The 121,896-nt window shown below is 36.8% G+C and overlaps 1 protein-coding gene and 1 pseudogene across 3 annotated transcripts; both read right to left on the reverse strand.

Moving 5' to 3' along the window:
* Positions 1 to 62,594: 62,594 nt before the first annotated feature.
* CUNH14orf39 (chromosome unknown C14orf39 homolog) lies at positions 62,595 to 121,354 on the reverse strand. 3 transcript variants are annotated; one of them, XM_045070162.1, is made up of 18 exons: positions 121,197 to 121,354; positions 120,300 to 120,356; positions 120,148 to 120,204; positions 118,257 to 118,383; positions 115,474 to 115,563; positions 101,157 to 101,344; positions 101,024 to 101,066; positions 98,953 to 99,073; positions 95,650 to 95,744; positions 93,871 to 94,004; positions 93,098 to 93,174; positions 86,659 to 86,744; positions 86,518 to 86,576; positions 78,493 to 78,554; positions 77,010 to 77,185; positions 73,113 to 73,251; positions 66,469 to 66,526; positions 62,595 to 63,698 (listed from the first exon to the last, which is right to left on the reverse strand). In XM_045070162.1, exons 2-18 carry the CDS (start codon positions 120,346 to 120,348, stop codon positions 63,505 to 63,507), a joined length of 1,755 nt encoding a protein of 584 aa, XP_044926097.1. In that variant the 5' UTR covers positions 120,349 to 120,356; positions 121,197 to 121,354; the 3' UTR covers positions 62,595 to 63,504. The 3 variants fall into 3 exon arrangements, with proteins under 3 accessions (XP_044926097.1, XP_044926091.1, XP_044926095.1); XM_045070156.1 differs by having other exon boundaries at positions 95,650 to 95,747; XM_045070160.1 differs by lacking the exon at positions 121,197 to 121,354 and adding an exon at positions 120,993 to 121,144 and having other exon boundaries at positions 95,650 to 95,747.
* Positions 74,575 to 75,912, reverse strand: LOC106005904 (annotated as a pseudogene).
* Positions 121,355 to 121,896: the final 542 nt, after the last annotated feature.

Here is a 121,896-nt window from a genome sequence, read left to right on the forward strand (position 1 = left end):
ACAGTGACCTCCACTGAGGTGACCACTCAATGTATAAGAATCATGTAGGCTGCTTCCTCCACACATCTGGAAGTTTGGGCAAAAGTATTCGTGGCTTAAAAAAAACCTAAGTCATTTTCCCCAAAACTTTAACTGGAGGTCTTCTTAACTGGAGGTCTTCTTAAAAATGTAGACTCTCAGGACCTACCTCCCTATGGTCTGAGGTCCGGCCTGAGACTCTGCATTCTAACGACCTTGAAAGTAACGGTGTGCAGTGGCTTCACAGACCACACTCTGAGTGGCGATGGCCTAGAAAATGCTAATCAGCCAGTCAGCGAATCAGAACTTTAGGCATTTCAGATTTTCCTTGAAATAGTGTCCTTTGTCAAGCTCATTTCCACTCCAGTGTTCTCCAACAGCTTCTGGTGTATCAATGAGAGTAGGACATGGGCTGATGGAAAAGGTCAGTGGGCAAATTCAATTCCAATCGGTGTTGGAAGCCTGGGTGAGAATGTTTAATTGCATCCTTGCTTTGCCAATACAAGAAGAAAGTGGCATCTGAGTTCCTCAATTTCTTTAGGGATCTATTCTTTTGAGTTCATCGGCAAACACAAAGGCAGGAAGAACCGTTACTTTAAATTCATATTATTTTAGCTGATGTATCTGGAGCACGGTGATAAATTAATCATGACGTCCGGTCTGATTCACAATCATACTCTAGTCCAATTTACACTTCGCATTTGCAGAACTGAAATGCGATGCATTAAAATGGTGCACACATCACAGATTTTTCTCTCCACTGAACCCGCGGAGGGAGGTGTTGTCTCCGCCTTGGCAGTGAGGCACCTGCCCGGAGGCCCAGGCCAGCAGGGAAAGCAGCCTCCTGCACCGAGCCGAGTCGGGAGGCAGAGAGAAAGAAGGACTGGGCGCTGAAGACAGCCGTAGCCGCTGCCTAATGGGCGAAACCCGCCTGCGAAAGGGAGTGGGAGTCGTTAAAAAAGAACTTCCCGGCTTAAAGACCGAGGCAGGCTTATTCACCGGGAAGGGGGAGCGGCGTGGGGTTGTTACTAAACATAACAGATGGCAGCTGTCTGCCGCTATATAGGGCGCACTGACAAATCCCCGGGACGGCCCCTGGGCGCTCAGGGGGCCGCGAGGGGGCCTGCGGGCGTGGTGCAGCTGCTGTCCCGCTCACAGGGCGCTGCCTGCGGAGGACTCGGCAGGACGTTGCCCTCCTGCGAGGCCCCGAGAGTGGGCCGAGCGTGGCTCGAGACCTCGGGGCAGGAGGGATTTGGTCTAACTCCCGGGTCGGGGGCTGCGTCGGGCAGGGGAGGGTCTCTCCGTGGCTCCGTCTGCGCGGTGCCCCTGCGGACGCCCAGCCCCAGGCGGCGCTCGGGAGACTCCACCGCCCCGCTCCCCGGACGCGGTCACCTCCCGCCCACGGTCGGGGGGGTGGGGTGGGGGATGTGAATGAACGATGCACTGATCCAGGCCTGCGGGTGCTGGGTGTGGGCAGATGGGCTAAGATGTGGTCTCCCTCGTGCAACCTTAAAAAACCGGAGTGTGGCCGGTGAAGTGGCTGGCACGCACACACTAAGATGATACCGAACCACGTCTGAGAGCTCGTTTTGTGTGAAAGTGTCCTAGCCATAATTTCCCTGTGTAAACCTCTTTTCCAACCTATAAATCAGTCATCCATATACTAAGTTTTATATCTGTCAAATGACTTCTTTTTTTTTCCCCAGTGATTTGGATATTCAGATGGCAGGAAATCTTACAAAGCTAGGCAAGTTAAACTGCGTTTAGAAATACATTAAAAATGCTTTAATCGAAAATAGAATACATTGGACAACACTAGCTGTTGGGGATGACTCCTGAAACACTGGGCAGGGGAGTGAGGCTTCTCAGTGACCAAGGTGGGGGGGGTCGCAAAAGGGAAGGGATTTAAGAGTTCTGAAGACTGACTAGCCATGCATCATTGTGACTTTCAAGCTGCAGAGACCATTGAAGTTTGAAGTCCAGATTAATTGTATACATCAGTTTATCTTTAAATCAATGGGAACTGTCCCCAGAGAGGGGGCAGAGGGACTTTCTGACTAGGGTTCTAAGTCCCTGCAAATGGGCTTCAAGAATGACATGGGGTCGTGGAGCATTTCATGTGTTTTACTCTGGTCTGCGTGACAGGGAAAAGCCTCCATCAACAAACATCAGGGACCAGTGCTCCTTATTTTCTTCCCAATGGCTTTGCAGTGCTTTTCATTGAAGCTGGGAAAGACCAAGTATCATCTGTTCATTCAGCAAATGTTTATTAAGTGCCTTCTGTGTGTTCAACCCTGGTGCTCAGACTCTGAACAAAAGAGGTGAGACTCTGTCAGCCTAGAGCTTGCAAGAAGCAAGATACATTGATAAAATCTATGGACAACGTCAATCTGACAATGGTCGGGCACTAGTTTCCTAGAAATAAAATCCTTCCTTTTGACTTGATGAGAATTTTGACACACTGAGGGTCCTCCATACATGTGAAGCTCTCATGTGATTATTCCATAAGTTCAACAAAAGAGACATAGCTGGTGGACGAACCCATATATTTGCAAGAATAAAAAAGAGATCTGGGGAACCTGGGTGGCTCAGTGGTTTAAGCCGCTGCCTTTGGCTCGGGTCATGATCTCAGGGTCCTGGGATCGAGTCCCACATCGGGCTCTCTGCTCGGTGGGGAGCCTGCTTCCCTCTCACTCATTCTGCTTGTGTCTCTGCCTACTTGTGATCTCTGTCAAATAAATAAATAAAATCTTTTTAAAAAAATGTAAAAAAAGAGAGATCTAATTCCTTCTTATGAATTTGATGAAGTTGGTACTCAACTTCATTGGGACCACAATCTAACAACCTATTTTAACTCTCTCTCTCACTGGCCCTCCTCCTGCCTTCATTTCTCTCCTTTCTCACCTTCAATTCCCTGCCCACATGTTATATTTTTTCCCTTGTCTCGGCCACAGGATCTGTTTCAATGACTTCCAAAGACTAAAAGAAACTGTCCACCCTATGTAAGCCAAAACAGACTAATACACATGTCGAATTTCTTCACTTTTGGCTACAGCATTCATAATTCAATGTGGCGATACTGTTTTACCAGTTACCTATTAAGGAGTATTTGGAAGGTTAATATGAGAATGCAACACGAGGCCACAAAGAATATTAGCTATAACTGCATGCACGCACACAAACACACACACTCACACACTCACACATTCTAACTGGTGCTTAAGTCAACTTTATCATAAACTTCTATGTACTCATGTTATAAACATGGGTTGATTTATTCTCTTTTAATCCCCCTGTTTTCTGTGTAGGATCTGGATTTTTAAAGCTCCTTTGTTTTATTGTTATAGGTTATGGTTATGGTTATAGTTACATTTACTGGAGGTGAACTCTAAGAAATTTTAAGTTATGCATATATTTTAAGGTATATCTGAAAAATATAAATAGCTTATCAAAGTGTCATTTCACAGAAATTACTTGGGATACAAACAAGTTTTTTTTTTTAAAATAAGTTGATAAAAATTATTCAGCTAAGTATAACACCCATGATAATCAGATACAACAAGAATAATGTAAGCAGGAAGGATCACCTAAAATTTAAGTCATTAGATTCATATATAAGCCAGGAGGACCAAAAAAGGCAACTCTAGTTGGCCCTGAAGAAAGGGCCCTTAACAAGGTATGTTCCTGTCTGACTCAACATTCCCTTAGCCCTCACTAGCAGACAAATACAATCAGATACCACTGGCTTAAGAAAAAAAATGTGTTTTCTTTTTCTGCGATTCGAGAAAATTCTACCATACCATTTGTCAACAGAACACTTTCTGGCTCATAGGACATCTGTGTTTAATGTGATCACAGCTTTAGATCTTTAGAGCTCAGAGGCATTAGAAACATGCCAGAAATCCTCCAGTCAGAGCAAAGCTGTTTCCTTTAGAAAATCACCCAGTATTTAAAAGTCTGTTTGGAAAGCTCCATATAAATCATGAGCTATTTTTTCAGTTCCCTTTACATTTTAACTTTCAACTCTAAGAAGCCCATTTAACAGAGCTGCAAACCTTAAAATGGCTTTACTTCTGTTTTTATAGGAACGAGCACCTGTATAACCTTGGAATCGCCCAGCATTTCTCAATGTGTTTAGCATTGATGGCTCCTGGGCACTAAACGCTGGGAGTACCCCCTTGATTTTTTTTTTTTTTTTTTGGACAATCAGAGCCCCCTGCCTCCATATGCGTACATTCCAAGTGTCTCCGTTGGGACCTGGGACAAATTGTCCTCACTTGAGAACACAATGGCCTAACTTACTGAAAAGAAATCTGAGACCCAGAAGGGAGAAGGCATTTGCCCAAAGACCTACACTGAATTGGTATTGTGTTAGGTTGCCGGGCTGTAGAGAAGACAGAGGGACTGCCTCAGATACCAGGGAATGACTGAAAGTGTACACAGGAGGTGAAGACATGGGGGAAACCTCTGGGGAACTGCCTCAGCGGGCCCCAGGGACAGGCAGAACACTGTGTTCCCGCTCTGACAGACCAAGCAGACATGAATTCCCAAGGGAAGCTCGAGGGACTTGGCCTCCGTGTCCTCTCCAAGCATCTCAGGGGTGCTGGGGCTCAGCTTTCTTCTGATCACCTCACCCTCTGTCTCTCTTTCCACTGTGTTCCCTCTTTATTGCCTCTGGCCCTAGTACCCTCTTTCTGACCATCTCACACACATACTTTTCTCAGGAAAATACAAATGGACATTACTGGATATCACCAATATAAAGCATGCCTTTGGGGTCAGGTTTTCTTGTCTGGTCCCTCCTGGCAACTGGCGCAGCCCAAAGCTGGTTGCTTGGGTTTAGGCCAATAGCCTGTTTCCCCGGCTGGGGGCAGCAGAGGTCCTATCGCTTCATGTGGATTTTAAACACCCACTCCAAGGTTTGAAAGCTAGTTCCATCCCATAGTCCCTGAGTAACTTCGGCTGTCTGTGCCTCGGTTTCTCATCAGTAAAGTCACACATAAAAAGTATAGACCTCAACAGATGTGTGTGCATGGGGGGGGGCATTAAATGAGATAAGGCATTAAAAGTACTTGGCACTTAGTACGCATTTGCTGAACACCAGCCTGTTGCTACTATTGCTATTACTATTAGTGATTAGAAAGTGGATTATTATTTTTATTAATTAGAAATTTTAAATCCATATCTCCTGACCACCGCCCCATCCCTCTGCCCAGCAGTGCTTTTCAGGGCCTCTATGGGCCAAAAGCAGTGAAGATGAAGAGCCTGGGAAGACAGAGGTGAGGTGAGGTTCTAAGTGTCCGAGTGCAAGCCTGAAATCACTTTGTGTTCTCTTTGTTTCATATTCTGTTTCATACATCATTTAGTATGAATAGATTCAGTGTGCTTTTTAATATGGTGTTTCTTAATACAGCCATGCCTCTTCTTTTTAAAGATTTTATTTATTTATTTATTTAAGACACAGAGAAAGGGGGTGGGGGCAGAGCACACAAGTGCAGAGGGGAGAGGCAGAGGGAGAAGCAGACTCCCCGCTGAGCAAGGAGCCCAACGTGAGACTGGATCCCTAGACCTTGGGATCACGACCTGAGCTGAAGGCAGATGCTTAACGACTGAGCCAGCCAGGCATCTCCAGCCATGCCTGTTTTCATAAAAACTGTCTTAAATTACTTACCAGTTCAAATGTTTAATATTTGTCCAAAAACTCTTCAGAAAACTCAGTGTCCCAGCAAGTTTCACCATGTTTCTCTCCAAGCACATGCCTAGGGGAAGACGTGCCTTATTTTGTGTCACCATAATTCCCCTGTCTTCATGGTTACAGGTTTTCCTTCCAGAGAGATCCAACCGAAAAACATGCAGTCAGTCATCAGATTGCCAAATATTTATGAAATTTCATTATATGCAAAACGTGTAGTTAAGTGCCTCAAAAGATTCAACCACACACTCGTTCTGTGAAACTTTGTCTTCAGCCATATTAGTGATGCCTCTGAGATGCGACCCACATCTCTCCGCCTTCTCCACCTGGTGCAGAGGGATGTATACCCATCCATGCTCAAATGTCAGTGGCCTTAAGTCCCTTTCTCCCTTCTCAACCACAGAAAATACCTTCTTTCACATAGTTCCCTCTTGCTAAAGTATCTCTAGGAACTCTCAAAGTCTTTATTTTATTTTATTTTTGATATTTTCTATCAAATGGATACTTTATTCTTTTTAAAATTAACATGTAATGTATTATTTCTTCCCGGGCTACAGGTCTGTGAATCATCAGTCTTACATATTTCACAGCACTCACCATAGCACACACCCATAGCACACACCCTCCCCAGTGTCCATCACCCACTCAGCCCATCCCTCCCACCTCCCTCACCCTCCAGCAACCCTGTTTGTTTCCTGAGATTAAGAGTCTTCTGGCTTGTCTCTCTCTTTGGTTTCATTGGCAAGATTTCATTTTTTATTTTTTTTTAAGATTTTATTTATTTATTTGACAGACAGAGATCACAAGTAGGCAGAGAGGCAGGCAGAGAGAGAGAGAGGAGGAAGCAGGCTCTCCGCGGAGCAGAGAGCCCGATGCGGTGCTCGATCCCAGGACCCTGGGATCATGACCTGAGCTGAAGGCAGAGGCTTTAACCCACTGAGCCACCCAGGCGCTCCAAGATTTCATTTTTTGATGGCTATGTATTATTCCCTTGTATCTATCTTCTTTATCCATTCATCTGTTGATAGGCATCTGGGCTCTTACCATGGTTTGGCTATTGTGGACATTGCTGCTATAAACATTGGGGTGCAAGTATCCCTTCAGATCACTATATTTGTATCTTGGGGGTAAATACCCAGTCATGCAACTGCTAGGTCATAGGGTAGCTCTATTTTCAATTTTTTGAGGAACTTCCACACTGTTTTCCAGCATGGCTATACCAGCTTACATTCCCAACAACAGTGTAGGACGGTTAGAAACTCCCAAGGTCTTTACAGGAATCCATGAATTAGTCCCAGTCGTCCCTTGCTGCTGCTGCTGCTGCTGCTGCCACTGGCCAAACCACAGCTCCATCTCGGGATCCAACAAACGCATGGAGGTTTCGCTTGCAGGCTGGCACCTCCCCTTGTCGCCATCGCCACCCCCAGGGTGACAGGAGAGCTGAGAATGTGCAGTGCCCAGTATGAGGGGGCATCACTGTTCCCTTGAAGACAGGAGAATCTATTTTTACTTTTCCCCATTTGGACTCCCAAAGCAAGCTGAGCTCCCAGATATTACATATGGTGTGCTCCTTCTTTCTTTTGCCCCCTGAGCCAGGCCTCTGCTGCCTCAGGCCACTAGAGTTCCACAGAAGTCCTGCCCTAGTGCTTCTCTACCATCCCCATGGCCTGGATGTGGCCAGAGCAGAAAACATCTGTGGCTCAGTCCGAGCAGAACAGGACTGTGGTCTCCTTGAGACTAGGAGAACTTGCATGTGGGCCTGCACTGCAAGGCCAAAGATCCAAGTGACCGCTCAGGAGACGTGGGAAGAGCGCACCTTCTAGTTTGTAGGCAGTGTGTGGGTAGAGGGGAAGGTCTTCCACTCAAGACTGCTTCCAGCCTTTCCTGTGCACACACAGAACCCCACCTCTCATGACATGGGGTGAATACAATGACTCTCACCTCATTTTCTTCAAGTGTTTCCCACAATTCGGTTTTGATTATGGCTGTGAATTTCAAACCCCAGCTGGACACAGATAAAATCTTTTTTTTGCAGGAGGTTCCTTGGCCCTTATGTAAATCAGTAAACACATAACAGTTCTGGGAACCCCTTCCAGTGCCATGGTGATGCCATATTCCCTCTAATTCCCAGCCTTCACCATGCTATTCCCTCTCCCTGTCTTCCCTTTTCGTCTCTCCTTCCTCAGGCCATTTGTTCTGATTCCTATTCTCCCTTCAGATCTGACATTTTTCCTCTGAGAAAGCCTCACTGCTCCCAGCCCCCCAGTTCTGAATTGGGTGCTCTTCTATTGGTCCCACATAACCCTCTCAGCTTTCCCTTCTCATTGTCACACTGCATTGTACTGGCTTGTTTGAGGGTCTCTGTCCCCTGGAAGATTTAAACCTGTGAGAGGGGTGGGATTATAATTATGAAAAGCCAGCACTTGCCCAGTAATCACTAGAGACACCCCCGGCATCTGCTGAGTGTGGCTTAGCTCCTCTCTCCAGGCTCCTTCTGTGTCTAAGGTGAAGAGGAAAGAAATAGCTACGTGGGCAGGATATTTTCTCTCAGTCCAAGTCACAGTCAAACGAGCAATATGGCCACAGTGTGGTAGAGCCAACCTGAACCAGTGTAGCAAATGATTTCCTTCATCTTGCCTCCAGTCATACCGATGGCAGAGAAACTGGTTGATGACACAGTCCTGTTCAGCAATACAGAAGGTCAGTCAGCTACTTAACCAAGGGGTGACGGTTCATCTGTGAGAACTAATGCTTTGACTTGAACTTAGGAAGCCCTTATATTGCAACCAAATAGTAAGGCTCCCCTTCCAGCAGCTTTGCCGATAGTAAAACTGTTGGGATGGCTGCAAATAAAATTGGCACATTTGTAAACAGCAGAGCAAAGCGTGGTAGCGAGGAGAGCAGGAGATGGCGCCCCACCCCTCCACTCACTGTTTTTGTGTCTCACCTCTCTCTCTGGAAAGGGGAGCAGGCTGGAAGGAACTCTTCTGGTTCCACAGACATTGACCTCGGTTCCAACTCTAAGCCAACGCCCACCCCAGGCTGGCACTGGCCAATCACCGAGGCTACCACACCTGAGCTCTCTGGGGAGTGGGGCTCCCCGGTGGTTAGGAGATGGGGTCTCAAAGAAGCAAAGCTGGGTTTCATCCCGAATGAGCCTCTTAATTACTGTGTGACCTTGGACGCTTCTCTTGCACAAGCCTCAGTTTCCTCATCTGTAAAATGAAGATCATAACAGAACCAGCTTTATCAGGTTGTTATGATGAAGTGAGCCAAGTTCTCATGCATCAAGTACTCTGAACAGTGCCAGGGGCGCTCTCAGTAAATGCTCCCTATGCTTCTTAACTGACTACCTGGTTTGTAACACATTTTTATTCTGGTAATGTGTGTCTGCTTTTTGTTTGTTCGTTTGTTTGTTTCAGTAGGCTCCACGACCAGCACAAAACCTTATGGGGAGCCTGAACTCAGGACCCTGAGACCTGAGCCAAGATCGGGTACAACACTCAACCCACTGAGCCACCCAGACACACACCCCGATGTGTCTGTTTTTTAAAGTTAGAGCAAAAAATAGGACTTCTGGCATTAGTAAGAGAGCCTTCTTCACAGTGCAGCGTGTTTCTGTCCCCATATTGTCCATGGTCCTGGGAGGCTCCCGCTTTTCAGACACACATGGCAGTTGTTATCTACGGCAGTGGGAATCCTCCCTCAAGAGGAAATACGATCAACTCCCATTATTTCCATTTCAAGGGAGCATCTGTGGAAGTCAGGTGACACACAGTACTCTGAACGCGCTCATAAGCTGCAGTCATTGATGGTGAAAATTGAAATACCTATCAATTATTTCTTTTAATGAAAGGAAAACAGGGTGATTATTATTTTTTTAGAGCATTACTGTGTATTGTAAATGTAAGAACTCCTTTTGAAGCTCATTTTTAAAAAGGGCTATTCTTTGTCAGTGAAGCTATACACCTTATGTTATTGCAGACTTCCTGGCAGGTTTTCTAGCATTTCCTGATGAGCTACAAATAATCCTTTGTACATTATCTGGGTAACACCTCTGAAATGGAAATAAGTAAGATCTGTACTTAGCAAAATCCAGTCTCAGATTTTCAAAACAAACTTATAGTGGAGTAAAATAAATAGCTTAAAAAAAAAAAAAAAGTCCGCCAGAATAAAATGCAAGAAAAGCATTGGCTTTCTTGTGGAGAGATTTACTTTCTTATGATGAATTTATAAGTAGGTTATGTCATAATGAATAATTCAACTCATTTTCTAAGTTTGTTGATTTGTAAATTCAGTGAGTGAGGCTTAAGCATAATCTTGAGAATTGTTGGGAGGGAAAGTCAGGCATTCAGAGAAGGGGAGGTTTTTTTTTACTCCTTAATTACGAAAAAGACAACCCTCCATCATCATTACCTGCATTCACAGCATGAAGAATCTGCCACCCATCATGTCAGAACTCTAGGGCTCTTCATGTCATTTGCCAGGAAATCACAAAGGGAACGGAGTTCATGGTATTTCTTTCTAATTACTTTATCTTTCTTTTTATTTTTGGCAGGGTCACAAAGTGACTCAAAGTCCCAGAGTAAAGTCCATGTGATGGAGGAAGATCCTTTCCCTACTTCTTGGACTGATAAGGCTGAGAAGAACTTTCAGGGGTTTTCTAGTCTAGGATGGATACCAAAGTGGTATCCAAAGTGGATTGGGTGAATCTCAGAGTTTTCAAAGATATTGCAAGGACTATGAAGCATTTAACTGACTCTTTAAGGCAACCTGCCTCTGTTTTTATTAGAAGATAGCCATCATTTGTCACATGATAACTATCTGCCATGATAACTTAAAAATAAAGCTAATTATCAGTTCAAAGCAGCATCTCAAGCCCTTGTTTCCAACCTCTCCCAACCCCTGCCTACCTCCCAGAATAGAGATGAGAGTCAATGGCAGATCTGCCACTGAGAGAACAGAGTCACAGTATCCTTGGCAATGAAAATCTTTCTTATGTTTGTATTGTAGAGTTGTAGCAATAAAAATGATTATCAGCATTATTGGAAATTTTGGAAATTGTAATAGAATTAAGTTTAAGCTATAGAATAAATGTCTATTTTGTTTTTTATTTACTGTTTTGTTTCCACAGAAGCAAAATAAAAACTTAATATAATAAGTTTCAACAGTTAATGACATTTTTTTTTTAAAGATTTTATTATATGTTTGACAGAGAGAGATCACAAGTAGGCAGAGAGGCAGGCAGAGAAAGAGGAGGAAGCAGGCTCCCCGCTTAGCAGAGAGCCCGATGAGGGGCTCAATCCCAGAATCCTGAGATCATGAACTGAGCCAAAGACAGAGGTTTAACCCACTGAGCCACCCAGGTGCCCCTATGGCATTATTACTTTGTACTAGAGCTGAAACAGAACAATTTTGTGATGGTTTTGATCAGTTTCCCTGCTTCTACCGTCTCCACAGGGCCTTCTTAGAAACAAGAATGGTCTTGGTGGTCACCTTGCCCAATGCCCTTTCCCACAGGATTAAGCACAAACTTCTCAGATGCAGCGTCTTTCTCTACAGCAGATCCAAACCACCCTCTTTACCTGGACTCCTCTTGCCTCAACATTGTACTCTAGTAAATCGGACTGATTACAGGATCATCTCTATCTGTGGAAATCGTAGCCATCTTCCTTGGTATTAGCCACTGTTTTTCCATGCTTACTAAGTGCCAGGCAATGTTCTCAGCACCCCACAGGGCACCGTCTGGTGTACACCCCACCACAACCCAGGAAGTGAGTAATAACACTATACCTCAATCGAAAACATAGAAAAGTAAAACGACTCGTTTCGGTCACACCGCTAGTGCGTGGGATGGAACCAGGAGCAGAAGACAGGTCTGTGAGTTCCACGCTCAAACCACTTCACCACCTGGTGCTTTACAACTTTCTCAAGAGCAGCCTCAGCTGTAGAGAAAGCCTTGCCTAGTTTCCCACGCGCTTTTGATAGCTCACTCTTTAGAACTGGACCTGGGGACTATTTTATGTTCCACTCTCTGCCCCTTGCAGCATGTCCCACAGACTGGACCACCTAACCGGGTTCCCTATGTATCTGTAAAATCAAGTTTTGTTGTTGTTGTTTTTAAAGATTTTATTTATTTATTTGACAGAGATCACAAGTAGGCAGAGAGAGGGGGAAAGCAGGCTCCCCGCTGAGTAGAGAGCCCCATGTGGGGCTCTATCTCAGGATCCTGGGATCATGACCTGAGCGGAAGGCAGAGGCTTTAACCTACTGAGCCACCCAGATGCCCCTGTGAAATCAAGTTTACCTGGAGAACAACTTGTCACAACATGTCACCGTCCTGATAGTAAATCCAGTGGAAGTTCAGAGGAGGGAGGTTGAACTGTTGCAAATGGCTTCCTGCGGGGTGGTGCTCTTTGAAAACCTGGGGTGTTTTGGTGGACTCTGGAGGTGGTGATAATGTAAGTGAAATCAAGGGAGAACAAAGAATCGTGGAGTACATGAGGAACTAGGAAAGAAGCAGTGCCTCATGGAGTCAATGACTTAATGTGCTTTGGGGAAGGACATGAGATTGGATAGATTAAATGGGCTTTATGGATTATGGAATGATATGAGTGCCAGGCAGAGGAATGTGTAAAAAGCTTCCTGCTGCTTTCATATTCTTCTGTGACACTATGCCCCTGACTTTCATCTATGTTGTTCTGTGTTGCATTAGTTAATTCATTTTCAACTTCATATAATATTCTATTGTATGACTAATTACATAATTTATCTATCTTTTCTAACATGGGTGAACATTTGGGTCATTTCAAGTGTTTTACTATTATGTATTTTGCAGCTTTGAATGTTCTTGTATGTGCTTCCTGGGGCATATATCTAATGGCTGGGTCTATGGCATGTACATCCTCAACTTTTTTAGATAAGGCTGAATTGCTTTCCCAAGCAGCTGTAACAATCTACACTCCCAGCAGCAGTTTATGTAAGAGTTTATCATCCTCCACATTCTTGCTAACACTTGATTTGGCCATACTTTAGAATTTTTGCCAATTTGGGGAGTGTGATATGTTATCTCAAATTTTCTCTTTATGTTATTCTGACATTTTTTATTATTAGACTTTTCCTCCACAGTTTGTGCTTCTAGTGACTTGTTTAGGAAATAGCTCCCCATCATCACGCCACAAAGATATTAATCTTCTAAAAGGCTTTATAGTTTTGCCTTTCACCTTCAAGCCCTTAATCCACCTGGAATTTCCATTTAGGTGTGTGTTTGGGAGTGTTCTTTTTTTTTTTTTCTTCTTATGCTCCTTCCCATTTTTAAACTGTTAAAAGTGGAGGAGTCTGGTGTTTAATCTCTACGGCATTTTTAAGTGACTAAATTCCATTTCTTAAATGGTTATAGAACCATTCGGATTTTCTATTTTTTCTTCAGTCAGTTTTATTATATATATATGTATATATATATATATGTATATATATGTATATATATTTTAGAGTTTGTCCATTTCTTCTAAGTTTTCAAGTATATTTGCAACAGTTCACAATATCCTCATAATTAAAAAAAGATCTGCAACATCAGTAGTGGTTACTTTTCATTCCTGACTTTGTTTATATATGTATGTCCTCTAATTTTTAATTGATTGATCTTTATGGAATTTTATAATTTATACCCTTTCAAAAATTTAGGACTTTGTTGATTCTCTTTGTTTTTTAATTGTTTTCTCTTTCATTAATTTATTCTTTATTATTTTCCTCTTTTTTCTCAATTTATCCTGTTTTTTGGGTAACTTTAGCCTTTCTTCTTTTCTAACATAAGTATTAGAAACTGAATTTATCTATAACTATCAATTTAGATTTATCCCACAAGTTTTGATATATTGTATTATTTTTTAAATATTTTATTTATTTATTTGAACGAGAGAGATCACAAGTAGGCAGAGAAGCAGGCAGAGAGAGAGGGAGAAGCAGACTCCCTGCTGAGAAAAGAGCCCAATGTGGGGCTCGATCCCAGTACCCTGAGATCATGACCTGAGCTAAAGGCAGAGGCTTAACCCACAGAGCCACCCAGGCACCCCATGTTGTATTTTTTAAAAGATTTTATTTATTTATTTTTGCAAGCAAGAGAGAGAGAGAGGAAGAGCACACGTGAGCATGCGTGGGGAGGTGTAGAAGGAAAACCAGACTCCTGGCTGAACAGGGAGCCCAATGCTGGGACTCTATCCTAGGACCTGGGAATCATGACTTGAGCAGAAGGCAGATGCTTAACAAACTGAAACACCCAAGCACCCAATATGTAGCATTTTGTTATCATTCCATTCTCAATATTTTCTCATTTTCATTATAATTTCTTTATTGATCTATGAATTAGGTACGTTTCTTTCTTTGTCTTATTCTTTGACTAATAGTCAACTAATCTAAATTTAAAAAATCGAATTCCCCTAATTTTTATAACATTTACATGATTATTCAAAGTCCCTTAGATATCTTAAAATATGATTGTAAATTCAGCATATCTGATTCTCTCAAATGCTTTGAATATGCAAAATGCAGACTTAAACATCAAATCAAGAATTTTCTATGCATGTGAGATAGTCTTATCAATTGTGTAGTTCAAATTCTCTTAACTGGTTCACATGTCTGAAAAACATGCGCCAAATCACACTATGATAGCAGAACTCATTGACACACAAAAGTGTAATTGTTATTTTTTTAAAAATGCCTTCCCTAAAGTTGTAAATTTATTCATAAAAAATGGAATAGAATGCCCTTCTCAAATGAGCAGAATTTACTCTATTTCCTTGCTACTCAAAAATAGGATCAACAGACCAGCAGCATCAACGTATTTATCTAAGTTCTTTTTTTTTTTTTAAAGATTTTATTTATTTATTTGACAGACAGAGATCACAAGTAGGCAGAGAGGCAGGCAGAGAGAGAGAGGGAAGCAGGCTCCCTGCTGAGCAGAGAGCCCGATTCGGGACTCGATCCCAGGACCCTGGGATCATGACCTGAGCCGAAGGCAGAGGCCTTAACCCACTGAGCCACCCAGGCGCCCCTAGCTAAGTTCTTATCTAAGAACTAGCTAGAAATGCAGACTTATTTCTTAAGTTCTTAAGAACTTATTAAGCTAAGTTCTTATCTAAGAACTAGCTAGAAATGCAGACTCTCCAACTCACCTGAAACCTCCCACATCAGAACCTTTAACAGGATCTCCTTTTAGGGAACCTGGGTGGTTCAGTGGGTTAAAGCCTCTGCCTTTAGCTCAGGTCATGATCCCAGGGTCCTGGGATGAAGCCCCACATCGGGCTCTCTGCTCAGTGGGGAAACTGCTTCCCCCTCTCTCTCTCTCTCTGCCTGCCTCTCTGCCCACTTGAGATCTCTCTCTCTGTCAAATAAATAAAGAAAATCTTAAAAAAAAAATTTCCTTTTAATATGACCTCCATTCTTCAAGGAGGCTGGGAAATGAGAGGCAGAGCTAGGCCTAATGGAAGGCTATGTCTGGGATCAGGAAGCGGAGAGAAGTTTCAGGTAGTTCACAATGGGGAATCTCACCGTTTCCTCTTTCCACACCTCCATATCCTGAAAACACACAGGTGAAAATGGGCAGGCAGAAAGGAAAGCGGAAGCAAGAACCAAGGCCCCCTTGTCCGAGGCTAGAACTTTGACTTGCCAGACTCAGCCCGTGTTGACTCCTGATTTCCTGTGCCAAGTGAGCTTGCATTGGCTGCTGCCTGATGAGAACCATTAAGTCAGTAACAGACTGTATTTCCATTTGGGGGCCTTTTCACCAATACACAAGAAGTCAGTCACACAGCAAGGTCATTAAATTGTTGTCCTAATTGATTGGTCTAATTATCCTCACCTAAGGAAGAAAAATTCGTTGCTGGGGATAAAAAGGCACTGGCTGCGAGGCTGCATTTCTGGATTATAATCCTGCACCAGACACTGACCCTGCTGTGAAAGCTTGACAAAATCTCCCTTAATTTCTCTGGACCCCAGATTACTTATTGAGCAGGGGGATTAGTTCTAAAATAATTGGTTTTCCAAGATTTCCTGATTTCAGGCTACCCATACTATCCTGGAATCTTGTGTTTTTCTAGAATCTTCCCATACCATTTATTAAATAATACTGTGTGTGACCAGAGCTGTTCTCACAACTTGGTTCGGCAACAAAACCCACTGAGCTTTTTCCTCAGCCCTGAAAGTTCTAACCTCTAAATTACCTCTACTGGCCTCAAGAATCAAGAAGAAAATTTCCTGGAGAATGGTTCCGTGTCAGGAGACCTACCAGCTACTGACTTCCAGTGAATTCGGGATATGAAGGGGAGTCACAGACTCTGGACCTTCAACCACTTACTATCCCGTTTTGGTTAAGTTACTTACTCTCCTTATGCTTCAGCTTCTGCACCTGTAAAATGATGTGAATAATAGGAAATACCTCACGGGGTTGGTGTGAGGGTTAAATGAGACAACACATATAAAAGAATGTTTGGCATGTGGTAAGCACTCTATTATAACCTGTGCTGAGGAGAACATTCAAGCTGAATGTAAAATATCCACATCAAATGCTCATTTTGGTACATAAGTTATCTCAGCACATTTTTAAAAGCAGATTTTTTTTCATGCACTCTAGGGAAAACAGAATTACTTCTTGGTACTTAATTGTAGTGGCTATGTCACACAACATGGAGAATTCCAGAATCACTGATCTGGGTTTTCATTACCTGAAGTCATTGCTCTGAGAAGAAAACAATGACATTATGGCTGGCAATTGACTCTGACTTTTTCTTTTAACAACAGAAGGGCTTTTAATCCTTGCATTCAGAGCAATACCTGCCAATCACCTTTTTTCCTAATTAAATTTACCTGGAGTTCATGTTAAAGAAAATAATTTGTTCAGCCAAAAGTGGTTGCATATTTATGTTACAGTGAAAAACTCCACAAACGAACCCTTCCCCCTGAGTCTCAGTAAAGAAAGGAGAAGCAGTTGTGAGCCTACAAGATTTCAGAGCAATTAAGACTAGAAATGCAGGTGTTGGAAACACCTGTTTCCCCCTCCCTCCCATGCTGACTGCCCAGGCCACCCCTCATCAGTAGGTTAAAATAATTAACTTACCCTATTGGCAGAAAAGCCCCAGAACTGCTAAGAGCAACAAGTCTCCTTTTCTCCTCTTTCTCAGATTAAAAGAGAAAAATAAAAAGATTCATGGGTGGTCTGCAAACAGGAGGGGGTAGAAAACTTCCCTCTTCTTAAAAAAAAAAAAAAAGGACAAAATCAAGTGACAAGAAAGACATTGTCTCCCTCAAGCTGACTAGCTGGCTTGCTTAGGTTCAGAATTCTATGTTTGTTTTGTGAGAGTGATTGCAGGGCTGTTCAGGAGCATGAAAAAGTCTATTTTAAGGGATATTTATGTGAAGAAATAAAGTAATTGGGGAGGATTGTGATTTTGCCTGACCTGCCTTTTGTGAATACCTGCAAATTTATATTAAATCTCAACAACAGAGCTCCTCACAAAGATAAATTGTGGAAATTTTATTAGGGCTTTAAAAAACGGATCATCCATAGTGAGGAAACCAAGAAATTGTTGGTGGTGAGAGGAAGAAAGTTCATTTTGGCAATTTGAATCCAATTTTGGCCTTTCTGCTTTGTGTGTATCTTGGTTCTGTCTCCCTGCATTCCACTAAGACCACCTTTGAATATTATTTGCCATAACTAGAAAAGCTTGTGAAGGTAATTTTGTGTTTATGATTACTGGTACTGTCTCTTTGGACGCACAAATTTTGGAAACTTTCAGCATTTTAATTGGACTAGTTATTTTGCAAGATGGAAGGGATGGTACATGTAAGGGATCTGCTGCGGTTGGAAACTGGTTCAGTATACATGCAAATATGCATACACATCTATATTTGCCATCATCCTAAAGATGACTTAAGGTGACTTCAGTTAGATTTTGGACTTGAAAAGTTTTCTCACAGTGTCCACGGGAAATACAGATTATAGGGTCGACTGGCTGGCTCAGCTGGTAAAGCATGCAACTCTCCATCTCCAGTCAGGAGTTCCAGCCCCATACTGGGTGGGGAGCCTACTTTAAAAATAAATAAATAAACAAATTAAATTAAATGTAAAAAAAATAAAGATTATAGGAACCCAAGGAACTGCATATAGTTAATTTAACCTCTACTTCTGACCAATACGTTTATTTATATAATGTCTTACAGTCTTAAAAGCATTTTTCCATTTGAGGTGTATGAGGCAGGTCTCAGGACACCTATCCCAGGGAGGAGGAAATTAAAGTGATGGGTACAAACGTCAATGGAGAGGAAAGGAGAACAGCTCTCCTTAAGCAGGGAGCCTTAGACAACTGGCCATGGAATAAGTGACAAAACTGAGACTCCCGTACTACCGCCGACCCCCTTCACCCTAGTGCGATTTCTACGCCCCCCCCCCCCCCCGCTAGGTGAAGTCTTCTTCTCCCCAATAGCACAGCATTTTCACAAACCAGGTTTAGTCTCCTTTTCATGTGGCAAATTCCTGAGAGCAGCAGTACTTGAAAATGACCAGCAGGTGGCGGAGTAAACCCTGTTCCCAATTCTATTCCAGGGATATTTAGGTTACTTGAAAACTAACGGATTAAAAAATTCACTATCTGCTCAAACAAATTTAGCATTCAAGGTTCCATTAAAATAACAGCAATAATAATATTAAATATAAAGACTTAAATCCACGGTCAAGCTAAATGCTGACTACAAGGCACAATGGCATTGTTTTTTCTTAGCATTGTAACATACTGCAAAGTCATTTTTAAAAAAAATTATAATTCTTTTCTTTCCTTTCACTATACTACTGAGTTGGAAAGAAATGATGGTTTCTTACTCATCTGAGTTTATCTTCTCTGTAAGAAATCTCTGTAATGGTTATCTGAGTGTGACATGAACCCACCCACCAAACGCTACAGCTCTGTCTGGGTTTAGGGATGTCTTCATTAAGTGTTCCTGTTAGCCACTAGTTTCCGGGTTCCTCCTATGTTGGCATTAGGAGAGGCTACATTGCATTCCTGTCTGCATCCTGAGCTGCTCCACAGGCAGGTGAACTGAAAAAGCCTCTCTCCTCACCAGAGCCTTCCTCTCCTTCATAGTGACTTAATTCACAGTGCTTTGATTCTAGGGTTTGTAAACCTTGAGAACACACATTGTCCCCAAACTCATTTGTCAAAAAGTTTCTTCAGCTGTTTTCATATATTCTTGGAAAACACCAGTAATGATTAAAAGGGGTTTTCATCCAAACATATTTAGCAATTTTTACTTAAAACACAATCATATAAAAGTATTGTACCCATACAACATTCTCATTTCCACACATACATGATCTGGCATTGCATACAGGTGTGGGTATTTGCATAACTTTGTATAATTGTCACATCTCATTATAGTGAATTTCACTGAATTATCAAACTCCCCATATTGTGTTGGCTTTTTATGACTCAAGTATGTTTTAACTAAATGAAAGGAACTAGGTTATAAGTGATAGGAACTAAGTGATAACCGCCTACATCTTATCATATATAACTTAGGGACATGAAGATATTTTATCAGCAGTTTATTTATTTATTTATTTATAAATATTTTATTTTTTTAAAGTAATCTCTACACCCAAATGTGGGGCTTGATCTCACAAACCCAAGATCCAGAGTCACATGCTCCACCAACTGAACCAGCCAGCTGCTCCTCTGCAGTTTGTTTTTTTATATGAACTTTGCCATATGTACATAAACATCCACAAATGAATTGATTAAAGAAAATGCATGTTGAAAATAGACATGATATTTGTTTATATACATTCTGTCTTTTTTCAGAAAAGATATCAAAATGAATTACATGAGAGTTCATATAGAGTCACTAGGGACTTCAGAGATTTTAAGGACGAAAAGCCAAGAATGGTTAAGGCTTTTGTTCAAAAGCATAGAGTTAACTAGAGATTGAAGAAGGACTGGAATAGGAGGTGTTCATTGAAAGTTTGTGAATTAATTAAGATGGAAAAATAATTCAGGGAGACTTTAAAAGATGCATTGGTGAATATGTGAGCAGTTATTATAGAAATCAAGAGAGTAGGAAGGCTTGTGAGAAGAGGTAGAAATGTGTATGTTTGTGGCTTTCTACAGCTGGTGGAGGGGCAGGCATAGTTACTGATGGTGGTGAAATGTGTATGTTTGTGGCTTTCTACAGCTGGTGGAGGGGCAGGCATAGTTACTGATGGTGGTTGTTACTGGATATTTACAACAAGGCATTCTCTTTGGAAGCTTGAGAGCAATGCCTCCCTCCCAATTCCAGAGCATTTTGGAGAATGAAAGAGTTCAATGAGAGCCGGGAAGAGAACCCAGGAATCCTTGCATTTTATTTCCTTCATGTATCAAGGAGACAGTTCTAGCTGAGGACAAAAATCTAATAACTATTTCATTCATGCTATAAATATTTTAATGCATTTATCTGCTAAGATATATTAAAATTTATTAATGGTGGACCTTCCTATAATTACATAATATCTTCTGTGTGAGTATGTATTTAAACTGAACAAATAAAGGTAAATGTTAATAGTTCAACCTTAGTCATCTACCTGTGCTCCAAGTCACCTTAGTTACCAGTTGAAGAGTGGGGCTTATTTAGTATACTTTAAATCCCGTTATTTTTAAATGAATTCAAGAGAATCAAACAGTACAAAAGAATCCACCAGGAGTGGAAAACAAGTGTGTTGATGGTGACTTCAGAAGTCATTTTGCCTTTCCCTGAAATAGAAAATTCTATTTCATAACCATGTTAAACTCCTTCTGTGTCTAATTCATCCATTGACAAATACATCATGCACGCACACACACTCACACTCACACACACACACACACACACACACATTTTATAGTAAACCTGAACTCTCGTCTCCAGGGTTATTTTTTTATTTTGGAACAACACTAAACCTATATAAAATCTGCTTTAAGAATGTACACATTTTGTTTGCTTTTCCAACATTATGTGTTTCTTTATTTTACAGATTGGGTTGAGAGCTGGGAGATTTTTTTCCCTATTTCATCTTAAAAGCCTAAGGATCAATGCCAATTGCATACTTAGATATCAAGGCAACTTTTCCAGCTGTGCCCCAACTGTTTTCTATTGTGCTCACTACTATGTTCTTGGTGCCATTTTTCTGATTTGAGTGAAACCTATGCAAGACATTAATTGTGTCTCATTACTGGTCCTTGCTCTTCTTTTCAATCCTGGATATGTGAATGCTCCAAGAGAAATAAAACTGATAAACAAAACAGCAGTGTATTCTTCTGTACATTGTTCATGAAGCAAAGAGTAAGTGAGAAATTCACATTTGCCAGTATATTTCAGGCTATTTTGTGCGACTCTTTTAAAAAAGTCTGTTGCTCTATTTCTACCACAATACCACTTCAGATCTAAATGTTGGAGTCTTTTTAACAAAAGGGTAATAATTATTAATTCTTTTGATAAAATATTGTGGAATTCTATAGATTATTATCCAATACTAACAGAATAAAATACGCTACTATTACAAAACTGGGGGAAATGCAAAAATAGAAAAATGCAGATCTCATTAGAGTAGTTCCTGATAATTTATTACCCAAACAATATTTTGGCCTGTGTCATCCACAATCTGGATTCAAAGCAGCCAAAGGAGTAAGATAGAAGAACCCATATTTCAAGTCACTTTTAAAGCATTTTCTAAATCTATGGCATAAAAATGCTAATTTTGATTTGTTTTGAAGTTTGGTAAATGCTGCTTTAATATGGAGGTCATAAAGGACTATTACGAAATGATGGAAAAATCATTTATTCAGAAAATGCTTATAATCTCCAGAGGTACATCATGAATATGAAGACCAAAGCCTTCAACCGTTATATAGCACTACCTTAAAAGTAACTTTCTCTCTTGTTCAGCCAGAGGATACCAGAGATTATAAGAAATGTGAAGTCCATCAGCTATTAACTTCAGACCTGATTAAATAAGAGCTAATGTAATTGGAGTATTTTTATCACCGAGCAATTTCTGGAATAAAATATACATCATATATCAAAGTTTTAAGAATTACAGAGAACATTAATTCAAAGCAATGAAATTTTTGGCTTCCAACAGAACTTCAAAATTTACATATATTTCCATATGTCCTAATGATTGATAATCTCACATTGTTGGGTATGCGGTGGCAGAGTACAGTGTTTGACATTTTGAGCATCAACATGAACTTATTTTTACCCTAAGTTTTTTGTAGGTTTCAATGTGTTTCCTGCAGCTTTATTCATGGAGAAAACAGAATACTTGGAGTGGAAATACAAATTCATCCCCAGAGATAACATCATTAAGGGGAAAAAATATCTTGATAATTACTAATTGATTTTTGTAACACATTCATTGTATAAGAGTATTTTAGAGGGCCAATGGCTTGAAATTATACTTTCTTACATTGAAAAAGGTTAATTAGGAATTGAGCTCAAAGTTGATTTTTTGAAGGTCAGCTGCTATGCTGTTGGGTCCTGTGACCCTGTCTCAAGTAATCACAGCATTAACATACAAGTTATAGCTTTCCTTTCACTTGATGACATAATCTCTTTAATTGGTGTCGGGAAGCCTGCATGTGAAAGAACCATGGAAAACACCTAGAGACTATAATTTTACTCTCTCCATTCACAGGGCAAATGAAACAAGCCTTAAGAATGTACGAAAGACTCATTACAATCCGTTGGCTGTCAACACAAAGCCCTCACATTTCAACCAAGAGTTTTAGGAATGATCCATTCTGTTTAGTTCTAACTTTGGCTGGTGAACTATTAACCTTTTCAGAAAAACCGTTGAATGCTAAATGTCAGATAATCTTCTATGAGAAAGCGAAGAGGGTAGATAATGTGGTTTAACTGATTAGACATAAATGTGAGAAGGTAATATTTGCAAAGTTATTAAGCATGCTCTCTGAAAGAAACTATTGGAGTGAGACTCCCTACCCCTTACATTTCGACAACCTTTGAAATCATTCTCATAAATCCTGCACCTTACCGTGCAGACTTAATATGACCCATTTTCATTTGAGAGTTTAAATTCACCTTTTACAGAGAACTGATCAACATTGTTGTGCTCCTCTTTTCCCAACAGATTCTGCTTAGTAATGAAGAAAGCTACTGTGAAGTAATCCTTGAAATACCACTAGGAAACTTCTGCAAGGATAGGCTTTGGGAGAAGGAAGAAAGGAATGCTAAAGTTTGCTAAGCCTCTCAGCATCATTTTAACAAGTGCTCGCTGCAAAATGGAAGGGCCCTGGGTTTGTTGTTAATGGAGTTCCTGTCCTTATAACACTATTTCAGTTTTGTCACCTTTCATGATCCTTTGACCTTCTGAGTTCTGAAAGGACTTTTTAAAAAATTAGATTAACCATCCAACCAAGAAGTACTATGCCTGGACTGCTTTGTGCTAAGGCCATCAGCTGTCTGTCAAATATGGGGATGCACTACCTAGAAGAGATACAAAGTCATCATTTGGAACTGGTTTATGTTTGGTTCTGATATAAATACCAGACTCTGCCTTTTGTGCCCTGTCTAGAAAAAACTATACCCTGAAGGTATGGGAAGAGAGAAGGTGGGTAGAAAGGACAGACAGGTGTTCGTGATTGCAGATAACACTGTACTGCCTTCCTAGGACAATCGCTATGCTATGTATTGACATATCTTTAATCATGTCTCAGTGTAGATAATACACTGGTCTTATGGGATCTGTTTTGTGTTTCATATAATCTTCCATTTTTCTGCCCAGATGCATAGTATACACACTCAAGGCTAGAAAGCCAGAAAATGAGCTTTTTGCTCCATTATTCTAATTTAGTCACTACCACAATTTTATTAATCAGCCACATAATGATGCACAAATGCCTTAATTATAATTTGCTTTGTTTCATTCTATGCCAATTTGGTGTGGCCTCAGTAATATCAAGGGCTCACAGCTTCATTATGCCCTGAAAATTGAAGTATTTTTTTCACCTTCGACCACTCAATAAAACCAACAATCCTCTTTTCCCATCAAGAGTTTTCAGCAAAATCTGAACTCAATCATCTAATTCAAATTGTAACTTACAATGGGGAGTTTGCATTCTTTCATTACCTGGGAGCTATCTGCAGAAAGAGGAAATAAAAATCACCTGTTAATGTCCCTGCAGATCTAATGTCACTGCATCCTAAGATCTATCAGTATTTGCTCAGTCCCTTCAAAGAAAGCCCTGAGAGTGATGTCACTGAGACAGCAACATAGGTCATTCCTGACTTAACTCCCCCTCGCAAGAACCAACACCTATTTAAGAACAAAGACACCTCTGAGGGAATCCTAGAACATGGGGCTGAGGCTGAAATACACCCTGCACCACAGAGACCAAGACAGACTGTATTAAAAAGGTAAGAGAAGTGACTAAATAAATGTACACCACATTGCTCCTCCCATAGGACAACACAGTACTACAGAGAGGTTTCCCCAGAGCGACTACTTTCTCCAGTGGGAAAAGAGAACTAGGGATACAACTAGCTTCCCCCTGCATGGTGGGTCACTTTTTGGGAGCTCCTACTCCGATCCCAAGCCCTGGAGATTGCAGGGAAATCTGTGGGGCCAACCTGTTGGGCATCTGACTGTGATAGAGAAGGCAGGAAGGAGTTTGTAGTGAACATCATATGGATCTTGGGAGACTGAGTTCATACCTGCAGTGCCCAAGCAGCAATCCCAAGCAGCAGCTTTGCTCATCTGCAGAACCAATGAGGAGAAGACTCTGACTAGGGAACTCAGTGGGATGCAGATATGCATGAGTCAGATCCTCAAACATTGAATCTTGCCTAGTGTTTTTGCCCACACTCAGGCAAGGGACTGAGTCACAAACCCACCCACTGTTAAGAGTTCCTGCTAGGGGCATCTGGGTGGCTCAGTTAGTTAAGTGTCTGACTCTTAATTTTGGCTCACGTCATGATCTCAGGGTCATGAGATCAAGCCCCACATCAGGCTCTGAGCTGAATGTGGAGTTTGCTTGGGATTCTCTCTCCCCTCCCTCCCCCCAAAATAAAAGCCCCTTTTATTCCTATCTAACCAGAAAAGCAGTGACAAGTCCTGGAAGCTGTGTAGCCCAGTGGTGCTTGACCTGAGAGGTGGGTGGGCAGAACTGACCACCCCCAGAACAAAGACAATACTGGACATGAAGAGTTCCAATGCTATGCACAGGCAGGTGATTAATTCTTAGCCAAGGCTGAGGGTAGTTCTAATCCCTTCAAAATGGAGAGTCTATTTGAGAAATTGAGAGCCCAAAATAGTCCCCCTCCATCCTGCCCAGGAAAGGGGGCTGAGACATAGTTCCATTCACTGTGGAATGTATTCTGATCTTATCTAACTAGAAGGGTTGGTGACAACTCTTGGGAACTATGTGGCCTAGTGGTGCTTTTGTTAAGAGAAGTATAGACAGAGGTGATAATTTGCAGAGCAAACTTCAGACAGTGGCCCCATTTGGCCAGGAAACTTGGGGTGTGAGTCAGCTTGAGTTAAAACAACGAAGAGCTTTAGAGCTTCTTTCCTGCTGCATCTGAGCAGGGAATCTAATTTGTAGCCCTGCTCATTGCTGAATATAGCTTTAGCCTGTCTGACCAGGGAGCCTAACCAGAACATACAGGAAGCTGTGTGGCTCATTCAAAAGCCCTCTACATAATAGCACTTAGACAGAGAGCACAGCCTGTGTCTTCCCCTATCTGCAGAGCAAAACCTTACCAGAACAGGAAATTCAGTGCACAATCAGTCCTGATTCAGGCTCCTAAACAATGAGCTCTATAGGACCAGAGACCTGGCCTGATGTCCTGCCAGGGCAGGGAAGATAATGTATAACCTGGCTTACTACTGAATATTGTACCCAGTCCCAATCATCTAGTAAGCCTGAGCAGAGAATTCAGGCAAATGTGGAGCCCATCTTACAGCCTCATTTGATTAGTAGGGAACAAACCTCCAGTTTGTTCCAGCTGTTCTCAGTCAGTGGCACGTCCCTGTCCTCAAAGTTCAAACAGTTGCCACACTCAAAAGTATACTGTAATACTGGGCCTTACCTGCCCAAAGATTACCAGCAGACATAACCAAAAACCAGGCTGACCTGACCAGTGAAGAACTGTCTCTGCCCAAGCAAACCTGTAAAGTGTGGAAGAGGAGCCACATTATCCAAATGTCAGATAACAATGTAAAGAATCAAGGATCACAAAACTCAATTAAAATTGACGTTATCAAAGGAAATTAATAAAGCTAATCATAATGGACCCTAAATAAATGAAGATCTGTGAACTGTCAGACAAAGAATTCAGAATAATCCTCTTAAAGAAGTTTAGTGAACTACAAGAAAACAGACAACGAAATGAAATTAGGGAAAAAATAGATGAATAAATCAAGAGGTTTAATCATGAGAGACTGTGGACTCCAAGAAACAAACTGAGGGTTTTAGAGGGGAGGGGCATGGGGTGGGTGGGTGAGCCTGGTGGTGGGTATTAAGTTGGGCATGTATTGCATGGAGCACTGGGTGTTTTACATAAATAATAAATCTTGGAACACTACATCAAAAACTAATGATGTATTGTATGGTGACTAACATAGCACAATTAAAAAAAAAAACAAAAACAAGTTAGCACTCTTTTAAAAAAAGTCAAGAAATTTGACAAGGAAATAACCATTGAAAACAAAGCAAACAAACAAAACCTCCAGAAATCCTAGAGTTGAAGAATATAATAACGAAATTGAAGAATTCAATAGAGAATTTCAAAAGTAGACTTGACTATGCAGAAGAAAGAATCAATGATCTGGAGGATGGACATTAGAAATTACACAGTCAGTGGATTAAAAAGAAAAAAAGAATATAAAAAGAGAAAAGAAATTCTATAGGAATTATAGGACACAATAACAAGAAACAATATTTACATTATAAAAATTCCAGAAGAGGGAGAGAAAGAGAAAATGAGAGAGAGTATATTAAAAGCTGTTATGACTGAAAACTTTCTAAGCCTGGGAAAAGAAACAAATACCCAGATCCATGAGGCCCTAAGAATCCCAAATAGGTTGAACCTGAACAGAGCCATACCAAGGCACATTAAATTGAATTGTCAAAAGTCAAAGACAGGGGCACCTGAGTTGCTCAGTTCGTTGAGCCTCCCACTGTTGGTTTCCACTCAGGTCATGATCTCAGGGTCCTGGGATTGAGCCCTGTCTCAGTATCAGTGATCAGTGGGGAGTCTGCTTCTCTGCTTCTCTCTTTCTCTCCTTCTGCCCCTCCCCCCCACTCATACATGTCTCTCTCTAAAATAAATAAATAAAAATTTTTAAAAAGTTAAAGACAAAGAATTTTTTTTAAAGATTTTATTTATTTATTTTATTTGACAGACAGAGATCACAAGTAGGCAGAGAGGCAGGCAGAGAGAGAGAGAGGAGGAAGCAGGTCCCTGCTGAGCAGAGAGCCCGATGTGGGGCTTGATCCCAGGACCCCGGGACCATGACCTGAGCCGAAGGCAGAGGCTTTAACCCACTGAGCCACCCAGGTGCCCCTAGAAAGAATTTTTTAAAAGATTTTATTTATTTATTTGAAAGACAGAGATCACAAGTAAGCAGAGAAGGCAGAGAGGGAGGAGGAAGCAGGCTCCCTGCCCAGCAGAGAGCTCGATGTGGGGCTTGATCCCAGGACCCTGGGATTATAACCTGAGCCGAAGGCATAAGCTTAACCCACTGAGCCACCCAGGTGCCCCAAAGAATTTTTTTAATATTCTTTTTTTTTAAATTAAGACATAATGTATTATTTGTTTCAGGGGCACAGGTCTGTGATTCATCAGTCTTATATAATACCTAGTATTATATAAGGTCTGTATTATATAAGTATTATGTAAGTCTTATATAATACTAATATAAATATATATGTATTATATACAATACTTATATATATTTATATAAGTGTTATATAATACCCAGTATTATATAAGGTCTATATTATATAAGTATTATATAAGTCTTATTATATAAGATTGATGGGTCTTATATAATACCCAGTGCTCATTACAAACACATACCATCCCCAATGTCCATCACCCAGTTACCTCATCCTCCCAAGGATTTTAAGAGCAGCCAGAAAAAAAAAGAGAAGTTACATACAAGGGAAACCCATGAGACTACAAGTAGATTTCTCACCAGAAACTTTTCATGCCAATAAAGAATGGCATGACAGTCAAGATACTGAAAGAAAATAACTGTCAGTCCAGAATTCTATACCTGGCAAAGCTGTCCTTCAGAAATGAAGGAGAGATAAAGATTTTCCGAACAAGCAAAAGCTGAGGGAGTTTATTACCACCAGACCTGCCTCACAAGAAATGCTAGAGAGAGTTCTCTTGGTGCAAGTAAAAGAATGTTAATTATCATGGTAAAAAAAAAACAAAAAGAGTAAATCTCACTGGTAATGGTAAATATATAGTCATATTTCGATTCTGCAATATGGTAATAGGGGTGCTGAACTCACAACTCTAAAAGTTAAAAAAAAGAATATAGCAAAAATAACTATAAGTAAGATAACCTGTTATTAGTTACATGATTAAAAAAACCATGTAAATTGTAACAGAAATAATCTAAAATGTGAGTAGGAGAAGTAAGAGTTATATATACAAATTCTATTGAAGTTAAGTTGTTATAGTTTAAAAAAATAGAATATTGTAAGTTTAAAATATTTTATGCAAATCTCGTGGTAACCACAATGGAAAATCTTGTAGTAATTACACAAAAGAACAAAATAAAGAAGTCAAAGCATAGTGAAACCAAAATACATCAAAACACAGAAAAGACAGCTGGATAAGAAACAAGGAACAATACATATACAAAACAGAAAACAACAAAATTATGATAGTAAGTCCTTATAATTACTTTAAGCATAAACGGATTAAATTCTCCACTCAAAAGACACAGAATGGCTGAATGGATAAAAAAACAAGATCCAACAATATGCCATTTACAAGAGACTCATATTAGCCTTAAAAACACACAATATAATGAGAGTAAAGGGGGGAAATACACATTTCAAGCAAATGATAACAAAAACCAACAAACAAAAACAGGAGTAGTTGTACTTAGATAAAACAGACTTTAAACTAAAAATGTTAAAGCAGGGTGCCTGGGTGGCTCAATCAGTTAAGCTTGATTTAAGCTCAGGTCATGGTCTCAGGGTTGTGGGATCAAGCCCTATGTCAGGCCTATAGTGTGGAGTCTGCTTGGGATTTTCTCTCCCTCAGCCCCTCCTTTTTCTTTCTCTCTCTCTATTTTTCTCTCTCTCTTTCCCCTCTCTAAAAAAATGGTAATGGTAATGTTATATCAACATTAAGTTGATATAATAATTTTAAATATTTATATGCTCAATATTAGAGCACCTAAAATACAGAAATAAAAAACAGAGCTAAAAGGAGAAATACATTTAACACAATGATAATTTGGGACTTTAATACCCTTCTTTCAGCAATGGACAGATCACCCAAATAGAGAGTCAATAAGAAACAGTGGATTTGAACAACACAAGATATTGAATGGATCTAATAGACATATACAGAACAAAAGAATACAAATTTTTTTCAAGTGCACACAAAACATTTTCTAGGATAGACCCTAGTTAACTCACAAAATAAGCATTAACAAATTCAAGAAGATTGACATTATACCAAATATCTTCTCTGACCACAATGCATACAGCTAGAAATCAGTAACAAAAGGAAAACTGGAAAATTTATGAACACATGGAAATTAAACAACATTCTCTTATACAACCAATGGATCAAAAATAAATTAAAAGGAAATAAAGTTTCTTGAAACAAATGGAAATGGAAATGGAACATACCAGAACTTATGGGATATAGCCAAAGCAGGTTTTTTTTTTTTTAAGATTTATTTATTTATTTGTCAGAGAGAGCACAAGCATGGGGAGTGGCAGGCAGAAGAAGAAGACTCCCTGCTGAGCAATAAGCCTGGCCCATTGCTCCTGGGACTCAATCCCAGGACCCTTGGATCATGACCTGAGCCAAAGACAGATGATTAATGACTGTGCCACCTAGGTATCCTACAAAAGCAATTCTAAGAGGGAAGTTCATAGCAATAAATACATATGTTAAGAAGAGTGAAATAGCCCAAATAATTAACATGACTCCATGTTTTAAGGAACTAGAAAATGAAGAACAAATTGAGATCAAGGTTTGTAGAAAAAAGGAAATACTAAAGATTAGAGCAGAGATAAATGAAATAGACAAAAACAACAACAACAACAACAGAAAAGATTTATCAAGCTAAGACTTGGTTCTTTGAAAGGATAAACAAAATTGACAAATCCTTAACTAGACTAACCAAGGAAAAAGAGAATGGATCCAAATCAACAAAGTTATAAATGAAAAAGAGACATTAAAATTGATGCCACAGAAACTCAAGGAGTCATAGAGATTATTAGGAACAACTGATACACCAACAACTGACTTCTGGACTCTCTAGAAGAAATGAAAAACATTCTTAGAAACCTATAACTTGGGGCACCCGGGTAGCTCAGTTGGTTAAGTGTCTGCCTTCAGCTCAGGTCATGATCTCAGAGTCCTGGAATTAAGCCCCAAGTTGGACTCCCTCCTCATTGTGGAGTCTGGTTCTCCCTCCCCCTCCCCCACTGCCCCTCTATCTCCCACTCATGCACATGCTCTCTCTCTCTCTCTCTCATAAATAAAATCTTTAAAAAAAAAAAAAGAAAAGAAAAGAAAAAAGAAAGAAACCTACAACTTACCAAGACTGAATCAGGAAGAAAAAGAAAATCTGAGAAGAACAATCGCTAGTAAGAAAATTGAATCAGTTTAAAAAAAAAAAAATCTCCCCAAAAAGAAAAACCCCGGACCAGGTGGCTTCAAACATTTTCAAAGAAAGTTTAACACCAAGCCTTCTCAAACTCTTCCCCCCAAATTGAAGAGGGCCAAAAAAAATTGTAGAGAAATATTATTTAGCCATAAAAAAATGAAGAAATCTTATAATTTGCAATAACATGGATGGACCATTATGCTAAATGAAATATGTCAGAGAAAGACAAATACTGTATGATGTCACTTATATGTGGAGTCTAAAGAAACAAGAAAAAACTCAAGAAATCAGATTTGTAGTTATCAGGCAGGGAGTGTAAGGTGGCTAGAAGAAGGTGGTTAAAAGTTATACAAACTTCCAGTTATAAGATAAATAAGCACAAGGAATATAATATTCAACATGATTATTTTTAACACTGCAGTATGATATCTACAAAAGCTATTAAGAGGGTAAAATCTAAGAGTTATTTTCCTTTATTCCTTTCTTCTTTCTTTCTTTTTTTTTTTAATATCTGTATGGAAAGATGGGTGTTAGCTAAACCTATTGTGGCAATCATTTCACAACATATGTAATCAAATAATCATGATGTATGCCTCAAATTTATACAGAAATGAGTATCAATTATTTCTCCGTAAAACAAAACAAAAAAAAACAACAAACAAAGTGCTTAGGCCAGCATACAAATCTATGTATGACTTGGTCCTCAAATATATCTCTACCTCCAGCCTCCCACCATATCAAACTTCTCTCAGTTACTCAAAGCACCATGATCTTTCTCTTTTTAGAATATTTGTACAATGTTCTCTTCGCCAGAACTTCTCTTTCACTTGGACAATCTCTAGCCAGATTAGGGTTTAGCTCTGGTGTCATTCTCCCAGAATATCTAACCAGTATGGACAACATTCCCTTATATTCCCCTACACCCTGAGTCATCTAACACTCAAGGTGTTCCCTTAAATGCCCAACTCAATCTCAACCTCCTCCACACTGGGGTTTAGTTGTATGATACTCCTCAGGTTCCCTTGAGGGCTAGGATTCTGTATTTTTCATGTCTGGAACCTCAGCATCTAAAACAGTGCCTGGCATAGGTAGGTGTTTCATAAAAGTTGTTGAAACTTTTGCATGTTTTGGTAAGAGCATTTTGTTAGCGTGTGGGAAATCATTTATGTTTTGTAAAGATCATATATACTGTATGATAAAAAAATCAGAGTATGGGAGCCCAGACTGATACATTGTTTGCTAAACCATTTTAAAATAGTTTCAGTATTATTTCAAAATTAATTTAATGTTCTTGTTTTAAAACAACTGTGACTATGTTGGGTCAGTCCTTTCAAAGATCCCAACATACTCTTTTATAGGAAATCAACCTAAGCCTTAAACAGGTCACTTTAATGATGTCCTCTAGATTAAGAAGATGAGCTATTCTGCTCTCTGTTTATCTCTGCTCCTGTCTCTGAGTAAAGTTAAAATTTTAATGTGTTTGAAATGGTGACTGAGTTTTGACCAGCAATTTATGGTCTCTTCACAGAGGGCACAATCAAGAAATCAAAATTCTCTCTACTATTTTTGTCCAGTTGTTTTGCAAATGAATGAGCTTGCATTGCCTGTGCGCCTTCAGCAAAGCAAGCATTTGTGCGAGCAACTCTGAATGGAAGTTTTCCTGTTTACCTTCTTATCACTTGTTTAAGTTCTAAGGAGAGAGACCTGGCCATTTCGTTATAGAATGGGTATTTTCAATGCAAAGAAAAGGGAAAAAAATCACAGTTTTGAGTTTTTACAATGTTTGCCCCTTTTCCCAGCAGGGATGTGTTTTGAGTGCCAGGAGACAAAAGTGTGGCCTCAACAAGCAGAATTTTAAAAAGAACATCATTTTCATTATGTAGTCAATCTCAATTACAAGCAAATGTTTTCTCTGTGGAGACTCTTCTCCTTTCAGGGCATTATGTGAACCTCTTTTGTGGATTGAGAGAAAGGATCAGTGGTCAATAGGGAGCAGAGTGCTGTGTACAGTGGATTTTTGTATCCCTCCGTCTCCTACATAATGCGTTTTGTCAGGAGAACAGCCTGCCATCCTGAGCAGATTTGCTGAATTAAAGAGCACAGCGGGGATAGGAAACTTGTTGCTAGGTGACTGACCGCTGCTGCTTGGCGGGTCTGGGCCGAAGGTGACTCTCTGCTTTTCTTCCCCTACTTAATCTTGCCTTTTAATCTGCATCTATAATTAACTCTGTTAATGCCACACATCTATTTGTTTCTTTTTTACTGCACTTCAGGCAACCAATTTATCATTATTTAGTCTTTACACTCAAACAACAAACTATTTTTTTCTCCATTAGCGTCATATGAGGTGAAACATTCTACAGGCAAAAAAGATGTAGACTCAGTAGATATTGCCTGTGATTACTCATTTCCTCTGAGAATTTTTCAGATACTTTTTGCTAATCTAAATGGAAAATATATTCTTAAGAAAACACTCCTGTTTTCCATTATCTCTACAGGTTGATTGTGTCTAATTAATGGAAATTAATTGGTGACTTTAAGTTCCTCTCAGTGGTGACACATATCAACAATTAAAAATTGCTTTCTTTCTCAAAGGTTTACATAATTGTTTCACCTGAAACAATGTGTTGCCTCTAATGTCTTTGTAGGACGCATTCTCTGTGGTCATTATCAGCCATAGGGGTTGGACTTGAATGTAGGACCTAGGAATACAAAGAAGTGGGGACTTGGGGCAGAATCAATTCTGGGGAAGGGTTGGCTATGCCCACTGTCTGGGGGAGGCTGTAGTAGACTTTGGCAGCAGTATCCAGAATTCAGCTTGGCTGATGTTAGTTGTTGAACTGCGATGCTGTGTGAAGAGGGAAAACTAAGGTAGTTTTAAGGAACCAGGTCTATGGCATGATTTTCAACACTGTTCCAGATTAGGTGCCCTCACACCTGGCTCTCTGACCCTGCTTGTCATACTCTGAATTAAGATATCCTGCATGACACCATAGGCCTTGAATTGCATTTCTACACCCCTATAGGCATTCTGATAAAATCGTTAAAAGAGCTGACCTAGGGACAGACTGACTGCCTGGGTTCCAATATCAGGTCTACCATTTACATGGTGTGTGGCCTGAGATAATTTAACCTCTTTATGCTTTGGTTATCTCATCTCTAAAATAGTGATAATAATAGTATTTTCTGATTAGGGTTGTTATAGGATTAAATGAACTAACCCTTGTAAGGCAATGAGTGCTTATTGATCATATGATAAAACAATTATCTAATTTTACATGTCTTATTAAGACAAAACTGCATGTCCACAGTGAATAGAAATATTAAGACATGGAGATTAAACAATACCTTTTAAGGTTTTCATAGCAGTTTACTCACATGATCTCAATCCTTAAACTCCTCTAGTTTCACAAATTCTGTCTGTGTAGACAGGTTACCATAGCAAAGATAGTTTAAATGCACATTTCCCTTAAGAATGTATATTTTGTGTGTACTATAGGGTTTACTATAGTTCAGGCTTTTAAAAGTGCTTGATCTGACCTTTCTAAATTAAGAAAAGGCAGGTTATGCAGGCTTTTATGCCAGACATATCTGGAGAGCATTAGGCTGTAATTAGACTAACTGGGGCTAGTTGGAGGTTGTGATGGCTCCACTTCAGTGGTGCATAAAAGCATCTTATGCACAGAGAATTAGGAAGCCAGAATAAGGACCATTAGGATGTCATTTACTACATTTTCATTTAATCAATTTATACTCTTTAATGTGATGGCCTAGTTTGCATCTTTTATGCAGGTGTTAATTCTCCGCCTTTGACTCTCTTTAATACATGCCTATGAAATGTGGCTGCCTGCAAGTTCTATACATCTGTGATGATGGAAATGAGATCACGCCGTTGGGGAAAGTGGGTCCCAACCAGCACTCCTGATCATCACCAAACACGATGGGACAGCTAGAAAACTTCTATTTCTGATATTCTGAGAGTGAGCTAAACCCCCCAGTCTCTTTTGAAGGGTACCTGAATCTCCATAACACAATGAACTTGACTTTATTTCAGGATATTGCTTCCTTATTTTTCCTTTTGACCATCAATGATAAAATAATTTATAATAACCATTTAAAGTAGGTGCTCTTCTGAGCACTCATATATGATCTCACTGATCTTAAAAATCTTCAGAGATAATTCTATTTTATAAGTGAGAAAATGAAAGCCCAGTTGACTTAGCTGCCCAAGATGATTCAGTGATTCTATAGCAGGAACGTGTGAAGCATAGATACGTTTTCCTTTCGGCCACACGCCATGCTGCTTCTCTGCTAGTTTTTGCTGATTCAAATATGGTGTAGACAGAACAAAAAGTTTTTCCTCTTCTTGTCTTTCAGAAAGACTAGGTAATGACCTCAATTGAACTTACAGGATTGTTCCACATTTTGACACTTTTATAAGATTTTCCCTCCCAAAACAAAATACTCCTTAAAACTGCGTTCAATTTGTGAGGTTCCATAGCAGATTTCTTAATTCTCAGATAAAGCATCTCTGAAAGCTGAAGCTCCATGAGGGCAAAGACCTTGTCTTCTGGGTTCACCACTATATCCCTAGTATTTAGCACAGTTCTCAGTACATAGTAGGTGTTTGCTTCATGTCTGTTGAACAATAAGTTGGTAAACAAATGAATTACTAAATTAATATACTTAAAAGGAGAAGCTGGTGGGGCACCTGGGTGGCTCAGTGGGTTAAAGCCTCTGCCTCTGGCTTGGGTCATGATCTCAGGGTCCTGGGATCGAGCCCCACATCAGATTCCTCTCAGCAGGGAGCATGCTTCCCCCTCTCTCTCTTCCTGCCTCTCTGCCTACTTGTGATCTATCTCTGTCAAATAAATAAATAAAATCTTTAAAAAAAAAAAAAAAGGAGAAGCTGGTGTCTACCATTAGTTCCCTAGAATCTATTTTTTCCAGTAGTTTTCTTTTTTTTTAAATTTTTATTTATTTTTAAATATCTTTTCAGTGTTGCTTTTTCAAAAAATATTTTATTTATTGATCTGAGAGAGAAAGAGAGAGAGCATAAGATGGGGGTGGGGGCATCAAGAGAAGGACAAGCAGACTCCCTACTGAGCAGGGATTATGACCCTGAGATCACAACCGGAACCAAAGGCAGATACTTATCCGACAGAGCCACCCAGGTGCCCTTCAGGAGTTTTCTTAAAGTGATGAAAATTTAACACTTTAAAATGAATTTCAAGGATTAACTTTTTTTGAAGAATTACTTTAATCTTGACTTAATTTTCTCATTTTGATTCATATTCTCCTCCATTTATTTATTTATTTATTTATTCGGGTGAGGGCTGGAACAGAGAGAGAGAATCTTAAGCCAGCTCCATGCCCAGCATGGAGTTCAACTTGGGGTTCAGTCTCACAACCCTAAGATCATGACCTGAACCAAAATCAAGAGTCTGATGCTCAACTGACTGAACCACCCAGGTGCCTCTGTTCTCCACCTTTTAATAAATTCTTAGCATTTCAGTGGGCTGTGCAGAGACTTGGTCATTGGTTTAAAATCATGGAGTAAAATGAGTTCAGTAATGGTATATAATTTTAATTTCTCCATATCCACAAAAAGATGGGAAAAATTAAAAAGTTTAGAGACTTTTTATCCTTTGCCTTTTCCTGAGAAGTGACTAAAATTTTTAATTTAAAATGGTTAAAAAGCTCAAATTTAAAATTTGAATTTGAAAGTATGGAAAATATTTATCTTTTCCTTTTTAGCATAATGAATTTTTTAAAAAATGCAATAAATAGTTATATTTATGTACCAGGAACATTATTAAATTACTTTGTCATCCTAATATAATTAGATCAATTTATCATCAAATAAAGTTCATTAATTAAACTTTAATGTTTGGTCGCTGATTATCTCTGATTTTGCAGCACAGTCTGTTTTTCATTGAGGGCTAAAAACTCACCTTTAGGTTAATAAGTTCTGCTAAATGACATAAGTATGCATAATGAAAGCTATGCACTAATAGGTTCACATTAATATCCCTTTTTATCTGCTAAGAACTTAGTACCAATTATTAATTATTTTTCTGCAAAAACCCTTTACAGTTTTTTCAGAAATTTATGGATATATGTTTGGAACAAACTTTCTATTTTGCTATTTTCCCCATATTTTGTGTCTGTTTTGTATTAACTACATTTATATGATTCTCTAATAGGCCAGGATTATTTAAATACAATAGCTGCAATTAACAGGAAAGATGTTTTATAATGGTCTTCATTTAAAAAATGAATATATCCAGGCACCTCTGTGGCTCAGTGGGTTAAAGCCTCTGCCTTCCACTCAGGTCATAATCCCAGGGTCCTGGGATCAAGCCCCACATCGGGCTCTCTGCTCCATGGGGAGCCCCTGCTTCCTCTCTCTCTCTGCCTGCCTCTCTGCATACTTGTGATCTCTGTCTGTCAAATAAATAAATAAGATCTTTTAATTACAAAAAGGAATATATTCTATAATTAGATCAATCTCATGGTATGAACTTTAATCACTAGGATTTGGTGAAAATCAATATAATTTTTAAAGTACTTGGGGGGGCACCTGGGTGGCTCAATGGGTTAAACTTCTGCCTTCAGCTCAGGTCATGATCTCAGGGTCCTGGGATCGAGCCCCACATCGGGCTCTCTGCTCAGTGGGGAACCTGCTTCTCCCACCCCATGCCTTCTCTCTGCCTACTTGTGATGTCTGTCAATTAAACAAATAAAACCTTACAAAAAAAAAAAAGTACTTGGAAATCACCAAACAAGTTAGATTAAGCAAGTGGTATTTCAACTCAAAAGAATATCTACAGCATTAAGGGACCTCATGTAGCTTTATTACAAATAGAATGATATGCAGACTTGTCCTATAGTCTTTAGTACATAATGCTGGCATCTAATCAAATCAAAAGTTCAACTGCCTTTGCTAAATATTTCTTTTGGAAAGTTTTTTTTTTTTTTTTTTTAAGACTATTTTTTGTTTGAGAGAGAGACAGGGAGCATGAGCATGAGAAGGAAGGAGAGGGAGAAGCAGGCTCCCTGAGAGCAGGGAGCCCGATGCAGGACTCAATCCCAGGATTTTGGGATCATGACCTGAGCCAAAGGCAGAAGCTCAACCAACTGAGCCACCCATGTGCCCCTGGAAAGTTATTTTTAAGAGGTATAGTTCTGTTTGTTTTTCTTCTGTGTGCTAAGACTTTACTAACTTCTCAAAAATTCTAATTCTTAGAAAATCTTACATGTTCATCAATAGAGTTAAATAAATAAAATACCTTTTAAATTTAATTTCTTTTTTGTTTACTACTCAAAGTGCTGTGTTAAGAATGTTAGACAAAGTGTAGTAATAATGAGGCATCTATTATAATGGAAAACAGATTGTAGTCCTGCACAGATAGTACAACTCATTTATTCTGTAACTTCCCCACTCACAAGTATTTATTTGTGCCAGATGTGTTAAATTCCAAGGTTTCTCTATATATAGAAAATCAGCCTCTTCATGTTTTTTCCTGAGCATCTTTAAAATAAATCTACTGTTTTCCCATTTTTCCAAAACATTAAAAACACTTTAAAAATGATAATTCCATTTTGAACACAATGCATGTGATAATGAAATTCCTTAGCAAAGCATCAAGTTTTGAAACAATTTTTAAGTGAGAAAGTGAATATTTATTTAGAATGAGGAAGTATATAACAATAAAGAATAGATATTTACTGCAAACATCATGAAATCTAGAAAACATAATTTTTATAATTTATTTATTTATTCTTTAAAGATTTTATCTATTTATTTGACAGAGAAAGACACAGTGAGAGAGGAAACACAAGGAGGGGAAGTGGGAGAGGGAGAAGCAGGCTTCCCTCTGAGCAGGGAGCCCGATGCGGGGCTCAATCCCAGGACCGTGGGATCATGACCTGAGTGGAAGGCAGATGCTTAATGACTGAGCCACCCATACACCCCAGAAAACACAATATTTTAATTAGTTGCCTGAAAAACCTCTATGATACATTTTCCCCGGTATTTTTATAGAAAAAAATTTGAATATTCCTGTCAGATTTCTTTCCAATACCAGCTCTAAAAGATGTATTTGCTGTTTGTATGTTTCTTTTAGGCTTGTGGTTACAAGCCTATGGAATCTGATAAATTCTATTCCACATGATTACCATTAAAAAAATGTTTTTTTTCTATGCATGCCTCTACATTGAGTATCTCACAACATGGCAGCTGATTTGATGCAAGAGGAAGTACATTCAGGCAAGAGAGCAAGAGAAAACGTTGCAGCAAGAGAAAAGAAGCTAGCAAGAAGCCAGTCTCTGGTAACCTAATCACAGAAGTGACATCCCTTCACTATTCATTTGGAAGGAATCCTTAGGCCCCACCCACACTCAAGGGAAAGTAATTACACAGGGTGTGAATATCAGGAAGCATCATTCTATGAGCTGCCTTTCATGGTACCATAGGACTGTGGACTTCGTATGGTACTGTGGACTATGGGCTTATACCTTCCTGTCATGCTGCTGGCTAAATAGGCTCAATGGGCCATGGGAGCATATTGAAAGCCATTCCAACACTATTCTGACACCTAACAATGCCTTAAATAAACATGCAAGTAACTGCAAGCTACCTAAATACACCCCATCAAACTCAAAAAAGATATACTCCAACTCATTTGCCCCTCATCTGAATCCCCAAAATCCCACTGGCTACTCCATCAACACCTCACACAAGTGGCCTTAACTGATTACAATTTAAAATAACTGGGTCTTACAAATTTTACAAAGCATTAAATATGTGCCTTGTATGACCCATCTGAAGGGGTCAAAGAATTGCTTAAGCTTTAGCACTTTCTCCATAAATCTGCCTCTGAATGGAAGCCATCATTACTGACTAGGTAGACACAGAAAAATGACACACAACAGTAATGAGTTCCTGAGTTTTCTTGCTGCCTCCCAAGCACCCTGGAAAAGGAATTGCAGAAGCCTCCAAACTGAAACCATGAACAGGCACGGGCAATACCTACCTCATTCCAGCCAAACATCAATGGAAAAACTTCACTCCTTAAAATGTTCAAATAGCTCACAGGAAGGTAAGAAAAGACAAACAGAAGAAACAAACCGAAAACAATAAAATGACTGACTAAAGCCTTAACATATCAGTTACTCCCTTAAATATAAATAGTTTAGACACAATTAAAAGACAAGTTGGCAGACTGGCTGAGAAAACATCATCCAAAAATATGCTGTATATAATAAATTCACTTCAAATACAATGACATGAGTAGGTTTCAAGCAAAATAGAGATCCAGTGACATCAAGAGAATTTGAGAATTTCTCTTTGATTTATGGATTATTTAGAAGTGTGTTATTTTATTTCCAAGTGTTTGAAGAGTTTCCTTGTTGTTTTTCTATTATTGATTTCTACTTTGGCTCCATTATGATTACAGAATATATTCCGTGTGATTTCAGTTCTTTTAAGCATGTTGATATATTTTCTGTGGTCCGGGGATGTGGTCTATCCTGGTGAATGTTTCATGGGCACTAGGGAAAAAAAAATGTGTATCTTGCTGCTGATAGGTAGAGTATTTCGCATATTTCAGTTAGATCCAGTTGGTTGATTGTGTTGTTTAGATCTTATAGTTTGCCATCTAGTAGCTGTTTAGTAGTAATTGCTAAGAATGGGATATTTAAGTCCCCGGTGTATAATTGTAGGTTTGTCTATTTCTCCTATCAGTTTTTGTTTCCTAGTTTTGGGGCTCTGTTGTTTGGTGTATACACATTGAAGATTAAGTCTTCCTAATGGATTGATCCTTTCATCATGTGTAATGTGCTTCATCTCTTGTAATTTTTATTGTTTTCAAGTCTATCTTATCTGATGTTAATATAGCCATTCCTTTTTTAAAAGAAAAAAATGTTTGTATGTTTCTCTCTTTCTCCCTCTCTCTCTCTCTCTATTTTTTTTTTTTTTTTTTTTTTTTGGTCAGATTGAGAGAGAGCACAAACAGGGCGAGTGGCAGAGGGCGAAGGAGGAGCAGGTTCCCTGCTGAGCAAGGAGCCTGAAGCCAGGTTGATCCCAGGACCCCTGGTATCATGACTTGAGCCAAAGATAGATGCTTAACTGACTGAGCCACTCAGACACCCCAAGAAATACTTTTAAAATACTTTAAAATACTTTAAAAAGTATTTCTGGGGGTGCCTGAATGACCTGAGTTATCTGTTTTTGATGGTTTGATAATAACAACCATTAAAACCTTTAAGAGCTGGTTCATTTTATAGAGGACAATTTTAATAAACTCTTCAACTTGCTACATGATTGTTTTTCTTTTTGAGTCAATTTTGATAATTAGTTTTTTAGAAACTCATTCATTCCATCAAAATAATCTTGTCAGATCTTCCCATTTTTCAAGAGAAGCTAGAAATTAAGTCTTATTAATACTTCTTTTTATTAAAAATGATGTTAGACTTACATTTATGTTAATATTTTAGATAACCAAGTACAGTTATTAAAACCAGAAAATTACCATTGATACAACAGTATTAACTAATGTGCAGACCTTCAAATTTTACCAGTTGTCCCCCTAATATCCTTTTTTTTTTTAAAGATTTTACTTATTTATTTGGCAGACAGAGATCACAAGTAGGCAGAGAGGCAGGCAGAGAGACAGAGGAGGAAGCAGGCTCCCCACTAAGCAGAGAGCCCGATGTGGGGCTCAATCACCTGGACCCTGGGATCAGGACCTGAGGTGAAGACAGAAGCTTTAACACACCAAGCCACCCAGGCACCCTGTATTCTTTTTTTCTGAAACAAGATCCAGTTCAGATCCCATGTTGTATTTAGTCGTTTCTCCTTTGTCGTGATTTTTTAATGTTAGCATTTCTTATAACACTGTGCAAGATTAACAAGACTTCAGACCTCCAGTTTGCTACTTCTGGACAAACAAGGCGTGGCTGATGGTATGGAAGAGTGAGTGTTCATTACATTTCTTCCCTTAGATTGCCAAATGGATCTTTTTTGTATCATATGGAAACCAATTTTTATTTGCTTATTCCGGGATTTCCTACATCTTGCATGGCCTACCACAGAGTACACGTTGAATACTCGTTAAATAAATGAGTGAATTCTGACAAGTACAAAATGCTTGTTGTTCATTTGGGAAAAGTTTCTACTAGCAAGAAAGTATATGTGCTATATTGTCATGGGTATGTGATGTTTTTGTTTATCCATAATCTAGTTTCCCTTCTTTCAGATTAGGAATCTAATTTTCCTTTTAGAAATTATTTCCCCTGACTCCATGCAGTCTTGGTGGAACCATCGACAAAAATACCAGGGTGTAACCATATAACCTACGGTTAGGCCAATCAGGCTTTCCTGGAAATGCTGAGCAGGAAGCCCATCATGGGGCTCAATCCCAAGACCCTGAGATCATGACCTGACCTGAAATCAAAGAGTTGGAGGCTCAGCCGACTGAGCCACTTGGGTGCCTTATATCTTAATAAAACAGTGAGATGAAATATAGCAAAGAATACTGTATTATTTTTTTCATGGAAAAAACTAGTTCATTTTAGGAAACAATGGTTAGGCATTTTTCAAGTTACCAGATTAACAATTACTAAATTTAATATCACTTTCTTAAATAGATAGTATGTTATCCTGAAAATACCATTCTAAAAATTTTACTTCTAATTCCTTGGTAATAGCTGACCCACTGTTTTTTATAATAACCCATCCTATAGCAGTTCTTGTAACTGACTTATAAAGAAAAAATAAAAATAATGACATATTTAAATCACCTGCTTGTAAGAGTAAATCTGGACATATTTTGTGTTATTTTTCTTATGAGTTTGCAATACAGAATCTGGAGGCATTACAATAGAAAGGATTTTTTTTTAAGATTTTATTTATTATTTGACACAGAGGGAGGGTAGGCAGAGGGTACTCAGAGAGTGAGAGGGGGAAGCAGGCTCCCCGCTGAGCAGAGAGCCCAATGCGGGGCTCGATCCCAGGACCCTGAGATCATGACCTGAGCCAAAGGCAGAAGCTTAATCCACTGAGCCACCCCAATACCCCAATATGAAAGGATTCTTATTAGTAGTTTATAAATCCATGCTTATTAACATTATAATAAAAATACATGTATTTGCATCCAATTTCATTTCTTAAATTACAAAGATGTTGTAAGCATTGACCATCAAATGTCATCTCTCATATATTGATAGCGGAGAGAAAAGGTAACTATATCTGAAGTCCAAAAAAAAAATTGTTAAGCCTTCAGCATTCCCTTGTCAAAGTGATTTTCATAACTAACAAGGAGCAATAAATGACAAAAACCAGGAATACAAATAGTTTAACAGTATGTCAGTACTTACAGTTAATCCACCCATCATGCTTAGTCTCTGACGATCTTAATTCTGAAGAGTCATTTCCTTGAAGAACCAAAGGAAAATACATATAAGGTCCCATGAAATTCAAAAAGTTATTTTAGATTGGTCTTAATTTTACAAAGAGGAAGAAACAGATCATAAAATATGTTAAATTGTGTAAATAAATTACTCCTCTTATACAGCATTTTGGTATTCTTCCTTGTTATCTAAACCAAAAAATATGCAGCTCTGTGTATGGATAGGTGAAAATTCTTAGAAGTAAAATGGCAGTGGTACACCTCAAGAGAGCTAACCCATCAGTGTATTTCCTATAATCCTTGTTCTGTTTTAGGTCACCTGTACCCTCTAGAAAGGACTAATTTTTCTCCTATTATAGAAGACTCACTGCATAGTTACAATTTTTCTATGAAGAGACTGCTTCATTATTCAATAAAAAATTTAATGACAGTTTCTGAGCCATATTGCCCTAGGTTTTACTGCCTATAAATTCCAGTAGTCTTCAAAAAGAATTTTAATTATTTATTTGACAAAAATTTATATAGCATTTTTATGTGAAAAATCCTGTATTAGGTGTTTTAGAGACAGAAGTGAATATGACAGACTTCATCTCTCTCCTTCTGGAACTTTCAGGCTAGTGGCAGACACAACATTAAAGTACATACATAATTCCCTATATATTTAAAGTTGTAATGTTATATGAAGGAGGTATGCGGAATGTTATGAAAGATAGCCTAACAGTTACGGGTGGAAGGGAAGGCTTCTTTGAGAAACTGACATGAATCCGTGAGTATACTGGTGTAACAAAGGCTATGATCCTAATCAGACCTGAAGCCAAACCTATAATTTCTTTTGTGCTTAAACTTGTATGAGTTGGGTGTCTGTTGCTTACATCTGAGGAGTCTAACATGCCATTTAATGTCAAATAAGATGGAAAGTAACTTTTGTTCAAGTTATTTAAAGAAAAGGCTATTCTTAGATTTTAGGTTGCTATCTGAAGTTAATTTCAGACTGCAAAATAACATTACTATTTCCCCTTTCTTCTCTCCTTCTCATTAACTATGCTCTGGCCATACTGACTTCCACTTCCTAGAAATGCCAGGCTCCTGCCTCAGGACCTCTCCTCATTTTGTGCTCATTAGTGAGAACGTTTTAAATTCTTTGTATACACTTTGTGTACCAACTATCATTCCCACTTGGTAGACCTTAAGAAGTATTTCTTATTTGTTTGTTTGTTTATTTATTTAATACAGAGAGAGAGATCACAAGTAGGCAGAAAGGCAGGCACAGAGAGAGGGGTAAGCAGGCTCCCTGATAAGCAGAGAGCCCGATGTGGGACTCAATCCCAGGACCCTGAGATCATGACCTGAGCCGAAGGCAGAGACTTAACCCACTGAGCCACCCAGGCACCCCTCTTTAATCAATTATTATTAGGTTAGCCACATTATTAACTTTTGAGATCCTTTTATTTTTCTACCCATTAGGTGTTGAGAGTAAGAAAGAGACTAATTCAACAGATACAGAATATTACTAGTTATCAAAAACCTCAATGCATAATTCAAATATTTTTATGTCAACAGAAGTCATCAATTAATCATAAGGTTGGGCAAAAGAATAAAAATTAGATTAAGGGTAAATATTTTAATGTTACTCTGTCATGATATATTAGAAGACAAAATTATTTCTTCCTTGGCTAGAAAAAACATGCATAACTTCTGCAAGTAGTTATTTTTCAGGCTCATTTGGACCATGGTATAACTGAATTAGTATAAATATCTTCTTACTGAACACTTGTTTCATCATTGGACAGACTCTAAAAATTACTTTAAAATATCTTTTGTATCTATCATTTGATGTATTTAGCATTTCTTTATAAATTTTTTTTAGAAATCTGAACATCAAATTCTTATGTTTTGCATGAAAATCTCTATTATCTACCTCTAAAACAAATTAGATCACCAAGCAGTAACCATGAGCTAAGTCACTTTAATACTCCTAATAATCCTCTTTGATAGGTAGTATAATCAACCCCATTTTTAAAATGAGGAAACTGAAGGAAAGAGGATAAGTCCAGAGTCACACTTCAGCATGAATCTTTCAGTGTTTAAACCTGGTCCATAATACCAGGGCCCACATTCTTCACCACTGTTCAATACTCTATCCATCATCCCTCTGCTCTATTCTCTTGTAAGTATCAATCTGGAGCTGCAAATCCTTCATGAAGGGACGCCTGGTTGGCTCAGTCAGTCAGTGAAGCATGTGACTCTTGGTCTCAAGGTTGTAAGTTCAAGACCCCACAGTGGGTGTAGAGATTATGTAGAAGTAAAAAAAAAAAAATCTTCAAAAATAAAAGCTCCTTCATGAAAAAAAAAAAAAAAAAACCTTTCTAAATCATGCCAAAACAAAAGAAAGAAGGAAAGAAGAAAGAAGTGAGCGGATATTTTGGGAAAATTACCCTCTAAGTAGGGGAAAGTTCTAAAAAGAGTATCCTAGTCATTTCAAATTTAAAAAAAAACTAATGTTTAAGAGAGAAATTCTCAGCAAGAGGTCAACATCAGAATACAAAATGATGTATTTATAAGCAGAACTGCTGCAGTGTAAACAACCGGGGTGTGAGTCAGAGAATATTAGGACAGGCCTGTCCACCAGGGATATAGATTTGATTGCATGTGACTTGTGTCAGCTTAGGAGAAATCAAGAGCAAACTATAAAAGCAAGGCAATGGGAATGGTTCTAAATGAGCCATTCAGCCTCTAAGCAAGTTATATGGAGCAAATTGAAATTCAAAGGGAAACCATCAACATGCCAGCCAGGTTTATACATTGCTTGTTCATTTCTTCAAAAGATCAGAAAAACTTTATTTTAAAAATTGTAATTTTTCTTCTCTTCGAAATTACTAACATTCTCTGGTCAGCTAGCAGTGATTAAAGCCCTAGTCTGTCACCTATTTAGGCCCCTGAAATTCTCAGTCATGATAAATATAAAAGTAATATTTATATGCCCATTACTCAAAAAGGATTTACAACCCTGAAATCAGCAAAACAGTAGAAAGCTTAAAGCTGTGTGTGTGTGTGTGTGTGTGTGTGTTTTGTTCAAAAATTTCCTGTATTGATTTTTTTAATAGACTTTATTTTTTAGAGCATTTTTTGAGTAAAATTTGAGTAAAAATTGAGTAAAAGGTAGAGATTTCCCATAAGCTCCCTACCCCTACACATGCATAGCCTCCCTCATTATCAATATCTACCACCAGAGTGGTACATTTGTACAATCAATGAACCTACATTGACACATCATTATCACTCAAAGTCCATAACTTACATTAGGGTTCACTCTTTGTGTTGTACATTCTATGGGTTTGGACAAACTTGTAATAACATGTATCCATTATTACAGCATGATACAGAGTATTTTCACTATTCTAAAAATCCTCTGCTCTACCTATTCACTCCTCCCTCCCTCTTAACCCTTCACAACCACTGACCTTTTTACTGTCTTCATAGTTTTGCCTTTTCCAGAACCTCAAATAGTTAGAACATATTTCTTTCTTTCTTTCTTTTTTTTTTTTGACAGAGAGAGAAGGATCTCAAGTAGGTAGAGAGGCAGGCAGAGAGAGAGGAAGAAGCAGGCTCCCTGCCAAGCAGAGAGCCGGATGCGGGGCTTGATCCCAGGACCCTGAGATCTTGACCCCAGCCGAAGGCACTGAGCCACCCAGGCACCCCAACATATTTCTTTTTAACACTGAGTAATATTTCATTGTCTGGGTGTACCACAGTTTCCTTACCCACTCACCTACTCAAGAATATCTTGGTTGCTTCCAAGTTTTGATAATTATGAATAAAGCTGCTATAGACATCTGTATGTAGGTTTCTGTGTTCATATATGTTTTCATCTCCTGTGGGTAAATATGAGACCACCACAGCTAGATCATATGGTAATAGTACGCTTAGTTTTTTAAGAAAATGCCTAATTGATAAATAAAATCTTAAAAACAAACAAACAAACAAAAGGGCACGTGGGTGGCTCAGTTGGTTGAGCGACTGCCTTTGGCTCAGGTCATGATGCTGGAGTCCTGGGATCGAGTCCCGCATCAGGCTCCTGGCTCCACGGGGAGTCTGCTTCTCCCTCTGACTTTCTCCCCTCTCATATTCTCTCTCCCTGCCTCTCTCTCAAATAAATAAATAAAATAAAATAAATAAAATCTTAAAACAAAAAAATGCCAAACTGTCTTCCAAAATAGCTCTACCATTTTGTATTCCCACCAGTAATGAGTGAGAGTTCTTGTTACTTCACATCCTTGGTAGCATTTTGTGTTGTCAACGTTCTGGATTTTGGCCATTCTGATAGATATATAGTGGTATCTCATTGTTGTTTTAACTTGTATTTCTCTGATGATGTAAGATATAGAACATCGTTTGGTATGCTTATTTGTCATCTGTATATCTTCTTTGGTGAGGTGTCTGTTCAGATCTGTGGCCCATTCTTAAATTGAGTGAATTTTTTTTTTGAGGCTTTTTTTTCTTATTGTTGAGTTTTAAGAGTCTTTGTATGTTATGGATAACAATCTCTTATCAGATGTGTCTTTTGCAAATATTTTCTTCCAATCTATGGCTTCTCTTTTTATTCTCTTGACCTGTCTTTTGCAGTGCAGAAAATTTCAATTTTAATGAAATTCAGCTTATCAGTTATTTCTTTCATAAATTGTACCTTTAATATTATGTAGAAAAAGTCATGGGGGCACCTGGGTGGCTCAGGTTAAGTGTCCAGTTCTTGATTTCAGTTCAGGTCATGATCTTGGAGTCCTGGATCAAGCCCCATGTTGGGCTCCCCACTCTGCAGGGAGTCTGCTTGTTTCCCTTTTTCTCTCCATCTGCTCCATCCCCTCTTCATACTCACATGCTCTCCCTTTCAAATAAATAAATAAATCTTTTAAGAAATAAATAGAAAGAGGGCGTCTGGGTGGCTCAGTGGGTTAAGCCATTGCCTTTGGCTCAGGTCATGATCTTGGGGTTCTGGGATAGAGTCCCGCATCGGGCTCTCTGCTCAGCAGGGGGCCTGTTTCCCTTCTTCTGTCTCTGCCTGCCTCCCTGCCTACTTGTGATCTCTCTCTGTCAAATAAATAAATAAAATCTTTAAAAAAGAAAAAGAAAGAAATAGAAAGAAAGAAAGGAAGAAAGAAAGAAAGGAGTCATCACCAAACCCTAGGTCATCTAGATTATATTCTATGTAATCTAGGAATTTCATAGCTTTGTATTTTATATTTACATTTATGTGACCCATTTTATTTTTGTGAAGAGTATAGGGTCTGTGTCTAGATTCATTTTTTTTTTTTTGGATGTGGATGTCCTGTTGTTACAGCACCATTTGTTGAAAAGACTATCTTTTCTCCATTGTATTGTCTTTGTTCCTTTGTCAAAGATCAACTGAATAAATTTGTGTAGGTCTTTTTCTGCGTTCTGTATTCCATTCTATTGACCTACTTGTTCTGTCATCAATATCACACTGTCTTGATTACTGGAGCTTTATAGTAAGTCATCCATCCTTGTACCTCTCCTTCCTTATTTTGTTGGCTATTCCGGGTCTTTTGCCTCTCCATGTAAACTTTTGAATCATTTTTTTTTAATATCCACAGAATAATTTGTTGGGATTAACTACATTTGAATTCGATCTATAGCTCAAGTTAAAAAGAACTGACATTTTGACAATATTGAATCTTTCTATCCATGAACATGGCCTATCTATTTATTAAGTTCTTCTTGAGCTTACTATCTTTTCTGATTTTTTTAAATTTTATTTTTATTTTTATTTTTATTTACTTATTTGAGAGAGATCACAAATAAGCAGAGAGAGAGGAAGAGAAGCAGGCTCCCCACTGAGCAGAGAGCCCGACGTGGGGCTTGATCCCAGGACACTGGGATCATGACCTGAGCCGAAGGCAGAGACTCTAACCCACTGAGTCACCCAGGCACACCTCTTTTCTGCTTTTTAGACTATAAATCTACACATCTCAATATGTTCTAGTCAGCAGTATTTGTATCTTATTCCCTAACTATGTTAAAGTACATTAACAAGTAGAAAGTTGTTTCATTTCCCTGAGCTTTAAATTTGATCTAAGTTACACTCTTAAAAATCTAATGAAACACTGAGAAAGAACAAGGTCAGTTAAATGGTGGGTTCCCTTAATGTTTACACTGAATCAAACACTAAATAACCAAGTCAAATGATTTTTAAATAGTGATGGTATGGTTTCAGTACAGTTAAGAAAGTCGATCCAACTTAAATAAATTTTCTTTTAGTTCAGAATCTCAAAATGCTGCCTAAATTCCATTGCCACAGATAAATATGTCCTGTTTTGTAATGCTTCTTGCTAAACTCACCCGCTTCACATTTTTAAACTTTTGTTGTGTTTCCTTTATAATTTGTATTTAACCTGAGTCAACAAGTCAATACTGAAAATTATGGGATTACTTCTTCTGGGGGGAAAAAAAAGAGGCAAATATGCCCGAACTAATTTCCAAGTATTTTACACTGTAAGTCTAAAAAAAAGGTGAATGGGTAATCAGACTGCTAAGTTGTAAGAAAATAATAGTTAGCAAGTGTGACACCAGGGATATTAGATGGAGAACATATAATATAAAATTATGCTAGATTTTTTATGGATTTTCTAACACCATACACACACAAAAAAAATCTCAAAGTAGAGTAAAGACCTAAATGTGAGACTTGAAACCATAAACATCCCAGAAGAGAGCACAGGCAGTAATTTCTCTGATGTCAACTATGGCAACCTTTTTCTACATATTTCTCCTAAGGCAGGAAACAAAAGCAAAAACAAACTATTAGGACAACATCAAATAAAAAGCTTTTGCATAGTGAAAGAAACCATCAACAACAACAAAAAACTACCTACTGAATGGGAAAAGATATTTGCAGATAACCCAATAAGAGTTAATATCTGAAATATAAAAAGAACTTATACAAATCAACACACACACACAAAAACAAGCAATCTGACAAAAAATGGGCAGAGGACCTGAGTAGACACTTTTCCAAAGAAGACGTACAGATGGCCAAAACATGAAAAGATGCTCAACATCCCTAATCATCAAGGAAATGCAAATTAAAAGCACAATGGGATATCACCTTACACCAGTTCAAGTGGTTGAAGGAAAATGACAAGAAATAACAAGTGTTGGCAAGAATGTGGAGAAAAGGAACCCTCGTGCTCTGTTGGTGGGAATGTAATGGGGTGCATATGGCTCTTCTTTTCACTACATCTGTATCTTTGGGGCAAATACCCAGTAGTGCAATTGCCCTATGACAATTGCAATTGTCATAGGGTAGCTCTTAAAGCTTACTCATCCCTGCACACACATGCACGTGCATGGTCTCTCTCTCTCCAAAATATATATATATATTTATTTATTTAAATACATATTTATTATATATATAAATTTAAATAAATATTATATATATATATATATATATATATATATATTTTTTTTTTTTTTTTTTTGGAGAGAGAGAGAGCATGCACGTGCATGCATGTGCAGGGACAAAAGAGAGGCAGTGGGAGAGGGAGCTAGAGAACCTTAAGTAGTGTTCACACTCAGTATGGGGCCCCAATCCAGGGCTCAATCTCACAACCCTGAGATCATGACCTGAGCCAAAATCAAGAGTCAGGCACTTAACCGAATGAGTCACCCAGGCACCACTTTCTCAAAATATTTACTTTATTTTGTTGTCTTTTTCAGTGTCTCTCTACCTGGTGCTGAGACTCCTTCATTGTCATAACTTTAAGTCAACAGATGATCCTTTCTACTCAAGAAGATTTGTATATGTTGTCTACCTTAGATTTGGTGGCCTCTGCCTTTCATAACTCCTATATATAAGCTCCCCAACAGATCAATGTTGACCCATAGGTAGGGACATCTCTATGCCCCTATTCAGCAGGAAGAAGTTACAGAAGATAAGACCTTCCACCCTCAGCAACCTTGAAGATTTAAAGGTCAAAATTGTTCAGGGAGTAAAATATAACAAAGACAAGAGAAATGTAGATAAAATTAAATTTCCTTATAATTTACAGCCCTTTGATAAATACCTGAGACAAGCAGAGTGTGAAGTTCTTCAAGGGACTCACAGATGCCTTAATGTTAATGCTTTGCTAGAGATTAAAACCAACCTTAGCTTGATAATAGCCAGACCTCCAGGATCTTACAAGTTTTCTCTAAAAGAAATCCCTTTAGATAATTCCCTTATCTCCACCCCACCCCCAACCAAAAACAAATCATCAGCCACACCTCACAATCACCTGTTTCTACCCACGGATCCTGTCCCCCTGCTGTAATAAAGCACTTTTGCACCATAAGAAGAAGGAAGGAAGAAAGGAAGGAAGGAAGGAAGGAAGGAAGGAAGGAAGGGAGGGAGGGAGAATGGGAGAAGGGAAGAAGAGAGGGAGTAGAGGAGGAAGGGAGGAAGGAAAGAAAGAAAGAAGGAAAGAAAAAAAGAAAAAGAAATCATACCAAGTATTTCTTGGGCCATTTAAACTAGAAATCAATGACAGAAAGGTACTTAAAATTCCCTAAATGTGTGGAAGTTAGGGGCGCCTGGGTGGCTCAGTTGGCTGGGCATCTGCCTTTGGCTCAGGTTAAGATCCCAGGGCCCTGCAATCAAGTGAGCACCGGTCTCATTGCTAAATGGGAAGCCTGCTTCTCCCTCTTCCTCTGCCTGCCATTCTCCTTGCTTGTGCACTCTCTCTCTGTCAAATCTTTTAAAGAAAATGTATGGAAATTAAACAAACTTTTTTAAAAGTTATTTTTAATTTATTTTCAGCATAACAGTATTCATTATTTTTTCACCACACCTAGTGCTCCATGAAATCCGTGCCCTCTATAATACCCACCACCTAGTTCCCCCAACCTCCCTCCCCCCGACCCCCCACAGCTTCAAACCCCTCAGACTGTTTTTCGGAGTCCATAGTCTCTCATGGTTCACCTCCCCTTCCAATTTCCCCCAACTCCCTTCTCTCCATGGGTTGGGACGCCTGGGTGGCTCAGTGGGTTAAAGCCTCTGCCTTCGGCTTGGGTCATGATCCCAGGGTCCTGGGATAGAGTCCCGAGCTGGGCTCTCTGCTTGCAGGGAGACTACTTCCCTTCCTCTCTCTCTGCCTGCCTCTCTGCCTACTTGTGATCTCTGTCTGTCAGTCAATCAATCAATCAATCTTAAATGCCCATGGGTCAAGGAGAAAGTCCCATAGGAAATATCAACCGAAGTAAAAATTTTTTTTAAAGATTTTATTTATTCATTTGACAGAGAGAGATCACAAGTAGGCCGAGAGGCAGGCAGAGAGAGAGAGAGAGAGAGAGAAGCAGGCTGCCTGCTGAGCAGGAGCGCGATGCGGGACTCGATCCCAGTACCCTGAGATCATGACCTGAGCTGAAGGCAGCGTCTTAACCCACTGAGCCACCCAGGTGCCCAACCGAAGTAAAATTTTACCTAAGTAAAAATAAAAATAAAATATATCAAAATTTGATGGATATACTTAAAGCAGAGTTTACAGGAAATGTTATAGCATTAAGTACTAATGAGAAAAGACAAATGGTTTCAAATAAGTAATATAATTTTCCACTTTAAGAAACTAAAGGAAAGAATATTAAAGCCATAGCAAACAGAAGGAAGGGAATAGTAAAAAGTATAAACCAATAAAACTGAAAACAGAAAAATCAATGAAACCAAAAAGTGGTTTTAGAGGGGAAAAATCAGTAACATGGATAATCCCCTAGCCAGACTGACAGAGACAGACAGATAGACTACAAATTATAAGTGATCACTAATGACTACATAGACAATAAAAGATTCATGAGGAAATATTACACACAGCCCTATGACTATTAATTTGAAAACCTAGATGACATGGACTAATTCTTTGAGATACAATCAATCAAAACTCATTCATGAAGAAATAGATAGTATATTCCTCTAACTATTTAAGAAATTGAATTCAAAGTTTAAAACCATCTACATAGGAAACTCCAGGATGAGATGGTTTCACTGGTAAGTTTCCCCAAACTTTAAAAAAAAAAAAAAGACAATTCTATACAATCTCTTCCAGAAAACAGAAGAGGTAAGAATACTTCCTAACTCATTTTATGAGGCCATCATTGCCCTAATACCAATAGACAACAGAAAAAAACTACAAAACAAAATTTCTCATGAACATAAATTGCAAAAGTCCTCTAAAGAATATTATCAAATTGAAATCAGAATATATTAAAAAAAAAAAAAGGAAAATCATGGCTGGTTCAACATTTAAAAAGCAACCAATGTAATTTACTGTATTAATAGGCTGAAAAAATACAATATGATAATATCAATTGTTGCAGAAAAAGAATCTTACAAAATTCAATAGCCATTCATATTAAAAATTCACAGCAGACTATGAATAGAATGGAATGTTCTTAACCTGATAAAGGCAACTATATAATAACCTACAGCTATTATACTAAAGAGTGAAAGACTGAACGCTTTCCCTCTAAGATTAGGTAAAAAGTGAGGATGTCCTCTCTTCCCACCCCCTATTCAACATCTTACTGGAAGTCCTATCCAGTGAAATAATATAAGCAAGAGAAATAAAAAGCATTTATACTGAGGGAAACAAAGAAAGAAAACTGCCTCTATTTGCAGACAACATTACTTACATAGAAACTCCCAAAGAATATATAAATAAGCTACAAAACCTATTGAGTTTAGCAAGATTACAGGATGTAAGGTTAATACACAAAAATCAACTTTACTTCTACATACTAACAATAAATAATTGGCATTCAAAATAAAAAGTACAAAAAATATACATTTACAATAGTACCAAATAGAGAAAAAGAAGAAAAATAAATATAAGTACAACAAAATATGTGCAGGACTATGAAAATGGCAAAATACTAATGAAAGAAATCAAAGAGATGAGAGCAAATAGAGAGATACACCATGTTCATAATTAGAAGACACAATATTGTTAACATGCTTAATCTATACGTCACCTGGGTGATCTATAGCACCTGGGTGGCTCAGTTGGCGAAACATCTGACTCTTGATTTCAGCTCAGGTCATGACTTTAGAGTTGTGAGATTGAACCCACATCGGGTTCTGGGTGTAGAATCTGTTTAAGATTCTCTCTCTCTCTGACCCGCCCCCCAAAATGCTGAATCTATAGGGCTAATGCAATTCCAGTTACAATCCCACAGACACTTACAAAAATAAACAAGCTCATTCTAAAATAAATATAGAAGGCAAAACTACTAGAAGAGCTAAAGTAATATTTACAAAGAACAAAGTTGGAGGACTTGCATCACCCAATTTCAAGATGCATTATGATTCATGGTAATCAAGATAATGTGCTCTAGATGAAAGTATAGACACCTAAATCAATGGAAAATAATACAGAGTCCCCAAGTAGACCTATATAGGGGTACCCGTGACTCCATTGGTTAAGCATCGGACTCTTGATTTTGCCTCAGGTCATGATCTCAGGATTGTGAGTTCAAGCTCCACACTGGGCTCCATGCTCAGAGTGAAGCCTACTTAAACAAACAAACAAACAAACAAACAAAAACTTACGTGAACATTTTGATTGATTACTGCCAAAGATACAAAAGTCATTCAGTGGAGAAAGGCCAATCTTTCCAACAAATGATGCCCCCCCCAATTATATCTTGATACATACCTCATATTTTATACAAAAATTAACTTAAATAGGGGTGCCTGGGTGGCTCAGTGGGTTAAAGCCTCTGCCTTCGACTCAGGTCATGATCCCGAGGTCCTGGGATCGAGCCCACATCGGGCTCTCTGCTCACTTCCCCTCTCTCTCTTCCTGTCCCTCTGCCTACTTGTGATCTCTGTCAAATGAATAAATAAAATCTTTTTTAAAAAATTAACTTAAATATATCACAGACCCCAAATTAAATATACGACTCTAAAGTTTTTGTTTTTTTTTTTTAAGATTTCATTTATTTACTTGAGAGAGAGAGAGAGCATGAGCAGAGGAAGAGGGAGAAGCAGGCTCCCTGCTGAGAAGGAAGCCTGTGGGGCTAGATCCCATGACTCTGGGATCATGAACTGAGCTGAAAGCAGATTTAAAAAAATTTTTTATTTTGTATTAAAATATAATGTATTATTAGCCCCAGGGGTACAGGTCTGTGATTCATCAGGCTTACACACTTCACAGCACTCGCCATAGCACATACCCTCTCCAATGTCCATAACCCAACCACCCTCTCCCCACCCCCCACTGGCAACCCTCAGTTTGTTTTGTGAGATTAAGAGTCTCTTATGGTTTTTCTCCCTCCCTATGGCATGATGTTTCATTTTTCCCTTCTTTACCCCCCAAACCCCCCACTTTGCCACTCAACTTCTTCATATCAGGGAGATCATATGATAATTGTCTTTCTCTGATTGACTTATTTCACTCATCATAATACCCTCTAGCTCCATCCATATCATCATAAATGGCAAGATTTCATTTATTTTGATGGCTACATAGTATTCCATTGTATATATACATCACATCTTCTTTCTCCATTCATCTGTTGATGGATATCTAGGTTCTTTCCATAGTTTGGCTATTGTGGACATTGCTGCTATAAACATTTGGGTGCACGTGCCCCTTCAGATCACTACATTTGTATCTTTAGGGTAAATACCCAGTAGTGCGATTGCTGGGTCATAGGGTAGCTCTATTTTCAACTTTTTAAGGAACCTCCATGCTGTTTTCCAGAGTGGCTGCACCAGCTTGCATTCCCACCAACAGTGTAGGAGTGTTCCCTTTTCTCCACATCCTCGCCCGCATCTGTCGCTTCCTGACTTGTTAGTTTTAGCCATTCTGACTGGTGTGAGATGGTATCTCATTGTGGTTTTGATTTGTATTTCCCTGATGCCGAGTCATATGGAGCACATTTTCATGTGTCTGTGGGCCATCTGCAAGTCTTCTTTGCAGAAATGTCTGTTCAGGTCCTCTGCCCATTTCTTGAGTGGGTTATTTGTTCTTTGGGTGTTGAGTTTGCTAAGTTCTTTATAGATTTTGGACACTAGTCCTTTATCTGATATGTTGTTTGCAAATATCTTCTCCCATTCTGTCAGTTGTGTTTTGGTTTTGTTGACCTTTGTTTCCTTTGCTGTGTAAAAGCTTTTGATCTTGATGAAGTCCCAATAGTTCATTTTTGCCCTTGCTTCCCTTGCCTTTGGTAATGTTTTTAGGAAGTTGTTGTGACTGAGGTCGAAAAGGTTGCTGCCTCTGTTCTCTCAAGGATTTTGATGGATTCCTTTCTCATATTGAGGTCCTTCACACATTTTGAATCTATTTTTGTGTGTGGTGTAAGGAAATGGTCCAGTTTCATTTTTCTGCATGTGGCTGTCCAATTTTCCCAAACCATTTGTTGAAGATACTATCTTTTTTTCCATTGGACATCCTTTCCTGCTTTGTCAAAGGTAAGTCGACCACAGAGTTGAGGGTCTATTTCTGGGCTCTCTATTCTGTTCCATTGCTGTATGTGTCTGTTTTTGTTTCAGTACCATACAGTCTTGATGATGACAGCTTTGTAATAGAGCTTGAAGTCTGGAATTGTGATGCCACCAACTTTGGCTGTCTTTTTCAACATTCCTCTGCCTATTCGAGGTCTTTTCTGGTTCCATATAAATTTTAGGATTATTTGTTCCACTTCTTTGAAAATAATGGATGGCATTTTGATAGGGATTGCAGTCAAAGTGTAGATTGCTTTAGGTAGCATAGACATTTTCACAATATTTGTTCTTCTGATCCATGAGCATGGAACATTTTTCCATTTCTTTGTGTCTTCCTCAGTTTTGAAGGCAGATGTTTAACTGACTGAGTCACCCAGGCACCGTGACTCTAAAATTTTTTAAAATCTATTTATTTGTTTATTCATCTAAGTAATTTCTAATCCAATGTGGAGCTCAAACTCACAATCCGAGATCAAGGATCACATGCCCCTCCAACAGAGCCAACCAAACATCCCCAAAACTCCAAAATTAAAAAACAAAACAAAGAGGCACCTGGGTGGCTCAGTGGGTTAAAGCCTCTGCCTTTGGCTCAGGTCATGATCCCAGAGTCCTGGGATCGAGCCCCGCATTGGGCTCTCTGCTCCTCAGGGAGCCTGCTTCCCCCTCTCTCTTTGCCTGCCTACTCTGCCTACTTGTGATCTCTGTCTGTCAAATAAATAAATAAAATCTTAAAAAAAAACACACAGAAGTAAAATTTATGACCTTTGGTTTGGCAAAGAGCCTTTATATTTAACAAATAACCAAAAGCACAATTCAATGATAGATTGGACTTTATCAAAATTTAAAAACATTTTTCTCTGTGAGAGACACAGATGGGGAGAAAATATCTGCAAATTGTGTATCTAATAAAGGGCTTGTATACCAAATATATAAAGAACTTGCATAACTGAACAGTAGGAAAACAAACAACCCCATTTTTATTTTAACAATCCCAAATATTCAGATGGCAAATAAGCATGTGAAACCATGCTCAACATCAGCTAGGGAAATAAAAATTAAAACTACAATGACATACCACTTTATACCTATTAGAATGGCTAAAATTTTAAAAACTGATAATACCAAGTATTCACAAAGATGTGAATAGGAACACCAAATGGTACAGTCACTTTGTAAAACAGTTTGGCAGTTTCTTATAAAGTTAAAGATATACTTATTGCGCAACCCAAGAATCCCATTCCTAGGTATTTACTCAAATGAAATAAAAGCTTATTTCACACATAAAATTCCATACGTGGGTGTTTTTACTTTACTCAAAATCCACTTACATGCCTATCAACAGGCAAAAGAATAAACAAGGTATACCACATCCATACACTGGAATGCTTGCAATAAAAAGAGATAGCTTTTGATTCATGCAAGGACCAGGATGAAGCTTAAATAAATATTGCTAAGTGGAAGAGGCTAGACCCCAAAACCTACATATATTATGTTTCCATTTATATGACATTCTGGAAAAGACAAAACTAAAGTGACAGAAAACAGACCCATGGTTTCCAGGCTTTGGAAGGGAGGGGGTTGATTACAAAGCGTCACTAGGGAATTTGGGGAGTGACGGAACTATTCTATATGGTACTGTTGTGGTGGATACATAACTCTATTTGTCAAAACCAATAGAACAACAGATCACAAAGAGGGAGTTTTACCATACAAAAAATTTTAGGGGTGCCTGGCTGGCTCAGTCAGTTAAGCATCTTGATTTTGGCTTAGGTCATGATCCCAGGGTTGTAAGAACAAGCCTGCTTCAGGCTCTACACTCGGTGGGGAGTCTGCTTGAGATTTTCACTCTCTCTCCTCTGCCCCTCCCCTACTTTACATGTGCTCCCTCGCTCTCTCAAGTAAATAAACTTTTTTAAAAAATTTTAAGGATTAAACAGGAATTCATAAATTCAAGATGAAATGCATAAATGAATGTTAACAATATTATGAGTGATATAATCATAAATAGAGAGTAGGGAAGACAGGAGTTATCCTCAGTAACTTTGAAAAACAGTGTTTTGACTAGATACTCCAACACCACAGACTAAAAGAAAGTACACAAACACTATATACCCTTTGTCACTAGCTAGGAAATGGCCCCCTAAAAATATCTGTATCTCCCTCCCTTTCCCATATGACGAAGAAAGGGCAGGGGAAAGATCTTTGCAGGTAGGATTTAGTTAAGAATCTTAAAATGGAGAGATTATCTCAATTACCCATCCAAGTAGATCCATGTAACCACATATTCTTATAAAGGAAAGACAAAGGGAGATTTCACATATGGAGAAAAGGTCATGCAAAGGCAGAAAGATCTGAAGATCCTAGCAGTGATGGTTAATTTTCTGTGTCAACCTGGCTGAGCAATGGTGTGCAATTGATTAGTCAAACACCATTATAGATTTTGCTGTGGAGGGTTTTTTTTTAGTTTTTAATTTTTAATTTTTTATAAACATATATTTTTATCCCCCAGGGTACTGGTCTGTGAATCGCCAGGATTACACACTTCACAGCACTCACCATAGCACATACCCTCCCCAATGTCCAAACTCCACCCCCCTTCTCCCAACCCCCCTCCCCCCAGCAACCCTCAGTTTGTTTTGTGAGATTAAGAGTCACTTATGGTTTGTCTCCCTCCCAATCCCATCTTGTTTCATTGATTCTTCTCCTACCCACTTAGCCCCCCATGTTGCATCACCACTTCCTCATATCAGGGAGATCATATGATAGTTCTCTTTCTCCGCTTGACTCATTTCGCTAAGCATGATACACTCTAGTTCCATCCACGTTGTAGCAAATGGCAAGATTTCATTTCTTTTGATGGCTGCATAGTATTCCATTGTGTATATATACCACATCTTCTTGATCCATTCATCTGTTGATGGACATCTAGGTTCTTTCCAAAGTTTGGCTATTGTGGACATTGCTGCTATAAACATTCGGCTGCATGTGCCCCTTCGGATCACTACGTTTGTATCTTTAGGGTAAATACCCAGTAGTCCAATTGCTGGATCATAGGGTAGTTCTATTTTCAACATTTTGAGGAACCTCCATGCTGTTTTCCAGAGCGGTTGCACCAGCTTGCATTCCCACCAACAGTGTAGGAGGGTTCCCCTTTCTCTGCTTCCTCACCAGCATCTGTCATTTCCTGACTTGTTAATTTTAGCCATTCTGACTGGTGTGAGGTGGTATCTCATTGTGGTTTTGATTTGTATTTCCCTGATGCCGAGTGATATGGAGCACTTTTTCATGTGTCTGCTGGCCATTTGGATGTCTTCTTTGCAGAAATGTCTATTCATGTCCTATGCCCATTTCTTGATTGGATTATTTGTTCTTTGGGTGTTGAGTTTGCTAAGTTTTTATAGATTTTGGACACTAGTCCTTTATCTGATATGTCGTTTGCAAATATCTTCTCCCATTCTGTCAGTTGTCTTTTGGTTTTGTTGACCTGTTTCCTTTGCTGTGCAAAAGGTTTTGATCTTGATGAAATCCCAGTAGTTCATTTTTGCCTTGCTTCCCTTGCCTTTGGCAATGTTCCTAGGAAGATGTTGCTGCAGCTGAGGTTGAAGAGGTTACTGCCTGTGTTCTCCTCAAGGATTTTGATGGATTCCTTTCTCACATTGAGGTCTTCATCCATTTTGAGTCTATTTTTGTGTGTGGTGTAAGGAAATGGTCCAATTTCATTTTTCTGCATGTGGCTGTCCAATTTTCCCAACACCATTTATTGAAGAGGCTGTCTTTTTTCCATTGGACATTCTTTCCTGCTTTGTCGAAGATTAGTTGACCATAGAGTTGAGGGTCTATTTCTGGGCTCTCTATTCTGTTCCATTGATCTATGTGTCTGTTTTTGTGCCAGTACCATGCTGTCTTGATGAAGACAGCTTTGTAATAGAGCTTGAAGTCCGGAATTGTGATGCCACCAACTTTGGCTTTCTTTTTCAATATTCCTTTGGCTATTCGAGGTCTTTTCTGGTTCCATATAAATTTTAGGATTATTTGTTCCATTTCTTTGAAAAAGATGGATGGTGTTTTGATAGGAATTGCATTAAATGTGTAGATTGCTTTAGGTAGCATAGACATTTTCACAATGTTTATTCTTCCAATCCGGGAGCATGGAATATTTTTCCATTTCTTTGTTTCTTCCTCAATTTCTTTCATGAGTACTTTATAGTTTTCTGAGTATAGATTCTTTGCCTCTTTGGTTAGGTTTATTCCTAGGTATCTTATGATTTTGGATGCAATTGTAAATGGGATTGACTCCTTAATTTCTCTTTCTTCTGTCTTGTTGTTGGTGTAGAGAAATGCAACTGATTTCTGTTCATTGATTTTATATCCTGACACTTTACTGAATTCCTGTACAAGTTCTAGCAGTTTTGGAGTGGAGTCTTTTCGGTTTTCCACATATAGTATCATATCATCTGCAAAGAGTGATAGTTTGACTTCTTCTTGGCTGATTTGGATGCCTTTAATTTCCTTTTGTTGTCTGATTGCTGAGGCTAGGACTTCTAGTACTATGTTGAATAGCAGTGGTGATAATGGACATCCCTGCCGTGTTCCTGACCTTAGCGGAAAAGCTTTCAGGTTTTCTCCATTGGAATGATATTTGCGGTGGGTTTTTCATAGATGGCTTTGATAATATTGAGGTATGTGCCTTGCTGTGAAGGTATTTTTAAATGTGACTATCATTTAAATCAGTATATTTTGAATAAAGCAGATTATTATTCATAATGTGAACAGACTTTATCCAATCATTTGAAAAAAAAAAGACTTGAAGAGCAAAGACAGAGGTTTCCCAAAAAAAGGAATTTGGCTTCAAGATTTTAATATAGAAACCCTGAGTTTCTAGCCTGCCTGATTTGCCCTGTGGATTTCAGACTCAAGATTGTAACATTAACACTTACCTGAATGTCCATCCCGCCAATTTGTCCTACAGATTTAGGATTTGCAATTTCCACAATCATGAGAACCAATTCCTTAAAATAAATCTAGATTATGGATAAATACATGGATAGAAGACAGAAATGGATGCTCTTGGTTCTGTTTCTCTGAACCCTAACAGTTTTTTTTTTTTTTAACTGCATGCCAGATGCTTTTTAATGATTGCATATGCTCTCACGTGATGGGCACATCTTACTGTACTCAAGAGTTTTAGTGCATAGAAGTTTGAACAAGTACAGGCGGATTCGACCCACCCTCACCTCCCGTTTTCGCCTTCCCCCCCACCCTTTCTCAAAACAAAACCCCAGATTCCCCCCACCCCCCGCAAAAAAAAAAAAAAAAATTGAAAACAAAAGACAGCTCCCAAACCCAGCTGATTCCTTCTAATTCCTTAGGTACTAGGCACACACACAAAGTGTCCCCCTCTCTCTATTTTCTTTCCTGGGTGACTATGACTTTACACATGAATTGTAGTAGGGGAGGAGAGGCAGTCAGATTTGGCTCAGGTCATGATACCAGGGTCCTGGGATTGAGCCCCACATCCGGCTCTCTGCTCAGCAGGGAGCCTGCTTCCCCCTCTCTCTCTCTGCTTGCCTCTCTGCCTACTTGTGATCTCTGTCTGTCAAATAAATAAATAAAATCTTAAAAAAAAAATTCTTTCACTCATTAGCTGTATTTTCTCTGACTTCTGTCAAGTCTTTGGGAAGGCTTAATTTAACACAATTGTGATATGTTGTGGACACCCTGAAGAAGCAAGAGAGACTCTCACCAAAATTTGGCTTGGATATTGAGACTAATGGCACCACATACACCCCAGTAGGGTATGAAAATGTTTATTACTCATATAATGATGTTTTTCTAAAAAAAAAAAAAGCAGGCAGGACTACGTAGTTTGTCTTAAAATGGCTTGAGAGATCAATGGCTGTGGGTTTTTATGGTTGTGGGTGGGTCCAGATCAAGAGTTCCTATACCGGGCTTGAACATCCCACTGGTGCTAAAGGTGGGAATCCCTGGGCTTGCTTATCAGCTTGATCAGATGTGGAGCAGAAGGGAAAGAAAATGCAGTGAAACTTAAAATCTGTCACCACTCACACACCAGAATTTGGTGTCAAGACTCTTTATTACTCAATAACTCAATGTAACCAATTTAGAAAGCACAAAATACAGACATTGAATAATACATTCATATAATTTCATCAAAATTTAAATATCTTCATTTCACTTACAATTCACAAGCAAATACTGCATATAAAACATGAGGGCCAATTTTTTGTTAGAAAGAGTAAACAAAATTTTAAATGTTCCTCAAAAAAGTTTAAGCAAGAAAATATAACAGTATTATCATTAATACAATGATCTAATTTTAAAAAATTACTCCAGCCCTTCATATTTAACTGCTTTCCACTAAAGATGCTAGAATAACTGATAAAATTAGACTTTTATTATTTGTTATATTAGAAGAAAATAACATATTTTATTCACTACCAATAACATGAATTCTGTGAAATTATTATTAAAACACTACTCTTTATACTGCAACAGTGAAGTGTAAGTGAAACAGCAGTTTTAAAAGCATTTTTTAGTAGCTAAAGTACACCTCAGCACTAATTCTGCATAGTTACTACCAAAAAATCTTCTGATAGCCTAAAGTTCTTGTTCTTATCAAAACACCTAAAATACTACCAGAATGAAATTCAGGTTCTGGAGAGAAGCAGGCTTAATACGTATAGTAAAGATTAATGAAAAAGCATCAAATTCTGTTAAGATTAATTCTGCCTAAAGAAGGCTTGCAAAATCAAAATTAAAATAAATTACGACAGCAAATGTTTCAAATAAAACAAAATTTGATGACATAGGGTTAATTTCCCTCAATATTTAAATATATAATCAATAATGTAACTATGGTAACCCATTACTGCTTTAATCAAGAAAAGAAAGTAGTCTTCATTTTTAAGTAATAATGTAAATTTATGCCCTAGATGATTACAGAGCAGTTAAATAATTTGAGAAATTAGTAATGAGTTCAAAAAAAAGTAAATTGTGTTGTACTTTGTGAGGAAGAGGAAAAGCCTTTTACAGAAGGTGTTGAGTTTTGATCCTGTTCAAATGAAAATGGAAAACTAAAATCATCTTTTCCAGTTCCAAATGTATGAGTTGAAGAGTCTGATGAAAAAGAAAATGTGAAAGCATCTTCTCCTGGTTTTCCAAATAAGTTTCCTGAGGAAAATAAACATTTCAATACCATGCTATTCATGTTACATAATTTGCATAATCTGTTAAATTATGATGTACTGTAAACAATAAATAGGGTAATACTGAATCTCTTAAGTGATTATTAATATTATTAATAATTAAATAATAATTAATAAATTAAAACACCACTCTTTATACTCAACAGTGAAGTGTAAGTAAAACAGTAGTTTTAAAAGCAGTTTTAGTAGCTAACTTATACCTCAGCACTAATTCTGCATAGTTACTACCAAATAATTACAATTATTAGTAGTTGTATTCTTATATGCAAAGAACTGTCCTTTGTACTATGAAAAATCAAATAGATCCAAAATTACTTTTAGGTAACTTGAACTTGAGTATAATAAGGGCTAGTATATATGGCAGAAAAAGGGGTAAAACACCTTAACTGGAAGAACAGCACAGAGGCACAGAAACAGGCATGCATAGAAGTATAAGGGTAACAGAAATCAATTCAGCCTGTCAGGAACACTGAGAAATAATAAAAAGTTATTAAAAGGGTATTAATGAAGATGAGCTTGGAAAGACTACTGAACATCCAACTACAGAATCCGGACTTTATTTTATATGTAAGAGAAAGCCATTAAAAGTTTTCAAGTGGAGAGGCACCAGGGTGGCTCAGGCAGTTAAGCAATAGACTCTTGATTTCGGCTCTGGTCACGATCTCAGGATTGTGAGATCAAGCCCTGCCTCCTTATCCACACTGAGTGTAGACCTGCTTAAGATTCTCACTCTCCCATTCCCTGTGCCCCCACCAAAATAATTTGAGCAATTTTTAAAATAAGGCTCACTAAGGAAAGAATACATAGGAAGTTTGGAACAGTAGAGTGTCTACAAGTGGGAATAAAAGGAAAGAAATGAAGGCTTGATCTTAACAGTCATAGCAAAGTGAATGGGGAAAGACGTTGGGTCTGAGAGATACTGCAGAAGTCAAGCTTATTCAACTATTGTTTATGAGTTACTACAATATACTGTTTGTCGCATTGTTCAAGGAAATGAACAGAACAGTGAAAAGGCTTCTACAGTTCTAAAAGGAATTTTTTAAAATTTATTTTTATTTATTTTATAGAGTGAGAGCTTCGCATCTGGCTCTGTGCTCAGCAGGGAGCCTGCTTCCTCCTCTCTCCCTGCCAGCCTCTGTCTACTTGTGATCTTTGTCTGTAAAATAAATAAATAAAATCTTAAAAAAAAAAAAAACTCCTATACTCATTATAAATAAAATAACAGATTAATGTTCAAGTTGTAGACAATACAAAGGTGAATAAAACAGAATCCCTGTCCTCAAAGATCTGTGATTAGAAGATTTTATATGTTAATAAGTAACAACAGACAACAGAATATTTTAAAGTATATAGAAAAAGAAAATATAGAAAATTGAAGGAGAGATCTTTTGGGGGTGAAAAGTTGAAGGGAAATAAAAGGATTTATGGAAACTGGTCTTTGAAGATGGTTAGAAAGAAATGGAAGTTGAGGATTTCAGGAAGAAATAAGTAGATAAGAAAGTGTGGGCATATTTGAATTGTAGTTTGTTCTTTGGTCTGGTCAAAAGCACATGTTATTTTTATTAGAAAAGGCTTTAAATGTATGTTGGAATGAGGTTAGGTACATCACATTAGCAGAATAAAAGAAAATAATCATATGATCATCTCAATAGATGCAGAAAAAACATTAGACAAAATTCAACACCCATTCATGATAAAAATTCAATTTAGGCATAGAAGGAACATATCTCAACATAATAAAAGCCATATATGACAAGGCCACAGGTAACACTATACTCAATGGTGAAAGGAGGAGAGGTTTTCCTTTAACATCAGGAACAAAGCAAGAGTACCTACTCTTACCACTCCTATTCAAAGTAGTACTGGAAGTCCTAGATATAGCAGCCAGGCAAGGAAAAGAAATATATATGTATATACATATATACATACACACAATGGAATATTATTGAGCCATGAAAAAGCCAGGAAATCCTGCTATTTATAGTAACACTAATAGCATTATGCTAAGTGAAGTCAGAGTAAGACAAATAATGTATGATTTCATTTGTATGTGGAACCGAAAGAAAAGAAAGAAGAAAAAAAGAAAAAAGAAATGTCCACTAATCACCAGAGCTAGAGCAGTACTGAATATAAAATATATGTATACACATACATATTTGTATGTTGAATGAATCAATCATGGGATAGGAGAAGAAAGAAGACCCAATAAAAAGCACCAGAGAGGGGCGCCTGGGTGGTTCAGTGGGTTAAAGCCTCTGCCTTCTGCTCAGGTCATGATCTCAGGGTCCTGGGATCGAGTCCCACATCGGGGTCTCTGCTCGGCAGGGAGCCTGCTTTATCCTCTCTCTCTCTCTGCCTGCCTCTCTACCTGCTTGTGATCTCTGTCTGTCAAATAAATAAATAAAATAAAGCACCAGAGATATAGGAGGAAATCTAAGAACTTCGGAAAGAAGATGAGAATAATCAACTATTCCAAATGCTACAAAGATAGTGAATATGATAATAAATACAAAATACCCATATTGTTTAATAATTGTTAAGTCACTAGTAGTTATTGGAGAATTAAGTGGAGTAGTGAAAGAAGATAAATTGTTACAAAAATAATTAGTGAGTGGTGCAGAAGTAATAGAATTTTAAGAGAATAAACTGAGGGTCTGAGAAAATCAGAAGGCAAACTAAATAAAAAGTGAGGAAGTTAACATGTTTTTTTATGTAGCAAACTTCAAATCACTTACCAATTTCTTGTTGTGAAGAGAGAGGATTTAAATTTTCAGCAGAATAATGTTCATTAAACTGAAAAATAATTTCCATTCAGTATTACTCAAGAAATCAGTAAAACAGTATATATGGCATTTATATTTGAATATAAAACCTGGTTCTTTTAATAAGCATAATTATAGTAGACGAAATGGCAACATTCTATATAGCACATTTCTGTGCTTTAAAACCTATCATTTGCTTATATTAAAATAAGGCTTATTGATTTGATTCTGGCAATAGATAATACATTAAAAGGATATATATAGTGTACTAAAGATAGTTCCTACTTTGGAATATTAATATAACCTAAAATTCTAATTAACTTTTGCTTTATCTGGAGGGCTTTTACATAACAGGCTCTTGGTATTGTTCTCCAGCTTATAAAAATAATGGGAAATATGACAGCTTCACATCAGTTCAGATCAAGTTTTGCTGCCAAAAGAGTTTGTTTTCTTTGTAAAACAGTTTTTTTTTTTAAATGGGATCATAACAACACAGTTTTCTGTCCCCTTTTTTTCTCTTAATGCTGCATAATGAGCATTTTCCCCTGTCACTATTTTTCTAAAACCAGATTCTTTTCATGGAATTTTCATATTCTTCCATATGAATATATCATACAGTTTCTTTCTTTTTAAAAAGTTATTTAAAAACATACAGTGTGATATTAGTTTCAGGTGAACAATTTAATGATTCAATACTTACAAAACCCAGTGCTCATCATAAGTGCACTCCTTAATTAGTCCATCCCCCCACCCCCTACCCTTTGGTAACCATCAGTTTGTTCTCTATAGTTAAGAGTCTGTTTCTTGGTTTGCAATCATTCTTTCACTTTGGACATTTAGGTCACTTCTGGGTTTTTTTCCTAATACAAATTACACTTGAATAAATACTGTTATGCACAGATTTACATTTTGACAATTAATAAGGAAAGCTATTTTTCCCAGAGATTTTATAAGTTACTTGAATTTCTTTTTCAGTGAATTATTATCTATTCATCTAAAGAACTTTGTATATATCTCTACTGAAGTAGTAATTCTTACTAATCCATATAAGCTTTTTATATATTAAAGACATTAATTCTTTATATTATTGCAAATATTTTATATCACATTATCATTTTGCCTTTAAAATATATTTTTTAAGATTTTTATTTATTTATTTGACAGACAGAGATCACAAGTAGGCAGAGAGGCAGGCAGAGAGAGAGAGGAGGAAGCAGGCTCCCTGCTGAGCAGAGAGCCCAATGCGGGCCTAGATCCCAAAACTCTGAGATCATGACCTGAGCTGAATGCAGAGGCTTTAACCCACTGAGCCACCCAGGCGCCCAAAATATTTTTTTAACATACAAAAATTCTCTATGGAACCAAACCCAAACTCTTTTTATTTACTTTTGGCTCTTCTTCCACTGTTTTAATGCTCAGAGAATCCTTCCTCTTACTAAGATCTGATGAATATTTAAAGTTTCAAGACTTTCTAGCCCATACTATTGATCAATTTATCAATCCTTGTATCATTATCACATTTGACTGCTCTCACTTCCCCCTCACCAGTCTTTTCAACAATATTTTTATTATTAATGTCTGTAGGATACATAATATTTTATTTATAAAATAGGTAAATATTCTTATTTTTGTCAGTTTAATGACCAGTTCATAAATTCTGTCAATTTTTTTCAAAGAACCAACTTTGGCTTTGTCAATTTTCTCTATTGCTTATTTTCTATTTCATTGATTTCTCTTATCTCCTTTGTTTTTTCATTCTATTTACTTTGGGTTTACTTTATCTCTTCTTCTAAATTTTCTTTCTTTTTAAAAAACATTTTATTTATTCATTTGTCAGAGAGAGAGGGAGAGAGAGACAGAGTGCAAGCACAAGCAGGGGGAGCAGCAGGCAGAGGGAGAAGTAGGCTCTTGCATAGCAAGGAACTCAATGCAGGACTATCCCAGGACCCTGGGATCATGACCTGAGCTGAAGGCAGCCGCTTAACCAACTGAGCCCACTCAACGTCTCTCTCTCTTTTTAAGCTTTATTTATTTATTTGACAGAGAGAGCACAGCAGGAGGAAGAGCAGGTAGAAGGAGAGGTAGAAGCAGGCTCTTAGCTTAGTGGAGAGACTGAGGCTGATTGAGCCACCCAGGGCCCTATTTGCTAGATTTTCAAGGTGAAAACTTAGGTCACTGATTTTTAGACCTTTCTTCTTTTCTATCAACTGAATTATTTAAAATATTAATTATATTATTTAAAGCTATGGTTTTATTCTAGTTTTGGCAATATCCCTCAATTTTGATACACTGAATTTTCATAATCATTTCAAAATCTTCTCTACTTTCTCTCCTGATTTCTTCTTTGATCCATGCCCTACTTACTTAGGATTTTCCTTCTATCTTATTGATTTCTAATTTCATTATACTGTGGGCAGAGAACATGCTCTGTTTGATCTCAATTCTTTGAAATTTAGTAAGACTCATTTAATGGCCCAGAATATGGTTTTGGTGAATATACCATCAGAACTTGAAAAGAATATACAGGCACACCTCAGAAATATTTCAAGTTTGGTTCCAGACCACCACAAAAATGTGAATATCAGAATAAAGCAAGTACAATGAATTTTTTGTTTCTCAATGGATATAAAAATTATGTTTATACTACACTATTAAGTGTGCAATAGTGTCACATCTTTAAAAGTGCATAAATTTAAAAATACTTTATTGCTAAAATATGTAGTTATGCATGTAGTTATAGAAAACTTTCACCTGAGCTTTCAGTGAGCTGTAATCACTGATCACAGACCACCAGAACAAATATAATAATAATGAAAAGGTTTGAAATATTGTGAAAATTACCAAAACGTGACACAGAGATACAAAATGAGCAAATGCTATTGGAAAAACGTTGCCAGCAGACTTGTTTGACACAGAATTGCCACAAACCTTCAATTTATTAAAAAAAAAAAAAAGGCAGTATCCGCACAGTGCAATAAAAAAAGACGTGCCTATATAAGCTGCGGAGCTGAAGTTGCTGTGTGGTTGGTGTTCTATAAATGTCAGTTAGGCCAAGAGGGTTGATGGTATTGTTCAGATTTTATAGACCTTTATGGATTATGTTATCTAATTCAATCAAATGCTGAGAGAAGGGTGCTAAAAATCTCCAATCAAGTTTGTGTTTTTTGTTTTTGTATTTTTTTAGTGTAGCTGACAATGTTACATTAGTTTTGGGTGCACAACTTAGTGAATTGACAAGTTTATACATGATGCTATGATGCTATAACCACATGCATAATTACAATCCATCCCATTACATTGCTATTACAATATCATTGACTGTATTCCTTATGGTCTGTTTTTCATTTGTTTCTGTATTTTGAAGCTGTTATTAGGCACATACACATATGTCATTGTTACATCTTCCTTAAGAACTGGACTTTTTATTTTTTTTTTATTAGAGAGAGAGTGAGCAGGGGGCAGAGGAAGAGGAGGAAGCAGGCTCCCCACTGAGCAGGGAACTCAATGCAGGACTTGATCCTAGTACCCTGGGATCATGACCAGAGCTAAAAGCAGATGCTTAACATACTAAACCATCCAGTTGTCCCTGGCCCTTTTATTCTTAAGAAATTGTCCATACATACAATAGAATATTACTCAGCCATCAGAAAGGATGAAAATCCAGCTTTTCCATCAACATGGAAAGGATTGGATATTATGCTAAGTGAAGTAAGTCAAGCAGAGAAAGTCAATTATCATATGGTTTCACTTACTTGTGCAACGTAAGGAATAGCACAGAGGACATTAGGAGAAGGAAGAGAAAAACGAAGGAGGGGAAATTGGAGGTGGAGACGAACCATGAGAGACTATGGACTCCAAGAAACCAACTGAGGTTTTAGGAGGGGAAAGAGGTGGGGGGATGGGTTAGCCCAGTGATGGGTATTAAGGAGGGCACATACTGCATGGAACACTGGGTGCTATATGCAAACAATGAACCTTGGAACACTACACCAAAAAGTAATGTTGTATTGTATGATGAGTAACATAGTAAAAGATTTTTTTAACATAACATAATAAAAAAGATCCATCTCTAGCAATATGCTTTGTCTTGAAGATTACCTAAAATGATATAAGTATAGCCACTGTGAACTTCTTACTGTTTTTATGATGATGTATCTGTTCCTAACCACTAACCTTTTTTTCTTTCAAGATTTTATTTACGTTGAAGTTAGTTAACATAGTATAGTATTAGTTACAGGGGTAGAATTTACTGCTTCATGACTTGCATATAACATCCAGTGACAGTGTTCATTATATCAAGTGCCCTGCTTAATGCCCATCACCCAGTTATCCAACCCCTCACCCACCTCCTCTCTAGGGTTTGTTCAAAACCCTCAGTTTGTTACTGATTGTTAAGAGTCTTGTGGTTTGTCTCTCTGTCTTACTTTATTTTCCCTCCTTTCCCTTATGTTCATCTGTTTTCTTTCTTAAATTCCACATATGAGTGAAATCATATAGTATTTGTCTTTCTCTGACTGAATTATTTTACTTAGCATAATGCCCTCTAGTTCCATTCATATTGTTGCACATGGCAACAGTTCATTCTTTTTGGTGGCTGAGTAAAATTCCTCTATGTGTGAGTGTGTGTGTATCATGTCATCTGCAAATAGTGAAAGGTTGATGGGTATTAAGGAAGGCACTTATTGTGACAAGCACTGGGTGTTGTATGTAAGTGATGAATCACTAAATTCTACCCTGAACCTAATATTACACTGTATGTTAACTAACTGGAATTTAAACAAAAACTTGAAAAAAGAAAAAAAAGAAAAAAATGTTTCCTGTTGATAGCTTATAGTAGCTATCAATGAGCTGTTTTTTAATCCACTCTTATAATCTCCACTTTAATGGAGTGATTAGCCCATTTACAGTTAATGGAATTATTAAAACTTATCATATTTGGGTCTAACATTTTACTATTTGTTTTCTGTTTGCTCTCTCTGAGTTTTGTTACTCTATCACTTCTCTGCTTTATTTTGGATTAATTTTTTTCTAGGATTCCACCTTAATTTATTGCCAATCTTGTTTTTGAAAATTTTCTTGATTATTCTTGACCAGGAAACTTAGTAATTATCTGTGAATTTCATTCCCCACCCCAAGACCACAAAACAAAACCAAACAAAAAATTAAAGATAAACCATCTTGCCAGGATTCCAATTAGATTAGAATTGAATTACATTTATAAATTATTTTGGGAAGAAATACACATTTACAATATTTTATTCCTATATAGCTATCTCATATGTCTATGTACTCAATAATTTTTTCACTAATTTTTGTGGTACATGTTTGTACATGTTTCCTGTTAAAGTTACATGCATGTATTTTCCATTAATCTTAATATTATAAATGACAATTATCCAATGGTGTTCTATTTTTTTAATGCCCAGCATACACCTTCTCGGAATTACCTTTTTTTGAAATAAGCATTGAGATAAAAATTAAGACAAAGTATTTATCATGAAATACTATGAAGTATATAATACTATATCATCCAACAATAAATTTGTAATTTCAACCATTTAATATAATGTTGGGAGTACAGGAAGGAATATTCTAAACCACATAAAACTGGCCAAATGTGACTAATTTAAATGAGCAACAACAAAAAATACTCTATTATACTTCCATATACATTATTCATTGTTTAGAATTTTTCTAAGGCTTTAGGTATATAAACTCATTTAATATCCATAAAACCAATGGTAAAAATCTTTTTTAAAGATTTTATTTGTGAGAGAGAGAGACAGAGTGAGCGAGCACAGCAGGAGGAGCAGTAAGCAGAGGGAGAAGCAGGCTCCCTGATTAATAAGGAGCCCAATGGGGGACTAGATCCCAGCTCACAACTGAGCTAAAGGCAGATATACTCAACTAACAGACCCATCCAGGTGCCCCCTCAATGGCAAAAATTCTTATTTCCATTTTACAGATGAGAAACAGGAAGCTATGTACCCAAAATCCTACATCCAGAACACATTCAACCAGGTGGCATCAGAATCTGGTCTTGACTACAGTACTGTGCTCTCTACTGACCAAATAAGGCACATCTTAATTTTCAGTTTCAATTGCCAAATATGGAAATAAGCACTTTACTGTTCTATCACTGAATAGCATAAATCACTATGAGAAGAAAACTAGGTCTTTTAAAATTAACCAATAATGTTGTTATGTACACATACGTAAATAAAAACACTGACTAATAACCTGGAGAATTTTTCACACTGAGAAATGAAAAGTTTGTTTAGAAGTTAGGCACATGAACTGTGGCTCAGTCAGTTAAGCTTTTGACTCTTCATTTTCACCCAGGTCATGATTTCAGGGCTGTGAGTTGGAGCCCCAATTCAAGCTCTGCACCAGTGAGGAGTCTACTTAATATTCTCTCTCTCCCTCTGCCCTTTCCCTGCTCACTCACTTGCTTACTCTCTCTCAAATAAAGAAATACATCTTTTTTTTAAAAAGTTCTTTCTGCTCCTCCCCACCCTTGGTACATGTATGAGTGCATTTGAGTACCTTAAAAAAAAATTACTTGAGGTACCAGTGTATATTTTTTTAGAAATAAAACTTTAGTTTCTCATTATTACCTGATCTGATGAGATTTCTGAATCAAATATAGTAGAATCAAATAAATTCAATCCAGGAGATCTAGAAGTATAATTTTTAAGAAAAGAAAATCCAGGAGATTCCTTTTGTGTTTGACTTTCAGGCATTATATTTCTGTTTCTATTACAAAGAAATAAGAAATAATAAAAATGTTAAAAATATATTACTAAATATTGTAGACCAGTAAACAATATCACGGAAATAAGAATTTGCACAGTAGAAAAAGGAAGAGAATAGTTCTTAAAGTGACAAACCTCTTGAGAAAAAGATAGTTTGAGGTAGATAACAATGTTAAAGTAGATCAGTTATGGAATAATGAATTCCAACTGAGAATATACTGTCTGGCTCAATCTAGATATTTCCACTGTCATTAATTTACTTATTCCTCACAGGAAACCTATGAAATAAGTGCTATTATTACCACCTCCATTTTACAGAAGAAAATTTTGAAGCATAGAAAGGTTAAATGACTTTCTCCAAGAAATGGAAGTGCCAGAGTTGGGATTTGAGTTCAGCAATCCAGATTCAAATTCCCAGCTCTTAACTTTCAGGCTATGTCTCCAAGATCTTGAAAGACAATTACAAGATTTTAGTATTGATGAGGAGTCAGTCATTACATACTGTTGCATAAGGAAGTTAAACTATAAAATGATTTGGGAACAATAATTAGAGAAGAGAGTGGCTAAATGAATTCTGGAGGCAGAGCTGCCTGTATTTTTTTTCTTCTGAACATCCATGTCTTGGCTTTAATATTGTGCATATTGGCCTCTGTGGCACTACAAGTAAACATGAAAATAGTTCCCATTTCCATGCACAGGTATTCAGCTATAACACCATTTAAAATTAGTGTGAATGACCTGGACCCCTGACACAAATATTATATGTTAAGAAAGAAGAAATATCAATAGCCAAAAATAGATAGATAAATAAAATTAGTATGGACAAAGAAAGTTTGCAATAGTTAATATTCATTTGATAACTACAAATAAATGAATATTAAATCAAGCAAGAAATAGGCTATGTTCAATATGTTCTAGGTGTCAGGGTATAATAATCAATGTTATTTAAAACTTAATTTCTTTTTTTCTTTAAAGGGACATCTCTTCTGTAGGTGGGTGCTCAAATGAAAACGGAAGAATGCTTTCTTTGACCATAGGAACAAAATTCAGACACAAGAGAGTGCTTATCTCCTCCTCTGAAAGAATACATTTGCTCATTATCTCCCTCTCCAGGCATCACCTCCCATATTCTTAATGAAAATGCTTACAATTACCAACCCCAAAATTCTATCTTCAAGGGTAAGTTATAAATTTTTAAAAAAGAGTGTTTCATTATATTTAAAAAGTCAAATTCCAGCACACTAATGCTAAAAATGACTTAAATTTCTTAGCATCCACGTAATGTATTTCCATGAATTTTCTATTATGTGCAGAATTATCTTCCTTAAGAAGTAAAATGAAGTTTGAATAATACAGTTTGTGGTGTGGTGACATTAGCAACTGCCAGTTCTTGCCCATCAATGGGTCCCAATTCTTTCAATGTCTTGGAGAGATTTGGCCTTGTTCATTCTTCAATAGAGGTTACTGACTGTGAGTAAAGTGTTCTACTTTTTCCCTCTAAAGTGGCTGTGATGGCTGGAGATTTCATCTGTAGAAAAGCACTATTGGTTAAATAATCTAAAACCACCTGGAGTTTAGTGGTTGGAGAACGCTGGATATTTTAAGGAAGCTGGCTATATAAGCTGGGCAGTTTTCCTTTCTTTCTGTTTCAAATGTATATGTGTACAGTCCATCTACATCATTGAATACCAAGTATTAAGAGGAATATATGCACTTGTGGCTATTTTAAAAACCTCAGTGGCACACACAGCTGAAATGACATCTGTAGAAGCTACTTCAGGAATGACTTGTTTTACTACTCCTTGAGTGAATCTCTAGGTAATACCCTTAATATTATATTGTCCTGCTCTCTTGACGGACTTTTGGAAAATCCACTGAATATGATCAAGATCATCTCCATCTAATGGAACTCCTTCTCTAAAAGCTGCTCCTTAGGCCACTACAGGATCCTTACATACTCAATACATTGTTCTGGTAGCCTGGGCATAGACTCAAAGGTGTACATGGGATCTGTGGAATCTGTGGAAGATACAGTTCTAGTGCACATTCAATACAAGCAGTAATTCCAGGCAAAATCACCCAGGCATTTCCTTTAAAACCTTCTGTCCCTCCATCTATCCAAAGGACAATGGAGCTTAGGTCTTATACACCATCTTCATAATTTAGGAGAGATATCAACATGCCATTAAATCCATCTTCTGGCCATGACAGAGTCCAGTCCACTTATAATTATATGATATTGTTGATAAAAAAACGTCATTAAAATCCTGAAATCTTGTTGAAATATGGAACTACACTGCAATTAGGAACTCTGTCATTTAGAAATTCTGCAGCAATTTAGCCTTAGGTCTTCCAACATCTTAAGGCCAATATAAAAACTGCCTATTTAGACTGAAAACATCTATAGTGTCCATGTCTATAACATAAATCTGTCTAAACCCAGACAACGCCAGATTTTTCAGGAGCTCACATCCTAAGCTTCCAGTCCAATGACCAGAACTTTACAAGTATCTAAAAAAAAACGAGAAATTCAGTGCTCAGTTTGAAATCAGGGTGTGTGAAGGGTCCAGATCACTCGAGGAACTTCTTTTTGGTTGCAGCGACCTTCCCAGTGTCTAGTGTCCCCACACCCAGAAACAACAGCCATTTTCTCAGCCAGCAGCTCCTCTATTCTTGTCTTTGTCTCTGGCTCTTCACCAGCATGTTCTCCTGAGCTGCCTGCATTTGAATCTCAACTCTATTACTGACAAGTTGTATCACCTGGGAGTCTGTTTCCTCTTCTATAAAATAAGAATAATAATGTATTTATATCTCATAAAGTTGGGAATATTAAATGAGCAATACTTTTAAAGGGTTTAGACAGTTTATGCTTTTGACAGATAGGACAAAAATCTGAAGATCTTTCCATAACTGTCTCCACTGACCATCAATGAGCCACTTAACTTTACAGATCAGTTTTCTCATCCGTAAGTGGAGGTTTATGGCAAACATATGCTTTTACAGTTCTCATATTTGATGGTGAATTCCACTTTGAATATACTGTGTGTGAATCAACAGCATAACTTTACTATATAAAACTGATTAGCAATTTAAAATACAGAAATAGAACATGGATGAGAGAGTTCTGAAGTGGAATCAGTTTTAAAAGAATCTTTCATTTTGTAGTTTAAAAAGGGATTAAACTAAACAAAAAGGTTAAATGCAACCTTTTCTCTTAGCTGTAAACAACAAATCTGTTGTTACCCAAGTTAAATAATCATGTTAAGAGATATTATTGCCTACACCAAAGTTATGTAATAGATGGCAATTCTTGCTTTAGACACTACAACATAAGGAAAAATGACAGCTGGAACATTATTCAATGATGTCCACAATTTACAATACATGATAATAACTTTTTAACTTGACATTTAATATTTTTCATATACTTTTTATCCTTTAGAAAATCTTAAATGTATACTATTGCACTGGATAAGTACTCATAATCTATATCCACTTCAGCTGAATGCTGTAGGAAAAATGGGGAAGAGGTTATATGAAACAAGAATGGCAGAATGTTAATAATTGTTTAAAGAGGGCAATAAGTACATGGAGGTTCATTACACTAGTCTCTCTCCTTTGTGTATTTGAAATACTCCATAATAAAACCTTTTTAAAAGTTACAGGTACTAGACATTTTACTATTCTTATCAATTATTTATAAAATATTGGCTCAACATATATAGATTCTTTAATAATAGTTATTAATTAAAATCCTACATTTCAAAGGGGGGGGTTTTAGGGAATAATTTCTCCAAAGGTTCAGGTGTTTTCACAGCTTCAGGCGTTTTTAAAAATAAAGGAATTTCAGAAGTTTGTAGAAAGTTCTCAGCCCTTTCTTCTACTTCATCACTATTATTTTCTATTGGCTTCTCAAAATGTTCTGCACATATAACCTGCAAATTCAAAATAATAAAAAACTATAAAAATGAATGTTATTTTTTAAAAATGTTATTACATTAACAAATTCACATGTAAAAATGTGTGAGGAAAAAACACCATATTAATCAATGATGTTATATGTCATAAACATAAGTAAAATAAGAATAATTGATGAAAGAGATACCAAAATATAATTGTGTAAAATATGGAAAAAAAGTTTTCAATTTTCTGATTTCTCTTTTCTTCCCAGCTCCACCTCCCTTACCTCTACCTAAAAAAGGAAATGATAGCCAGAACATACTCAAATTGATGAAGAAAAATGGTTAAGGATGTTTTTTAAAATTCTACATCATGCACTGTCTCATGAATTGTCTATGATATACAGGAAGGGAAAAGTGATTTACTTCCAAGCAATCTTATTCTCATTGGTGTGTTCTTTGCACATTTTGTCCTTATAAATTCACTACTTTCCTGCAAAGGTTGAAAATGTGAATACTAATTTTCCCTTATATCATTTTGTGGGGTAGGACTATGATTCCTGAAATATGTTTGCTATAATAAACCCTATTTCAGAAACAATTTGGGTCTGTCTACCAAAAAAATTTTAAATGTTCTTTTTACCTGCTCTTTTTTTTTTTTAAGGTTTTATTTATTTATTTGACAGACAGAGATCACAAGTAGGCAGAGAGGTAGGCAAAGAGAGCAGTGGGGGGGGGGGGACGCAGGCTCCCCGCAGAGCAGAGAGTCCAATGTGGGGCTCGATTCCAGGACCCTGGGATCATAAACTGAGCTGAAGGCAGAGGCCTTAACCCACTGAGCCACCCAGGCACCCCTTTACCTGCTCTTCTTGAGAAGAATTCTACTGTGTCATTTATCTTGCTTTAACCCTTAGCAGCTAACTTAGTAAAGCCAATAAACATTGTCTACATCTATCATTAATGTTTTCCACTATTAAAAAATATTTTGGAAAATACTTTTGTGGCAAACACCAGTCTTGAACTGCTTTAGAAAGTCATTCAATTTTACCAAACAAAATTGTTTTCTTCAGTTGTGATATAAATATATATGTATATATACATATACATATGATCAATTATTAACAACAACTCTGTGTATTTTCATGTAAACTTTTTGTGGCTTCATTTTTTAAATCTAGAACTCCTCTAAGGAACAGAAGCTTTAACATCACAGGAACTTGATTACTAACCTAAAACACCTAGACCTCACATATATAATCATCACTAATCTGAAATTAAAGTGGAAACAGCATTTTAAATTGGAATATTTTGCTTAGAAATCACAAATCAAATATTTGACTTACTTGTGAAGTACATTTTGATTCTCTCAATTGTCTTACTGTCCCTTTATCTTCACTCTCAGCATCTGTTTGTTACAGGAGAACAAACTAGTTTTTCTTTTGGCAATTTAATTGTAAAGAAAACATATAAACAGTAAGAAAGTGAATATTTAACTGTTTTTGACCTACAAAAATAGGTTTCATATAGTTTAACCCAATCCACACAGATAAGAGAATAAAACCCATGTGAACAGTTTAAAAGAAAATTATAGAGAATACCCATGTAACCATCACACAAGTAAAGAAACAGAACATCATACATACTCCAAATGTCCACATATTCCTCATATTGTCCTCCTCAGAGGTGTTGACTATCCTGAATTTCCTTGATTTGCTTTCTATAGTTTTATCACCTAAGTAATTCAGTTATTTTTCCTGTCTTAAAATGTTATATGATAAAATGGTAATATAAGTGTTGTCTTGCTTTTTTTATTCAGCATATGCTCGTGAAACTCATCTGTATTGTGTCATATAGACATAATTTGCTTACTTGTATTGATTTAAGTATTCCATTGTACAAACAACATAATATATCCATCTGTTCTACTAGTAAACAGGCATTTGGGTGTTTCTACTTTGAGACTATTACAAACAGTGATCTTTACATATACACTTGTATGTATGTACTTGTATTTCTCCAGGTATATACCTAGGAGGGTGATTACGAGGTAAAGAGTACATATATATCTTTCATTTTACCAAATTTTAAACTATTTTCCAAAGTTTATTTCCAAACTATTTATCAATTTTTGTTGTGGTACCTAGCCATCCCAACTTACCTTAGGAACTCATTCAGTTTCACCAGACAAAACCATTAGCTTTAATTATAATTTATATATAGTCTCAATATACAGTCATTTATAAATGCGTTACTCCAATAGTTATGAGAGTCCTTATTGTTCTATATTCTCAATACTTACCACTGTCAGACTTTCTGAATCTGCTAATCTGTTGGATGTGTAATAGCTCACTGTGGCTTTTTCAGTTTCCTAATTTGCTGAGCATCTTTTCATATGTTTATTTACCATATGAGTTGCTCTATTTGAAGTGCCTACTTGCACATTTTGCACATATTTCTAATTGGGTTGTCTGACTTATTCTTCTTGGTTTGTAGAAATTCTTTATATATTTTTGGAAACTGGTCCTTTGACAGTTTTATGTGTTAAAAATATATCCTATTGTCTTCGTTTCTTTTTATTTTTTTTTAAGATTTTTATTTATTTGAGAGAGATAAAGAGAGCACAAGAGTAGGCAGAGTGGCAGGCAGAGGAAGAGCAAGAAGGAGACTCCCCACTAAGCAGGGAACCTAACATGGAACTTGATCCCAAGACTGAGATCATGACCTGAGCTGAAGGCAGACACTTAAACGACTGAGTCATTTGGGCTCCCCTTCCATTCTCTTTATGTCTTTTGATGAACAGAAATTCTTAAGTTTAGTATAGCCAAATTTATCAAACTTTTTGATTGGGCATTTTAATTCTTATTTAAGAAATTCTTTCCTACCTTGAATAGACCTTTTTAATTTGATCATCTGAAAGATTTTGTCTTTTGCAGTTAAGTCACAACTATTATTTTCATCACATATTAACTTCCTCAAAAGACGGGCTTGGATATTGTTGAAAAGAGTCCTTTTTTCTTCTAAGATAATTACATGCTTTTTTGGGTATGAAGCCTTACTATATATGCTGAACAGCAGCTAGACTATGCCAGACATATGCATTTCCCCACATATCTCTATTAGGGGTGCACTGTTCCTAGAGATCAGCTTTCTTCTCTTGTCTAACACTCCGTCAGCTTAGTATATATAGAAAATTATAAACAGGTGGAACAAATCATCTGTGCAGTTAAGATAGAATTCTTTCTTCCAAAAGACAGCATGAAGAAAACTCATCTACATGTAATAAGCACATTATGTTGGTTGACTATTATACTGAGAGAGAGAAACAGATGCATAGTTTATTCTAAGACCATTCTGAGTATACATACATTTACAGAATTTTTCTACTGCCAAAATGAGCCAGTTTTTTAGTTTTTATTTGAACTCCAGTTAGTTAACACAGTGTAGTATTAGTTTCAGGTGAGCAATTTAGTGACTCAAAACTTAAAACACCTGGTGCTCATCACAAGTACACTCCTTAATTCTCACCACCTATTTAACCCACTCCCAACCTCCTTCTCTTCTCATCCATCAGTTTGCTCTCTATAGTTAAGAGTCTGCTTTTTGGTTTGCCTCTTTTTCCCCTCCATGACTGTTTGTTCTGTTTCTTAAATTTCACATACAGGTGAAATCATATGGTATTTTTCTTTCTTTGATTTATTTCACTTAGCATAATACTCTCTAGAGTTCCATCCAGGTTGTTGCAAATGGCAAGATTTCATTCTTTTTTATGACTAATACTGCATTACGCGCACGCACGCGCGCGCGCGCGCGCACACACACACACACACACACACACACCGCACATCTTCATCCATTCATCAATCAACGGACGTTTGAGCTCTTTCCATAATTTGACTATTGTTGATACTGCTGCTACAACATCAGGGCACATGTGCCCCTTCAAATCAGAATTTTTGTATCCTTTGGGTCAATACCTAGTTAGTAATGCAATTGCTGGATCACAGAATAGTTCTATTTTTAACTTTTTAAGGAACCTTCACACTGTTTTCCACAGTGGCTACACCAGTTTGCATTCCTATCAACAGTGTAAGAAGGTTTCCCTTTCTCCACATCTTCACCAAAACCTGTTGTTTCCTGTATTGTTAATTTTAGCCATTCTGACAGGTGTGAGATGATATCCTGTTGTACTTTTATTTGTATTTCCCTGATGATGAGTGATGTTGAGCATCTTTTCATGTGCCTGTATGTCTTCTTTGGAAAAATATCTATTCATGTCTTCTATTTTTTAATTGGATTGTTTTGGGGGTGTTGAGTCTTATGAGTTCTTTACATATTTTATATATTAACCCTTTATCAGATACGTCAGTTGCAAATAACTTCTCTCACTGCATAGGTTGCCTTTCAGTTTTGTTGACTGTTGCCTTGGCTGTGCAGAAAATTTATTTTGATGAAATCCCAACAGTTTATTTTTGCTTTTATTTCCTGTGCCTCAAGAGGTGTATCTAGTAAGAAATTGCTATGGCTGATGTCAAAGAGGTTACTGCCTGTGTTTTCCTCTAGGATTTTAATGGTTTCCTGTCTTACATTTAGGTCTTTCATCAATTTTGAATTTATTTTTATGTATGGTGTAAGAAAATAGTCCAATTTCATTCTTTTGCATATGATTGTCCAGTATTCTCAACATCATTTCTTGAACAGACTGTTTCCTTTCCATTGAATGGTCTTTCCTACCTTGTCAAGATTAGTTGACCATATAGTTGTGGGTCCATTTCTAGATTTCCTGTGCTGTTCCATTGATCTATGTCTCTGTTTTTGTGCCAGTACCATACCATCTTTATCACTACAGCGTTGTAATATATATAACTTACATCTGGAATTGTGATGCCTCCAGCTTTGCTTTTTAAGGTTGCTTTGGCTATTCAGTCTCTTTGTGGTTCCATAAAAATTTCTGTTTATTCTAACTCTGTGAAAAATGATGGTAGTATTTTCATAGGGATTGCATCGTATGTGTAGATTACTTTGGGTAACACAGATATTTTAACAGTATTTGTTCTTCTAATACATGAGCATGGAATGTTTCTCCATTTCTTCGTGTCATCTTCAATTTCTTTTATCAGTGTTTTATAATTTTCAGAGTATGGGTCTTTCATCTCTTTGGTTAGGTTTATTCCTGGGTATCTTGTGGGTTTTGATGCAATTGTAAATGGGATTTATTCCTTAATTTCTTTCTGCTGCTTTATTATTGGCATATAGAAATGAAACAGATTTCTGTATATTAACTTTGTATCTTGCAACTTTACTGAATTCATGTTGCCAGTTCTAGCAGTTTTTGGTGAAGTATTTGAGGTTTTCTCTATATAGTGTAATATCATCTACAAATAGATTAAGTTTTACTTCTTCCCTGCTGATTTGCCTGCCTTTTATTTCTTTTTGTTGTCTGACTGCTGTGGCAAGGATTTGCAGTATTATGTTGGATAAAAGTGGTAAGAGTGAACATCCCTATCTTGTTCCTGATCATAAAGGAAAAGATCTGTTTTTCCCCACCGAGGATGATTTCAATCGTGGGTTTTTTGTATATGGACTTTATTCTGTTGAGGAATGCTCCCTCTAAACCTAATTTATTGAGGGTTTTTTATCATGAATGGATGTTGTACTTTGTTAAATGCTTTTTCTCCATCTACTGAAAGGATCATATGGTTCTTATCCTTTCTTTTATTAATGTGATGTGTCATGTTGATTGATTTGTGAATACTGAAACAACCTTATTCCTATCGGGAATAAATCCCACTTGATAGTGGTGAGCAGTTCTTTCAATGTACTGCTGGATTTGGTTTGTTCATATTTTGTGGAGAATTTTTGCATCCGTGTTCATTAGGGATATTGGCCTGTAGGTTTTTTTGTTATTGTTTTAGTCTTTATCTGGTTTTGGCATCAGAGTAATGTTGGCCTCATAAAATAAATGTGGAAGTTCTCCTTCCTTTTCTATTTTTGGAATAGTTTGAGAATAGGTATTAACTCTTCTTTAAATGTTTGGTAAAATTTGCCTGTGAAGCCACCTGGCCCTGGATTTTGTTTGCTGGGAGATTTTTTATTACTGATTCAATAGAATGAGACATTTTTAAAACTTCAAAATAAAAGGCTATAATCCACATCATAAAGACAAGAAAAAGTGAAGACTTTTATATAGCCTAATATATATATAGTGGAATAACTGTTATTCATTATTGGATTACTAATATGTATGTATATGTACATATGAGATATCTTATATTACACACTGTATTATATATATTATATATGCACATGTACATATACAAATATATATTTACATACACACAGAGTTTTTTTCAAGAGTATGATACCCTTAAAATCTTCCAACAGCTAGTTGGTCTAAGAAAATAAACTCATATATATATATCTCCAGTAACATTTCTACACTTTTATTCAAAGAAAATAATCCAAACAGTAAAAGATTTATGTAAAAGAATATAGTAGCCTAACCTAGAAACAATAAAATATTTAATATTTTGAAGAAGAATGGCTAAATAATTAAAATAATTCAATATTTTGAGATAATGGCTAAATGAATTATAGCATATCCTTCCATGGCATATGATACAGTCATTAAAAATAAAATCTATTTAATGGCATAGAAAAATATCCTAAACAGTATATCAAATGGAAAGAAAAGTTTACAAAATGAGATATAGTATGTTTCAAATTTGGGAGAGAAAATAAAGAACACACATTTACATAGGAAAGAAAGACAAGAACATATACCAGTATGCATGGTGCCAGTTATACCTGGGTGATGGTATCTTTGTTTCTTTTGTATTTTTCCCTGTTTTCCAAATCTTTTACAATGAACTGATGATATATTTTATATTGAGTGAAAAATGCTTTTAAAAACCAGGCATGCACAGTCAATCAAAGATGTGAACAATCTTTCTGCATGTGGCTGTCCAATTTTCCCAGCACCATTTATTGAAAAGGCTGTCTTTTTTCCATTGGACATTCTTTCCTGCTTTGTCGAAGATTAGTTGACCATAGATTTGAGGGTCTATTTCTGGGCTCTCTATTCTGTTCCATTGATCTATGTGTCTGTTTTTGTGCCAGTACCATGCTGTCTTGATGATGACAGCTTTGTAATAGAGCCTGAAGTCCGGAATTGTGATGCCACCAACGTTGGCTTTCTTTTTCAATATCCCTTTGGCTATTCGAGGTCTTTTCTGGTTCCATATAAATTTTAGCATTATTTGTTCCATTTCTTTGAAAAAGATGGATGGTACTTTGATAGGAATTGCATTAAATGTGTAGATTGCTTTAGGTAGCATAGACATTTTCACAATATTTATTCTTCCAATCCAGGAGCATGGAACATTTTTCCATTTCTTTGTGTCTTCCTCAATTTCTTTCATGAGTACTTTATAGTTTTCTGAGTATAGATTCTGTGTCTCTTTGGTTAGGTTTATTCCTAGGTATCTTATGGTTTTGGATGCAATTGTAAATGGGATTGACTCCTTAATATCTCTTTCTTCTGTCTTGCTGTTGGTGTAGAGAAATGCAACTGATTTCTGTGCATTGATTTTATATCCTGACACTTTACTGAATTCCTGTATAAGTTCTAGCAGTTTTGGAGTGGAGTCTTTTGGGTTTTCCACATATAGTATCATATCATCTGCGAAGAGTGATAATTTGACTTCTTCTTTGCCGATTTGGATGCCTTTAATTTCCTTTTGTTGTCTGATTGCTGAGGCTAGGACCTCTAGTACGATGTTGAATAGCAGTGGTGATAACGGACATCCCTGCCGTGTTCCTGACCTTAGCGGAAAAGCTTTCAGTTTTTCTCCATTGAGAATGATATTTGCGGTGGGTTTTTCATAGATGGCTTTGATGATATTGAGGTATGTGCCCTCTATCCCTACACTTTGAAGAGTTTTGATCAGGAAGGGATGTTTTACTTTGTCAAATGCTTTTTCAGCATCTATTGAGAGTATCACATGGCACAAAAATAGACTCAAAATGGATGAAGGACCTCAATGTACGAAAGGAATCCATCAAAATCCTTGAGGAGAACACGGGCAGCAACCTCTTCGACCTCTGCCGCAGCAACATCTTCCTAGGAACAACGCAAAAGGCAAGGGAAGCAAGGGAAAAAATGAACTACTGGGATTTCATCAAGATCAAAAGCTTTTGCACAGCAAAGGAAACCGTTAACAAAATCAAAAGACAACTGACAGAATGGGAGAAGATATTTGCAAACGACATATCAGATAAAGGACTAGTGTCCAGAATCTATAAAGAACTTAGCAAACTCAACACCCAAAGAACAAATAATCCAATCAAGAAATGGGCAGAGGACATGAACAGACATTTCTGCAAAGAAGACATCCAGATGGCCAACAGACACATGAAAAAGTGCTCCATATCACTCGGCATCAGGGAAATACAAATCAAAACCACAATGAGATATCACCTCACACCAGTCAGAATGGCTAAAATCAACAAGTCAGGAAATGACAGATGCTGGCGAGGATGCGGAGAAAGGGGAACCCTCCTACACTGTTGGTGGGAATGCAAGCTGGTGCAGCCACTCTGGAAAACAGCATGGAGGTTCCTCAAAATGTTGAAAATAGAACTGCCCTATGACCCAGCAATTGCACTATTGGGTATTTACCCTAAAGATACAAATGTAGTGATCCAAAGGGGCACATGCACCCGAATGTTTATAGCAGCAATGTCCACAATAGCCAAACTATGGAAAGAACCTAGATGTCCATCAACAGATGAATGGATCAAGAAGATGTGGTATATATACACAATGGAATACTATGCAGCCATCAAAAGAAATGAAATCTTGCCATTTGCAACAACATGGATGGAACTAGAGCGTATCATGCTTAGCGAAATAAGTCAAGCAGAGAAAGACAACTATCATATGATCTCCCTGATATGAGGAAGTGGTGATGCAACATGGAGGCTTAAGTGGGTAGAAGAAGAATAAATGAAACAAGATGGGATTGGGAGGGAGACAAACCATAAGTGACTCTTAATCTCACAAAACAAACTGAGGGTTGCTGGGGGGAGGGGGGTTGGGAGAAGGGGGTGGGATTATGGACATTGGGGAGGGTATGTGATTTGGTGAGTGCTGTGAAGTGTGTAAACCTGGTGATTCACAGACCTGTACCCCTGGGGATAAAAATATATGTTTATAAAAAATAAAAAATTAAAAAAAAAATACAAGTGTATTTTACTCTCACATAAAAAAAAAAAGATGTGAACAATCCAAATAATATATTTGAATAGTATAAAAACTGGATATAATTTGTTACTCCCATTTCTTAGGAAAAAATGTAAATAGCAAATACCTGTATCTCCTTTTTCAAACCACTGACTGCAATTTGATGGTTTCTGTGGGGTTAACAATCTAAAATACAATAAATAAAATTTTTATATTATTTGTTAAACTGATAAATTTCAGAATTAAAATATTTTATTTTAAAAGTTACCTGAAATGCATCATATTTTGAGAATTTTTAATAGCCACAGAATTTGAGCATTTTGAATGGTCATTCAGAGTAAAGTCATTAAGTACCTGAACAAAAGAAATTAAGTATTAGAACCAGCTGCACAGACAATAAAAATTTTTTGCTTGCCATGGTTACTGAAGATTCTCCAAGAACATTGTCATTCTCCTCATCATCATGAATATGAACAACTATAAACATTAACTGAAACCACTATATACAAAATATTCAAATGCTAGGAAACTTTAAGACTCATAAGGAATTTAGTATTTTGGACAAGTATAACAACTATGCTTCGTAGTATTTCTACATTTAAGGTAAACTTACAATTTTTTATCCCATATTTATGACTATTCAAGTCAATCTTAACCATTTTCTCAAATGATATTTGTCTATTCTTTTTTTTTTTTTTTTTTTTTTAAGATTTTTATTTATTTATTTGACAGAGAGAAATTACAAGTACACTGAGAGGCAGGCAGAGGGAGAGAGAAGGAAGCAGGCTCCCTGCCGAGCAGAGAGCCCGATGCGGGACTCGATCCCAGGACCCTGAGATCATGACCTGAGCCGAAGGCAGCGGCATAACCCACTGAGCCACCCAGGCGCCCCTATATTTGTCTATTCTTTATAACCTCTTAAATTTAGCATTAAAGAGCAAAACAGGTTAAAAGATTAAAACCTGAGATTTTTTTTATATATGTATGATAAAGGTAATATTTCAATGTTAACTTTAGATTTTATTTAATATCAATATCTAAGCCACTGCTTTACTAATGTTTGTATTGTCTGTTTCAAGTCATTGATTCTCTGTGAGTCACTCATTTTGAAGAGTTCTGGATTTTTCTTATTTGACTCAACATAAAAATATCTTTAATAGGAAAAATCCCATTTATTTTTATTATAACAGACATTGGTCTGAATTCTGTGATCTTATTGTGCTTTTAAATCATAAAAGACCTTGCCCCTTAAAGAACATTTGTCCCTTAAAGAATAAGTGTTGTTACTGTTTCGATGTATTAAACAATATACATTTTGTATGGGATCCCTATAAAAGTATTTGTACAAGTTAAGTAGTTATTCATAGTAAGATGCTAAGAACTAAAATTGCTGAATATTTACATTTTTATTTTTAATAAGTATTATGAACCAGTCCTCCAAAGTAATTACACCAAATTACATTCCCACTCTTGGTGACTTTACTAGATATTATCAAATGTTGTAGTGTTTGCAAATCTGATAAGGGGAAACCAGATACCTCATTGGTTTAATATGCATTTCCCTGTACCCCAAAATTCAAGCATCTTGTTTAGTGACACGTTCTCTGTAAACTGTTTTATCTTTTGCCTATCTTAAAAATTAATTTGTATTATGTATTTATGTATTACACATTCTGCATACCAATTTCCTATCTATTCCGTCATTCTCTATAACTTGTTGGTGTCTTTTGTCACCACTGATCAATTTGTCTTTTCTTAACACCACACTGTTATAATCATTGGATTTTGATAATATTTTAAAATGTTCTGGGACAGGGTGCCTGGGTGGCTCAGTCGATTAAGTGGCCAGCCAACTCTTGATTTTGGCTTAGGTCATCATCTCAGGGTTGTGAGACTAAGTCCCACATTGTGCTCTGCACTGGGTATGGGGCCCGCTTATGATTCTTTGTCTCCCTCTCCCTCTGCCCACTTGCTCTCTCTCCCACCCTAAAAAAAAAAAAAAAAAAAAGTTCTGGGATTATGTAAATATTCTGGAATTAGGACTGTGGTGATGGTTATACTACCTTTAGAATATGCTAAAAACTGGGGAACCTAGGAGGCTCAGTTGGTTAAGCCTCTGCCTTCCGCCCAGGTCATGATCTCAGGGTCCTAGGATCGAGGCCCACATCGGGCTCTCTGCTCAGTGGGGAGCCTGCCTCTCCCTCTCTCTGCTTGCCTCTCTGCTTACTTGTGAATTTTCTGTCAAATAAATGGATAAAATCTTAAAAAAAAAAAAAAGAAAAAAAGAATACACTAAAAACCAATGAAATGCACATTTTAAAATGAATTTTATGATAAACATTTTGATATCTAAGAGTACGAGTTTCTCTCACATTGTTTAAAAAGATCTTTTATTTTAAATCTTTAAAATTATTTATTAATCTGTTGATAAAGTGTCAATATGATTGACAGACTTTTCTAATGCTATCATTATAATTCTTGGGAAAAGCAACTTTTAGTCATAATATATTGTTTTTTTAATGTTACAGTGCCAAACTAGGTTTCCAAATGATTTATTTGGATTTCTACATGTATATTCATTCTTGAGATGAATGTATAATTTTTTTCTTTCACTATCTTTGTCCTTGCTACCTAAGGAATAGCCATGCATAATTTATTGGCTAGTTTCCAACTTTTTCCTTACTCTAGAATTACTTATTAATAATAAATAATAAAATGATTACTCTCAGCTGGCTATTTTTCCTCTCAGGGAGCATCTGACAATGTCTAGAGACCATTTTCTATTGTCTTTTCTTTGGTGTGAGTGCTATTTGCCTCTCGAAGTTCACAAGATGACCCAACAAAAAAGGATTATCTCGCCTAAAATGTCAATAATGTCAGAGTTTAGAAATTCTGATTTAGTCCTTAAAGGTTTGGTAGAATTCACAGGAAAAATGGATTCTGGTATGTTTTGAAAGGGGTGTGTGTGTGTGTGTGTGTATGTGTGTGTCAGAGGGAGAAGGGAGGCAAGTAGGGAAGGAAAGAGCAAAACAGAGATTTGCTTACATTTCAGTTTAGCTTATGTTTCCAGTTCTTCTAGTTTATGGTTCTATTCATGTCTTTCTTTTTCAGTCTACTTAACAATTTATATTGTCCTAGAAAATTAACCCCCTCACGTAATTTTTCAAATTTATTGTCATAAAGTCTTGCATAGTATTCTCTTAGGGCCTTGAAAACATTTCTTCCCTATGTACAAGGATATGCACTTTCTCCCCTTATTATTATTCCTTTTGGGAGGTGGGGCTTCTCTTTTTTTTATACTTGCCGCAATTTTATTTTATTGATATTTAAAAGTTATTAACTTCTGGCTATACTGATTAACCCAACTTTCTAATTTAATTAATTTCTGCTTTTCTCTTTATTAATTCATACTTTCTTTGGATTGTTATTTTCCTGTTTTGAGTTGAGCTTTTTTCACACTTTGAATTGAGCTGTTCACACTTAGAGTTCAGCTAATTTTAATCTTTATTTTCTAATATACTTGTTTTCAAATATAAATTTTGGAGGACCAATTTGGATACATTCCATAGGTTTTGGTTTATAGTATTCTAAATAGTTTTATTTTGATTTCTTCTATAACCCCCAAATAATTGAAAGTGTATGAATTTCTGTTTCCTCTGCTAAATACTTTTTTGAGGAGGATTTATCTTTTTGTTGAACTTTTCTTTTTTATATAGTGGTAAGTAAAGAGAACAACTTTTTAAAACTGGTTGAAATATCCTTGTAGTTGTAGTAAATGGTCAATTTTGGTGAATACTGCAAATATCAGGAAAAGAAAGCATACATGAATCTGAGAAATGATCTTGTTTAAGATGCTGTTATTTCATTCATTTGGTTTTGTAGTTACAATGTACCCAAACTCAACACCTAAACTCAAGATAGTACTTTTTTTGAGAGAGCTATCCTTTTTAAACTGTGGATTCAATACTTTCTTGGAATTCTATAAATGTTTACTTTATATATGGTGCATCACGGTTCTTAGAACTTGGTGAGTTACTCTTTTTCAAAAATGTGAAATATAGTTATCTTTATTAATGATTTTTGTCTTGAACTCTATTTTATATAATATTGTTACATCTGCTTTTTGTTTGCATTTGTCTGATATATATTTCCCATTTCCTTCTACCTTCACTCTTCATTTGTCAAATTGTTTCAGCTATTCTGTTTTAAAAGTATATGGCTGTTCCACTCTGGAAAACAGTATGGAGTTTCCTCAAAAAGTTATATATAGAACTACCTTACAATCCAGTAATTGCAGTACTAGGTATTACCCAAAGAATATAAAAATACTAATTCAAAAGGATACATGCACCTCTCTGTTTACAGCAGCATTACCAATAATACCAAATGGAAAGAGTCCAAATGTCCACTGACTAATGAATAAAGGAGATATTCACACACATACACACACACACACACACACACACACACACACAAATGGGAGTATTACTCAGCTGTAAGAAAGAATGAAATACTGCTATTTGCAATGATGTGGATGGAGCTAGAGAGTATTAGCTAAGTGAAATAGAGAAAGACAAATACCATATGATTTCACTCATATGTGGAATTTAAGATACAAAACAAATGAGGGGGGAAAGAGAAAGGGGCAAACCATAAAAGAGATTTTTTGATAGTTTTACAATTACAGAGAACAAACTGAGGGTTACTGGAGGGGAGGTGGCCAGGGGAATGGGTTAAATGGGTGATAGATATTATGAAGGGCTCTTAACTGTGATGAGCTCTGGATATTGTGTATAAGTGATGAATCACTATATTGTATACCTGAAAGAAACTGGAATTTCAAAACTTGGAAGAGGAAGAAAAAGCATATGTCTGTATTTATATATATATATTCCACAGAAGCACCTCTGTCAATTGCTGATTACTGATTTGTTTAAAACTATTTATGGCATCTTATTTTCTATTTACAATGCATTCTAGCTATTTTATCCACCCTTCCTTTCTTGCCTTTTGTTGAACTGATTAAGTTTTCTTTGTCTCATCCTTTTTTTCCTATTTTAAATTTTACACAAGGCTGGGATGCCTGATTGGCTCAGTTGGTTAAGCAGCTGCCTTCGGCTCAGGTCATGATCCCAGTGTCCTGGGACTGAGTCCCACATTGGGCTCCTTGCTTGGCAGGGAGCCTGTTTCTCCCTCTGCCTCTGCCTGCCTCTCTGTCTGCTTATGCTCGCTCGCTCTCTCTCCCTCTATCCCTGACAAATAAATAAAGTCTTAAAAAAAAATTTAAATTTTACACAAGGCATTTCATTTATGTTATATATCCTTACGTGTTTAATATACATGCATGAATTCACACTTTTTGTTTTCCAACAATTTATAAGTAAATCAGTATTATTTCTTCTCTACCTCTATCCCCAAACAAAAAAAAGAACTTGGGTAAATTTTTGTTTCCCTCACTTATCTTCCCACCTTCATCCCATATTGATCTAATCTGAAATTTTAGTACCAGATTTATAAGTTTTTGTAATTAATACATATTTAGAATTAATAAGTTTCATTAATTACTTTGGCCACCACTACACCTCTATTTGTATATATTAATCATGAATTAATGAAAGCAATCATATTTTTCATTGAGAATTTCCCTATGGACTATTTTCAGGAAAAATGGGGGACGATGGAGATGTGCCACATCAAAAGCCAGCTTTCTGGGTGGTACGTTCCCTGTTTTTCATAAGCATCATGAACTTCCTACAGTACCACTTATCTCTCTAACCCAAACTCTTACTCTTACTGCTTCCACCTGGAGACAGTCATGCCATTGCTGATGACTGCCCAAAGGAAAAGGGGTTATGAGATGAACAGGTGTTAACTAACTCCCACTGAAGTAACCCAACCAATTACCCTATTCATTATCTCCACACCTATTCCTTCTGCAAGAGTATTCTATACAAGTCATGGGCCACAATTTCCCTCTTCAATCCAATTCTGTTTTCCTTCTTCAGAAATATGTTTCTGATCTACTAGGTACAGGGCTTGGTTTTTTGTTTGTTTTTTTAGAGAGACAGAGTGTATGTGTGCATGCAAGCTTACGGGGAGGAGCAGAGGTAGAGAGAGAGAGAGAGAAAATCTTAAGCAAGTTCCATGTCCCGTTTGGAGCCCAGTGCAGGGCTCAATCTCACATCCCTGAGATCATGACCTGAGCCAAAATCAAAAGTCGGACACATAACTCACTGAGCCACCCAGGTGCCCCAGGACTTGGTACTTTTAAATATCTTTTCTATTTTTAAGAATGAGAAGGCTAGGGTGCATGGGTGGCTCAACTGAGCCTCTGCCTTCAGCTGGGGTTGTGATCCCAGGGTCCTGGGATCAAACCCCACATCTGACTCCCTGCTCAGCAGGAAGCCTGCTTCTTCCTCTCCCACTCCCCCGCTTCTGTTCCCTCTCTTGCTGTGTCGCCCTCTGTCAAATAAATAAGTAAAATATTTAAAAACAACAACAATAAGGCTATGCAGTGAATATTCAGGCTGACATTCTGAAATTGTTTTAAGATTTTTAGACCTTGAGTTATAGTAATGGCTGAGTTAATATATTTATAACACATATATACACATACACACAGACTTATGTTCCAAATGCAGTACATTCACGGTTTCATTTAATGCAAGCAAATATTTAATTTATACTATTAAAAAAGAAATGCCTACCTGCACATTGTTTTCTTTCTGTCTAAAGTCAATATTGGCAAGCTTTGCCTGCTTCACAGAACTTTCTTCTTTTTTATCTAGGTTATTAAATTGTACAACTTCAAATGAATTCCAGAGATAGAATCAAAAATTATGCCCAACATTCAACCTAAGCTTGTAATTTAAAAAATCAAGTTGCATGAATATTTAACTTAAAATATAGAAATGTGAAATTTCTACATAAGTTTTAATTCCATACTATATAACAGTTATTTCAATAAGCATGAATGTAAAATGAAAACCAGCTTACAAAATTACATCTTTATAATGAGGAACCAAAGAAGACTGGAAGAAAAAGAAGAGCTAATGGGGTTAAACTGATACAATGTAGTTAATCTAAGCTGCAAATCCACCAAATGAAACATGATTCAAATATCTTAGGAGACTAAGTCAGAAATATCATTAACACAAGTCTGCTATCCACTTTAATTATATATTCTGATAACGTCCCAAATGAAAAATTTCTTATTATTCATCCTCCTCTGACAGCTGTGCAAGCGGACCAGAACACTTCCTTTAATATCTTGTGAGTGATTTCTCTCTCAAAGAAAAAAATTTAGGCATAGAAGGCCTATCTTGTTTGCTCTCAAAAAGAATTAAAGTGGTATTTTTTTTTAGTTTACTGCTCTCATATTGTCCGTTCTTGCTTACACCTAATGATAGCAAAAACTGCTTCTATTTTTTCCATGTGTTTGCAAAGAAAACTAAGTTTTTAAATAATTAAGATACTGTACCTATAACTCTTGGTTCTGAAGAATGCATCTTCATTAGTCTGACTAATTTCTGAGATTCGTATGGAAGAAATAATTGACTGTTTTGAGGGGTTTTATTCAATATAAGTGTAGGTTGTTCATCTTTTTCAAAAATTCTGAAGAGTGAATTACATTAAATATTTAGTAAGTAAAAATGCATTTTAAATGTATACTACACAGTTTAAACTCATTTTGCATACACTAAAACTGAGTTCCAGAAAATTTGATAGATCTGCCCAATATTATTAAATTATTTACAGGTGTCACAGTTAAAACACACTTTTCCTGATTAAGTCTAGTACCCTTCTTAGTATACCACACTTTAATTTTTAGAACAATCATTTTAAAAGAATTTCTAAGTATATCAAAGGAATTTAAAACCAAAACTTTATCCACAAACAGCATGCTATATATTTCAAAGTACTTCAAAACTTTAAAAATAATTATTCAGGATCAAATCAGCTAGTACACTAGAATCCAGAAATCACTAAAGCAATTTATAATCATAAATACATCTTTTAAGTTTTTTACTGGAAGAAAAAAAAAACTCATTGAATTTTTCCTAAGTTAGAGAAATAATTTTAGTTATTGATAGTTAAATACTTTAAGTAATGATGTTATTTATAATAACTATCAAAATAGAAATTGGGTGAAAATGACAAAGCAGTTAGGTAAGTTCCTCTCAATATAGAGGATTTTTACAGTATTAAAAAGTTGTCAATGAAGTGAAATTCTAATCAATTTCTTCACAGAATTAAAGACAGATTATTATGGCTACGAGAAGTGTGAGGGGGGAATCAAGGAAATAATAAATCCAAAGAAGTGGGGTCTGAGAAATTAACTGGGGAGAGGAATGTGTTGAAAAATCAGGACAATAGCAATGGAACTTAATGAGACGAACTTAAGAATTTAAAAGGCTACAGGCAGAAGGAGAAAAAGTAGAAATTTTATCAGAAACTAACTATAATACACCTATTTTTCTGTCACACAATAACAGACAAAATCAATCCTTTTTTTTTTTTTTTTAATGCCTCCACCACTGAAGTCTATTTTATCACCATTAGGTTGAAAAACAAGGAAGCATAGGATGCCATAGATTCAGCAGCATTTTAATTCATCTTCAGTCTCTGGGGCAAAACAAGAACTGGTCAAGCTGGTGACAGGCGTGATAAAAAGGTAAATACAAAGCTATTTCCATAACTGTTCCTCTGTTTTACTCCTTTTGGTGACCCATCATCAAAATCTGGGTGAAATATGTAATGACAGGTTATAAAACAGCAAATGTGCTACTGCTACCTTATTTCTCTCTATACATTATCCTTGGCCTTACTAAATAACAAGCATACTTGAATGTTAATCTATAATATTTAAGGGTAAAAATCAATATTTCTCAAGAAATAAGCAGAAAATAGCCTGCACAAAAGTATATATAAATATACATGTAAATATGTGAATACTAGTGGCTTGGCACAGAATATAAAATATAGAATCAAATGCTTAGATGCAAAATAACTGCTCATATAAAAATCCCATCTTAAAGTTTACCTAGGGGTGCCTGGGTGGCTCAGTCAGCTGACCATCCAACTCTTGATCTTGGCTCAGGTCATGATCTCAGGGTCGTGAGATTGAGCCATGGGTTTGGCTCTACGCTCAGCATGGAGTCTGCTTGAGATTCTCTCCTTCTCCCTCTGTCCCTCCCCCTGCTTGTGCATGCTCTCCAAATAAATAAATAATAAAATCTTTATATAAAATAAAGTTTACCTATCTTTTTCTTTCAATTCCTTTATCTTTTCTATATTTTTATTTTTTTCTTCCAGAGTTTCTCCAAGATTCTTAGTTTCATGGAGTCTTGCAATCTGCTAAAAAGAAAAATGGCAAAGCAAAACAAAGTAATTATCTGCAAAGCAATAAGGAACATATGCTTCACCTTAACTAATGAATATGATTTTTTTCTATATAATCACAGGGTTTATGTTTTTGTGGCATTAGCTATCTTTTTTATAAATTTTTTAAATTTTTTATTTTTTTATAAACATATAATGTATTTTTATCCCCAGGGGTACAGGTCTGTGAATCGCCAGGTTTACACACTTCACAGCACTCACCATAGCACATACCCTCCCCAATGTCCATAACCCCACCACCCTCTCCCAACCTCCCTCCCCCCAGCAACCCTCAGTTTGTTTTGTGAGATTAAGAGTCACTTATGTTTTGTCTCCTTTCCAATCCCATCTTGTTTCATTTATTCTTCTCCTAACCCCCAACACCCCACATTGCAACTCCACTTCCTCCTATCAGGGAGATCATATGATAGTTCTCTTTCTCCAATTGACTTATTTCACTAAGCATGATACCCTCTAGTTCTATCCACATTGTTGCAAATGGCAAGATTTCATTTCTTTTGATGGCTGCATAGTATTCCATTGTATATATATACCACATCTTCTTGATCCATTCATCTGTTGATGGACATCTAGGTTCTTTCAATAGTTGGGCTATTGTAGACATTGCTGCTATAAACATTCGGCTGCATGTGCCCCTTTGGATCACTACGTTTGTATCTTTAGGGTAAATACCCAGTAGTGCAATTGCTGGGTCACAGGGTAGCTCTATTTTCAACTTTTTGAGGAACCTCCATGCTGTTTTCCAGAGTGGCTGCACCAGCTTGCATTCCCATCAACAGTGTAGGAGGGTTCCCCTTTCTCCACTTCCTCACCAGCATCTGTCATTTCCTGACTTGTTAATTTTAGCCATTCTGACTGGTGTGAGGTGGTGTCTCATTGTGGTTTTGATTTGTATTTCTCTGATGCCAAGTGATATGGAGCACTTTTTCATGTGTCTGTTGGCCATCTGCAAGTCTTCTTTGCAGAAATGTCTATTCATGTCCTCTGCCCATTTCTTGATTGGATTATTTGTTCTTTGGGTGTTGAGTTTGCTAAGTTTTTATAGATTTTGGACACTAGTCCTTTATCTGATATGTCATTTGCAAATATCTTCTCCCATTCTGCCAGTTGTCTTTTGGTTTTATTAACTGTTTCCTTTGCTGTGCAAAAGCTTTGATCTTGATGAAATCCCAATAGTTCATTTTTGCCCTTGCTTCCCTTGCCTTTAGTGATGTTCCTAGGAAGACGTTGCTGCGGCTGAGGTTGAAGAGGTTGCTGCCTGTGTTCTCAAGGATTTTGATGGATTCCTTTCTCACATTGAGGTCCTTCATCCATTTTGAGTCTATTTTCATGTGTAGTATAAGGAAATGGTCCAATTTCATTTTTCTGCATGTGGCTGTCCAATTTTCCCAACACCATTTATTGAAGAGGCTGTCTTTTTTCCATTGGACATTCTTTCCTGCTTTGTCGAAGATTAGTTGACCATAGAGTTGAGAGCTCTATTTCTGGGCTCTCTATTCTGTTCCATTGATCTATGTGTCTGTTTTTGTGGCAGTACCATGCTGTCTTGATGAAGACAGCTTTGTAATAGAGCTTGAAGCCCAGAATTGTGATGCCACCAACTTTGGCTTTCTTTTTCAATATTCCTTTGTCTATTTGAGGTCTTTTCTGGCTCCATATAAATTTTAGGATTATTTGTTCCATTTCTTTGAAAAAATGGGTGGGATTTTGATAGGGATTGCATTAAATGTGTAGATGGATTTAGGTAGCATTGACATTTTCACAATATTTGTTCTTTCAATCCATGAGCATGGAACATTTTTCCATTTCTTTGTGTCTTCCTCAATTTCTTTCATGAGTACTTTATAGTATTCTGAGTATAGATTCTTAGCTTCTTTGGTTAGGTTTATTCCCAGGTTTATCTTATAGTTTTGGGTGCAATTGTAAATGGGATTGACTCCTTAATTTCTCTTTCTTCTGTCTTGTTGTTGGTGTAGAGAAATACAACTGATTTCTGTGCATTGATTTTATATCCTGACACTTTACTAAATTCCTGTACAAGTTCTAGCAGTTTTGGAGTGGAGTCTTTTGGGTTTTCCACATATAGTATCATATCATCTGCGAAGAGTGATAGTTTGACTTCTTCTTGGCCGATTTGGATGCCTTTAATTTCCTTTTGTTGTCTGATTGCTGAGGCTAGGACTTCTAGTACTATGTTGAATAGGAGTGGTGATAATGGACATCCCTGCCGTGTTCCTGACCTTAGCGGAAAAGCTTTCAGTTTTTCTCCATTGAGAATGATATTTGCGGTGGGTTTTTCATAGATGGCTTCTATAATGTGTATTACTATCTTTTAGTGAAAGTTTTTAAACAAGGTCAAAATTAAAAATAATTCATACTCCTTTAACTCCTTTAACTTTTCCTTACAAATCCATTAACAAACCTAGATTCAGTGAACTTCCATCTTCTTTTTAAAAAGGTCAGAAGCAAAGTAGGTATCAATTTCCTATATATAGACACAGTTACCCTATATTTTGAAGGAAGTAGCATCTATTTTGTTCTTCTTATTAAAATGATTTTACATTATTTGGAGACTTATACCTATGAATGGTGAATGTACCTTCTTTAACACAATTTACAAAAAGTCCATAAAATCAGGTGTTCAATATTTTTTCTCATAATTTGGAAATGACTTTGATGGGTTCTCAAACAGTCAATGAAAGCCATTTTGGTAGAGGACAATAAAAATGTATTCGAGAAAAATATCATGCACCATCATCTTAAGGGCTAAACTAGTTCTAACTTAGTTTTATAAAGATTAAAACCATAAATATTCAAAATTAAATTATTTAAACAATTTACTGTCTTGTTCTCTTTTTTGACAACACTGTTGTAGCCCTTTTAGTGCCTTTAAATTCCTGTTATTAAGCTGTGTCTTGTTTTTAATTAATCTTTTTTCAACTTCCAAAGAAAATTAAACTATTCCGTAAAACTCATAACTAAATACGCTCTGTACCTAAAACACATATTGGCTCCAAAGGTAATCAGAGGTAAATAGATTTTCCTAAGTCTTTCTCTATATTTAGGCTCTTTAGAAATAGCACTTCTAAGACTGTCAACTAACATAGCATTATACTTATACATTAATACATATATTAGAAACATATTACAAAATATATACCTGGGTTAAATAATTTACTTCTATTTCCACTTCATCTACTTCTTTTTTCAATTCAGATGAACTTTTGGAATAATCACTGGCATGTTTAAGAATATCTTGTGTCTTAAATCTCATGTTAGCCCTTTTATGTTAAGGAACTATGTTATGCAAGTAAATTTTACATTTATAATATATGTACCATACCAGAAATAGTTAATACTATGTAACATTATTTATGTATGTTCCATATTGGCAATAAGCAATATTAATAACAGTATCTGAAAATAGAGGTAAAACTAATATAATCATTTGGCAAACTGACAAAGATAACTTATTGCTTACCTATGTTATATATTGAGCTTAAAACTCTTCCTGAAAAATATTTGTTAGAATTTTTCCTTTTACTTAAATATTTCACATGGTGGTTGTTTTGTTTTTATTTTTTTTTACCCATGTTCATCATGTCTTCTGGCATGACTAATAATACATAATCAATTCAGTTCCAAATTTAACTTCTGTGTTTCCATTGTTTATTTATTCCAAAGTCAACATTTAAAAATCCAACTGGGGCACCTGGGTGGCTCAGTCAGTTGGGTGTCTGAGTGTTGATTTTGGCTCAGGTCATGGTCTAAGGGCCATAGGATCAAGCCCCACAGTAGGGCTCTGAGCTCAGCAGAGTGTCTCTCCCTCTAACCCTCCTCTCTCAAGAATAACTAAATCTTTTTAAAATATTAATTGATTGATTGATTAAATAAAAATCCATCCAATTTCCCTTTTCTTACTCTGTTAAGTTTCATCAGTGTAGCTGCCAGACTCAGAAGACAGCTAGATCTTCCATCTGGGCTTCATGCTTAAACAAGATTTATGCCCAATTTCAAGAATTTCTCAGCTGTTAACAGACATCCTGCATAGTTATTAACTATTACAATTTCCTAAGTTACTCCACAAATCATTTAGGAGAACTTAAAAATTAATGGAATAGTGGCAGTGAACATGAACCCTAGAGAAAATCTGTCGAGTTAAGGCAGAGTAAGAAATACTCTGCCTTAAAACATAAAATTTCAGATGAATATTACTTATAATGCTATATTGTCATAAAAAGTATCAATTAAAATTTTCAGATACTAATCTTAATCTTCAGTTTAAATCCTAATCTTCAGTTTTCCCTATCTCCATCACCTCTTCTTGTTTCTCACATAATCTTATTTCTCATCCCTTCCTACATCAAACTTCCTAAACTTCTGCTATGCCTCGTGCATCAACCAACCTCTGCCTCTTCCTATTGAGAAGTCACAACACAGGCAGGCAGCAAATAAACAACTAAAAACAGTATAAGCTAAAACCTAAACATGAAGAGAGCAAGCAACAAAGGAGTTAAAAGGATGATTTAGAATGAAGCAGAATGAAGCGAGGTAGAATGCAGGGATAAAGAAGACTTAGTACAAGCAGTGGAGTTATAATCTGATAGGAAAGCACATGAAAGGTTGTAGAGGTTGGAAGAGGATTAAAGTTCTAAGTTCATCATCAGGGAAGATCTCCTGGACAAACAGATGAGACTTAGACCAATTAAGAATTACTTAATCATCTAATAAAATGCCACTGTATTAGAATTATTTATGTGTCTATCTTCCCTACTAAACTGTGAGCTCCTTACAAAAAGCTCTGTAACTTCTCAAGGGCTGCCTGGCACAAGGTAGGTACCAAATCAATCTCTAATAGATGAGTAGATAATTGTGACTCACCTCCTCACCACATTCCTAACCTAAGAAGTAATAATCAACAGATTTAACTGGAACTCTTTCTTTGCTAAGACAGAGAAAGATGACTTTTTCATTGGTTTGGTTGCTAAGATAAACCACTTAAAGCCAGACATATATACCATTTTATTCTCATTAAAATTGCTTGCTTCTCATCACATGCACATATATGAAAACCAATCCCAGATGACCTTTAAAGTAACTTCTAATTTTTTTAATTAAACAAAAAAAAACCCAAATCCATTTGATTCTTACCAGTAAAAGATAATAACAATTAAAATATAGAAATAATACTTATCTAATAAAAATTCTAGGTAAAAATACTTTGTGGATACATATGCAATGTCCATTTAGTAAGTGATGGAAAAGGAGCAGGCACTGAAAAACAAAATCATATTTTAGTCTGATTCATTGTTCTTTTCATGTCCGAGATGCTGTTATTTAAACATATGATAAAAATATTGATACCTAGAAATTCCATAAAGATAGTTTCATTTATTTTTAGTTGTTCAGTACATGCCAATACTCTATTTTGAATTTCTTCATGTTCTCTTTTCTTCTTATAATACTCTTGTGAAAGTGGTGTTTCTGAGTATTTTAACTGATACTGCTTCAAAACATCTTTATACTGACATATATAACCATGGTACATTTTTCTGTTAAAATTAAAAGAAATGATGACAATACAACAAGAACATATCTAAAAACTGTCTAAGTGTCACCTGTTAAAGTCTAAAAAGTTAAGCATAAAAGACAAGTCAAATGCCAACTTATCCATGTTTCCCTCAATACTCTTTACCTTTCAAATTTTCCTTAAACTTCATTCCACTTTTCAACTCTCTACTTTTTCTCTCCTCTACTTGAGTTATTCCTTGCCCCTCTTCAATTTTACTCCCACCATTCCAAAGGAACTGCCCTCCTCCCAGAAAAGAAAAGAAACTGCCCTTCTCAAGGTCACCAATGATCTACTTGTCTAACTCTGTGATGCTTTTATTTCTCTTCTTAGTTAATACTGCAGAACCTACTTTTTATAAAAAGTTTTTATTTATCCCAGTTAGTTAACATACAGTGTTATACTAGATTCAGGTGTACAATATATGTCATTCATCACTCAGTGCTCCTTACAGGTGGACTCCTTAATCCTCATTACGTACTTAACCTATCTCCCCAGCTATTTTCCCTTCTGGTAGCCATCAGTTTTTTCTCTATAGTTAAAGTCTGTTTCTTGGTTTGCCTCCCTCTCTCTTTTTTCCCCTCTTTGTTAGTTTGTTTCTTCAGTTCCACATATAAGTGAAATCATGTGGTATTTATATTTTTCTGATTTTCTTTGCTTAGCATAATACTCTCTAGCTCCATCCATGTCATTGCAAATGGCAAAATTTCTTTCTTTTTTATGGCTGAGAAATATTCCATTGTATATAGGTACCACATCTTTATCTTCCATCTGTTGATGGATACTTGGGCTGTTTCCATAATTTGGTTGTTGTAGAAAATGCTGCTATAAATACTGGGGTACATGTATCCCTTTAATTTAGTATTTTTGTATTCTTTGAGTAAATACCTAGTAGTTTAATTGCTGGATCATAGGGGAGTTCTATTTTTCACTTTCTGAGGAACCTCTATACCATTTTCAAGAGTAGCTGCACCAGGTTACATTTCCACCAACAGTGCAGAGGGTTCCCCTTTCTTCCCAACCTTGCCAACCCCTGCTGTTTCTTGTGTTGTTGGTATTTGGAACTTCATCAAAATAAAAAGCTTCTGCACAATGAAGGAAACAACAAAAGTAAAAGGCAACTTATGGAATGGGAGAAGATACTTGCAAATCAGACATATCTGATAAAGGGTTAGTATCCAAAATATATAAAGAACTTGCAAAACTGAACATCCAAAAATCAACAGTCCAATTAAAAATGGGTAGAACACGTGAATAGACATTTTTCCTAAGAACATACACAGAGGGCCACCAGATACATGAAAAGATGCTCGACATCACTCATCATCAGGGAAACACAAATCAAAACTAAAATGAAAACCTCATTTTTCCAATGACTTCCTGATCTCTATCCTCCCTGAGGTTTTTGGTTTCTACCCTCCCCAGTTCAGCTACCTCTGTAACTATGCTTTTTAAACTTTCAATTCTCTAAGCTGACATTTTAATAGGAAGTCATGCTTTATGTGTTAGAGCTCTGGGTTCACAGCCATTCTTATATACACCTTAACTATTTATGAAGAAAATTTCAGCACTGTTTGGAAGAGCTCCTCCAGTCCAATGCAGGTAGAGGTGGATGGTCACCAATTTGGACACAAGTCTTAAGTGGACAGTTAATTCTTACAAGAGGATATTAACCCTTTTCATTTTACTTTTTTAAACCAATGGGCCAAATTCAACCTTATACCTGTTTTTGTATGGCCTGTGAGCTATTGAAAAAATAAAAAATAATACTATCTCATGACACATTAAAATTATATGAAATTCAAGCTATAACATCCACAAAGTTTTATTAGAACACAGCAATTCATTTACATAGCATCTAAAGCTGTTCTTGAATTTACAACAGCAGGGCTGAATATCAGCAGAGACTGTATAACATATAAAGCCTAAAATATTTACTATTTGGCCTTTCATAATAATAAAAAAATCTGCCTATACTAATCTACAGCAATGAAAATGTTCAATCCAGGTTCTTTACAGGAAATATATTCCTAGATCCTGTTTTTACCCAATTCTTATCATATACTTAGCATCAAGAAATAATATTCATTGAAAATCTTCTAAAAATACATAGTCCTTATGCCCCTCAAAATTCTGTAAATTTTCTAAATCAAGACACTATATGGGGAAATTTATTTAAAGACACTATACTGATTATCTCATCTTAGGAGCTGAGAAAACAAGAATAGTTTTTATAATGTATACTGAGGAAAAAAAAATTAAGGATAACAGTATTGTACTGGTCAGCAGATCTGAATCTTCTGAATGTTTTAATTTGTTTGATATACTAAACTCTGTCCCCTTTCATCAAGTAAAACATTTGAGCCCAAAACAAACTCTTATTCCTTTAAATATACATTTGCTAATTAGTCTCTCACTTTTGGGGGAAATGGTGCAGGGAAGAGGGAAATATCTATTAGAAAACTGAGTCCGAGTCACCAGTTTCAGATGAAATAAGCATATCACATTTACCCTATTCCTGTTATATATTCATGCCCACTCTTCTTATATACTCCATACAGGAACTTTAGCAAAGACCAGCATAGCCTGACTATCTCACCTGTTGCCAACAATACTTAATGTCTAGAATGGAAGATTAGGAGAAACAAGAAGCTGGTACCTCTGTTTCCTTCAGTACACATGATACCAGCAAATGGAGTCTTTTTTCTTCTATACATGTCTGATATTGAGTCATCAGTTCAACCAACCTATGTGGTTTTGTTTTTTAAGAAAAACCTGTTTCCACTTTAATACCTTTAGCTACCTAAGAGAAGTCATCCATAACAAACACTATTAGAGAGGTACATATTTAAACTGCTTTGTTTTAGCCCCTCATAGAAGCATTTTAATAATGTTTTACAACCTTGACTTGCATTGAGAGATGTTCTAAGGAGAAGTTATATGTACGTATGAATGTATGTATGGGGTTTATTTGGGGAGGCCACTGAAGAAGGTAACTGACTACCATGCTGTGTAAGTCCCTTTTCATGAAAACTCAGGGCAGAAATTTCTCTCAAATCTCATTACCAGAAAAAACCTCTGTTATCCTAAACAGCTGAGCTGGGCTCCTTCCCTCCTTCCTTCCTTTTTTTAAGAGAGGATGGAAGAAAGTAATCTGAACTGGGTTATGAGGTCCCCCACGTTAGGGTACGTCACCTCACCTCATCCACTGAACTAACTCACTTTGCTGCCTGTGAGTCTGTTCCAAGCTTCAGCTAAGGAGGCATCTGCCAGAACCTTCCCAAGAGCAGTGCCCATTCTCCCCTCAGTGCAAGGCCCTTTACTCTGGGAACTCAACTCCCCAAAACTCAGGAAGGACCCAGTTAGGGCCACTTTTGAACAACTGAATTGTTTTTTAAATGAATACTCTGAATCTCAAACTGATCACATTTCTACAACGCCTTGACTACTACTAGGAATTCTAATCTTACCTATATTTAACAACTGTGCAAGACCATATAATATGAATTTCTATCCTAATCAAAGGCTTCATCTTCCTATATTATCCTTATATCCCTATAGCCTTGATTTTTATATTTAGTTTTCTTTTAACACTATGGTATTATACAAATTTCAAATCCTTTTCGTTAAAGCAAGGTCTAAAAATGACAAAGTAACAGTATCTTTTACCAATTCCATTCTCTGCCTAATACTAAGATGATAGCATATGCTAGCTTTCTCCTTTTTGCACTATACATTTCCCTGGGCAATCATCTATTTCTACGATTTCAAATGCCATAGAAGTCCAAATCTATTACTCTGGTCCCTACCTTCTCCTCTTAAGATCCATCTTTAAATATAGAGCACTACAGTCTAGATTTTCTATATGTTTTTAAAAATATTTATTTATTTATTTAACAGAGGGGGGGGAGAGAGAGAGAGAAAATTCAAACAGGGGGAGTGAAGAAGAAGCAGACTTCCTGCTGAGCAGGGAACCCGAAGCAGGGCTCAATGACCCTGGGATCATGACCTGAGCCAAAGGCAGATGCTTAACGAGTGAGCCACTCAGGCACCCATGTATGTGTGTTTTCAATTTTTAAAATACAAAAATTGGAGTGATGTCAGTAAGATGACAGAATAAAATATCCCTCATGTGTACTACCCCAACAAAAATAACAATTTAGCATCCAACCAAGGACAAAAGTGTGTTTGTGGGATCTCTGGGATCCAGGTAGAAGTCTGTGAAATCCTAGTATAGTCCAAGCCTGAGGAGAGTCATTTTGAGAAGGCAGGCTCACATCCTGGTGGGTAACTTATTAACTGTGGTCCTGGCTACAGACCTATAAACAGTTCAGTACTCACTGAGAACTCTGCTACAGCCCTATTTGGCTTTGGGTCTGTTACTAGCACCATACATCCAAGGACCCAGAAGGAGTCATACCCACCCAAGTATTAGGTAATAGGCATACATACCCTGGTCCAGCTATAGACTCTGAAGTGACCCTGAACCAGCTCCAGTCCTTATGCCTGCAATCCAGGAGCCCCTGGAGATTAGTCTGCCAAACTCATTCAGACTACAGATTCTGAAAGGGCCCTGTAACTGGGCTCTAGCCCATCCCAGCCACAGTCACCAAAGAGTCCTGCTCACACAGGGACCCAAGCAGGACATACTTACGTCTGTACCCCCTGAAGATCCTGAAAAGACCTTATCCTTGGTTCCAACCCGCTCACAGCCACAGTTTTTCAACAGTATTAAGGGTCTAGTTCCCAGTGGGAGACTCTCTTATCTGCACCCTACTAGATTCTAAAGACCCATATACTTGGTTCTAGGTCTCTAACAGCCAAAAGCCATCAGCAGAACTGCCAGCCTTGGAACCCCAAAATAGGTACTCCTATATGTACCCCCCAAGAGATCCTAAAAGGGCCCTATACTTGGCTCCAGTCCCTCCAACTACAGTCAAGGAGTACTCCAGCCTAGGAACTGGTCGAAGATATGTCTATTTGTGCCTTCAGAGCCAGGACTACAGAACGTATGACTGTGGAACCTGAACATGTAACCTGAAACATCTCAGAGGCTCAGTTCCAGTCCTTCCTGGCCATAGTCTAGGGCCAGTCCTGACCACCCACAGATCCATTTAGTGACTAGGCAGGCTCTACCAGGTTGCTAAGTGGGAGCCACACCAGTCCACATACTTGGTAATAAACCTGCTGACTGAAGACCAACTACAGAACCTGAAGCAGACCTTTGTCCCAGCACTATCTAACTGAATGAAGTACTAGAAGCATTCTCAAGCACCCAGAGACCAGAAGGATTGTACCTACCTGAACCCTTCATAACAAGCACAACCACCACAGATCCCAATGTGGACAAAGACAGCCTCAAAAACAACTTTGACCCATCATGACTGCAATTCTAGAGGTAAACCCATCAGTCTAAGAAACCAATAGGAAAAGGTCTTTACCTGCCAAAACCAATCTATAAAGACTGAAAGTGATGTTTGTTCATTTAAGTGCAAAGATATTAATGAAAGCTATACAGATCACAAAGAACCAGGCAAATATGAAACCACCAAAAGAAAGTAATAAAGCTATAACAACTAAGGAATAGAAGAATAGAGATCTACTATTTGCCTTTCAAAGAATTCAAATAATCATTTTCAAGAAATTCAATAAACTGCAAGAGAACCCAGACAACTAATCTGGGTTGTTTCAGGAAATAAAATCAGGAAAACAATGGATGAACAAAATGAGAAGTTTAATAAAGAAATAAAAACCATAAAAAAGAACCAAACAAAAATCCTAGGGGTAGCCGGGTGGCTCAGTCAGTTAACTGTCTGCCTTCAGCTCAGGTCATGATCCTGGGATTGAGCCCTGCATCGGGTTCCCTGCTTGGCAGGGTGTCCGCTTCTCCATCTCCATCTGCCTCCTACCCTCACTCCTGCTTGCTCTCTCTTGCTTGCTCTACTCTCTCTCAAATAAATAAAATCGTAAAAAAAAAAAAAAAAAAAAGAAAGAAAGAAAAGAAATCCTAGAGCTGAAAAATACAATGACAGAAAGCATCAGCAAGAGACTTGATCATACAAAAGAAAGAATTCACAAATCTGAAATAGGTTCATTTGAAAGTTAGAGGAACAAAAAAATAGAATGAAAAAAGCCTACATGAATCATAAAACACTGTCAAGCAAACAAATATTTGCATCATGGGAGTCCCATGGCAGAAAGTTTGTTTAAAGAAATAATAGTTGAAAACTTACTAAATCATGGGAAAGAGTTAGACATCCAAGTATAGGAAACTCAAAGGACCCAAAGCAAGATCAACTCAAAGAAGATTATTCTAAGGTATATTATAATCAAAACATTAAAAGTCAAAGACAAAGAGAGAATTTTGAAAGCATCAAGAAAAAAATATGTCTTCACACAAGGGAACCCCTATAACATTCATAGCAGATTTCTCTGCAGAAACCTTGTGGGCCGGGAGAGAATGAGATCATATTTTCAAAATGCTAAAACAAAAAACTGCAAATCAAGAATAGTACACCCAGCATAACTGTCCTTCAGAAATGAAAGAGAGATACAGACATTTCTAGACAGACATATGCTAAGGGAATTCATCATCCTTTGAGGAGCTTTACAGGAAATTTTAAAAGGAATTTTTCAAGTTGAAATGAAATGACACTAAGTAGCCACAGGAAAACATATGAAACTGTAAAATTCACTGGCAAAGGTAAACATATAATCAAATTCAGAATACCATAATAATGTATTAACAATTTGTAAATCACTTTTATCTTTAGTATAAAAGTTTAAAAACAGTAATATTAACAAATAGATATAGCTACAATAACTTGTTAATGGATACACAGTATAAAAGATGTAAAGTGGGGCACCTGGCTAGCTCAGTCAGTGAAGCATCTGATCTTGATCTTGGGATCTTGGGATCATGAGTTTAAGCCCCATGTTGAGGGTAAAGATTAGTTTAAAAAATGTATTAAACAAATAAAGGGAACTTTAAGATAAATAAATAAAGCATACACCTATATAATGTCCACCCTTTAAAAAAAAAGATGTAAAGTATGACATAAATAACATAAAAATGTAGAGTTTTTATATGCAATTGCAGGTACATTATATCAGCTTAAAATAGTGTTATATTTATAAATGTTTTACATTAACACCTCATGGTAACCACAGGGAAAAAATACTTATAGTAGATACACAAAAGATAAAGAGAAAGGAACTATGAAAAACAAATCACAAAGGAAGACAAGAGAGGAATACAGAACAAATGAATTTTAAAAACACTCAGAAAACAATTAAATGACAACAGAAGTCCTTGTTTATCAATAATTATTTTAGGGATACCTAGATGGGTCAATTGGTTGAGTGCCCAACTCTTGATTTCATCTCAGGTCATGATTTCAGGGTGGTGGGATCAAGTCCCACATTGGGCTCCATGCTCAGCATGGAGCCTGCCAAAGATTTTCTCCCTCTCCCTCTGCCCATCTACTATCATGCTCACACTCTATCTCTCTCTTGAAAATAAATAAACGCATCTTCTAAAAAAAACTAATCATTTTCAACATAAATAGGCTAAATTCAAACAATACAGAGCTCAATGAATTTAAAAAACAGGAAGCACTTATTTGTGGAGCATAACAAGGGGAGATGGAGAGGAGAAGGGAGTTGTGGGGAATTGGAAGGGGAGGTGAACCATGAGAGACTATGGACTCTGAAAAACAATCTGAGAGTTTTGAAGGGGTGGGGAGGTGGGAGGTCGGGGTACCAGGTGGTGGGTATTATAGAGGGCATGGATTGCATAGAGTACTGGGTGTGGTGCAAAAAATAATGAATACTGTTATGCTGAAAATAAATAAAAAATAAATTTAAAAAAAAAAACAGGAAGCAAAAATATGCCACCTACAAGAAACTTACTTTAGCTTTAAGGACACACAGAGGCTGAAAGTAAAGGGATGGAAAAAGATATTACAAATGATAACCAAAAGAGAGAAAAAGGGGTTATACTTATGCCAGACAATATAGATGTTCAGTCAAAATCAGTCAGAAAACACAAAGAAAAAAGCAAAGTCTCTATACATTGATAAAAAAGATCAACTCATCAAGAAGATAAAATAATTGGAAGTATATGTGCAACCAACACTAAACCACCTGAATATTTAAAGCAAATATTAACATAACTGAAGAGAGAAAGCAATACTGGTAGAGGACTCAAATACCTCAATTTCAACATTGGAAAGATCATCCAGAAAGAAATTAACAAGGAAACAACATGCCTAATAACACTGTAGACGAAATGGAACTAACAGCCTTATACAGAACATTCAGTCTAACATTCCATCTAACAAACCTGAATATACATTCTTCTTAAACAAATGGAATACTCTCCAGTAGAGAGATCATATCTTGAGCCACAAAGCCACCTTAATAAGCTTAAGAAGACTGAAATTATATCAAGGGTATTTTCTGGCCATAGTGATATGGAACTAGAAATTAACAGCAGGAAGAAAATGAAAAATTCACAAATATGTGAAAATTAATCAATACACTACTGAACAACACTGGGTCAAAGAAGAAATCAGAAGTATCTTAAGACAAATGAAAATGAAAATACAATATACCAAAACCTAAGGAAGTGATGCAGCAAAAGTTCTGAAAGGGAAATTTATAGCAATAAATGCTTATATTAAGAAAATGTAAATAAACTAACTTTACACATCAAGAATTAGAACAATCTAAGGAAGAACAATCTAAGCCTAAACCTGGCAGAAGGAAGCAAACAAGAAAGATTAGAGCAGAAATAAAATGGAGAAGAGGAAGACAATGGAAAAAAATCAGTGAAACAAAGAGTTGATTTTTTGAAAAGATTAAAACGTTTTGCAAACCCTTAGCTAACCCAACCAAGAAAAAAAGAGAGAGGACCTCAAATAAGCAAAATTGTAAATGAAAGGAGATATTATACCATAGAAATACAAAGGATCATAAGAGGCTACCATGAACAATTACAAGGCAAACAATAAGATAACCCAGAAGAAATGAATTGAATTTCTAGAAACATGCAACCTACCAAGACTCAATCATGAAGAAACAGAAAAACTGCACAGATCAATTATTAGTAAGGAGACTGAAGTTGTAACCAAAACTTCCCAACAAAGAAAAATCCAGGACCAGATGGTTGCACTGATGAATTGTACCAAACAGCTGAAGAATTAATACCAATACTTCTCAAACTCTTCTGAAGAGAAGAGAAGTCAACACCCTCCAACTCATTTTAAGAACATTACACTGATACCAAGCCAGATGAGAACACTACAAGAAAAGAAAACTACAGGCCAATATACCTGAGGAATATAGACAGAAAAATTCTCAACAAAACATTAGCAAACCAAACTCAACACACATTAAAAGGATCATACACAATGACCAAGGGGCAATCCATGGGTTGCAAGAATGGGCTCAACATGCACAAGTCAATAAACATGTTATTCCACATTAATAGAATAAAGGATACAAATCATAAGAGACAGGGGTGCCAGGGTGGCTCAGTTGGTTAAGCGACTGCCTTTGGCTTAGGTCATGACCCTGGAGTCCCAGGATTGAGTCCCACATCACATCTCCTGCTCGACAGGGAGTCTGCTTCTCCCTCTGACTCTCCCTCTTCTCATGCTCTCTCTCTCAAATAAATAAATAAAATCTTAAAAAAAAAAAAGAAAATACAATTCACTCAATAGATGCAGATAAAGCATCTGGCAAAACTCAACACCTACGTTCATGATAAAAATTCTCAACAAATTGAGTATAGAAGGAACATACTTCAACATAATAAAGGCCATCTATGACAAGTCCATCACTAACATCACAGTCGATGGTGAAGAGCTAAATGCTTTTCCTTCAAAATCAGCAATAAGACAAGGATGCCACTCTCACCACTCCTAATCAATGTAGTACTGGAAATTCTAGCTAGAGAAATTAGGCAAGAAAAGGAAATAAAGTCATCCAAACAGGAAAGGAAGAAGTAAAATGGTCTGTTTGCAAAATGACATGATCTTATCTACAAAAAACTCTAAAACTCCACACAAAAACTGTTAGAACTAATCAACAAATTCACTGAAATTTTGCACTACAAAATCAACATACAAAAATCAGTTGCATCTCTATATATTAATAATAAGCTATGTGAAAAAGAAATAAAACAATTTCATTAACAATAACATCAAAGACAATAAAATACTTAGGAATAAATTAAACCAAGGAGGTGAAAGGTCTGTCCACTGAATACTATAAGACATTGATTAAATAAACTGAAGGAGACACAAATAAATGGAAAGATATCCTGTGCTCATGTATCAGAAGAATTGTTATAATGTCCATACTACCCAGAGACATCTTTGGATTCAATGCAATCCCTATCAAAATTCCAGAATCATTTTTCCCAGAAATAGAAAAAACAACACTAAAATTTGTATGCAACTTCAAAGGCCCCCAAAGAGCCAAAGCAATCTTAAGAAAGAACAAAGCTGGAAGCATCAGACTCCCTGATTTCAAACTATGCTACAAAGATATAGCAATCAAGATACTATGATACAGGCATGAAAACAGACACACAGACCAATGGAACAGAATCAAGAACTCACAAATAAACCATGTATATACAGTCAACTAATATCTGGAAAAGGAGGGGGCAATGGGTAACTCAGTGGGTTAAGCCTCTCCCTTTGGCTTAGGTCATGATATCAGGATCTTGGAATCAAGCCCTTCATGGGGCTTCCTGCTCAGCAGGAGTATGCTTCTCCCTCTCACTTTCCCTCTGGGCTCTCCCCATCTCTATCAAATAAATAAATAAAATCTTTTAAAAGATAGTTGGAAAAGGAGCCAAGAATACTCAATGCAGAAAAGATAGTCTCTTCAATAAGTGGTATTGGGAAAACTGGATATCCACATGTAAAAGAATAAAACTGGACCACTACCTTACAATACTCAGAAAAATTAACTCAAAATGGACTAAATGCTTAAAATACAATGCCTGAAACCATAAAGCTCCTAGGAGAAAACAGGGGAAGAGCTCCTTGATACTGGTCTTTGCAACAATTTTTTTGGTTACAATACCCAAATCACAAGCAAGAAATGCAAAACTAAATTAGTGAGGCCACGCTGAACTAAAAAAGCTTCTGCACAGAAAAAAAAAAAAAAAAAAGAAAAGAAAAAAAAATCAACAAAATGAAGAGGCATTCTGTAGAATGGAAGAAACTATCTGCAAACCATATATCCAATAATGTGTTAATATGCGAAGTATATAAGGAATTCAATACAACTGAATAGCAAAAAGTCTAATAATTCATGTTAAAAACAGGCAGAGGGTGTGAACATATTTCTAAAAACATACAAATGACCAAAAAGTTCATGAAAAGATGCTCAACATCACTAATCATCAGGGAAATGCAAATCAAAACCACAGAGATATCACCTAACATCTGTCAGGATAGCTAATATTGAAAAGATAAGACATAACAATTATTGGTAAGAATGTGGAGAAAAAGCAACCTTTGAGCACTACTGGTGGGAGCATAAATTGGTACAACCACTGTGGAAAACAGTATGGAAGTTCCTCAAAAAATTAAAAATAGAAGTACCATATAATCCAGTAATTCCACTATGGGATATTTATCCAAAGAAAACAAAAATATTAATTCAAAAATATACATGCACCCCTGTGTGTACAGCTGAATAGTTTACAATGGCCAAGATATACTTGCAACGCAAGAGTCCATATACAGAGGAATGGATAAAAAAGTGAGATACACACACACACACACATATGTGTGCAATGGAATACTACTCACTCATAAGAAAGAATGAGGTCCTGCCATTTGTGACAACATGGATAAATCTAAGGGGTACTAAAGGGACTGGAATAAGTCAGAGAGGGAAAGGGAAATAAGTGTTTTCACTTAGACATGCAATCTAGGAAAAAACCCACAAAAAATACAGACTCTTAAATACAGAGACCAACTTAGTGGTTGCCGGGGTAGGGGTGCAGTGAGGGTGGGGAATACAAGAAAGAGATTAAGAGGATCAAACATCCAGTTATAAAATAAGTGAGGGGATGCCTGAGTGGCTCGGTTGGTTGAGTGTCCAACTCTTGGTTTTGGCTCAGGTCATGATCTCCTTGGTTGGGGGATCAAGCCCCACATTGGCCTCCAAGCTTAGTGGGAAATCTGTTTGAGATTCTCTCTTTCCCTCTCCCTCTGCTTGCTCATGCGCGCTCTCTCTCTCTAAATACATTTTTTTTTAAATTGTCAGAGGAATGGATATATTTTTTAAATCATTATGTGCCATATATATATGCACGTGTGTGTGTGTGCGCACCATTATGTTATATACCAGAAAATAATATAACATTGTACATCAATTATTATTCAGTAATAATTTTTTTAAATAGGTATATAGGGGTAGCTGCCTGGGCCACTCAGGGTCATGAGTTTGAGTCTCACATTGGGCACTGAGTTACAACCCTTTAAAAAATAATTTTTTAAAAATGTGACATATATATATGCAATGGAATATTATTTAGTCATAAAAAAAGAATTGTTGCCATTTACGACACCATGGATGGACCTTGAGTATCATGCTGAGTAAATAAGAGAAAAACAAATACAGTGTAATCTTATATGTAAAAAAAGTCCAATCACAGAAACAGAAAATAGAACAGTTGTTGCTAGGGGCCAGGAGTGGAGGAAATAGGGAGATGCTGCCCAAAGGATATAAACTTCCAGTTATAAGGTGAATAAGTTCTGGGGATTTAATATACAGTATATTAAATATAACAATAGTGTATTATATACTTAAAAGTTGCTAAGAGAGTAAATCTTAAATGTTCTTACTACAAAAAAAAAGTACTTATACAGGATGACAGATGTGCTACCTTCCTAAACTTATTGTGGTAAACACTTAAAATTATATACATATATCAAACCATCATGTTTGTAGACCTCAAACTTAAGCAATGTTATATGTCCGTTATATCTCAATAAAGCTGGGAGAAGAAGTAGTAAAAAAATAAAACTAAAGTATAAAAAAGATAACATAAAATACAAAAAAATATAGAAAATTATGCTCTTGTCTAATTACGTTAAAAATAGAAACATTTCCGGGGCGCCTGGGTGGCTCAGTGGGTTAAAGCCTCTGCCTTCAGCTCAGGTCATGATCCCAGGGTCCTGGGATTGAGCCCCACATCGAGCTCTCTGCTCAGCAGGGAGCCTGCTTCCTCCTCTCTCTCTGCCTGCCTCTCTGCCTACTTGTGATCTCTCTCTGTCAAATAAATAAATAAAATATTTAAAAAAAAATAGAAACATTTCCATTTTTTAAATTAAGTGAAATTATAATGCTGTATAATGTGTTCAAAGTCTCTCTTGGTAAGCCTGGGTGGCTCAGTAGGTTAAACACCTGCCTTCACTCAGGTGGAGGGCATCAGGCATGGGGCCCCTTGTTCAGCAGGGAGCCCTCTTCTCCCTCTGCCTGCCACTTCCCCTGCTTGTGCTGTGCGTGCACGCTCTCTCTCTGACAAATAAATAAATAAAATCTTAAAAAAAAAAAAAAGTCTTGCACCTTGTTCCATTATATTTACTAATTACATTTAGTCCTCCAAACGAGATTATTTTACACATAATGAAATAAACCCATACAATGGCTTTCTCCATTAGAATGTAACTACATTAGCTCTCTGAAAATGAGAAGTTTCATATAAAACCCCCTTCAAAAGTCAATACTCCACATTTTTCATAAGCTAATTCTATAGCTAACTATTCCTCCAGATATTTACCTATAACAATTCAATTATAAGGACCATTAGTTGAAGCACTCTACTATAACAATTCCTATTGATAAACTGTTTCTATCTAAGGACATCACTAAACATATCCAGGGTCGTAGAGCTTTATAACAAATAGGTAGGCCTCCAAAGAGTCCAAAACACGGGATATACTTTAAAAACAAAAAACTCCCCCAATGCACAAAGTTTCTGCATTTTTCAAGTAACATTTTTACTACGTGTATCCTATATTAAATAATTTAACTGATAAACTTAATATATGTACTGTTAACTTAATGTATGTACTGTACTTGTCTTTTTCAATAGTTTCTTGACAAATAGTAAATTGGTCCTGCATATAGTCTTCATGCTTATGAAACACATCACATGTTGGCTTCCAGCTATGGGAAAAAAATATTGTAATTAGAATCTCAGAATGATAAATTGTGAGATAATAAAATTGAATTTCATTATTTAAAAATAAATGAATCTTGCACTTCCTGGAGAAAACAAGCTTATAACAAGAAAATATTCCCACCTCCCATCATCACCACTATCATGATTTAGGCAATCATACATATACTCAAATATCAATATCCATTAATTTTTACATAGAACCCATTGTGGATCCATGACTAAGGAAGGAGCAAGTATTACATGGCTAGACTATGTATCACTATGGTATTTCTAGAATATACTGTGCAACACTGCAACATCAGGCTTCCTTGTCATCATACTTCTAACATCTTGACTGAGAAATTCTTTTGGAATAAGGATTCAAAGAAGTAGAATAAGAAATAAAAAGAGGCTTTTCCTCCTTTAAAACTTAGAAAGGTTGCTATACCCTCCTGAACTAGAAAGAAACTAGGCAAAAATGAGTTATAAAATCAGATAGTAAGAATGAAATGAACAGTTATATATTTTTTGTTTTATTACAAGACTTGAGAAATGTTACAAAATATGAAAAATCTAAAATTTGCATATACCATGTGAGCTTCTATTCTAAGTGTTGTTCAACTATTTCCTCTAGCTTTTTCCAAATCTTTAAAAATATTATTTTCAGATTCAAAGAGTTCACATGCCCACTTTGGAAGCACAGAAAAGCATATGTAAGGAAATAATTATCATCCATATTCTCAACACTGAATAATAATATTGCATGGAGCAGTGGGTGTGGTACAAAAACAATGAATACTGTAACGCTGAAAAGAAATTTAAAAAAAAAGAAACAACACACACAAAAAAGAAAAAGACAATGGCCTTCTGCTCTCAAAGATTACATGGTTACTTATATTTCTTTTAGTACTTTTATGAATTCATTTCCCACATTTAAATCTCTTGACCAGTATGCTGAAATCATGAATTAAAGGTATATTATGGTATTAAAATCCTACTAACTGTCATTGGAACCCAGCAGAGATTAAGCTTAAATGAAGTAGTACATCTTAGATATAGCAGGTTCTAAGGGGAAACTACTTTTCCAGCAGCCACTACAACTAGTTGAGGGAAACCACTGGTAAAACCTCCTACGAAAAACTTAAATCAAAACAAAAGAGAAAGTTCAATAATACTGAACTGTGCTATCAGATTGACAAATAATTTAAACAAAAATTTAAACATAATTTCAGTGCTGTCAAGGAAACAGGAACTTTCTCAGACACTGTTGGCAGAAGTATGAACTTACATAATCTTTTCAAGGAAAGAAATTTGGCATTACCTATCAAATGTTTAAATGTGCATACTCTTTGATGCAACAATTGCACTTCTAGAAGCTCATTCTATAGCAACAGGTCTATAAACATGGAAGGATACCTGCACATGTTGCTCATAGAAGGGAAAAACTAGAAACCCAAATGTTTATTAATAGGAGAATGGTTAAATAACTTAAGATACACCAATACTATAAAATTCTATGGAGTTGTTAAAGAACGATATCTATATATAATCACTACACATATAGTATCATTTACATAACATACTGCTAAATTTTTAAAAAATAGTAAGTACGGTATGATTCCATTTTGTAAAAAGAAAAAATAGATATATAGATAGATGTACATACAAGTCTATGTAATAATGACATTGAATTTTTATTGAAAAAATGGTAAGATAGAATCGTTCAGGTAGGAACTGCAGGCGGGGAATAATTTTTTACAGTACACATTTATAAAGGTTTTGAATTTTTATACTAGGTATACAATACTTTTACAAAGGGGAAAAATCAAAACGACATTAAAATTCTGAATAAAAAATATTTTAAAATAAGATTCTAAAGCATAGTGGTTAATACAAAGACAATGGCCTACATAAAGTAGAGAAAACTAACACATTTTATTTTTGTAATATATAATAAAGTTTCATTAGTAAGTTTTTATTTCAAAATGTTTGTCTCATAATAAATCTGAACACTAGGATCCAGAATCTGAAGCCATGCTGACAGAATTCTTAACGTATCGAATACTTTTACTTTGAAAAGCAACTTATTTTAGGCTCGATTCCCCTAGAAAAAAAATAAAATCTTAAAAACTCAAAGATGGAAATTATTTCAAATGTATTTATCTAATAGAAATTTTATATACTGAGTCTATATTATTCAAGATTCTATAGACTATTTGGGTCTGAATTAGAGAAATCTTACAGCACTTCTATTTTTCTTTTGATCCTCCTATGATCCCTTTTTACCAAACCATGCAGCAAAGCAAGTTAAAACCTGACTCATTACTTTGCTAATACAAAACACTAGTTAAGGGGCGCCTGGATGGTTCAGTGGGTTAAAGCCTCTGCCTTTGGCTCAGGTCATGATCCCAGGGTCCTGGGATCAAGCCCCACATGGGGCTCTCTGCTCGGTGGGAAGCCTGCTTCCTCCTCTCTCTCTTTCTCTCTCTCTCTGCCTGCCTCACTGCCTGTGATCTCTGTTTGTCAAATAAATAAATAAATAAAATCTTTAAAAAACAAAATAACAACAAAAAAAACCCATACTACTTTAAAGCAACAGTGTCTTCAATTATAAAATACTAGAAATTATAAATAACACAAACCTTGAATAAAAGATCTAGAGACAATTACTAGAAGTTCACTTCTTTCAAATACTCACTTACTACAGTTGTCTTTGATCTCCTTACTATGTTTACAGTAATGACCAATTTCCTCATCTGTTGTGTTTATAGTTTCATGTATCTTACAAATAGTTGCCTTGTTTTCTTTAATATCTTCAAGGCATTCTGGAAAGGAGAAATGCTTAAGATGAAAATCATAAATTCAAAATTAACAAATATAGAGGGAGAAGGGGTATAGCAACTTACCTAAAAGGAAGAGAATTAGAGAACTGAAGTTCTATAAAGAACTTATCAAACTCAACACCCAAACCCCAAATAATCCAGTTAAAAAATGAGCAGAAGACAGAAACAGACATTTTTCCAAAGAAGACATAGAGAAAGCTAACAAGACACATGAAAAGATGCTCTACATTACTTATCATCAGTGAAATACAAATTAAAACTACAATGAGATATTACCTTGCACCCACCACAATGGCTAAAATTAACAACAGATGTTGGTGAGGATGGGGAGAAAGAGAAACATTCTTATATTATTCATGGGAATATAAACTGGTGCAGCCACTCTGGAAAATGGTATGGAGGCTCATCAAAAAGTTAAAAACAGAACCACTCTGTGATCCAGCAATTGCACTACAGGGTATTACCCAAAGGATATAAAAATACTGATTGGAGGGGTGCCTGGGTGTCTCAATCAGTTAAACATCCAATTCTTGATTTGACCTCAGGAGGTGAGTTTGGGCCCTCGATCTGGCTCTGTGCTAAGTGAGGAGCCTGCTTAGGATTTTCTCTCTTCCTCTGCCCTACCCCAACAAAAATGCTCTCTCCAAAAAACCAAAAACAAAACAAAAACCTGATTAGAAGGGGCACAGGCACTCTGATATTCACAACAGCATGATCAACAATAGACAACATATGGAAAGAGCCCAAATCTCCATCCACTGATGAATGGATAAAGAAGATGTGGTGTAGGGGCACCAGGATGGCACAGTTGGGCATCTGACTCTTGATTTCAGCTTGGGCCCTGATCTCCATGTCCCGGGATCCAGCCCCCTCATCCAACTCCATACTCAGCATGGAGTCTGCTTGAGATTCTCTCTCCCTCTCTCTCTGATCCTCCCACTCATGTTCTCTCTCTTTCTCTCTTGCACTCAAATAAATAATCTTAAAAAAAAAAAAAGATGCAGAGCATACATACAATGGAATATCAGTCATGAAAAAGAGGAAATCTTGCTGTTTGCAACAAGGATGGTGCTAGAGAACATTATGCCAAGCAAAATAAGTCAGTCAGAGAAAGACAAATAACATAGTATTTCACTTATCTGTGGAATTTAAGAAACAAAACAAATGAACATGGGGGAAAAAAGAAAGAGGGGGACAAACCATAAAACAGATTCTTAATGATAGAGAACAAACTAAGGCTTACTGGGGTGGGAGGGAGGTGTATGGGGGGACAGGTTAAATGGATGATGGGTATTAAGGAGGGTGCTTGTGATGAGCACAAGTGTTCAAGTGTTGTATGTAAGTGATGAATTGCTAAGTCCTACACCTGTAATGAATATTATACTTCATGCTGAATAACTGGAATTTAAATAAAAATTTGAAACTATAAAAAAGCACAAATTTAAAATTCACTCATAGGTTTGAGAGAAACGGTTATCTGAGAAAAATAACATTTTCAACTGTGCTTAATTAAGGTGTTAGGTCTGCTTAAAACAAAACTGTTCAACACAAAGTAACTAAATGCTAAATACAGAAATTTATTACTGAAAAGCCTTAGTTAGGGCAAACAGTCACTAGATAGATAAAACTAGAACAAAAGTTATAATCCCCACTATAAATTACCCTAAAGAAGGCAAATGCTTATTATCTTATATGCCATAAAAAAACTTAAAAGCTAAAATAACTTTATCATGCAAAATGACTTACTATTAATTCGTTGAAGCATATCTTCTTTAGTGCTTATATCTTGCTCATACTGGAAAACTAAAAAAAAAAAAATAGTGACTTCATTTCATTATTAAAATGTTAAATGATAATACAAATAGTTGCTTATTTCTTTCTTTTCATTTTATACCTACCAAATTCTAGCAAAAGTCTGTCCAAACTGACAAACAGGCTGTCATTCATCTTGGATACTATATTTAAAAGAAAAAGAAACTGTAAGGAGAGACTTTCTGAAGTCCTATGCAAAACAGCATATATTCGTACTAGGCATTTTTTCAGAAGAATGTGGGGGGAACAAGAACTGAAGAGGAGAGAGACCCCTTCAGCCCAGTACTGGGCACAGCCCTAGAAAGACACTTAATAAATACTTGCTCAATGTCACTGCAGGACGGAAGCATCTAGGGGTCCGGGGGAGCCTTAATAACCGTTTATACGTGGTATCGTAACACGTCACTGAATATTCTGGAGTGCAGAGACACCAAGATTTCTCAAAGGAATATGCCTTTTAAAATGAACTCTCTGAATATGCCCTTTCTCGGCGCGTGGACTACTACGCGCAGCAAGATTCCTAAAGAAAGTCCTTAACCAACACCCAAAGTAAAACAAAGCGAGAGTGCAATTTTACACTTAACGAATTTACCACCCAAAATACAAAAAGTAAAGGTTTTCACAGGACTGCCAAGGCGCGTTACAAAATACGCCCGAGGCGGGGTCGTTCAGACTCGTCAGGCGCAGACTCGAGAAGCTACTCTTCCCGCCCGTTCAGAAGCACGAAGTTCGCTCACCACCAACACCCTCACCCTCACAGCCGAGGCGCTTCTGCTCACCCGGATCCCTCCCCAACCCTCCAGCCTGGCGGCGGTGCCCACAGCTTGGGGCGGCTCTGGGGCCAAGGAGGAGGCCACGCGCCGACAAGCCGTCACGCAACCGCTGGTGGAACGCCAGAGACTGGGCCCGCCAGCCCCCCACATCCCTCAGAGCCGCCCGTGCAGTAGGAATAACCGCCACGCACAGCTCCTTTACCCAGCTACCTCAACGGCCCCTCCGGGACCCGAACGTTTCACGCCCTCCCTTGTCGGGGGCCCACAACTCGACTCAGGGTCTCGAGTTTGGGGTACGCCACGCAGAACCCGACACTGAAATGCGGCCGAGGGTCCGCTTCCGCCCCACCCAGCCCCGCGAGACCCCGCGAAGCCGGCAGCGGGAGCTGCAGATCGCGCTGAAGAGCGAGATCGAACTCCCCGCGAGACCAGCGTTGAGGCAATCACCCCTTCCCGCTGGGCGAAGCGTGAACCGAGCACCTTAAAACCCTAGAGGTGGTGCTAGAATCCGAGAGCATCCCTGAAAGGGGACAGAGCAGGAACCTCTCAGGGATTCTCTTATTGTCTTGAAGATGAATGTTGTCTTAAGGCGATTCATTCCTCTTGTAACTTAACAGTTTAAAGAAGTATTTTCAGAGAACAGCAGTAAATTCGATATCGTAGCGTGAGAGGAAAACCCTCGAATCAATCATCAGAATTCAATTTCGCATTCAGTATTTTTAAAACTTCTTAAAAAGCAAGCATAAGAATTCAAATACATTTTCATTCAACAAACATTCTGAGTGACTCATTGTAGTTTCAAATAAATTATACATTAACATTTTTGTCCAAACGCTGCCTTTAGATAATTTGTGCTCTTAGAATTTGTCAGCATATCCAAATTGAAAAAAAGGGTAGAGAAAAAATAATA

This window comes from Mustela putorius, unplaced genomic scaffold (assembly GCF_011764305.1).
Source record: "Mustela putorius furo isolate JIRA1106 unplaced genomic scaffold, ASM1176430v1.1 tig00000129_pilon_pilon_pilon, whole genome shotgun sequence".
Lineage (NCBI taxonomy): Eukaryota > Metazoa > Chordata > Mammalia > Carnivora > Mustelidae > Mustela > Mustela putorius.

What these genes read in the sequence shown, in the direction of transcription:
- CUNH14orf39 (XM_045070156.1), bottom strand. Translation starts at nt 120,348, where the DNA reads ATGAATGACAGCCTGTTTGTCAGTTTGGACAGACTTTTGCTAGAATTT. An exon ending in ACTAAATGGACATTGCATAT is followed by an intron (nt 99,074 to 101,023) that starts GTATCCACAAAG and finishes TTAACATAAAAG; the next exon opens with GGCTAACATGAGATTTAAGA. An exon ending in GTTTGAAAAAGGAGATACAG is followed by an intron (nt 78,555 to 86,517) that starts GTATTTGCTATT and finishes TGTAACAAACAG; the next exon opens with ATGCTGAGAGTGAAGATAAA.